Consider the following 121,896-nt stretch of genomic DNA (forward strand, 5'->3'; position numbering starts at 1 on the left):
TACACACTACAGATGGTCCGCAACATTTTCTGTTTAGGTCCTCAACAGCTAAAGTGTTGAAGCTGGTAGTCATTAAAATTAAGGAACAAGGCCATTGCGAACTGCAGTTCTACCAGAATCCTGCTCCAGCCACAGAATCTGAGATTAGAGCTGATGTCAGGATGGACTTGCTTGTCTGTATGCATTGGGAGGAGGACTTGTGTCCTCTGCTGCCAGTAGGTTTAGGGCTAGGGTTAGGGGTCTGAGTGTCTTCCAGGCTGGGACTCTGCCAGAATCCCGCCTCACCAGGAAACCTAGCATGCCAGGTGGGAGCAGGACAGAGCCTTGTCTTAGCACTGGGAGCTAGGAGTCCTCTTCTGTGCTGCAGATATGGCTAGGGTAAAGGTTGGATCTGGCTTTTGGGAAGTGAGGGTCTTCCAAGTTGGGACTCAGCCAGAATCTTGCTCCATCCAGAGATGTTTCGTCTTGATTTTAAAAACAGGTCACCTTCCTGATCCATTGTGTAACGCATCCCATAAATGGTTGTACTGGAGTAACCAAGAAGTCAGTATTGCATAGATGTGGGGTGGGAGTAAGGGGTAGAAGATGAAGGTACACTTTAACTGGTTTTGCTAGTGAACTCCATACAACAGGCCAAAAATAAATATGACAGCAAGAGACAATACCTTCTAAGAGATCAGCTTTGGAGAGAAGTAGCTGAGGTAATAGAGACTGAAGATGGACCAATGAGAAATAGTTTGTGATCTGGAAGAAGGGGATCCAAATACTTGCTAATTTCTTCTACTTTGTTCAATATAATAATGAGTTGTCATATCTTACTTTTTTTTTCTTTAGGAAGGAAGGGACTGTCAAGACAGGAAAGACCGAGAGTCCTTTTTTTTTAACTCTTCATCAAAAACCACCTAGAGTAGGTTGACAGTATTTCAGTATCACACTTGAAAATAGGAGTTTGCATACATTCTTTATGAATTAGTGCACAGGCTCCTAAGAAATACTTGGTTTTCTCTTCCTAAGAGACTAACCCCTCAGAAAGCTGAATATTTGGGGCTAAAAAGAACAACAATAAGCAGAAAACTTGAGAAAAAAAAGGGGGGAAAAAGTACATAAAAAATGAGGAGGGAAGAACAGTATGGAGAAATAAGAGCTGAGAGAGAAAATAATATACAACAGTCTAGAGAAATGGAACAGATGTAAAAGAAAACAAAGCAGTATAAAAGTTTTCTTAGTTCAGTAGGTACAAGATGACATGATGCACAACATTCAAAACATTAAATTACAGTATCTTAATGGGGCAGAAATTTACCTTACAGTCAACCTTGGTTGACTCTTCTGCCTCTCCTGTCTTTCAATATGATTATGCTGAGAAATATAATCCTTCCTGTTTTCCTATATTTTTTGGTGTGCATTTACATCTATGCTGTTAATGAAGTAGACTTAGGACCAGTGCAGAAATGGTTGTAATTGGAACTTAATTCAAGTGTTTGTAAGGTGCAGGACTACCACAGAAAGTATGCTGTAGAAACAACATGTTTCCCAGACTGATGGCTATTATTATTATTTGTATTAGGGGGAAAAAAAGACACGCTTTGTCATCTAAGTGAAGAACAATAGGATACAGCACGACAGATGAATATAAAGTCAGAAATAAATATTTGTGTGTTCCTATTTCTCTTTGATAAAAGAAATAGATTAAGAAGATCAATAAATCAGAGGGGAAAGCTGAAAATTACGTAACGTTACTTTCATCCTTTGAGGCTTCTACCCAGTAAAGATTAGAAAGGAATTACTTGTTAGGTCTGCTTGTTTTATAATTGTTCTTAAAATTTCTAGTAGTGGAAGGATGGACTACTGCTGTGCTAAACATGGCATTTCTTACATCCACAGTGGGCAGTTGTGCTCATTTATTTGTTGGTTTATTTGTTTGCCTCTGATTATAGGTATAGTCTACAAGTCTGCATATAATGCCAGATTTACTTACCTGGGTTCCCAGATGTTGGAAGCAATAGGTAATTTCAGAACCTTCCTCACTTCCTGGGGTAGATTACCAGGACTTCATAACTCCTGAGTTAGGAATGTCTACTCACATAACTAGTATTTTAAAATAGCTTTTTACTTCTTCAACCCAGAGTTCTGCTAGTCATAGAATTAAAGCAGTATAGTGATGTCAATAGTAATTTTTGTGGCCTTCTGAGTACACATTATATCAGTAAGACCATCTCTATCATTTTGGGGATGAAGATGTTTTCCTAATTCAAGGGCTAGGTGCTTCCCAAGTCTATGGAAGCTGCTCAGTATCCATCTCTTCCTGCTTCAAACTATAGATACTCATTTTGTTGTTTCAGCCACACAGTTGCCTGTTAGTGGAGTGTGATTATGGGTAATAGGTCCCAGTTTTTACTTTTTCAGCCTTCCTACACTGAGTAGAGGGGTCCATTTGCCTCTTCACCATGTGTTCTGGAAGTCTTCATTCTGTGATCCAAACCCTAAAAAGCCCTTGTAGGCATGCAGTTTTTCTTTTGGAGTATGTGCATTTCTGTCTGAACTCCAGGCTTCCTTCACACTAGTCACGGGCACTCTGACTTTTCCAGGGCTTAATATTTGTACTTTGAATAGATGTTTCAATCCAGATGATGTGTTGTGCCAGTAGCAATTCAAATAATCCTTGGTATCCTGTATGTCCTCTGCAAGAGTGGCCTTCTTAGGCCAGCAGACCCAGCATAGAACATCTTCAGAAAGGATTTCTTCATAATATAGAAAAAAGATTATGATGTCAACTGTTCTGTTAACTTGTGTTTCTCAGGCAAAGCCACTATATAGCTCAATCCCTTTGGTACTAGGCCACAATCTGAAGTTAAGTCCCAAAAGAAGTTCTTCTCTCTGGGTTACATCATTAACACTTCAGAGAACGCCATGGCAGCTCTCAGACAGACTTAATTCTAAATCAAACCATCATCTGGAGTGAGCAGCTTGTGTTTCGCCTGTCAAAAAGGTGCTGCTAAGTAACTAATGTGGTCCATCTCTTTTTAGGCCAGAGAGGTTGCCATGGTAACCTATTCGAATGTAGATAGATAGGCTTTTGAGTCATCATCAGAGCCCGGCTTTGATAGTACAAGGTTTGGATTGACAGCCAGTACTGCATATTGTGTAGGTTGGCACGCCTCTGGACCAGAAGGTCCTGGAATTGCTGCTGTTGCTGCCGGATGAGGCTTGCTATGAAAAAAAAATGTGTGGCTCCCTAAGTTTTCTCTGATATTCTCTTGAATGGCAATCATGTATTCCTTGGTGTTCTCACTCTATAAAGAAGCAGGTTGAAGATCACACTCCTAAGTATGACAAGCTTGTCACTCCAGTTTAAAAGTCCTTCCCCAAAACAATGGATTTGGTGGGGGGAAGAAGCCTCTGGGAAAGAGGCTGTGTTACTTATTTTAGGGGAAACTTATACTTTAAAGTTGTATCATAGAAGTCCTCCTGAAACCACTTTCCATGATAAATACATTTATAGGAGTGCAGAACAGTTTTCTGTTAAAATCAGGCATACTGAAGAATTACGATTCTTTAAAACTTTTGCAAATCAAGTGCTACAATGTCAACTATTTCCCATCTGGGAACTTCTCTACATCCTCAATTTCCAACTTCTAGAGGGATCTGGTTTCCCTGTGTTTGAAAAGATGAAAAAGAGATTATGTTAATTTAATCATAAAGTTTCACTCACATCCAAAAGGACTAGTACAACACAATTCATGTCTCTCAAAATTTGTGTTTGGTTCTGCTAATTGTAACATAGCTGAGTCTACCTACACCTGTTCAGTGTAAAGCTTTTGCTTCTCTGTAGGAATTCCTGGAAGAGTCAAAAACTGTCCTCAATCCTGTTAAAATTAGGTCCTTCATTGGCAGCTTCTTTTGAAGCTTATCCAGTGATACTAAATACAATTTCCTTATTCTGTAGTTGTGCAGCAGAACGTATGTCTTTGCTGGCTAAAATGAAAACTTTGTTCTTCATGTCAGGAGAAAGCTGCTTGTGCTCCATCTGGAGGGATATTGTCTATGAAGTTCCAACACATGATATTTGCAGTATCCTGACTTCACAAATCTGTTCAAGAAAGTATGTTCTGCTAGGTGCCTACATGACCATAAAACCTCCTGCTAGCTAAGAAAAAGAAATTGTGACGACTTTTAAATTACATTTTTCTAAACTTGCCACTTATGGCTTTTCACCATATTAAGAAATTGTTCCTCAAGCAGTAGAAGCAAAAATGTTTGGTTATCTATCCCTTTTTCCTTCCAGATCCTCTATCCCCTCCCAGTCCAATATATTATTTCAGGTTTTCAGTTTCCCTTTGTACCTCAAACACTGAACTACCCCAACGCTCCAGCATGTGACCCTGCACTATCTGTTGAGCAAAGAGCACTGTGAACTGTGACTTATTTTGGGTTACACTTACTGGCAGCTTTGCCAGTTAGCCGACCAAACTGAAGCATTAACGGTTCAGCTTACAGTTCAGCTTTTCCCAAAGTGGGAAATGGTTAACTAATTAACCAGGATCAATCCTTGACCCAGCCACCAATTTTCACAGAACTTCTTTGAACCTCTTTTATTTAAGATCTCTGCCCAAGACAGGTCTGTCAAATCATGAGGTGACCAATCATTACTAGGAGTTAAAAAACTATTACGAGAGATGGACTGAGGGTCTGATCAAGAGGCAGTCCATGCAGCCTTATGAAACCAGAAAAAAAGAGTTTGTCTCCTTCCAATATGCATGTAAAACAAATCAGCTCTGTGTATATTACCTTCCTATAATGTATATTTCAGACTCCGTTCCCTGGCTATCCACACTGTTGTGGCCCTCAAGCATATTCTGTGGCATAACTAATGTAGGCTAATTGCTATGTGGGCCAGCACTCCTTTTTTGTAGGGCACGCTTTTTAGGGGCCTGCAGTTTCACCTCCGTGAGCTATTCCAGGGAACTGGCAAGGCAGGCAAGGTTGGTGCTGACCTTATGCTGAGAGTGTCCCTGCCCACCTCATCACGATCACTACTGCATGCCAGTGGTATGGTCAGCCAGGCCTGTGGTGTCAAGTCCCACAGGGCTAGTCCTGCCAGAACAGAGCTACTAAAATAGTGTGTTGGCTGCCGGGCAGGGTTTTTCTGCTACTGCGAGGATATCCCTTAAGTATTCCTGTTGTAGGTTCCCCAGGCTGTCTGTAACAGTCTGGGGTGGGCAGAATGCCACAAGCACCTGTGGGGGAAGCACGTGTGTGGACACAAATCTGAAACCAGCATGGGAAGAATAATGTCATACAAACAATTTGGTGCTAGCATATCGGCCAGCCCGCTCTTCCTGTGGTTAAGTCAGGTCCCAGTTCCCTTTAGAGGTGTAATAGGCAGGGATGAGTCCACAAGGTCACTGGATGGTTTGCAGTGAGTTAGGCTGGCTTGACTGTGTTGGACCTTACAGTTCTCCATCCCCATTCTTTTTAAAGAGGCTACAGGGCTATCTATCTCCTGGTGTCAGTGATTTCCACCCCAAAGTCCCTTGTGCTGAGACTCTAATAGTAAACTACCTGCCTGCTGAAGTGCCAGGATGAGTTTAAAAAAAAAAAAAGGTTTGAGAAGTGATGGCTTTCAGGTCTCAGGAAGTTGGAAAACCTTGCAAGGGGTCCAGCCCCTCAAAAAAAGAATCTGGGGTAATGCATCCTTTTTCTTCCTTGGCTGCAGTCAGGAAGTCTGATGGTTCATTTATTCAGCACAGATACGTTTGTGAAAAGACTTTAGCAAAAATGGCTTGAACCATCTTCAAATCAGTTCAGGAAATCCTGAGCGGGGCCAGATGCTTGCACTTTGGCAACACTTGCTGGGCAAGAATTGGCCCATAAGCATTACAGAATATGTTGTTGGACTGTTCTTCATTAGTGGTTTTCCCTCTGCAGGAGTGTGTACTGTCACATGTTGTTTTATTAAGGTCAGTTCCAGACTTTGTACATTGAGTAAATCCATGACAAGACAAGATGTACAGCAAGTACATTAGTGTCCTACAGCTGTCTGAAACTCCTGCAGTCACACTGATTTCTTTAGGACATGTTTACACACCGCCAAAAGTCATAACTACAGATTGCCTAAACTTGTGGTCAAGTGTTATCAGTGTCAGTATGTTTGGAGTGCATTTCTGAATAAACTCTTACATCTGTGAGATGTAAGTACAGTTTAAATATAAATGTCTAAATCTGCACTTTGGCTCTTAAAGGGTGGTGGTTTGGCTTTCAAGATGCTAAGCATGTTGAACTACGTTTGACTTTATCCACTACTACTGGCCATCGCATTACTTCTGTTATGTGTATGTAAATAGTATAGACCTCCTTCAGCTCACCTTTATCTGCACCAGTACTAATTGTGGAAGGTGGATACAGTTATATGATGTATGCAAAAAAGTGTTTTATATTGGGGATGATGGAATATTGGCAAGCATTGGTAGCATGATTGAAGATGAAGTGTGTTGTTTTGCATAAGTGCTGTGAAACCTGATTGTGAGTGGAGGAGAAAAAGGACTTCTGCTGTTTCATTTGTTGCTGGGTTTTGTGCATTTGCATTGGTGGTATTTCATAAATAGTATTTTAAACTGTTTCACAAGAAATTTGTCATTCACAAGAAATCTGTTGTTCTTTAAATTGTAGAATGGACGGGGTAAAGGTGGCAAGTCAGTAGAGATGTGAAAGATTCCATTCAGCAACAGCTGCGCATGAAACTCACTATGCCAGTGGTTGCACAAAACCACTTCTCTGTTCTCTGTTAAGTGCATTGCCCATAAATTCTTTCCCTTCTGGAGAATAAAATTAACATAACTCCAGATAGCTAATATTTTTATGTGTAGAGCCCATCAAGTTTATGAATGCACAGACTATCATGCTTATGAGTGCACACATCATCGAGTTTATAAGCAGAGCACATAACAGTTATGCTCACAGCACATAAAGTTTATCTCTTGGTATATAAAACTCAGTTATGAAAAACAAAAGCTGAAAAATTACTTCAAACCATTTTTTTTCACCCTTCCAACCTGTACGTCATAGCAGGTCTTTTCACAATAAGCCTCAACTGAATTTTGTCTGTATTGACAGAGGAGTTTTTTAAAGATAATGCCTCAGTTATGTGAAATTGCACTACTGTAGCCAGATTCAGGCAGAACATAATTTTGAAGACTTCCAGTTAAAAATTGTAAGAAAGCTAAATGAAAATTCAAAGTGCCTAAAAACTAAACTGTGAACACTTATATCAAAATCCCACTAACTTCAGAGAAAATCCCAAACATGTCAATTTTTAAGCTGTTTTTTTTAACACAACCCTACCTTTGCTGTAGCCAAGATGCGTCTGTAGTAGTATAAGTATATAAAATAATTAATGTAACATACCTACTCTGACTTTTTAAGTTTATTGTAGGTGTATCAGTATTGAATGTAAGTATCATATTTGACACCTAGAAGTCTGAATTACTACATTTTGTGAAGAACTAGACTATATTCATTTAATAAAATACTAATTACACAGTGCCAATTATATACATGGGACACTAATAAAAGGACAGTGCTCAAATTTACACAAGTACTTCATATCTGGAGTCAACAGAGTGTACAGTTTTCTTTCCTACATGAAACAGAGCACAGAACACTGTTACTTAGCTCTTCTGTTTTACAATTACTAACTCTCCCTTCCTGGTGCTTAACTACTCTAAATACTACTCTTAATTGCTAGGTAATGCCAGTGGCCACTGAAAAGAGCACATACCTCCCCAATACATTGAAAAGCCAGCTACCCTCATCAAATGCTCAACTAGATGAAATAAGATGTCATATTTGAGTTGTGCTATGGGAAGTTACTCACTTTTTATTAGATTAGGCAGAGTCCTAATACTACAAAACATCATAGGATGTATCGAAGATCAAAAGCAAGGGCTGATAGTACTAACCCAAGAAAGCACAGCAAGAGCAGTATTTATTGAGAGAAGCCTGAGACCCAAGGCTCGTCTTACAGACCCTTCTTTTGCTGAGGCTGAAAATCCTGTCTGTACCATCTGATTCTATCATCTCCTACACCCCAGAGATCTTTTTTCCCCCATTTGTCCCTATCCCCTCGCCCGCAGTAACCCTGCTCCTTGTCCTCTCACATTTGGCGAGATACCTGTCTCCTCTGGACCTCAGCAGCAGCAATGCTGAAAAGACAGAAGAGACATTCTTCCCACTGGAGATGCAGTGCCCAGAACTCAGATACCACCGCATGCTGGAGCAAGCAATTTCAATTAGCCCACTGCTGTATTAATTGGAGAAGCAGGAACTTTGGGGAATTTAGCAAAGTTCCTACTGTGCATGGGCAACGGTGGTTCTTTAGACATTCATAATTTTGCTTGGGGACGATAATAAGAAGGATTGTTTTCTTAAGCCCTGGGGCAAGAACCAAGTCCCAGTTTCAGATAGATCCCAAAGCCAGTGTTCAATAAGCCTGGCACTGAGTATAATCAGTTTACATACTTGGTATGTAGTTACTGAGACCAGACTCTCTTGTATGTGTGATGCAGAGCTATATTCCACACATGTGGAATACATAGGGTGTCGTGGACATGCTGTATGTGCGTGCATGGTGGTCAGAGCCTTGAGCACTCATAATAGGAGATTTGGGGTAAACCTGAAAGGAACAGAAGAACTCTAACACCATGGCAGCAACTATATTGATTATTAAAACCTGGTTCCAGAGGACTGAGTTTTCAGTTAAAAGTCTGTGTAAAAGAATGTATTTCCTTCTAACTTCCTTCTGAGAAACAGCTGAAACCTTTCTGGCCTTGTTTTTTGGGGTGGTTTGGGTTTTTGTGTGTGTGTCTGTCCAGAACATTCAGGCTGAGGCAAACATCCAACTAATCCTTGTTTGTCTGTTTGTTTGTTTTCCATTGTTTATAGATTTGCCAAGCTTTAACTACTTGGAAGAAGTTTTCTGTCCTGGGTGTTGCTTCAGGCTGATTTCCCCCACCCCCACCCCACCCCCCTTTTTTTTTTTTAAAGGGGAAGGAATAAGGAGAATTTGGGCTTGTTTTGGAAAGGGTAATATTTCAGTTTGGGAAATTTATAAGCAACTGCAAACCAAATGCAATTTCAAAAACCTGAAAACAGCGGCAAAAATATTTCTAGCTTAGATTTTCACAAGAAAGAACTTTTCATTGTCTTTTTCATGTTGCTTTTCAGGGCAGTGAAATCAGTGTATAATAAATTATGGTAAATATCCCAACGCTGTGTCATTAATTTTTACCCAAACCCCAGATGGCCCTAAGCATCATCTACTTCTTAGCCAAAGAGGCAACAATATACAATTTTGTTACAGGCAACAGACAAGTGTCGCTGTATGTGTTCCATAGAAGAAAAAAAATTGCTTAAAAGTTAACTTCTGAATTAGGGAAGTTTTCCAAGCATTTGTTGTTCTTTTTCCCAACAGAGTATCATAAACTACAAAAACAATTCCAGTTGTATCACAAAATTCTGTCAGTGACTTTGCTGCAGTTAGTTCTGAGAGAAAAGGTGTTAAGTCACTGCTTTTTCAGAGCTGACAGAATCACCTTATAGTTTTGATATGACTGCCAAAGTACATCATCTCCTATATGTTTCATTTTATGGTTATAGGAAGAATAAACATTTATTTAAATAAAATTAAGCTATTCATAATTTAATCATAATCCTAGTCAAGTGTCAAGGTTTGTTGTCTGACACAGATTTTACATACCTGTGGTACGCAGATCACACTTAAGTTCTAGAATTTATGTACTACTGATGGAGCCATCAAACCTTCCTAGCTGCCTAATCTTCTAAATACTGTCACCTTTCCAGTCCCCTACTTGTGTAGGAGAGACATGGGGGCCTGCACCTACCACCCCCAAAATGGCACAGCCTTTGCAACAGAAATGTCAATGGCAGAAGGCTAGGTTATGAATAGTTAGAACCAAATAATCCTTTAAGGCCATTACTAAGGTTGTAAGGTAACTTTGTGATAAGAGTAATCAGTGCTACAGCAGCTTGATATTCATATAGCACTATAAACAATTTTAGCTATATATCACCTAGAATGAGTAGTGTTTCTTACTGCATCAATAGAGGTATTTCAGTTTTAAATATTTGCAGCATCAAAATAATGATTTGATTTTCTTCAGACTTAGATTGTTTTCCTTTCCTTAATGGCCCCACAAGCCAAATTTCATCTTTTGCATTATGATTATGTGACATTTCAACTGGTGACTAATGGAAAATGTATTTTCATTCATGCTATATAAGTAAAAAATAACTGATTTTGTTTAAGCTTCCCAATAACACTTGAGTTGAAACAAAGCACACAAAGCTCCAGTGCAAAAGGATTTTTTAAATGATGAAAAAGGGAGATTAGAAAGGATACTCAACTACAACCTTAGCTAATACAGTTCAATGCAGTAAGCATTATAATGTGGTGAATGTGCAAACAGCTGAGATAAGACGAGCATCCTTGATACAGTCTGTTTTCAGATTACCTTTATGCAAATGAATAAAAAGGTTTTTAATTCAGCCTGCACTGAAGTATTATGCCATGTTCTACCGTACATCTAAAAGGAGAGAAGTTCTAAGTATACAAACACAAAGGGAGGAAATTACATTTTCTTCTTCTCATCTGACAGTCATGCTCCCTCTTTCATTACTACCTCCCACATTTGCACTCTTGTCTTTTCTGTTTCTCACAATGGCAGTGGCCACCTGAAAAAACCAAAATGTTTTGGACAATTCATGGAGATTTTCCTTTTCTTTTTGGAGAAGTATTTTGAGGTGGCCTCTTCTCCTACAAGGAGGTAGCCTTTCTTCCACCATGTGCTCTTTCTATCTTTTCTTGCTTTCTAAGCTAATTCTCTCCCTCTGCTCAGTGATATGCCTTTGTAGGTAGCAGCTGTCCCAGTCATCACCAGCAGAACCCTCAGACACCAGCATGCCTTCCCTGCAGAGGGCTGGTGTTAGGCATTTACACACAGGTGACCTACTTCACTGCCTAACTGGTTTTGACACTATTTTCCAGCTATATGGATTAAGATTTTTTTCTTCCTGAAGTCATTGGTCTTTCTCCGAACCTTTCATGACTCTGAATCATGTCATAGTGGTAAACCTCATGGCCTCTTAATCTTATCTTTTCTACAGTATTTGCATGAAGAACTGCTATATTGGGAACTTAAAACTCATCTAGTTTGGTATCTGGTTTCCAGAAGCAGCCAACAGAGGATGCACAAGAAAGAGCTTACAAACAAGGTAAGCCTGTTGTGCCCAAGCACTCCCAATGTCCAGCAATTTGTGGTTTGGAGGCTTCTGCAGTGTGGACGGTGGGTGATGTTTTCTTATTTAACAGCCCTTATATTTAATGGACTCTTCTTCTGTTAATTTGTTTGGTTGGGTTTATCTCCCAAACATTTAGCATCTTGCAGCATCTTACAGTATCTTGCAGCAAAGATTTCCACAGCTTAAAATCATGTAGGGAACGCATCTTTTTGTTTTGAACATGCTTCCTACCAGCTTCATTAATATTCTTAGTATTCACATTGGAAAAAGACAGTAACAGTGTCTACATCTTCATCTTTTCTCTGCCACTGGTGATTTTGTAGAGCTCTGTCCTATCTCCCCTCAGTCATCTGTTTTTCAGAGTTAGGAGCCCATAGGCATCCCTCGTACAGAACCATTCTGTTTCTTTGGTTATCCTTGTCAAACTTTTCCTGAATAATTTCCAGTTCTATTATGCGCTTTTTGAGATGTGAAGAACTGTACATATTACTCAATATGCAGGGAACTCTGATACTGGGGCGGATGTGTTACAATGTTCTGGTTTGTTCTCTGTTCCACTCTTAATAATTCCAAATATTTAATTTGTTTTTCTGAGTAAAAGGGAACATTGTGCTGATATTTTCATAGAAATACTCATCAGAACCCAAAGATCTCATTTGTGAATGGAAAACCAGCTTACAGCCCATCCTTGTATATATAATTTTTTTCCCATGTACACTACTGCACACCATTACATCAAATTTTATCTGCCGTTTTATTGTACAGTCACTCAGTCTTGTAAGGTCTTTCTTCAGTTCTTCAGTCAGCCCTTTAACTGCATCACAATTTGTCCTCTAACTTTCCTTTACCTGAATAGCTTAATATCATTAGCAATCTGTGATATCTTACTGCTCACCCTCTTTTTCCAGATCATTTATGAATACTTTAAGCGGCACAAATCACAGCACAGGTCCCTGCAGACTCCTCTTGTGATCTCCCTCTTCTATGAAAGCTGACCTTTTATTTCTGTTTTATTTCTTTTTCCTGTCATTTAGCCATTCTTTGATCCATTCCTCTTGCTTCTTGTTGCATAAAGGCACTTTTTTTTTTTTTTTAAATGAAGCTTTGTCTAGGAACCTCTTTGCCCCTGGAAATTCTGGAAACCCTTAAACCTGAGATCTCCCTTGTCCACATATATGGTAACATCACCAAAAAATTATAGATCTGCAATACTTGATGTAATGCAACTGAAGGTGTGTTGTCTTCCTTGATATGTCGTATTTGTATGTGTGTCCAGTGAGTCTGCTTTGTAGGACAGATATTTCTTATTTGCTCAACATAGACAACACAAGAGGCTCACTCGCGTATAGTTGCCTGGGTCTTCATGTTTGCTATCCCCACCCAGTTAGCAGGGGAAAGGTTACACACTGCAGTTAGTACTTCAGCTTTTTGACACCCGAGTTCTCTTAGAACTCCTGGATGGAGACCACTTGGTCCCCACAATGTCTTGCTTATTTTATCTGTTTGTTCTCTAACCTTTTCTGCTCTGCACTTACATTGAGATAGATCTGTTAAATTCCCCATAATGCAAAGTTCTGGCATGGATTTCTCTAAGCTGTTGCACTGTGAACATAGATGCAAGAACTTGAACGTAGTCTTTTCTCCTATGGCCGTGCTTTCTGAGTGTTCCTTTTATACATTGATGGTCTACAGACCCTACCCACTCTGTGGCAAGCCTCCTGTTCCTGATACTTACGGAAAAGGACTTGGGTTTTGTTTGGGTTTTTTTTTCCATGCCTTTGCAAGTCATTCCTCAAGCTCAGTTGTGATCTGCCTTATCATATTAACGTAACAGAATTTATGAACCCATCTGTTTTCTGCATTTCCAAAACAGTTTCCAAAGGATACCTTCTTGCTTCTAATAACCTCCCTTACCTTGTTTAGGCATGCTGGCTTCCTCTTTTTCTATGTCTGTCTTTATAATGCTCTGAGAAGCTGGAGTAGCCCGTTATTAGCAAGAGGATGAAAACTAGGTTTCTCTTGCATATTAGAGAATAGGCCTAAAGGCCAGAATTTACCTTACAGAAGAGTTATTTTGCATCTTCCTGTCAACAGAAATTTTCTTCTCCACAATGAAAGGATTCTTTCTCCTCTGACATTCTTAGTCAATGCCAAGTCCTGCTCAACCAGCAGCTGAGGATCTGTCTCTGCAATGTTGAAAAAGATCTAAGACTGAAAACTAGCATGGTTTTTAAGAAGAATCTCATACATGTATGTGCTTTATTGCCTTTGAAAATGATGAGATAACTTTACTGTGTACATGTGTGTATGTGTCTATATGAAAGTTAAAAATAATTTCCATACTGTCCCTTACCTCATTTTAAAATACTGCCATCCAAACATACAGAAAAGTATGTCATTAAAAATGCATAGTGTCACTCAACATTATTTGATGGTGTCTCATTGCCATCATATTTATAATATGCCAAAGGAAAAAGCTATTTTAGGGGCCAAGTAACATAATTTTACTTTTATGTGACAAGAAGAAAACTAAAAAAGATCTGTATAGTATCTCAGCTAGCTCCACAGTCCAACAATCAGAATAGTAAGGTTGTAAATATCCAGTCATTAACATACCTTAAATTGCATGCCCATTTACATACTCCTTACAACTAGCAGAAAAAAACATCAGTGGATAAAAAATAATCCATAAATTGTAATTTTAGACTTGGACTTTTAAAAGCTACTTATATCACATTAGAATGTAAACAGCTGAGGGTATTGATATCAATTACTGATATAATTTTTTTTTCCAGTCCCAAATCAGTATTTTAAAAAATTAAATTTAAGAAGTTCTGTTACATTCAAGTCTCCTTTGAGGCCACTAGAAAACTTAGCTATGCAAAGCTTGTTGATTATAAAAGCTGATGTAAAATGTGAGGTTTATATTGCATTATTGGCAAGCACATATGCTTGTTTCCTGGGAAAACATGCCAATTTCTACTCCTCTAAGTGGCTGCTCTGACCTAAGTACTGGGCTTAATGACCAAAGGAACAAAAAAATTATCAAGCGAGACCAAACTAGTGAGTTAATTGACCCAAGATTTTGCTATCTACATAAGACTTGCCATAATAAACATCATGAAGAGTTACGGAATATCCAGCTCCCAGATACATTTCGGGCAACACTTTTTTGTTTAATATGACTGCAAATGTTTTCACTATCTATATAAATATCAAATTATTTTTCAAGTGCTATCAGCACTCAAAGAATTAGTCAATTTTACACATTAATTATGTGTGATTATGTTAATGTTATTTTAACATTCTTTTAAAAAAACACTTTTTTTTTTAATACTTCAATTTATTGCTGCTGGCAGAATACGCAAGTTTCAGTAGGAGTGTGCAACTTACTTTCTACTGGTTTTATTATACATACTTGTATCATGCCATAGGCTATCTGGCAACTTACCATATAGTTCCTTTATATCAATCAGTTCTCACACAGAAGTCTGCAAATCTTACTATTTCATTAAGAATTTATTTTTCCAAAATATTTTTAAAGATACCAACTAGTACATCATCATACAGAGTCTCACAACACCCAGTATCAACCTTCTGCACTAGGAAAAATTACCATTTATTTCTATAGGTTTTTTTCTGATTCTAAGGTACTTCTTATTCAGGATAAGGCCTCCCCTGTCACTGTGTTCTTTTCCTGCCAGACTCTTTAAATAATTTTTTTGAATGTCTAAATCACTTGTTTTGTTTTATCCACTGTTGGTTGTCACCCCCTACGTGTTTCATAACATTATTTTCCATATTTGCTAATGCTTTTGAGAGGGAAGTAAAGCTCAGTGTAATTTTCAGTCAGTTCAAGTTCAGCTTTTTAAACTATCTAATGACACTTACTCTGAGGTAATTCCATTAAAAATTGTGCATTTTTGCTGGAAAATGAGTTAGTTCATTCTTAAATACCTTTGAAATTCCTTGACCAATATTGTCTAGTTTATGGGATTATCTGTATTTAGTTTCTTGCCTTCCTATCACTGTTTCCTGCTTTTTCAACACCTCAGCTTCCAGCACTGCTTTGTCACTGGCACAAATAAAATTAGGTATCTCTACATTACCTCTGATGCATCAGTTTGCAGTGTTTTTACCCTCTTTGGAGGGGTCCTTATCATGCTGCCACTGAAGTTAACACAAAAAGCTCCATAGGTTTCGATAGCACAGAATCTAGTCCTTGTTCTTTTTACTTTCTAGTAGCTGAAGATGGTCTCTAATTAACAAGGACAAAGAATGTACATCTGCATTCTTCTACTCTATTTATATCTCTTGTTTCCAAGTCTTTGAGCATTTACTTTTATTGTACCTCTCTTAATTTTAACATGACATACTATCTGGCTTTCTTTAAGACCTTCTGTATGGACTTTTCCTCAGCTTAACTTCATCTTGACTAGCTTTTTCCACCTTGACATTTGAAGAAATAGGTGTACTTTGTTGTCTTCTGTAGCCTTTTCTCATTTATATACATGTGTAGTTCTTTTAAGTCTGATATACTTTAAAGGATAAGTTTTAACAAAGAAGAAATTTCAGTGCAATGGGAAATGTGTTAGAAAACATTGATAAGATTTAATGTGTATATAACCCCTATATGTGGTACAGTTTTATTTTCATTTCTGAGGCATTCAGAAACACTACCACTTACATGTTACAGTGCTGGGGTTTGGTACGATTTCTCCACCAAAGATAATTAATTTCAATCTCCTTCCTGTTGTTTAGTGTATCAGTTACGGTTATTTCTTCAGCTAACCCCTTTGTGTTACTTCAGACTAAAGAATAACTTTTCCACTCACAAGCTCTAAAAGACAATTTTCAGTTTATCAAACATATGCTTACATAAACCATGTAGTGCTCTAAAAATTATACAATACATGAATATTTGAAATTACTGTTTTATTAGACTTAATAATCTCTGATCTCTTTCAGTAATATGTACTCCATATTCTTCTGATGGCAATTAGTGAACTTTCAAGTACATTTCTATTGTTGTGACTTTGTATTACCTGCACAATTTCTCCCATTGAATTCCTTAAGTATACCGCTGTTCTCTAAGCAAAGATTTCAAAACTATTAAAAAAAGCAGAAAAAAAAGTATGTTTCAGCTTCCCTATGGATGTTTACCCAATTTGCATAGACTAAATTTTGCTTATTCCAAGTTATGAATGCTATCGTTCTGTACCAGTTAATGCAAACATTTCAGCTCTGGGTTGAGGCAAATACAGAAGTCTGATTATTCTCAACAATTTAAACATATTTGTTAAAATAATGTCCCAAAGGAGATTAGTTACATGCATAAAACAAGTGTATGTATTGTTCTACTGAAGTTAATATAACTTTTCCATTTGGCTTCAGTTTAGGTTCATCTGTTACCAGAGGAGTTCTAGCTGAGTTCTGGTTCAGGCTCAGCAAAACAACAGCTGAAGTTCCAAGTCAAGTTTGGGTTTGGTTAACTCCACAAGTAGAATTACATCCAAGATGAATTCAAGCAAAATATGTCTATTCTTTGTGATAGTCTAGTCTAGTTCTTTGTGATAAATTCAGGAATAAACAATATATTTATTTAATCTTATTCTTGCAGCTGAATGCAGCACTGCATGAACCAACAACAGTAACAATTATATACATTAAGTAATAAAGAGCTGTCATATCAAAGTAGCTACTATGTTTCTAAATGAATTCAGATCTCCTAAATAAAACTGTTAAAAAAACAAACAAACAAACAAGGCTAGAAAAAAAAGGGGGAATAAAAGAACAACTTTAAGAGAGAGAAATATTCAGTATGATTTTGTCATTAAAACATATACAGAGAGAGCACCTGAGGACTGCAGGGTAACCTAATGTTGCAATTACCTAACCAGTGATTCTTTAACTCTGGAATCTAACTAGTACTTCCAGATTCCTGAAAGCTGAAGAATGCAATGAAAATACCTCCCAAATTCTGCTACATAGCACAGTAGCACTCCACACACACATCATCTGTTGGGAATATCTTAACCCCCATCACAGACCACTGCTCCTTAAATTGCCTCAGAGCGATGGAAGTTGTCACCACGTGCTTGGGCCTGTCCTCAGAGGGAGTAAGCCCCGCGTTTTGCCCCAGGTGCCGCAGGTAGTGGCTGTCAGCCCAGGTGTGGTGACAGGTGAGCTGCCTTCCCACCTCCAGTCTGTGGGCACCAATATTCCCCTAAGAAGGCCCTTACCCCCTTTTCCCTTTTCATTGCTTCTGCACTTCCAGCCAGGAGTGTGGCTGGGGCAAACAAAACACAGTCACTATTTTCTGAAGGACCTCCCGTTGGCCAAACAAAGCCTAAAATTTTCATTCTCACCATTTGTCCAAATTTGGAGTGGATTTTTGAAGTGGACAGAAGTAGCACGCTCCTGACAATGAGAGGACTCACTGCCAAAATGCAAGCCTTTGCTCTGAAGCTTGAACTGTTTAACTGATTTTGCTGAAGTCTTCCAAAAGAATTCAGTATGAGGTAGATGCTCAGTAAAGAAAATCTGTAACTTGGATCAATCAAAAGAAATCAGTTCCTGTGAATGGTTCTAGTTAGGCCTGTAACTAGTAATATGACAGAAACAAGTAATACACGAGATGATCACTTGGTAACTTATGATCTTCCCCTCAAAGAGTTGGATTTGACTCTGACAAACCTTTTTTTTATATATATCTTGGGATAAAAGTGGTTAAAAAAGGGAACGGATGATCACAAGGAAGAAACTAAAAATCGGTGTCAGGTTTTGGCAAGCTGAATTGAATTGTTGGTGTATGTCTAGGGCATCTCTAATCGTTATAACTAGTATCAGCTCGGTCCAGACATTTAGAAACACTGATGGCCACATCTGCAAATCTGTTTATTTTAGCCAACAGCCTCACTAGTCCACCAGAACATACCTTGCATCAGAGGTGATGGTCATGAAGGAGACATCCAATGCTGGCAAAAAGAACTGCACTAAGAGCGTTGAACTGTCAATACAGAGTCCATATTTGGACACCGCACTCACTCATTGGGAGCCACGGTGCTCCAGAGTGGTTTGTTTGTGATGATCTGTGTTGCTAGGCAGATGGGCAGCTACAGCTTGTACCAACAGGAGCTTTTTCTGGACATGAGACTTCAGTTCCTAGAAATGAGTAACTGAAGTACCTTTTAAAAAGTTTCCTAAGAATGATAAACACTTGATTTGTGAAAGTGATGGCAGAAAAATCTACATACTCAGAAGGCAACTATACTGTCTAGGCTAATATTTTTTCTTTCAAGTTCTCCTTTGTTGGAGTAAAAAATAAAAAAAAAATCCCTCTTTACCTGCCTCACAGGAACTAATGACAGTAACTAGCTATACGAGACATGGTACTAATATTCAGTAATCAAAGTTAAATGCTCCTTTCTCTTTACACTGACCACTTTCATTCTCTCTTCTCTGAAACAAACTCTCTGCAGAATGTGGAATGACTTAGATCTCTCACTTTTCCCAAAACAAAAGACGCTTCTAATTACAAGAGCGTACACTGTTTTTTTGCCAAGCTTTCCGTAACCACTCAAGCAGGACGGGGGCACAGTGATGAGGTGGTCTTCAGTACTGAAGCGTGTGTAGGGGTAAGGAGGAACAGGACAGAACCATGTTCTCGGCTTCATACAGCCGACAGGACTGAATGCAAACTTGGAGCACTGCAGACTGCTTCATGTAAGCTGTGAGCGCTTCCCTCCTGTCACTTCTAGAGCCCCTTCGTGCTCAGGAACGGTCTCTGCATGCTGTTGCTAGGGCATGGTACTCCCACGACTGATAGGGGCTGTATTTTTTTTTTTTTTTAACTAAGTGAAGCTGAATAAAATGTATCTTTAGATTGCTACTTCTAAATACCAATCCTTAAAAAAATGCAGTTATTTATACTAGGCAATAAAATTAAAATACAGACAACTTTAGAGTCCTTGAAAGGTTTGTTCATTCTCTGATTTCTTTTAGATGCATTTGCATTACCTGCTTTCACGGAGAACAGTAATAAAATGCTAGAAGACTAGTCTTCAAGCTCCGGTCAAGAGAACCATCTCTAGCAATCAGGCTTCAAAGATCCATAATGCCACCAATGAACAGTTCCCTGAGTGTCTGTGTTGGGCCATCCGAAGACTTCATGGAAGACAGCATTCCACAGACAAATTTGTCTTCACCCTTCAGCTGGGCACTTTATGCACATTTGTTACAGCAGAGCCAGCTTACAGCAGATGCACAGTCCACTTCCAGATTTTTTTTCTTAAGGCTTTCAGTTTTTTTGATTGCTAGTACTCAAAACCCAGAAATCTATCACAATCCCCTGCTCCCCCAGCAAGCTATAGTTTTAAGAGTGAATTAAACTCCCACCTTTTAAAATGAGGCAAGAATGGTGTTGCTAGACTCTGAAGCTGGCTTGTGCTTTTAACATCTCAATGAAATGGCTGCCCTCATATTTTAACGCAGAAAGAATAATGACTTTAGAAAAGCATTAAAATTCATAACTAGAGTCATGCTTTATAGATTTCCTCTGGGACTTGAGATACTGCTGACTGACAATTTCTGGTCCCACTGAAATCACAGGAATTATATATCCATGGTCCACCTCTGTAAGAGACTGAAGCGTTTCTCTCAGCGCTAAAACATGACCACACACATTAGCTGTTCACCTGCAACGTTTTCCAGACCAGGTATTGCTTCGCTTCAGGTTTTTAAGGCAGATTTTGGCACTGTGTACTTTACAAAGCATTGCCTTCTTAAATTTATGAAACAAGTTGCAGACAACTGTGAGAACAGAGGCTGGAATGTATTTTGAAATTCAATATGCTGAATCATCTGTGTAATTATAACAGAGACAAATTCAGTCCTCACATATATAGGTTCTTACGACCGTCACGCGTACGCAAGACTAATCCCCTTCAGTCTAGCCAGAGGCATAAATTTAAAGACTGCGAAGCCTTTCCTTATCACCCATTGTTACTGCGCGAGTTAGAAGGCGGCCCACGGGCGCTACCACAGCACGGGAGGGGCGGGGCCGCGGGCGGGGCGGCCCGCAGTCCGACACGGACACGGACATCGGCCACCGTTACGGCTGCGCCTGACTGGGCAGTCTCTCCCACACCGGCGCCTGCCCACCCGCCCGACTCGCCGAGCCGAGCCGGGCCGGGCCAGGCCGGGCCCGGCCCGCCCGCGGCGGACAGCTCACCCGCCCCGCCAACGGACAGCACGCGCCGCTCCCGGGGCAACGGCTGCGCACGCGCCACGCCCCTTCCCCCGAGCTCGACCGTTACGGCTGAGCCGCCCTGCGCATGCTCCGCCGCCCGGCGGGCACCGCCCACGGGTCCCAGCGGGCCAGGCGGCGGCGCCCCCCCGCGCCCCTCCGCCCCCCCCTCGCCCCCGCCCACAGCAGGCCCCGCCGGCCCTCCAAGCACGCCGGGAGCTGGAGTCCCCGGGGCGTGTCGCCTCACCCGCTTCTCGGCTCCACCCGCCTCCGCCCCCGCGGCGGCGGAAAGGCGCCGACATGCCCGGCGGGAAGCCCCCCCCGCCCCGTTGCCGTGACTACCAGGAAGCGGGCGGAGCCGACCGGGAAGCGGAGTCACCAGCTGAGAAATGACGCCGCTGGAGACCCGGATGTTCACGGGACGGGACCAGACCAGACCGGGCCGGGCCGGGCCCCGCCCCTGCCCTGCCGGCGGAAGCGGGTGGCTGAGGAAGGCCTCCCTCTTCCGCGGGGGCCGGGTCACGTGGGGGCGCGCTGCCACGTGACAGCGCGCGGCGGTGGCGGCGATGGGCACCGCGCTGGACATCAAGATCAAGCGGGCCAACAAGGTCTACCGCTGCGGGGTGAGTGCGGCCCCCGGCCCCGCCCGCCAACGGCCCCAACCGCCGCCGTTGCTGCGGGCCCCCGGATCGGCTTTGAGGCCGTCCGCCGCGGGGCCGGTCTGCCCGCCCGGTGCCGCGCGTCCTGGCCTCTGGCTTTCCGCTGGGACTTGCCGGCGGTCCCGGGAGCGTCCCGGCCTGCTGTGAGGCGACGGGGCGCTTCCTCGGAAGGCGGAGTAATTCGCCCTCTGCCGTCTCCCCCGCTGGAGTGACGGCGCTCCGCTTCGCGCCGCTCTTTGCCGTGGTGGTGGGGCTGCGGCAGGGCTTGCGGGCTGCCGCTGCCGTCGCTCGGGGGCAGCTTCGGCTCTGCCCCTGCTCAGGGCTTTCCCTCTCCACCACCTCTCCCTCCGCCCTGCCGAGGACGCCACGGGTTCCCGCTGGCCTCCTCTGCCAAAGCGGTGCTCGGCTCCGGCACGCCCCTGGAATTCAGGCCTGCTTCTTGTCCTTCCCTTTCCCCCAGCAAGCGTGTGGCCGCACGGCGGGAGTACCGCTAACCTGCCTCTGGGGAGGGCGGCAGGGCTTCGCGGGGGAGGGAGGAAGGAAGGAGCGAGGCCCCCTGAGACACGACAGTTTGGAGTTCACCTGTGGGGTAGTGTCGCTTCAGCTGTGTACGCTTCTGTGTTACAGCAGGACTGATGCTGTGATACCGTATGCGGGTGCGGCCACTTGCTGTTAGAGAGTCTTGTCCCGTTTCTACGCTCTGCGAGAAACCTGAAAGTGTCTTTAGATGTCGTTTGTACCCGAGAGGAGATTTCCTTGGGCAGGAGCAGATCTAAAGTTTTCTTTCACTGGGCAGGAGTCTGATTTCTTAACTTTTTTCACTGACGTCATTGTTGATAGTGATAGAGTGATTGGGCATCCTTCAACTTTTGCAGCTACTTGAAAAAATGCTGTGCCTTTTTTCATTGTTGAAGACTTCAAGCGCAGTTAGGAAGAAAAAGTAAAAATCACCTGGCTCATGTTTTTGAGATTTATTTTCATCACTGTTTGTCTAGAAATATTGTATTGTTTAAGCAGAAATTTTCAGTTGGTATTTTTTTCTTTTGCTATCCAGCTACACACTTGTATTATAAAAATCTAAAAATCCTTTTCACACGCAGCTTTCCCATAGTAGTTTGGCTGTTACAGTGTATAAAGCATGTTTCAATTTATTGAATGTTTTTAATGCTGGAAAACTGCCTTAAACGGGTTTGAATGGAAGGGTGTACAGCATCTGTTCTGCAATTGTCAAATCATCTAGAGAATAACTTTCACAAAGCTAAATTATCAATTTGTGAACAACACATCCCTTTAGGAATGGCGTTGTAGTGGTAAAGACTACTTTCTGTATCTTGCTTTCACATTGTTTTGTTAATGCACGTCGTTAGAAGGATCCGAGTTATTTATTTCAGCATCATAATGTTGTGCCCATTTTCTGTTTCTTCACTTGGCTTGCTTTATATCACTCTAAATGGGATTTTAATTTTTTTTAATACATGAAAAGGATATTTCTTCTGTCTTTAAGCTGAAATTAAATAAGGTATTTATGGTTAGTAAATCTGTCAGTATTGTTTGTTTGCTTCCACTTTAACTCCATGTGCAAAGGTTTATAATTTTAGTTCATTAACTAGGCCTGAAATTTGGAGGTCTGAGTGATGTGAAAACACAGTGATGAAAGAGCTGTATACTAGAAGTACAACATGAATTTTTAATAGGAATTTCATAGGCACGGAAAAGAATTACAAATCTCTCTTTAATTAGGCATGGAATATATGCAGGTTTGTGTGGGTTTTTTTTAGAAGTTTACTGATTGTTGTATACTTAAGTGACGGTAGCTATGCTAATAATACCTTTGATCTATGGCAACTTTCATCCCAAAATACGCTTGCATCAATGCTACTTGAAAATGAAGGGATTCCTTTAGTAAAGACACTAGTTCAGCCCAGTATATATGTCTAGCTATCCATTTGAAGGCAATAGGGATACTGTGGCTAGATTTGATCTTTTGTTTTCTGAACTATTTAAAGCTGCCTTTGGATATGGAAGAAGGTGATGTCTAAGTTATGCACTGGCATAATAGTCTTGTTGTTATGCCTATTACATTATAATAGCACAAAAAATTACTAAAACATTACTGAGCTTTCGAAGTGATAATTTGCCCAAGACCATGATTAATCCAGCATAACTCCACAATGCCACTCACCTCCCTAGCCATTTAATTTCCGCTGCCTTTCTTGTGCTGACAGGATTGGCTATGCGGTAAGCCAGATCAGGGAAATGGATAGTATTTGGTTGACGTGACACTCAAGAAAAGTAACTAAGAATAATTTTAAAATCTATGTGTTGAATCATGGTTGTCCTTTTTTGTTTTTCTTATGAATGTCTTCTCAAGTAGAGTAGAACAGACAATATTTAACAATCAGCATCAGAATGGTCTTGTGCTGGATGGCCTATAGAAGAGAGATTAGACTAATTGGGTGAACGAAATAAAGGGGGTGGCTGAAGAAGAGTCTAAAGGATCTCAGCCTGTGATTTTAGGTGACAATAGACCAAAGAACTGGTAATGGCAATGGCTGCTGATTCTTCCATTCAAGCTCTGTTTTTGTACCTCTTGAGAGTGCAAAGTCTGGGGGCAATATTCAGGGATTTTTAGCAATCGGCATCCCTCGATCTGTTGCATGTATGTCAACCAGCATCTTTACAACTGTTGAGTGTATTTGCTATGCATCACATTCCCCTCAAGAGGGAAGGGATGAGGGGAAACAAATACAGGAGATGCCAATATTTAACAAGTAACTGTTCTGAGAATCTCTTAATGGTAAATTCCATACTAAATAAAGCCCTGAAGGTGCAGGAGTTTTTAATATAAACTTCTAGGGAAGAACTCTGAAAGCTAACAAACTTACCTTTCATTTTATTGAAGAACTGAATTTGAGTCGTTAGGGGAAAATATTGTTGAAAGTACATATGAGAAGGCTGGTGAGTGGAGAAGATAAGGGTGTGTCTAAAGTAAATAGCTGACCAGGAAAATTAAGGCTGAAAAACTTCTTTTGCTTTTTGTAAGGTCAGAGTGATACGTATGTTTCATTATAGGCTTTCCCCATCAGGCCAAGATCTTTAAAATTTCTCTTTGGTGCTGAAATACCATATAACAGAACCTTCAAATACTGTTCCTTGTTGTCTTGGCTTGGGTCAGACTACTTCTTATCCTGGTATGGTGACCTTGGTTGTACTAAATCCAGCTCAATTCAAGCATTTTTCATTGTTGCAAAGCAATCTCCTACGCCAAGTGGAAGTTACTTCACTTCCTAAAACTGTCTTTAGTTCTAGGTAGTTGAGTAGGCAGCTGTTTTGTTCTTTTTAGTTGTTCTTTGCTTCTGCATTGACTGTTCTTTTTTAATTGGGAGAAATTAGACACAAAATTTGTAAAATAGTCATGCATCATGCAAGCCTGATATTGTGTTCCTGCTTTTAAAAAGGAAGTTGGTTAAAATAACATGCTGTGATAAACAGTAAGCAATTTCTGTATTCATTAGTTATAATCATCAGAAACCGGAGGAACTAAGCAAACAAAGACCTTTATTTTGTCCAGACTTCAATTTGAGAAAAGCTGGTTTAAACAGATTAAGTTGTGAATAAAAAAGCAAGTTGGCCACTTCTTGGACCAAGAGAGTAGTAGCACTGTTAAAAAAAATAAAATTGATAGGGGATTTAAGAACAAAAAGACAATAAAACGGATCCTAATAGCATGTCCTATAATAGCAAAATAAGGCTTATTGCAGCAAAATCGTGTTTAAGTTCCTAGGAACAGAAGATCTGTGTTTGGGAGACTTTTTTTTTTTTTTTTTTAATTGGATGAAGAATTCTTGAGCCATTGAGGCTCATTTAATAAACTCTGGAATGCTAGAAGAATGAAGGGACAGGCACAACTAATGATGTGTTTTATTTAGAAAACCTAAACAGGATGACTGGAGTAACTGTGATAGTTAGTCTGAGATTGATAATTAAAAGAATTCTAGGCTGAAAGGCCTGAAAAATGCATTGTACAAAGAAAGGTGCCATAGTTAACAGCGGCCAAGACTTTTAATGACAAGGGAGTCCAAAATATACGTAAGTCAGAATTTGCCCATAAGGAGGCCTTTTTCTAAAAAAGCAAACTAATTAGTAAATCTGAGCATGAGGTTTTAAAGCATCTAATGACTGGTTAGTTGGGTTTAGCAGACTTTTTCTGTTGAACGTGGTCAGTTTCTTTCTAAATAATCAGAATACTTAGTTAAGATTTGGAGGTGGCTTGCATAGAGGAATAGATGTGGAAGAAAATGATCAGGAATATTTAGTAAATCTGACTTACGTGAGCTTAATGTGAATTTTTAAATTGCCAAATGTTTGCCCTTTGTCCTGAAAGTGAATGTCTGTAATGTGGAAAGTGGAATCTAAAAGGAACCTAAGGCGTCTTGTTGGTAACCAACTGACCATGGACTTCCGTTCTACCAAAATAAGGAAAAGCTTAATCCATAGATGTAGAGTAGCTATCAAATGGAACTAGAGAAATGTTAGGCATTTCTGTATGGCTTTAGGTATGATGTCCTTTGCTGTTGTTAACACCTCAAAGTGTGATGATAGATTTCAGGTGGTCTTGAAAACCTGCTTTGAGGTTTGTTTGTTATTTTTTCAAAGCTACCTTGCATTTGGGAAAAAAAAAAAAGGCTAATTTTTCTTATCTGGGATGCTGTCAAGTGATTAGATACAATCTGAAATTACGTAATATCTAGGTAAAATTATTTTTCTAGCTCCTGAATGTAGCAAACAGACCTGACAGTGTAAACAGTCAGGTTGGAATTAGTATATATTTTAACACTAAAAGTAATTTTTTCCAACAATTTATGGGACGGTATATTGGGTACTTTGATCCTTGCAGTCTTTACATAAAGTTTATAGATACTGAATAGCTGTCTAATTCAGTCAGAAGTCTAGATGTGACTTAGGACTCTCAAGAAGAGGTTCTGTGATGTGTGTTATGTACCATTTCATGTTATTGATTGAAGATCGTTCCAAATTCTCCTCAGCCAGACTTGCGTAACTCTGCTCCACAACTAGAGAAACGAGGGATTGTGCTGCTGGATCAGATGAAGTAGGAGTTCATCTTAGTTGTGACCTTGAAAGTGACTGAAACTTTGAAAGTGTCAGTCTTCCTGGCAGTTTCATGTGCGTATCTGAATGGTAAGGAACTGACAACAGAAAGCTAAAAGGCTTGTTTGGGATCATTAACCTGGGACAGTCTTCTCACAAGAATACTTTGTTTGCAGTTTAACATATGTACCTTGCTTCTCTGTCTGTTTCACATAATACACTGGCCTTCCTGTGCATGGATACTCTGTTTAGATTAATAATTCTCTGTAGAACTGTATTAGCTTAGTTCCATCTTGCCAAGAGGAGCTCTTAGTAAGGGAGAAGGTAAGAAGTGAGTAAGAGCAACTAATTGTAAGTTACTACGTAGTACTGTGTACTACTACTGTAGTTCGTGGAGATTAATTCCAGTGGTGACTTTCTCTACACCTTTAGTTTTGTGGTGTTAAAGGTAAATGAACCCCTTTTGATATGGACTGAAAACAATACTAGTTCAGTATGAAGTGATGCCACGTAACTTTAACAAATGGTACATGTTTGCAAATGTTTTGCAAAAGTAAAGTTTTTTCATAAATTGTGTGCTAACTGTAAGGATTTGAAGATCTTGGTATGCTTATGTTCTTTGATTTGTACTTTTTAGAAGGACAAGTATACTGACACCTTTCTATTTAGAGGGGGCCCTGGTTTTACACAAAAAAGGACAAAGTAGCTCTTCTCCAGAAGAGACATAGCTGACTTCCCGCCACACATCAAACAGAAATATAAGCTGATTGCATATAAACAGTTTAAGAAAATATTACAGCATCTTTTTCGTGATACTTCCCTTCCCCCACACTAGTGACCTTTAAAAGGTTTTGTTAGAAAGTGGTTTTGAGGTGTTTTTTCATTTCTTAAGAGACATTGAATGTTATAAGAAAAATTAATATTTAACTTCAAGTAATTCTTCTCCTTTCTGCCCCAAATACATACACCCTTATCGTGTGAAAGTATGTAGGCAATAGCTCTGGAATAGGTTGTTGCTGTGTGGTGGGAGACTGTTCTCATTTATTAAAGCGGTTTGTATGTTCAGGATTGTCCTTGCTTCTTATAGTTCAGCTGTACTCATTTTTCAAAGCAATAACCTAATTGCTTGTACTAATTAAAGCCTGTTAGCAAAGCAGTACAGTATTTAGGTCAGCTTTTCTTCACTGTCCTTTTGTGCTTGTGCCTCCTGTTCCTGGCATTTCCCAATTGCTGCAGGTCCTCTTTTCAGACTTGCAGTGTGTCAGCCTTCGTTGTGATGCTTGATGTTCTACTGCTGTCCTGTTCTGCTTTAAACTGCCTGACCTATTTTCTATATTGTCATCCTGTACCACTAGTAAAGACAAAAGGCTGGCAAAATTCAAATAGCGTCTGTCAGAGATGTACATAACTAGACTGGTTTTAACTGGCTGAGTGTAGAGTGGGCAGTCTGAATTATCCTTTGGTTGGAGTGACCTGTAGTTTGGTGTCTAGTTTGCAAGCCTGGTGAACGTGCAGAGAGCATTACCATCAAGCAGAAGAGAAGGTTAGCCCCAAGAAACTTTCTTCAGGTTCTCAAATCACTTGCTGCTATTTCCAGATGTGTATGAATGTTTGACGTGGAGCTCTGGATTGGAGTGGATTCTCTGTTGTAGGAGAGGGGAAGGATAAACTATGGGGTATGTAAAATGAACTGTGTATTGCTCTCCTGCAGCTAATCTTTTTTTCAGTATTAGAACTTCTAAGTTGATACTTCCAAGATGCAGTGTTCTTGTGCAAATACAGTTTTGTAGACAAAACATTCTTAATGGGGTAAGTGATGCATCTCTTGAGTCATACAACTTGTGCCTTCGATTCATATACACTATTTCCCAGGTAGCATGGAATTTGCTTGTGTAGCAGAACAACTATTTATTTATTTAAAATATATTCGACTCCACTCTTGAGGTGAGTCTTATCCTTAGCTTGGCCATCGCTTTTACAGTTGTGCCTTCTCTTCCATCTCCCATGGCTGACCGTCTCACTCTTCATAGAAAAATTCCTCCTGGGATTTCATTCTAACATGCGAAATGGAACTTGTCTATTACCAAGTGACCTGTTAGTTGTTTATGAGGATATTTTTCATCTTCCTGGAGGGGAAGATCTTGAAACTTTGGAAGGAGATTGAAGCTCAGATTAGTACTTCTGCAAGGAGGAGGAGAATATTTTTAAAGAAAACAAACTAGAATTACAGAGGTCTCTTCCTCACATTGCTTTCATTATCAGTATTTGTCTTTTCTGACAAGGTTAGACTGTTCTTTGGGAACAGTTTTCTTGAGTTTGAAAATCAGCATGCTCTCTGAGTAACAGCTGTAGAAGAAACTTATTTAAACAAATGTTTTCATGTTGTCTTTTTTCCTATTAGGAAGTTCTTTCTGGAGTCGTGGTCATAACAAGTAAGGACACAGTCCAGCACCAGGGTATTTCGTTAACAATGGAAGGATCAGTAAATCTGCAGCTTAGCGCCAAAAGTGTGGGTGTGTTCGAAGCTTTCTATAACTCTGTCAAGGTAAGACCTGCGCACATGAATATTTTTAGCACAAAACCTCTGTCTCTTTTCTCAAATCTTTCCTTAATGGCTCCCAGGTAGTTATAGCACTTCATGGTATGTAAACGATAGAAAGCAGAGAAATGCTCAGCATTATCTAGTGATTTATGATGACATTTTGGGGGAGGAACTTGCACTGATTGGAGAGTTTTCTTTAGGGCTGAAATACAGTAACATAAATGGTATGATTATTGGACAATGCATTGAAGGACCATGATTTAAAGAAAAATAATAAATTGGTTTTTTTTTTTTTGTAAGTGACTGGGTTTAATTGGACTTTTGTGCCAGATCAGTTACTATCACAAGAGTTTCAGCGAAGACCATTGAGGTTGTGTGTTGCTAGGCATGATATACAGGACCTGCACAGATTTTCTGTGGAGTATGAGGCTGTACACAGACTGTTTGACTGCGGAGCTCCTGGATGGCCTGTGTACTGCTCTCCAGGTTTGGAAGTGTGCGGTTTGGAATCTAGCAGGGCAAGTTATCTCAGGCTCCATACAAACGTGGCTGTACTAATTGAGGCAAGGCTGGCTCTATCTAGAGGCAGTATAGCTACATTTGCAAAACAGTTTGCTTAAGTTAGGATAGCCTCGGTGCAGGGCCTTTTAAGGTCTTCAATTATATCATAGTTAATTTGTTTACAGTATGAATAATCTGCCCATGAATGATTGAAAAACAGAAAAAAACCAGTAGAAGCAATAGATTTTCTTATTCCTGTCTAGTAGAGGGAAAATAATAGTAAAACTCCAGAGAGAAAAGAAGTGTAATCTTCAAGCAGGCTTCCCCAGTCGAATCATAGTTAACCATTGTTCCAGTGAGAGACTAGCCCTAAATATAGATCTTTAGGGTGGGAAAGGGCCGGGAAGAAGGTAGGAGGGAATGGCTAACTGCTCAACTAGCACACATACTTGTTGATTCCTGCTGCTACTTTTAAGGGTTATAATTTAGAAAATGGAACTCCACTTTCCACAGCACTTGAGACTCTGCCGTTTAGCTTTCTAAATATGTTTGGTCATTAGTATGATACAACTATAAAATAGATCACAAATTGTTGTCTTGAGGAAAGCATTCTTAGTATTTCTCTTCATTGTAAGACTGGAGAGCTGTGTGTCATGAAGAAACAGCTAAGTTTCTGGAAATTCAGGAAGTCTGTTAGAGTTTAGTGGATGGTGTTGGTTCTTGAAATGATGGGGCTGTCACTCTGCTTCAACCTAAACCTCTTAATATTTATCTTTGCAGCCTATTCAAATTATTAACAGCACTATTGAAATGGTGAAACCAGGGAAACTTCCCAGCGGCAAGACAGAAATTCCATTTGAATTTCCATTGCATATGAAGGGGAACAAAGTTCTGTATGAGACATATCATGGTGTCTTTGTTAACATTCAGGTAAGGCAGTCATATCTGTAAAGAAAATCAGAAATTTTGTTATCTGCAGAATGTATTCTAAAGCATCTCTTATTCCATGGAAGCAGAGGATAAAGTTTTATGATAAAGTTTTCTTTTCATAGTGCAACATGTTTTCTTTTCTCAACTTGAAGAATGAGCAGAAAGTTAGAGATCCTTTGAAGTAAGTAGCTTTTAAGCTTCCCTATATTAATATAGCATTCTTCTGGTTTGTATTGTATTTTCTAGATATAACTTAAGTTTAAAAATCATGGTACATGTTAACCTTTTCAGTACTAGTTTGTAGGTAGTTTCTAGTTGCCTTTTTCAGTTCCAGTTTCTAGGAGTCAACACTTTCCACAGGTGATAACACTTCTTAAATGTGGCGAAGGAACCATCCTGAGATCTCGGAATCCCATCAATATAATGTTGCTTTTAAAAAATTGTTGTGATGTCTGTTCCCTTTTCTTTTCCAGCAAGTTTAATTTTTTCATTGGAAATAGTTGATGGTAATGAAACTGATCAGATGCAACATGGGATGTACAAGAGATAATTAAAAGCATACTGGAAAGAGGGGCTTTGGGTTGAAAAAGGTTAAAAAGTGTTTGCCACGCTTATTAAATCTTGCACAGTTGCCTTACAGGGTGATGTTTTCATCTAGTTGCACTTACCAATTTGTAGATAATCTATATAGTAGTACACACCCAGATACAAGTGTGTGTACTGTTAACCTAGTACCAGTGAGACTTCGTTAGCATAGTAGACAACTAATTACTGCTAATAATACTTAAATATTTGAAAATTAAGTGTACTGACTTACCAGATCCATTTTAAGACACAGGGATAAGTCCTACATGAACAAAGCTATGTAGTGTTCAGAGCCTGTTTTCCTGCATTGATTTATGAGAAGTGTCCTCTTAACTAGAGGAAGTCTTTCCATCACTGTTTCAGGCCTTCCATATGGAGTAAATCTTTAAAGAATGATGGCATAAACAGAACAGTAACAAGATGTCTTGCCTGAAATACCTTGTCAGTACTACTGTAACATATATCTGATCCTTCCTTATGTTGTAGACAACTACATCCATTCCCTTCATGAAAAAAGACTGCACCACAGTGTCCTTTCGTTCAAAAGAAATGTGGCTGAGTAATTTCATAATGAAGACTCAAGCCAAAGTGTTGAGAGCTTGTAGCATCTTCAAAAATATGAATTGTTTGCTTTCCTGTGGAGATGAGTGGTAACGTTCCCTGCCCAAATCTGTATGTACTACGTGCTTGTAACAATATTGTGGAAACACAATTTTGAAATTTGACCTTTTGTGGTTAAAAATTGTCTTACCATAGGTGGGTTCATTTGTTTGGGGTTTTGGTTTTTTTTGAAAGAAAGTCTTTCTTCAGCCATCTCTTGAATATATTGTGTTAGACAATGCTTTTTCTTACTGAGGAGTGTTTTTTGGTTTGGGTCGTTTTTTTTCTTAAAGGAAGTTGAAGGAGCCACTAAATGTGAAAATTTTCAGACCAGTGCTGATAAAGAATCACTGGATTATAAAACCTCACCCCCACCCCCTACCTGTGGCTCACTGATGAGAGTATTGGATCTGATGACAAAGTATAAAACTTAGCTATTTAGTTGAACTGAAAGTCTTATTTTACAGTCTGGGATTTAAAAAAACCCTAACAAACAAACCAAAAACCCACAAAAAAACTCCCACCTACTAGCCTATCAGAAGTAACTAAAAGAAAAATTCCCTTCTTTTTTGTCTACATTCAGATGTTATTTTAAGTACTTCCCATATCTTTTTTCAGTCTTGGCTTTCTTCCTAATGTAACATCTGTTGTTTGTGGTAGGTATGTCAAAAATGGTGCAAAACTGGTTGAGTTGCTTTCCGTAATCCAGATAACTTGCCTATGATCAATATCAGTCGTTTTAAGGTATACTTTAATGGTGAATATTTGTTTTGTTTTGTCATTCCCTCTCATCTACATAGCTTCTCTTTACAAGCTGGGGATAAAATGTGATTAAAAGGTTAATCATTAGATTTCAGCCAACGTTTGAGAGTCCTGCTCTCCTGAAGAGGAAAATGTAGTGCTGAGGTGCTGTTTAAGAAACACTTCTTAGACCTCTGTCCAAGTCTTGTGCAGTTTAAAAGCAAGCCTCTCTTTCTTGATCTAGGTATTAGTATGTTAGCTGAGGGTTCAGTATCAAGATTCAAGTCTCTGTTCTCATGCAGAGACTTTCTAATTAGACACTGATGGGGAGGCTGTGGGCCAAATAGCAGGGCCTGTGTGGTCCTGCTGCCTCATTGCACTGTGTTCCCTGGTCTGAGCAAAGTGTGGTGCAGTAATAGAAGGTTTGCTCAACAGTGATCAACTTCAGTGGAAACTGTAGTCTGTGATGGGGAAAGGGATATGCTCCCCAGTCTCGTTCTTGCATGCATGTTCAGGTTATGTGCAGAGAGAGACCATGAACTAGAAGTTACGAAGCTGAGTCCCTAGTCTGTGCACCTGTTTTTGCCAATTTCTCATTGGTAAAGAAGGAATTAAAACCAAAACAAACAAAACAAAAAAACCCACCCCAACAAATTCCCTGTCTTGTGAGGACATTGAAAGGCTATGTTATAGATGCTGAAGTGTATGATTACTCTGATAACCAAGGTCACATTATTTTTCAGTCACTGGTTTATTGCTCCCTTTTTAGGGGAGAAAGGGGAGGAAATCAGCAGCAAATTTTTGAACAGTGAACAGCAAAATCAACCTTTTTGCCTGACTTTACAGCATGCTGCTGCTTTTAAGTTCAGCTATATGGTTAAAGACAGTTCACCATTAAATATGCATATAACTGTTACCACTATTAAATTCAGTCTTAAAACAAATTTAAAATTAGAGGGGCTGTGAATATATCCTGTTGATAATCACTTATCCAAAGTATGGTGAAAAGCAATACCATAATCACTCTTAACTGAATGAAATTTGGATGCTGAAGCCGTACAAGAATACTATTCTCCGTCAGTGAATTAGTCCCTCAATCTCATAGGTTGTTACATAACACAGAAGATATGGAAAGCATTTGCAAATGACTTTGGGGCTGTAAACGCAAAGAAAAATCAGGTTTCATCTGGGAGCATCCAAATTCATTGTATACCTCTTATCTCCTTCCCCTCTCCCCATCACTGGTATGTATGTTGCCTACTAATCCATTTTAAATGATGCCTTAAATATTAATAACAGTAACATTCTGCACATAGGCAATAAAAAGATGAAAAGTTGAGAGAGAGAAAGGAAATCTTAACTAAGGCTCTCTTCTTTTTCTCTGCCATCCTATTCTTGCCAGTATACCCTACGGTGTGATATGCGACGTTCTCTGCTGGCAAAAGACCTAACTAAGACTTGTGAATTCATTGTCCACTCACTGGTAAGTGTGGTTTGTATTAACTATACAAAGTGAGACTTCCTTCTTTTTTTTTTCCACTTTAAGTGAAGTTTGGCAGTAAGGCTAGAAGACCAAGTAAAACTATGTAATTTGTAATAGCAACACACAGGATATGTATGAGTAAAGGAAGCTAGCCTCAAAACAAAAAAATTCAGAAGAGCTAGGGTGTCAGTTGCTTCTGATTAGAATAACATATCTCTTTGTACCATTTTCTTTAAATGAGAGGAGGATTTTGATTATAAGATGTTTTTATACTGCACTGAATTTACTCTCTTATTCATCCTTTCAGTTCCAAAACAGTCATGTGGTTAGATAAATATGGCGTTCTTCTGAACACTTGTTTCAGATTATCTGAGCATTTCTTAGCCAAAGGTTCCAGGGCAGCCACAATGCCTGTCCCAGAAATGGGAGTTCATTGGTGAAGAGAAAACACCTGATTTCTGTTCTTCAGATGACTAATTATGATTTAGAGCCCTGACTCTAAGTATCAAAACTGGGCCTGCATCAAGTTGGAAATAAGAAGCTTGTCAGCTCAATCACCTTTGCTGTTAAGTAAGTCCATGGTTGGCAGTATGCTAAGATAACTAGGTTAACAAATATCCATATCCTGCGGTTAGCAACATGGAGACAGCCTTTTTCCTGTGGAGACATCATTGTGGGATGAGATTTGACTGTCTTACAAGAAATGCTTTGCTGCTTGTTATTTGAAGTTCTTATATCAGATTGTTTTTTAGTTTATATTGACTTGTACTGATGTCCAGAGCATCTGATGTCAGTACAGACTGTGCTGGCCTAATTAAGTATCTCTTTTTCCACCCATAACTTGCTAGAACATACTGTTTGTATCATTCCTTTGAACTCTAACAGGACAGTAAAATATTAGACTCTTTTGTCTTACTTATGAATAATGGTGGAAATATGTTATTTTAGTTCTATAGTACCGTTTTTAAAGATTTAGCTAGGTGGTATAAAGAACTCCTGTTGGTAAAAATGTCATTATTTTCTAAAATATATTATGCTACGTTTTATTGGTCCATTATTACATTATAAGTAAGCCACACTTGTCAAAATAGTGAACAAATTACATATTACGCAGTTTCCTGGTTTTATTTCTTGTTCCCACTACAGCACTCCTTAGATCACAAGTCAGTAAATCATGAATCTCTCAGTCAGGGTGAATTATGAGGGTTTACTGAACATATAATTCTCACTGTCAGTGCTCAACATACCGTTTCCCTTAACCTTATTCTTTGCCAGAATTTGTCACTTATGGGAAAATGCAGTCAATCTTTTGCTAACGTCTTCCATCTTGCAGCTGGGCAGCAGAAGTTATTTTGAATTCTTAAGTAGTGAGGGTAGATCCTAACTAAGAGTTCAAGTTAAGCCCATTGGTGGTGGTGTGCTCTGCCAACTCCCAGTTACATAGAATTGGGTGTCTCATAATTGATGCTGTGCTGGCCACTTACTCTAAATGTGTAGGGAAAAGACAGTGCACCTCACTGAGATAAGGATGGAGAGAGGTCGGTGAATGGTAAGTGAAGCTTGCCTTCCTGATGCAGAGTACAGGCTGCCATCTCAGCAGATGTCAGGGCCCATTCAGCCACTTACTTGTGGTGCTTACTTGGTTTTGTTTGCCACCTTTTTTTTTTTCTTTTTTTTTTTTTTTTTTCAGTGTAGGTAGAACTTATACCAAAAACTGACAAATGGAGATCTTGTGGTTTACTGCAATGGCAAACACAAAGTAACCAAACATTGACACGGTTCTGTTTCTACAATTCAGATTTGTGATGTATTGTGACTTGTATTTAGACAGTGTTGTAGTGTTATTTAATGACAAAGGCAGGAAATCTCAGGGTTTTTATTACATAGATGCATACTTTCAGTATGAAGACAATCCTGAAAACTAACATGTGCAACAGTTGCTTGACTTTGTTGTCTTTTTTAATATTCTCTGTGTGTGTTTTGTAAATCATAGTTTACAGTTTAACTCTTTCATTACTTGTAGTCACAGAAAGGGAAACTGATGCCAAGCCCAGTAGACTTCACAATTACTCCTGAAACTTTGCAAAATGTTAAAGAGGTAAGGGTTTTCTTTTTACTTTATTTTAAATGTAATGTTTGTGTGATTGAATGAGAACAAGAGGAATGATTAAATGGTGCCCTGCAGATAAGCAACTTTTTTTTTTTTCCCCCCTTTTCTCCTTTTTTACTTTTGTAAGCAATAAAGTGATTCTGCCTGATCTCTTGTGATAGTGGTGACTAATGTAAGGTGGAACTTTGTTCAGTAATGGTTAAACATTTTTATTATTTTTCTGAGTGAAAGATGGCAGTGAGGTAAGGGAAAACATTCTGTACCATATGTAGCCAAGATCCTTTAAAAATGTGTATTTTGATCCTTGGTTATGCCTTTTTTTACAGTCCCATGTGGCTTTGGGAAGCCTGTATGAACAGTAGTAGCTGTCTTGGCCATTTAGCTTTCTAAACACTGGTTTCTGTTTGTCCACTGAAACCTGTGTTCTGTTTTTCCAGATTTTCCTGTTGTGTTCTTTTTGTTAATAAGACTACTTTCCTGCTTTATGTCTCCCTTCTGCATCCCCAATTTGTCTTCCATTGTTCTTGGTCCCAGACTTCTGAATTTAGACCTGCTCTTCCACTTGTTTCTCAAAACAGACCTCCTTAATCAGCTGTTTGGTTGGTTTATGCTATTGTTGACCTTATTCCACATATTCACAGAATCATTGTGGTTGGAAGGGACTTCTGGAGATTGGTTAGTCCAGTCCATGTGCTCAGAGCAGGGTCATCTAGAGCAGGTTGCTCAGGGCTATGTGTAGTCAAGTTTTCAATATTTCAAAGGATGGAGACTTGCTACCACTCAGCAATGTTACAGTGTTTGACCACTCTCACAGGCTTAATAAATAAATAAATAAACTAAAAGTAATTTCCTTTATTTTGATTTGTTCCCATAGCCTCTTGTCCTTTCACTAGATACCACTCTTCTTTACTCCTTCCCATCAGGTATTTATACATATTGATAAGATCCCCCCGAGCCTTCTGTTCTCAGGGTGAACAATCCCAGGTCTCAGCCTCTTCTTTTAAGTCATGTGCTCTTAACCATCTTCAGCAAAGGCTGGACTTGCTCGAAGTCTGTGTTTCTTGTACTGGGAAGTCCTGAATTGGACACACTATCCCCAGTTTTGTCTCACCAGTGCTGAAGAGATGGGAAGGATCGCCTCCCTCAACCTGTTGGCAACATTTTCTAATGCAGCTCAGGATGCTGTAGGTCCATTTGTCCAGCCTGTTGAGGTCCCTGTGAAAGGGCAGCACAACTATCTGGTTCACCCAACCACTCCTTCCAATTTTGTATTATCTGCAGACTTGCTGGGGATGCACTCTGTCCCACCATCCAAGCCATCGTTGAAGATGTGAAATAATACTGGCTCCAGTTTTGACTCCAGTCACCGGTGTACACCACTAGTGACTGGCCTTCAGCTGGACTTTGTGCTACTGATCACAGACCTTTGAGTCCAGCAGTTCAGGCTGTTCTCGGTCCACCTCAGCGTCTAATCTGTACATCTAGTCTGTGCTCCATCAGTTTGTCAGTAAGGTTGTTAGGGGAAACCGTATCAAAAACAGTGCTGAAGCCAACATAAACAGTATCCACTGCTCTCCGCTTGTCCGCCAAGCTAGTCATTTCATCATAGGCAGCTATCAGGTTGGTTAAGCATGATTGTTTTCATAAATCCATGCTGACTTCTTCCAATTACTTTCTTGTCCTTTATGTGTTTGGAAATGGCTTCCAGGGTTATTTGCTCCATCGCTTTCCCAGGGATTGAAGCAAGACTGACGAGCCTGTAGTTACTCAGATCTTCCTAACTGAAGATAAGAGTGATGTTTACTATCTTCTGTTCCTCAGGAACCTTCTTTGTTCATGACAGCCTTTCAAAGATAATCAAGATTGGCCTCATGGTGACATGGGTCAGCTTCCTCAGCACTTGTGGATGTGTCCCATTAGGTCCCACAGACTTGAGTATACATCCAGTACTTGACTGTACATCCAGTCTGTTTAAATGTTCTCTAACCTGCTCCTCCTCTAGCAAGGATAACTCTTCCTTGCTCCAGACTTTCCCTGTGGTTGCAGGGGCCTGGGATTCCTCAAGGCAAATCTTATCAGTAAAGTCTGAGGCAGAGAAGACATTAAGTACCTCTGTCTTTTTCATGTCTTTTGTCACTAGGTCCCCTGCGATATTCAGTAGCAGGCTGACATTTACCCTCATTTTCCTTTTGCAGCTGGTAGACTCTTAGATTGCCCCTTTTTGTTGCCTTTCATGTCTCTTGATTTAACTCCAGGTGGGCTTTGGCTTTCCCAAAACCATCCCTGCACACTCAGATAGTGTTATGTTCCTCCTGGGTCACCTGACCCTACTTTCATCTTTTGTATACTTCCTTTTTATGATTTTATCAGTAGCATCTTGTTCATCCATGCAGGTCTCTTCCTACCTTTGCTTGACTTCTTGCATGTTGGAACAGACCATTCCTGAGTGTGGAGGAGGTGATCCTAGAAAACTAACCAGCTGTCATGGCTGAATTCTAAATCCAGCTGAGTTAGAGGATGAGCAGGTTGTGTCCAGCAGCCTCTCGTGTCTCTGGAGACTGCTGCATGCTGAAAGCATATGTTTTTCCAAATATACGTATCCTGGTTTCAGCTGGGATAGAGTTAATTTTCTTCCTAGTAAGTGGTACAGTGTGTTTTGGATTTAGTGTGAGAATAATGTTGGTAACACACTGATGTTTTAATTGTTGCTAAGTAGCACTTATCCCAAGTTAAGGATTTTTCAGTTTCCCATGCTCTGCCAGCAAGCAGGTGCACAAGAAGCTGGGAGGGAGCATGGGCAGGACAGCTGACCCGAACTAGCCAAAGGGATATTCCATACCATAGGACGTCATGCCCAGTATATGAACTGGGAGGAGTTGGCCGGGAGAGGCGGATCACTGCTCAGGCATTAGTCAGTGGGTGGTGAGCAATTGCATTGTGCATCAGTTGTCTTTTCTGGGGTCTAATTTGTCTCTTTTTGTTATATTCCCTTTCATTACAATTATTATTGTTATTATTTTATTTTAGTTATTAAATTGTTCTTATCTCAACCCATGAGTCTTACTTTTCCCCCCCCTGATTCTCTCCCCCATCCCACTGGGAGGGGGGAGGAGTAAGCGAGCGGCTGCATGGTGCTTAGTTGCTGGCTGGGGTTAAACCATGACAATGAGGATATAGTAACTATTCTTGGTGGCAAAATTACTTTTGAGACTACTGCTAAATACTAAGCTCTCAGCAGTCTGCTCTTCTTATGAACAATGTTTCCGTATAAATTATTTTCTGTTTCTTCTTTCTCTTCTGTATCTTGATACTCTACTCATTGGCTCAGCAAAGACTCAGTGGTGTACATCTTGAGAAAGTCCTGTCCATTAAAAGCTATTTCTTAAGTTTAGTAGCAGACCCTGCGCCTTTCTCTATTTCAAGTACATATCCACAAAAGTAGGTTCTAAAACTTCTGACATCTCTGATCCAGCAGATCTTGGTATTTAATTGTGGAGCTCTCTGAAGGATGGTATTGAACGTATATGGTAGCACAAGCGGTGGCTTCCCCCCCCCCCCGTCTCAGAAGAATGTATGGATCTGAAGTGACTACCTGGTGGACAGGTAGAAAAAGTCACTGCTTTGATATATTTAAAATATTAAAATTTTAATTCTCTGCTGGTGTGGAGATTGTGACTGAACTATAATTTCTAGTAGACTACTAGAAAACCAATTAGAAGGTTTGCAGTAGCCAAGCAAAGCACAAAGAGGTTAGATGAAAAACCACAATAGATTTGCTTGTATGTTCTTGATTCTCATTTTGGGGGGAGGATTATGAAATAGAGTGTAAATTATAGGTCCTATGAGAGAAGACCTAGCTACGATTAAAATATGAAGAGTACTGACAAGAGTAGTAAGGTTCTAGGGGAAATATACCTTTAAAAAAGGAAGTCTTGTAGACTAGGATTGAGGAAAATGGCCTCAAGTTCTTGTTCCACAAGTTCCTTTTATCTCTGTCTCTCAGGTTCCTGACCACTATACTTTGGGGATAGCTATATGATGTCTCTGTGAAGCACGGAAGTTCGTGTTTATTAATAGTGGTGATGAGAAGAACCTGCAAGGGATCATACAATAAAAAAACATTTTACTAATGCATTATTAGGAGTCAGTATTTCACAGGGTGGTTTTGTTAGGGATGTAACTTCTGTTATTTAAGTTAGAAAATGCCTAAGTGAGGTCACGTTTACTAAATATATGAAAATTCCTCTCTCTTTATTTCCCCCAAAGATTTGTTTGGAGTGGAACAGCTAAATTCTGCAGAGGTGTTGGGTATCTGTGTGAAACAGTTTAAACAATAGCTGAGGAGAACTTTTCTGCCATTGCTACTGGCAGCCAGGACTAAGAAGCAAAACAAACAGATGGGGAACAAAAGTTTGTGATGAGAATTGGTTTGGAAGAAGGGAAAAATCAGTTACATGGGCAAGGAAATCCGAAGCCACAAGCAAGTATGAACAGATGGTTGGAAGGTAGGGGCTAACATCAAAGATGTCAATAACAAAAAATGAAGGAGGGAGAGAAGAATAAGGCTTGCAGAAGGCGGCAAAGGTTAGAGCAGGTTGCTTAAAGAGTTTGAAGAAAGTTGGATGGTGAAGATACGAGCTGAAGATGTGGGTAGAAAACTTGACTGTTTCAGTATGCCTCCTGCCAGAACTTGAAATGTAACTGGAGCTTCTGGCATATGAGTTTTTCTGCTGGCAGAGAGTATCTGTGATGCCTGCTGGCCTGAAAAAGGGGAGGGCAGGGGGAGCAAAACCCCTGCTTTGGTCTTTTATGGAAACTGATTTATAGACTGTCATCCTTAATCAGCTATTCTTACTGCTCCTTCCTTAAAAAGTAGGAAACATGCCTGCTGTTAAGAAAATTTTAAAAGTGTGATCCTGTATTCAAATTAAGCTCTTTATAAATTTTTCTTAATCAGTGTCTTGGTACATAAGCAATATGCTACATCTTGCATTAAATGAAGATTTTTAAACACCTGTCTTCCCTCCCAATAGTGGCCATGAGAGAGAAACTTAAGAAGGTGGGAAAATCACTGCAATGATACACTATATTGTAATCCGTAACAAAATGGGACCAGAATGCAGTTCTGTAGAGCACTGCCAGCTGGTTTAACTTGACCATCCTGTTAGTTCCTGCCAGCCTGCCTCCTTCACCACATGGTTCCCAACTTCTGGGTTAATTGTATTAGCCAAGTTTTGCCAGTTCATCCCAGGAAAAATGCTCCCATGGATGGAACGAGTAGGTGGGATGTATGTGTCCTGGTTTCAGCTGGGATAGAGTTAACTGTCTTCCTAGTAGCTGGTACAGTGCTATGTTTTGAGTTCAGTATGCGAAGAATGTTGATAACACTGATGTTTTCAGTTGTTGCTCAGTAGTGTTTAGACTAATGTCAAGGATTTTTCAGCTTCTCATGCCCAGCCAGTGAGAAAGCTGGAGGGGCACAAGAAGTTGGCACAGGACACAGCCAGGGCACCTGACCCAAACTGGCCATTCCATACCATGGGACGTCACATCTAGTTTAGGAACTGGGGAGTGGGGGCGGGGATTCACCGCTCAGGGGACTGGCTGGGTGTTGGTTGGTGGGTGGTGAGCAATTGCACTGCGCATCATTTGTACATTCCAATCCTTTCATTATTGCTGTTGTCATTTTATTAGTGTTATCATTATCATTATTAGTTTCTTCTTTTCTGTTCTATTAAACCGTTCTTATCTCAACCCACGGGTTTTGCTTCTTTTCCCCATTTTCTCCCCCATCCCACTGGCTGGAGGGGGAGTGAGTGAGCGGCTGCGTGGTGTTTAGTTGCTGGCTGAGGTTAAACCACGACAGTATGTCAGGGGGCAGGGTAGCATCTGCATAAGGATGCATATTTAAAAGAGTTGTATTATTTATTTGAGGCACTTCTGAACTTCTGAGTTCTTAACCTGGCAACTTTTGGGGATTTCCTGTATACTTTGATAACTGTCTTTCTGTAAGGTATTTTTTTCTTAGTCTGCTCTTATAGCTGTGTCTTTTTTTTTTTTTTTTTTTTCTCCCCAACCTTTTCAGAGAGCTTCACTTCCAAAATTTCTCATCAGAGGTCATCTCAGTTCTACAAACTGTATCATTACACAGCCACTAACAGGGGAGCTGGTAGTGGAGAATGCAGAGGCTGCAGTCAAAAGTATTGAGCTGCAGTTAGTACGTGTGGAAACCTGTGGTAAGTTCTCTGTAAACGGAATGTGTGTAGACTGCAGTAATTACCACTTGCACACTTTCAGCTTAAATGTGAAAGATTGTTAAAAGCCATACAGTTAAAAAGACTTGCAAAAAATTGGTTTGCACTTCAGGTGGAACAGTCCAAACATTAATTTAAATAATCTCTATGATCCTTAACTCAGAGTGCTAAGGTGAAAACTTACAGGTCAAAGGGTAAAATGTTTTGCCCACACATACGTGTGTGTCCCCCAACCCCCGTGTATCTTTGTTTTAAATTTTGGCCACTGCCTTCTCTTCTCCTTCCCTTCCCCTCCTCTCCCTCTGAATTTCCGCTTTCACCAGGGTGCGCAGAAGGTTATGCCAGAGATGCCACAGAGATACAGAATATTCAGATTGCTGATGGGGATGTCTGCCGGGGCCTACCAATTCCTATATATATGGTGTTTCCCAGGTTGTTCACCTGCCCTACCCTGGAAACGACGAACTTCAAAGTTGGTGAGTGTGTAGGACTTTATACTCTGTTGGTGTCTTTCATCTGAGATAAGTTTCTAGTTTTACTTTAGCTTCTGGCAGGTAACGGGCTGAATCGCTGTCAGCACTGCAAGAAGAACCAAGGGCATCATCCATCCATCTCCTTGTAGAGTTTCCCGAACAGGATTGCAGTCTGCTGTATTTCATACATATTGGGAAAATACAGCCCAAATACTTGTAACTAAAAACAGTTGTGCAACTATTAAGCTACTTCTGATTAATAGAATTACATGGTAAAGGGACAGGAGAAGCAGTGTAATGGCAGGTAACGGTTTTTCTGCCCCCAAAATTGTGTGATTAAACATTTGAGTAATAGTCCAAGAATACAATGCCAAGATGATCCCTTTCTTCTTTTCATCACCAGTGAGAACCCCTCTTTCCATTCCCTCTCCTTTTTGTTTCCCATTCTCCTGCTGTACGGACTCAGAAGTAGTGAGTTTAGGCTGTATGTGACTTTGTTTTTCTTGATCTACACCAGCTGCTTCTTCCTGCTTATTGCTGCCAAAATCCAATATTTTCTTTAACAAACACCTTGTTCAAATAATTACTGCAAAAATTCTTTTTGCTGGCCTGTTTTTCTTTCCTTTATCCTGCTGGAATCTGTTGGTGGTTTTTTGTTTTTTTTTTTTTTTAATTTTATTGTATCAGATTGAAGCTACAACTCCCTGCCTTTAGGATCCTTCCCAACTGAAGTCCCTCCTACTTTTCTGCTGTGTATCTTGGACAAATGCACACAGCTAGTTTTTTCAGCTTTGCCCACCTGTTTATCTGTTCCCCCAAAAGCATTTTTGTACCTGATGTGTACAGTGGTTTTCCCCAAAATAATATTCCTCTCTACTTTTTGCCATTTCTAGCTATTGAATAGTAATTCACAGTGACAAATGGCTACTGTTAGTGTAGTATCTACTTTTACTTATAAGAACAGTCTTAATATAGTTAGGAAGATTCTAAAAAAGGACAATTATTTTTGGTTTATTTTGATCTCTGTTTCTCTTCATTTATTAACTCTACCTGACTTCATGTTCTGTCTCCATTTAGGATCAATTATAGATCTGATACTGATTTTGGTTTTAAACAACGCAGTATAATATCTAAAGAGTAGATTTTACTTTAAATTTTTTTTTAGAGCTTGCAGGTATATCGTATGTTGGTGTTTAATTTCATAAGGCCGTATATAATGCAGGATTCTAAGGCTATGTTACATGCTGACAGCAGGAGAGGAGTCTGTTCCCCAACTCTCCCACTTACATATCTGTAAACAACATGTATTGGTGTGAGGCATCTTTCCCCAAACATTTTAATCTTAGATGTCTGAACTGTGCCTGTTGTCCAGAAGACTATGTGTCATAGTTTTTCAGTGATACAGAAATGAATTCAGAGGAATCCCAAAGATCAGAATGAGCCAAGGTTCTCTAGGAAGGGTCCATGGTCTGGGATGCCTGTGGTGAGGTTCTGCCTGGAATACCATTTTCATCCCTACCACAGGAAGGTCCTGTGAAGTGCTGTGTCTGAGAGCAGGGAGTGCCTGCCTCTCACCCTACTGCTACTGCTCAGATTCATATGGAATTCTTTTCTCCCCCACACCTTCCAGAGTTTGAAGTCAACATTGTTGTCCTTCTGCATGATGATCATCTCATCACAGAGAACTTCCCACTGAAGCTCTGCAGGATGTAAATAGCCAGAGGAGAAGTACTTTAGGATTTACTGAAAAAGGACAAAATTCTTCAGAAGTAAAGTGAAATTTTATCCATGTCTTATTTTAACTGAAAACACATCACTTCCTTCTCCCTGCTGGTAGTTTTTGTGCTTTCAGTTCTCTAAATCTTGTAAGACTTTGCCTGCCTTGCAATAGCCTACATGCCAGCCAACCAGCTTTGTCAGGTAATTGTTCTGACTTCAACAACCATGTTTTCCCCAATTTTTTCCAAACAAATCCTGAAGGAATTCTCCTTGTTTTGTAATACTTGCTCCAAATTCCTTTAAAGACCTCTTAAGTCTGGTTATACATGGTGTATATATACTGGGGGGAGGTATGGGACTTGTCATATAATACTGAGTAGTGTCTTTGCAGGTATAATAAATGGTGCTACAACAATGCAAGGTGGTGGTGTGGGATGAATATTGCAAGATGAATGTGAAATAACATCAAGTGTATTTTGGTCAAATGGGGAATATGAGTTGGTATTGGAAGAGCACTTAGAACTAAGTTGTTTTGCGCGTGGTTTTTCCTTGGGCTCTTCCCTGGATTAGAAAAACCATGCCCTTACTTTATCTTTGTGAATTGTGTAAAATGGCATTGAAAAAGAAGATCAGTCAAAAGTTCTTAGTTTGAGAATAAACTTATTGTTTGCATTATACCATCTTCCCTTTTATAAGAATTCCAAAGCTCAATTTTGATGTGAGGGGAAAAAAAAAAGTCTGTCACGTGACAAACAGCACCACTGAACTGCTCCAGCCCAGCCTCTGCTGATGGAAAAACTGCATTAAAAAGTTGTACGCTGTGGCACCTTGTGCCTTCAGGACAGGACTTGTCATTATATAAATAACCATTCAAAGGGAGACAGTCACTCCTTTTAAGTAGGTGGGTTAATATTGTCACTTGTTCAACTTAAAAGTATCGGTGTAAATGCAGGAAAGGAGTAAGTTAAGGTAAATACATTAAAGTGTTTTTAACTATACATCTTAAAGAACTATATAGGAAAACTACTTCAGCAAGAAATAACCTTCCCAACGCAAACAGGTGGTAGATTTTGATGTTTTTAACAGAACAACCACAATTTCATTCTAATTGTGAGTTTTCCATATACACTATTATGTGGGGTGGAGACAGGCTAAGTATATAAAGTATTACATAAAGTGTAAGTGTAAAGATGACAACCTCAACAGGCAGAACTAAGAAAACTGCCAAAACCAATTTCCTTTAGCTTTATCCAGCAACATTGCCAAGCAGGAAAATGTAATTCTAGGTTTGGCCCTGGTTCATCTGTACTTTAGGAATAAACATCTGAAATTCTTATTTCAATGTCTTACAACAGTCTGGGGCAGGTGGGGAAGCTATTTACTAGAACTTAACATGTCTCTAAGATCAGGAAATTGCACAGGATGATTTTTTGGAAAACAAAAGCCACTCTTTCTAGTCTACGTGCTGTTGTAAGAGTGCCACCTGCTGCTCAGTGTGTCACTGTCACCTCCCACCGTCAGAAGTTACATGGAAGAATGGACTGGTGTTATCAGGCCCCAGCATCCAGAGTAGATCAGCTCCAACCTGCTCAATGGTACATACAGTACAGGGTCCAGGGCAGCTGTCTGCTCCCAGGCTTCCTTTCTAAAGGTGTGAATGAACTGTCTCTGGAAATCACTAAAATCCTTCTGGCTTACAGGAGTCAGGGAAGAGAAAAGGAACACAGATCAAAAACCTTTCTTGCTAATTTGGGAACCTGGGGTCCTGCCTGTACTGTGGGATTGGCTGATAACGAGCAAGTGCACGTAAGTACCAGTTCAGTGCCAAAAGCATGCACCATTTGCATAGCCAGCTTACCCTTATTACCTTGAGGTGGGCTATGTTCTGTTTGGAGAACTTTGTCCAGTACAGCAGGTGGGGGACTACTTTGCCACTGCTTAGCAGGTCAAGGATACCTCTGCTCCAGAGAAGTGGCCTGAGCACCAAGGACTTAGGCTGCTTTTGTGAAAAGCTAAGATGATGATATATATTTATCCCCCACCCCAAGAAAATAATGGAAGCTGAAAAGGGTGCAAGTGCTGTAATGCTGAGCAGCACAGTACCTAAGTTTTCAGGCAGCACATAGTACTCACCACTAACTCAGATGGAGCAAAAAATACTACACAAAACCCCCACATCAGCTACAGTAGTAATTTTATTTTTGATCCAAGTGCCAATTAACATACTGATTAATCACAGAATAGTTTAAAAGTTCATCTGAAGGATAGATACTCATTTGGGGGAACAAATGATCCCTAGAATTAGCTAACAATCTCGTATAATCAATTTAATACTGCTTGTATCCAAACAAGAGTCACACTCTATTTTCAGAGCGGTTAAGCTGTACACTCTCTGGTCTTGGTCTTCTGGCTGAGACAAATTTTACGGAGATGAAGGTGCTCTGACAAGCTCAGACTGTTAAAGCAGTAGGAGAACCACTCTGTACCTCTCGCTGTTGATGAACATTCATGCACAGGATACAGACACAGCGTTGCTTCATTAAAAATAAAAATGCTGTAAGTCCGATTTAAACAAACCAGCTTTTCAACGATGAGGGTAATTCAAACCATATTTCAAGATTAAAGAATTGAGCCACAGTATTCCAAATTGGTGATACACAAACAGAAAGAATCACATGAGTACTTAAAAATTCTTGCTTCAGAATATTACTAAAAGTCATTATTTAAATGATTTGAATTATTAGCTGTAGATTTATGCAGAGAAAGGAGCTGCAATTGTATGAACTGCATTCATAGTGATGGCAACAAGCCTGATTTGAATCCTGCAGTTAAATTGTAATTGTTTATGCCAGAGGAAGGTAATGTCTTGGCTGTCCCAAATTCTGCTAGTCTGTCATTCAGGTCAGCTACTTGTTTGATACTAGAATTTATTTTCAGTGTGGTGTAAGCTCTGAAGCAAAGTCCCCTCTTTACAGGAATTATGTACCATCCTTTGGGGAAAAGTAGATACAGGAGTTTCAATATCCCTTAGCCAAAAAACCTACCAGTTTTGTGTGCTGCTGGCCTCTGAACTACATCGGCTTTACACATTTAGGCAGCAAGCAGGAAAAGTGCTGGATCTTGGAGTACGCTAACTTGATTCTGCAGGTGCCGTGGCAGTACCAGCATCTTACAGCTTAATGCTAAGTGTTAAACACTCAATCAGTCAGAGTTCCACTACCGTTTTCAGTAAAACCAGGGTTCTGTCTCTTTCTAGGCATCATGTTTCTGTTCCTTATCATGGTGGTTATTCTCCAGCCACTTTGCATCACATTACGTGTTTGAATAAAACAAAGTTTAGGCATATTTGTTCCGTACAGGAAGCTCAGGAAAATCTTCAGGTAACAGAGCATGAACGCGGCAGATGGGGCAGGTACTGGAATGTTGCTTAAGCCATGTTCTAATGCACTGCAAGAATAGGAAGATGGTGAGAAAACAAAGTCTGGTATAAAGAGTTCAGCTTAAGTATGTTAATAATTGTCACTAATATGTAAGCACTTTTCCACCACGTTCTATGTTACTGAAACTTGCAGTCAGAAAACTGTTCTCCAATTCTGACACTGTGCTGATCAATTTACATTTGCACCTATTCTGCAGTAACAAATCAGCAGTAAATAAGGTAATGAGAAAAAAGTCACAGACAGAAATATCAAGTTATTCTAACATAATCCTGACTTTCTTACTACATGAAGTTATACATGCAACTACTATCAGGTGGCAAATGCAGGGTTTATAGTGACAGCCCGTTCTCTAAGTATGCTGCAAACAAATCTGTGACTTGACTACCAAGTTTATTCCCTGAAGAATAAGCTTAAATTCACTCCAATTAATTATCATTTTACTTAAAAATCTATAACCGGAAAGCTTCTGACACAGTGAGACCGTATATATAGCAAGTCTTGGTATACAAAGTATGTAAAAGAAAATTGTGCACTGTTCTTTACACACTGAAGGGTAAGGGAGGGAGGGTCGCTTTTAGAAAGTGGAACAACAGCATAACTGAACAGAGTTCGTAAACTTTTGCATCAAAGTGATAAGAACAAAAATCCTTACTTCTCTGTGAAAATGATGCCCACATTCTAGTTCACATGAGTCTCCGCTTAGCTCATCATGACATATTGTGCAAGGATCATCACTGGAAGCCTATACATAAAACGTTAAGTTATTTGAAAGCTAGCAACAATTAATCAGCAAATTCTAAGAAGGTAATGACATTACTAATTTTAACCAAGTATATTTAAGCTTTTGTACACAAATGAACAAGTCAATTCTTTTTTTCAGCAATACTTTGATTATTTCATGTCTTATAAGAAGTACATGGCAATCACTTCACATTCGTTGAAAGTGGAAAACTTACTGTATAGTCCAGTTTTTTCCATTTAGATTTAGGTGTTGCTCCAGCATTTCCCCAGGGCTGGAGATTTGGCTGAGATGGATTTTTACTCGAGGCGTTGCTATGCGCAGGTCTTGCCTTGGGTGGGCTGGGTACATTTTCTTCTGCAGGTACTTCCCAACCCCGAGTTCCAGTCTGTGCTGGTGCAGCAAAGGATGCTGACTTCACAGGTCTCCCTGCTGAAGTTGGTGCCTAGACAGATATTGGAAAAAAATGTGGAGCAAGTTCCTATTTTGGAGCTTGACAGCAAAGGGAAGTTTAACATTCTTTTCTGGACTGTGCTGCAATGTTTCCTCTGTCAGAGAGGCGCAGTAGAAAAGACAGCAACTATGTGCACCAGAGTACCTTATTTTGTTGGTCCAGAATGAGTTCTGTCACTCTGCTGAGAATTTCATCGAAGCTCAAACCTGACAGTGTATTCCCATTTCTTCTTTGTATGTCTTTTATGAAGACAGTAAAGTCTGAACTGAAGGGACAAAACAGATGTAATTACTGATTGGCAATACTGTGGCTGTCATCAGCATAGTCACCATATTGGAAAACACTGTAGCTTCCATCTTTGATTCACAGCAGTAAAGCCTTTACAGGATACTAACTTCTCAAATGAACTGTAGCAAGTACCTTCTTCCAATACCTCTCAATAACTAGAATCTACCTTAATTGTGAAAAAACCCAAACAATAAAGTAATAATACTTCTGGTAGCTGTTCTAATTGGGGAAAAAAACTAAACACATAAGCCAATACCATAGGTCTGTTCCCTTAAGGAATGTCTCACTGAATGGGAGGGGAACAACTAGTATTACTGTTCTCGTGAAATGGAGGCCATCTACTAAGAAATCAATTCTTTTTGTACTTTATCGCTGGATGTTCAGAACTTCTGTTACTCAACATAACATTACACTCATTAAAACAAATACCTGCTATAGTTTGGGAATATACTCTGTAGATGTGCAATAATATTTTCAAACACTTTTGGAAGCATTTTGTTGTTTGGAAGTCCAGAAAGCCTGAGTTGTATAGCTGAGTCATCTTGGTGGTTCTGGTGTGGCTGGACATTCTGAGATTTACTTCCAGAAATCCCTGATGGGCAAGTTGCTGAAACTTTATCAGAATATGATCCTTCCAGAGGTTTGGAGTGTGCTTTCACTGATCCACCACTTGCAGAACAAGCCTTAGAATTTGCACGTGCTGGCTTAACTCCGGCCTGTGTATTAAACGAAGCATGTGTTAGACCTTGATCTTCAGAACTTGAAAATGCAGGAAGTAAATTAAGATGTGCAGATGCAGAGGAATACATGACAATGGCTGGATCACTGACTGGAAGTCTGCCTTGTTTTGTCTAGGAAATAAACAGATTTCATAGGAAAAATAGTGATTAAAATAAATTGAGCAGAACTCTCGAGCATTTGCAGCCTGAACTATGACACGTTTGGTCATGCTAAGGAACTGGAAGGTCACATCAATTTATCTTAACTTGCCTTTACCTAGGTAAAAATACTGCACAAAGGTCCTCTTTAATAGGTACTACGTATAGACAACCTGTCTGAAACAGGATTAAATAGGACAGCACATACGCAAACTATTCCTTTAACTTACTCTTGCTTTGCTAAAGAATGCATGGCTGTTGGACAGCTGTAAGTTGTACAGAAGTATAGCTCGAAGTTGGTGGTAGAAACAGAACTGCTTTAAATAAGTGCCATCAATTTGAAAATACAAGATTCACTGCTTTTAACAGATTATATAATCTATATATAATCCAGTGTAATTTTTTTTTTTTTTTAAACAGAACCATGTCAGCTGTAGTCATCATCTTGAAAAATTTGGGAGTTGACATGATCCAGGAGGACTTCTTTTTGTACTAACGACTCTTCCATAAATGGGAAGAACTCCTTAAAATAAGTTTAGTTGTTTGACCCTGTGACTGCTATTCGTTTCAGAACTTGACTGCTCTACGAAGGTGGCTTTCTAACACACAGAACTAAAATTCTACATTTCTTCATAGTCGAACCTCCTGGTTCTTGTTCTGTGTTCTTTAGTTTACCACCTTTTTGAAGCAATATTTTACTTTCTCTGTAAAGGTGTTTAATTTATTTAACGGAATTACTTAAACAGGGAGAAGAAGGGTTTTCATCAAGTCTTATTCATTTGGACACGGCATTTGCCTATTAAAGTCCTCTCAAAGCTGAAAATTACAGTTCTCTCATCTAAAAGGTTACTCCTGTATTACTGCAGTAAAAAGAGATACCAAATGCAGAACAAGAGGCTCAAAAGTCGCTCTTTCCCAACCTGTAAATTAATGGTAACCTAAGGATGGTAACTAAGTTATCTACATATTCTTAAGAGTTCTGTGCCAACAAGTACAAAGGAGATGCCTAGAAATAAGTGGGGAAGAAAAAGTATGCAGGAGAGCATAACTATCACTTGTATAAGTCCAGGAAAACTGTAGTAACAATCATAAATATACAGTATTAGAACAGAGCCTTGAATCTAAATTATACCAAAAACAAACAAAAGAAAAAACCATTACTTTCTGCAGAATATGTATAAAAAAGTTGTGTGGCATCCTCAGTGAATTCAGGGATTTCATATGTGCATGCACTATGAATGCATTTTACTTATTGAGTCAGTAATCTCCCCTATTTTGAGAGATGACTGAACCCTTTTTTCCTTACTCCAAACTGTCCCAGGTCCAGTGGTTTCTGAACGCTATTTGTCTTCAGGACTGGGCATCAGCTCTGTGTCCTGGTTTCAGTTTTACTGTTGGTGAATGGCAGCACGTAGGTTGTTTGCACCACTGCTGCAGCTAGTTTGGCTGTAAGTATTTTATCACTGTCATGTGTCTCCCCACCACCATGCTGATGAACAGTTCAAGGAGTAGTGACTTATAGTGACTTTGTCCTTGCACCAGGAACAAAATCGCAGGGTCCAGAAGTAACCGATGTGATTTGAGCAAAGCCTTTTCTGGAACTGTTGGCCCACAAGAAAATGTTTTTAAATAGTATTTATCTGGGATGTTGTCATTACAGATGCATTTCCATAAATTGCTATACTCCATCTAGTTCATAACAGATATGACTGGAAGCTGATTTTGGTAGTCATAATCAGTTACACATATTGGTTTAATGGGGCCTTGCCCCTATGGATTTTGCGGCTACAGGAAAGTCACAATACACAAAAATATTAGTCCCAATTCAGACAGAACACAAAGCATTTTAAAATTTAAACGGCTTAAGCCTCTCAAAGGACTTGAGAATGTGCTTCTCACTGGACTTCATCACGCTAATCTGCAGTCACCTTTTCCTTTTGAACATTACCTGGATGCATGAAAGCCAGATTACTTCATATTCAAGGCTATATATTCAAGTCCTTTATGTCAAAGACCTATAACGTATAGCCATGCTGATGCAAACTTAAAGAAGTTCTTAACAAACTGCTATCAAATGTAAGCTACATACTAAGACGCTGGGAGGAGAAGGAAGATCCACAGTTTCCATTTTAGTGAGGCAGTTCCGTACACCATTTTTCACTGTCTGAATTTTTTCTTCATACTCAGCCTGCAGAAGGAAAACAAATTGTCATCCACATCAGCATTAACTAAAGCTCGCTCTTTATTTAAAACAGCATTAACACAGCTACTTTTTTGCAAAGCACCGAAGATACCAGGCCTTTCAAATGGAGATGTAAGGCTACTATTTGCTACAGTAACATAAATCTGTTTTTAAGTACTTGTACTGATGCTTGAAAGGGTTTGGGAAACCCTTTCTAGTTCTTAAAACTCAGCCTAGACATTTTACATCCTAACTTTTCAGAGAGTTTTCTGTTGTTTTTAAAGAAGTTGCATGGACTTCTAAAGTTCAAAAAATACAAAAGAACCAAGTCACGAGACTTGTTAATGTGGGATCCAATTTTGAAGCAAGTGTATAAAGGACAGATTTTTGCCTTTATAAAATTGAAGATAGTCATTGCAACTTAACTATACTTAAATAATCTGGACTTAAAACTGTATCTTTCTTTTGTAATTAAAAAAATGCAGTTCAGTATTTGGAGGACAAGCTACTGGTGTTTTAAAAAGGAATGCAAAATTATTTAAGGTATTTATTCTGTTTTAATTTCCAAAGTTCAACTTAAAGTTTGTTAAGAGAAATTAAGGCTTACCTTTACTTTTTCCAGTTGTTTCTTTACATTTGAAATAAATATTTCCCAGGAATCAATCTGTGACTTCAACTTAGGTGCTGCTGAAGCTGAGCTGCTGAAGTATTCAAGATTTTCAGTTAAACTCTAAACACTCCCATTATTTTTGTTTAACACCAATGGTTTTTGTACAACAGTTCCTTCCCCTACCAACTAAATCACAGTTAAAGACTTAAAGCAATTTTAAGTTAAAATCAGTTAAATTACTGGTACTTAAATCCTATCCAATCTTAGAAGTGGACTCCTCAAATGTAAATTAGTTCTTTGCGGCAACATAAGGACAGGGAAAGGGAACATGGCCTAAGTTTTAAAAAAGGTAACACAAAGGGCTAGATTAGTTCCTTGTAAGGAAGAAAACAAATGTTGTTGCATGCCCAGCAGTTTTGTTTGCACTCTTTTCTATTCACATTGCAGCCCTTTACCGGTGATAACTGGAATGTTCCCAATAGCCTGATCTTCCCCAGCTAAGAAAGAATAAGACAAGAAGCTTGCTCCTGCTTAAGTATCACACGTCTTGGTAATTTAAGACTATGAAGAAATTCGCCTTCAGGAAAGCTGCATTTAACTATTATGTTTCTACACACCCTTCAGACTAGCATCCCTTTGTGTGCTCGTCTAGTTAAATAATCGTGATTAAACATTCAGTAGTTACTTGTATTTAGCAACTAGTAGTACTAAAATTTCTAGCGTAAACTCTCCGTACCTGCTCAAGGACTTCAACATCTTGAGATTTGCTTCTGCGTTGGCAGCTATGCCATTTAGCTTGCATACTTCAGTTTCCTTCCAGTTTTTGAGTACTGCTATCTGTAACAAAACATAACCGTGTAGAAAAAGAAAAAAAAAATTCAGTAAAAGCACTGTCGTAGCACAATGAATAAAACCTCAAAATAGATTTTAATAAGCATCTGAAACAACAGATTCATGATACAGAGTGTACAACACACACAGTTCCTACAGTGAGGAATTTCAAGTGGAATTAACAGCCCTGGCAGGCCTTCAGGAGGATAAAAAGGCTACACTCACTTCAACTGACAGTAGAATGCTTCCATAAATGTTCATATATATATATATATATATATATATAAAAAAATAAAACACACATAGACTTACTTTAAGTGATTAAGGCAGCCTTTTAAATACTGCATGGTTCAGGACTAATGGGGACCAACAATCTAATCTTTTTATAAAAATCCTACTGCAGATGAGACAGCCTTCAAGCCCTTCTTAAGAAGGGAGAATTGTTTATGGTTAATTCTTATTAATGAAATCTATTCATAACAAGGATAAGTATGAAACTCCATTACTAGCTGAATTTTGTTTGGGGCAATACGATATGCTCCAAATTCTGTGCGCTTTTAATATTGGTCAATAATAATAATGTGCCTTGATGATGTGCAAAGTTTTGTAGGATAACATCATTAACAGCACTTGTCGATACTTGATTTTTTTGATATATGCTTATGAAGTTTTAGATGCTTAAATAAGCAGCAAATTGTTAGATAAGACTTCACAAGTCATCTTCCCCACCTACTATCAGCACAAATGATCCAAGCTCTAGCAAAAGTGTTTTAAGATTTTTTTGTTTGTACCTCTGCTTTAACAGCTCTTTTCACACACTCTTGGCAGTCATCTTGACTCTTTTTTATAAGCTCTTCCAATTTTACTTTCTCATTAGCAAGTTTATTACTGTGAAATAAAAAGAAGTTAAATATTTGAGTAACATTTACAACAGAGTAGTATTTAAAATTTATGGCATCTTGGAGGTTTTGTACAGCTATTCTCTCTTCTTCAGAACCCACACATCTCCATTACATTGTACAGCTTGTGCCTTCAGGTGTAGTATCATGCTCATGTAGCCATACTGCTGGCTCCACAGACACAACCTTGGGATTTCTTAACCACATTTCACTGTGCAACCTAAAAAGCTTATAGGAGTTTGACTAATGCAGTCACGCAAGTATTATTGCCCTGAGCCTGAGCACATCTGTAAAGAATGTATCTATAAATGAAACCTTGACTTTATACTATGTGCAAATGAGTAACTTTTAGAGAACTTTTAGATAACCTTATGTACATTCAGGACTATAAGCGTGTGAAGATCCAAAGCTACATACAAGAGTTCAGTATGTCTGTACCACACCCAACTTCTAACGTGTTCTAAAACACGGTATCATACAATCAAGGGAAATATGTAAGAGTATATTGAAAAGCCAGATTTTTATTACTCTAAATATCTAAAAGAAAATAGTTACTTATGATAAGTAAAAGTAAACTAACTTAGAATAAGAGATACAGGTTCAAGTGCTTATTTTTTTTCCAAGCCTTTACCCAGAGTGAAGCAGGCAACTCCAATAATGACAAGTCAGCAGAAAAACGTAAATATTGCTGAAAAGTACAAGAGTTTTACCTGGTGTCAAGGTATGTATTTAAATATATGTTATACTGCTTTTCCTTCTCATCAATGGTCTTCGAATACCTAGAGTAATCAAACATTTATTAAGCTTGTTCTGAAAAATGTTCATTAGCAAATATGTAACATGTTCCTCTATAACCATAGTGATAACAATGCAGCAGTGACAATCTGTATGTTTTATATGCTGTTCATTACCATGAGTGCATTTAAATGTATTCCTAATTAAGCAATAACTAATATAAAAGCAGGCAGATGATTTTTCAGGACAGATTTGGCCCAAATTACTTAAGACTAAAGATAATACAACACAGCATTCAAGGACAGAAGTCTTCTCAGGTCTGTAAACTGAGAGAGAACATTAAAAATACTGTAGGAATTGCCAAATCTGATTAGAAAAATTATTGCTAAGTCAGTCAGTTTCATCAATTATCTAGAAAATATTTTAAATGTTTACCTGTAGCTTGCAAAAAAATCAAAATACAAAAGCAGACATGCACATATTTGAGCCTATTACTGTGATAAAACATCTAGCTGTTTACACAGCCAATGATTAGGTTACTTAAAAATTTCTAAAGTCTTTAGAATGTTTCAGGAAAAGCTACTGATAATACTTCATCAAGTCACACACTATTTATTTTTCAGTATATCAGCGATGTGATCTCATGGATGCTTGTTGACTATGGTAGAAGTTGACTGAAGTTGCTTCTTGCTCCTCCATAGCCAGGAGAGCTTATTGCCAGGGGAACAGTTGGGTTTGTTGCACACAGGGTCATGATGGGATTCACACTATTGGAATCATAGTATTGATTTAAGTTCCATGGAAAGCCCTGCAGACTTCTGTTTTAGGGTGATGGATGGGTAAAAAAAAAAAACCCCACAACAGATACATGCAGTTATGTGGTTCTTGTAGTTTTATTTGAATCTGAGAAATCAGTGACAGGACTAGAAAAGAAGGAAATGTGCATCCTTGGATGACCCTCAGATAGGCTATGTGGCAGAACAGACAAAAAGCCTGTAAGAAAAACAGAGGCAGACCAGAGTTCAGTTGGGTTGATTGTACAATAGAAGAAGGAAGAATGAAAATGGAAATGAAAATTTAAAGCTAACCATAATGCAGTAGAGGAGTACACTGAGAAAGCAATGGTAAGTCATGAAGGGGAAAAGTAAAAAAGCAGTGCAGATCTAAAGGATTCTGGAAAACGTGGGAAGATCTTCAATAGCGAAGGAGTAGTATTTGTTAATTAGGTTATAATAACATTGTATGTAGATCCTATTAAGAGCAGCTCTAATCCAAGAATTGCATTTAACTCATTTCAGGGTAACATAATTGGGGCAACAAGTCTGAGTTTTCACTTTGCATACATCATGGAATCAGTAGATACTGAAACTTACCATAGTCTATCAGAAATAACTGGACTTACTGGTGCTTTAAAAAAAAATATGTCAAGCAAAGGGAAAGTAATGTAAAACTGTATTTAAAATTAGTACCTATCATTGGTATCTGTATGCTTTTTAGCTGTGTTCCTTAGTGCTTTTAAGTTCTCTTGATTTTCTTTTTTCTCCTGTTGCCATTTTTTCACTTGTATTTCTAAGTCTTGATGAAACCAATCCAGTTCATTCTTTGATACCTAAAAGCAGAAAATAAGAAAACATTATTTCTGAAAATACTATTTTATTCAAATGCAAGTTAGAGCAGATTGCTGACACTTATGATCAAAAGCTAAGCCAGTGAAAATTACAGTAACAGAGCTTTACTAGTGCTTAATTTACTGTTAGTTCAGGTGTTTAGCATGGGCAACATACTCACAAATACTTTCCCACAACTATCTGCACACCTTATTTACATGGCTTCAGAATACTTGCAACCCTGTTTTGCAGTCAGCTAAAAGAAACCCAGTTCCACAGTGTCACATACAAATACATACCGAAATCCAACTCAAAAGCCGTACTGGTACTGTTGTGTCAGTGCTAATAACTGGGAAGTTACAATTCATAACAGCGCAAGACAGCAGTGAATCATATGGCTGCTGTAACTACTTAAAAAAACGAGGCAGCATCAATGCATCATTGGGAAATACAAAAAAAAATTTTTTTTAAAGTCCCTATAATGCCCATGGACAAGTTTATCCACCTGCATACAGCCATGCTTTCAGCTCAAAACTTTTTGAGCTCACATTTTTACCAAATATTCATACAGAAAAACCAGATGTGAGATTCCATCATCCGTTATATGAAAGTTTGCCAGGCTACTCGCAGCCAATGGTAAAGCTAGAACTCAGGAGTTTCCAGGCTGCAGTATGTTAGTTTACTCCAACACACCACTAAAAGGATAAAAATACATTGAACTGTGATGAATGACAGGCCCCATCTTACTACAGATTAAAGAGAGGGTGTGGGGAGAAATTCCTTTTCATGTAGGCAAATGGGTAGCCTGTAGCATCTACGGCTTTAACTATAAAATTAATCCAGTCAAAGTGACAATAGGCTGATAGCGCTGTTTGGGAACTACTCCTCTTGCTCAGACATTTTCAACGAAATAAAGCCTGTTCGCAAACCCAACAAATCAAGATGACAGAGTCTACAGTGTAGTGCTTTTTTGTTCTCAGGTTGAACCAAAACCAATACCTGTCCACTAGAGGGAAGCAACCAATATCCTATGTGTTAAAGTGTGTTCAAAGGAAGATGACTCGCAAAGACTGTGAGGTTTGCTGAGTTAGTCTTCACAGCAATTAGAACTACCAGACAAGTTTCAAAAATACTGTTGATCAATTACAACCAATCTTGTGAGCCACTGCAGTTTGTCCCGCTGTTGCACGGATAAAAACACTACCTCTGTCTCTTCAACATTTTTCTTTAGCAGTTCTTTCAAAGCACTAATTTCCTCCAAGCTTCGGCTTTGCAACTGTTCATATTTTTCCTGTGCTTCTTTAAGTTGTTCTTTTAATACCTGATGCTCTTTTTCCATACGTAGAATATCTCCCTGAAAATAAATCAGTTATAAAAAACAATGTAGTATCTGTTACCACAGGGCAGCAAACATTCATGACATCTAAAAGGAAGAGTCTGTTGTCAGTTGAGATTCAAAATCTTGAATGTGGTTGGGGGGGGGGGGGGGGTTGTTTGTTTGTTTGGTGGGTGGGGGGGGGTGGGGACAGGTTTAAGAGAAAGTTGTGTAAGAGTTTCAATTCAGCTCAGGAAATGAACATTCATGTCTGACCATGAATGGAATATGACTAATTTGAAGGTCACATTTTCTGACTTTTATCTCCTGGTACAGACATAAGACTGCCATTAACATCAGTCTGAGCTGTCTATATGCCCAAATGGAGTATTTAAATCAAACCTCAGGATTTTTGGAGAGGAAATACTAAATTTCCCTAAAACATACTCCAACATCTGAATAGCTACAGAACAAAGCTCTGAAACCTCCCTGTTGTGAGCTTATGTGAAGCTTCCAAGACCATCACAGAATACAGCCCAACATGAAGCAGGGGGGAGACGACCCCCCCCCCCCAAAGGCAAACCACAAACCACACACACACAATACCAAACAAATCAAAATAAAAAATATCTGTTAAAACATGTCATTTTCAGAGAACCTTCATCTTTTCACTACTACATTTTTGGGCATTCCTTTAACCTTCTTCATGAGAAATATAAACAAATATGCAGGTAACTTACTTGTTGCATTTCAAATGGATGAAAAGGCAAGGTATTAGTTTCCCTATCAGCTACTTCATGATTTACCTAGAATATAAAGAATCATTAGTTGATTAAAAAGCTTTCCAGTTTATACATGCAACTAGTAGGTCAGCTGTTTTGGAGCTTTTGTACCTAACCTACAATTTTACAAATCCAACTATCTACAATGTAAAAATAAATTATGCAAGTGTTTCTGAAATGGACTTCAATCTATAACGAAAGCACTTTTTTGTCATCTTTCCCTAGTTTAATTGACCATGAAGCATTTATATTGAGAACAGTTCTCTGAGTCTCTAAACACAGCTGTGCTCTAAATGTCTGAAAATTTAAGACTTGCATAAACAGTGTCTGACAGGTCACTGAGGAGCTGTGTTTTGTGGCTCCTCCTAAACTCAATATCTACTATACAATTCCCTCTACTTAGAACGGACTAGACTCAAGGACCTTCAGGGTCCCTGCTTGTTTTCCTCTAATACCACCCATCAAAGACTTACTGAAAGAACTCAAGTTTAAAATCTAATCATGTGACATATTAAAGATCCAGTTTATGATGTTACTGTTCTAACAGGTTATTAAAAATCTGTAGTGGGTTGATAATGTTAAATGCCTTGCTCTACCACACTTCTGCAAACAGAAACATATCTGTTGCTTAGTGACATTTTGATCTCTGCTAACCACAATTCACTAAATTGAAAACTCTTGCTTCTTCTGTTATGTCTTTGTTGCATGTGTTCAAGAACCAAACAGAAATCCTATTTTAAAAGCCCAATCAGCCAAGTGATGAAATTCATCTGCCAAGACTGATGGGAAACTAACTTTCAGCAACTGCTCAGGCAAGATTTAAAGTGAAGAAAAGTTTTGTACACAAAACAAGTTTAAAAAAAAGTTAACTTTTTCCTAATTTAGAAAGCAATAATAAAAAGACAACTATTTATCTTACAGCTATAAACAGCTATTACTCCCTTAATGACAAGAAACAAAGAAAGATGAGGAACTCCTCTTCAGCAGTCCCTCTAGCATGTTGGATAATCTCTCATAAATGGATGTGTGAAACTGCCATACCCGTAACTCTGAAAGCCTGGCATCTTAGTCCAAAATGTCTTCTGTAACAAATGTGGATATGACCATTGTCTCCCCCATTACTTGAAGTGTGTTTTCATGAGTGGTGTATGCTGATCTAACTCTGGGGTACCATTAAAGAATGAATGCTCCAGCCCCTCTTCTGTCTGTTCAGCTGCATGCCCTGCCCCTTTGCAGGTGTTCAGCAATGCTTTCTCTGCCTGTAGGACAAATCTTTCAGGTTTTTTTACTTCAGGAGGGAAAAGGAAATGTGAGGGAGTTTGGCTCCTGAACTCACCCTACAGCTGGGCCACCACTGTAAGACCATGCGGGAAGCACTAGCCAGCAATTGTTAGAATGTACAAACTATCTAAATCCTCAAATATTGTGAAAGTTAAAACAAATCACTGAACTAATTACAAAAAGAAAACTGATGACACAGAAGGACTTTCCTTAACCTCTAACACGAAGTTTAAACTCATGTGCACCAGTTCCTTCCTTTGATCCTGAGTCAAAAGATCTGTGAAAATTTCAAACAAAATTCAGTGACCATCTCTTCAAAGAATTACAAATGAAAAACAAGAGTAGTTGTAGAAAGTGTCAGCAACTTAAACTGCAAGTTCTAAGGAAGTTCCCAGTCTGATAAACACCTCAGTATCTTCTAACTCATGGCCTTTTTTGGGGGGAGGTAGGTACTAGACAATGCTAAATACTACTTTTAAGAGCCCTTGCATTTGGGTGGCTGGAAGTATCACTTGAATATTTGCTCTTGAAACTCTATACAACATTTGACCCTTTGGGAAGTCATAAAGAAATCATTCAAAAAGGAGTTGCACTTTCCAGTGCTCAACACTGTCATTTATCACTTAAAAGCTCTCAAAATACCTGTTCCATTTCAATTTCTTACCTGAACAGCTATCATCCTTGTATGAGGATTGCTTTTCTTTAGAGGTATACCTCTGCTTTCTTCTTCCGTCTTAACCTGTATACCACATTCAGCTTCATTTTTACTATTTGCAACAGCAAAATTTTCTTCATGAAATGTGTTATCCAAGTTCTCCAGTTGGCACTGAGGGTCTTCATACGTTTGTATTTCAGTTGGTGTAAAACTGCTATAGACATATTTTTGGTCTGAAATAGCTGATTCGTCATTATCCTGATGAGCTACATGATCAGCATAAATATAACTAGGTTGCTCGGCAACATTTGACATGAGAGGCATTTGAGAAAGCACTGGCATTATTCTTTCATCTTGATAACCCCAGGAAGTCTGAGGCAAAAATATACCAGGATTTTTAGAATCAAAGCATTTTAGTAAAATGTCTGAAAATGACGACTCCTTTTCTATGATATCAGTATTCTGATTATGCAAAGAATGCACCAATTTACATGAGGTAGGACAAGACCAGGGCAAATATTGTGGAGTCTCATAACTTGCTACTGTTAAGTCAGTAGATGTTGATATATGGGGTTGCTTAGGATAAGACAGCGGTTTGAATTCCCTAGCAGCTGGATTTAACTGTAGCTTGTTCTGGGAAGAATATTCTTGCACATCATGGACTATATAATTTTCTTCTTCATTATCTCCAGTCTCATTTCTGTTTGTATCTTCTTTAATAAGAACTGCATGCTTTCTTAAGGCAATAAGATTATCCACCATAACGAAATGAAGGGATTTCAGAAGAAAAGATTTCAGACCACCTTCATCTTCTACAATCTTTTGAGCTTCTTCAGGGAAATGTTCATATTCCCCAACTAGTAATTTGTTATTAATTTCCATAGGGCCATGTTCTTCCAAGATTTGAGAGAAATATCTTAAAGAAGAAAAAAAAAAAAAAAGAGTTGCCATTATTAATCAAAGTTTTTTCATGTAATTCTAAAATCATATTTTATGTGTTTTATTTTCACAATGTCGTGACTTAGCCCCAGCCAGCTACTAAGCACTACGCAGCTGCTCACTCACTTACCCCCCACCCAGTGGCATGGGGGAGAGAACCGGAAGGAAAAAGGTAAAACTCATGAGCTGAGATAAGAACAGTTTAATAGAACAGAAAGGAAGAAACTAATAATGACAGTAAGAACAATAATAAAATGACAATAATAATCAAAGGATTGGAATATACAAAACAAGTGATGCACAATGCAATTGCTCACCACTTGCCGACCAATGCCCAGTTAGTTCCCAAGCAGCAATCTGCCACCCCCCAGCGAATTCCCCCCAGTTTATATACTGGGCATGATGTCATGCGGTATGGGATATCCTTTTGGCCAGTTTGGGTCAGCTGTCCTGGCTGTGTCCCCTCCCAACTTCTTGTGCCCCTCCAGCCTTCTTGCTGGCTGGACACGAGAAGCTGAAAAATCCTTAACATAGTCTAAAAACTGCTCAGCAACAACTGAAAACATCAGCGTTATCAACATTCTTCTCATACTGAATCCAAGACATAACACTATACCAGCTACTAGAAAGAAAATTAACTCTATCCCAGCCGAAACCAGGACACACAATAATGCTTAAAAGCAAAGAACCTCTAGAACTACTGAAGAACAATCATTTGGAAGATAGTGTTCTAGCCAAGCACAAAAATTTTCTGTAATGCTCTTGCTTGTCCACATCTTACTAAAAACATGCAGCTATTTCAAAGCATTAGTACACACCTTTATGTACATACCTACAGATACCAGACCATCAGGACTCAAATTCTGGGCTTAATACGTTACAAAAATTATGAAGTAACATCAAACCCTTTAAACTGCTAAGCACAGAAATGTATACATACTCATATAAGCTCTCACAGGTTTGATCTGGGTTATTATCCAAAAGTCTTTGATAACTGTTACTATTTGAAACATCACAGAGAGCTTCAAATTCCTCTAGTTGCCCCCGAAGATATTCTGGGATTACAAATGGTTCATAAGAATTTGTAAAATCTCTGTAGCATTAAAAAAAAAAAAAAAAAAAAAAGAGAGAGAGAAGAAATAAATAGTGCATATGAACAATAATTCTTGTCACTGAAAATAACTGTATTTTTCACATATACTGGAAACAGCCTACTGTATAGTAACTACATAGTGCTACAAATACACCCCACTAGCAAACTTTTTTTGTAACAAGCAGAATAAACACCATCCCCAAAATACTTAACTGCTAAACTTGTTAACTGACCTGCCACTAGCTAATAATAATACTAAAGCCTAGCTCTTGCTAGCAGCTTTCACATCTGTAAGAGCAAGACCGGGCTCAGAATACAAGAGTTTGACTCCTGATTAACACCTAAATTCTAAGCAATGTACTACAGATTATCTCAATTCAACATCACAGCCTGCTTGATATGGCGTGGCTGGCAAAGTTCGGTTGTGACTGTTGTTGGAGTACGTACAAATTTATCAACTAATTTCTTGCTACATTAAAATGGAACATGAAGCAAGTTAAGATCTTACTTGAAAGAATAGCTTTTGGCCTGTAAGATGTATTGGGCTGCAGCCTGGCAACCATTTGGTTACTTCCTACATTAAGATCTTTACAATTCTAATGCCCCTTACACCTGTCCCAGAAGCAGAGAAGTAATGGCTCTACACAAGCTTGTACCAAACCCAGTTAGATGTTAACCCAGACTTGATGTTTCTAAGACACTGTCTTCTCCAGTACCTACAAAGCACTTTGGAGTTTGGGCAATAAAAGCAAAGATACATGATGGTACTTACAAAGTATTTTCTTCTATAAATATCTTATCTTCTTCTCGTGGTGCTGTACTAACTCCACTGGATAATACTAAAATAGACTAATTAAAAACAGATTATTTTTTTTATCTCACAAAAGTATATGCAAAATGATCCACTGTAAAGACTATGAGTAACTTATTTACACTGAACCTTGTTCTGTAACTCCATCATGTTCAGAGGCTATATTCTGAACTGCAAAACCTTTAAGTACGATTATCGGTACTAGGCCATAGCAAGAAAGTTCTTAATTTAAAATTGTTAATTTCTTCTTCAGAACTTATTTTGGAAAAAGAAACTGGGATATTCAGCCCAACCTCCCTCTTTTTTTACCAATTTCATAAAAATCCTACATGTGCCTGATTTCTCTTTGAGTTTGGATTAAAAAGCAAACACCACTACAGCCTCACTTTGTTAAGACTTTTGTATAACTTCTTTCCACTGGGCTGCACATCAACTGACTTTCTAGGAATCTCTTCCTTTACATTTGAGAGCCTTCAAGCTTTAATAATTTTATTACAAGTAAGTCTGAGTTATCCCTAGTTCCACATGGTTTTAACACGACACCTGTTATTCTTATGTTCACCATTACAAACGTTTCAGTTGTCTTTTAATTTTTATTATCTAATAACTTTAGAAATACACAGACTTGTAGAAATGCATCTAAGTCAGAAAAAAAAACCCCTGGCTGATGAGAATAGGAAAAAAATCTTAAGTTTACTCCTGAAATTCCAGTAAAATTATAAAAAGGTGGGGGCATGGAAGAAACAAAGATGATTTTATCTGAAGCTTTCAATAAAGCAAAAACCTAGAAAAGCAGGACAAAAGAAAGTATAAATTTCAGATGGAATATTATTCCTAGCAAAATCTATAAAATGCTGAGCAACTAATAACATTTTTCTGAGCGATAAATGGAACACTTGCATCTTCAGTCACTGATATCAGAAAAGACAGTTAAAGACATGTTTTCAGATCTATTTTATGAGGTATAAGGACACATTTTTCTTTCTCAAAATGACTGGTAAAGCGTCCTTCTCCAAATTCACTATTTGTCAGCGCAAAACAAAACGGAGCATGAAGTATTAATTACATAGTGCAGTCAGCATACTGTATTCACATCTTCCCATATGGCGAATTAAGATCAAAACAGTCCTTCAGAATTAAGACAGTGGATAGACTGTGGTATCCAGTCAGAGCCAGTTATTCGTAAATAACTTCTTCTTCCCCCAGTTTAGAAATACCTTTTATACTGATAAGTTCATATTTTAACAAAACAAAACCGTACTGAGTCTTAACAGCATTATTCTACCTCAGGAAAAACTACTTCAAGAATGAATCTCCACAAGGTATTTAGCCTCTGTACATCTGAATGCCAGCAATTCTAAAAAAACCTATTTGTAGCAAGCAGCTAAAAAGTTACTGACCCTCGAGTCTTTTGAGTTCTTCTTCCTGTTTTTGTTTTTAACTTTGATACCATTAGTCTGAAACAGAAAAAATAAAATCACTGTTTTTTAATTAGAATAAAATTATGACGCATTTCCAAAACCAATATGTAAATTTTAAAAAGTTTCACATTAAAATTCTCATTCTGTTTGACCAGAAAGATTTACAAGGTGAAGTATGCAATCTTATCCCTCTCTACTCCATCCTCAGGTGGAAAACACAAAAAGAAACAGAGCTTTGAAAGACTTTATCCATTTTGTTCCTTTTCATTATTTTTCTTTTTAAACGTATAGAACATTGATTTTTAAAAACAGAATATTCTATCATTTTAGTATTTCAGATGCTTACTCATTACTTATAGCTGAAATTGCATATTTAAAGAGTTGTGACATCCCACACAACACAGTTTTGTGGGGGAACAAGCAGCAAACAGAACTGTCAAATGTTCTGGTCACTTCGGTTTTTTAAGATATGCAAAGACGAAAGAACTAAAATGCATCTTCACCTTTTAATAGTACCATGATTATAGATTAACATAACTCTGTTAACAGTAAATTACTAACAGCCTATTTTAGGATTTAAGTAACATTGAAATAGATGTAGTTTTATTGTAATGGCTTTCATTTCATTCTTGGATTTCCAATTCATGAAATGAAAAAGCAAAGAATTTCACGTTTTTTTAAGGTGCGTGTTAATTAACTAACGCTGAAGTTTTATTCTGTATCAAAAGTAAATCTTGGATTTGTACAGATAAATTTATCTGCAGGCTAGAATAATTTTAAATGCGAGTGCCTCAAACACATAATTAACCAAAATACATAATATACTTCTGCCAATTAGAATGGATTTTAATTAAGATATTAATCAAAAAGTGATACAGAATGATGTGCACTTTTAAGACTTATGGGTTGAATCTGAAAAGCATCTATAAATTGTAATGAACAAATGCAAAATATGTCTAACTCACTTCAAATTTACTTTGCTTATTAGCAGAACAAACACCAAATACCTAGCCTTACAATTTAACGAGATCTGAAGGTTACATGAACCTGGGTTACACTACCTTCTCATTTCGACTGTAAAATATACAGTACAATTAGTGTCCAAAATTATGCAGATTCAAGTTAAGCACACTCAAGGAAGAATCATGCTTCAAGTTTAGTTGTGGTAAATACGCAGATACGACAGTTAGTAAGAGCCTCTCTGTTTGTACATCAGGCACTTCTCTTTGTTTGTTTTTATATTCCCCAATGATACTTTCAGAGAGACTTTTTTTAAAGTTAACACCAAACTGGTGTTATCAAGTAATATGTAAATGCTATTCCCATGCACCTTATTTGCCTTATTTTCCCTATCCAAAGGAGGTGATGCAGCGTATCAGTGTACCCTCATCTGCTTTCACTACAACTTCCTCATCTGCATCCTCAAAATGCTCATAATCGAAAAGGTATCTTGTTGGTTTGTGCTTTAACTAAAGAGAATATCCAACGAGTATTTTACTGACAGAAGTTTAGGAAAAATGGTATGCAGTCTTCAAATGCTTTAAGAGAAGGGGCGGGGGGGGAATAAAACAAGAGAGTAAATCTCTAATCAGGTTTGAAGGATGGTGATGTAAAATAAACTAAGAGATGCACATCTCTCTTCACTTTTGCACATTTTTAAAACACCAAGCAGATACTTGTTTCTGAGCTTATCTATGTAGTTATATCTACGAAATAGATACTAAGTTCACTTACCGATATATTTTCATTTCCCTGCTTCTTTAATATAATGGTAGGGTCATCTATTGAAAGGATAACAAAGTCATATTCGTAAACGGAAATAGTAATATTTTATGGAACTTTTAATTGTGAGCTATGAAATTATAGTAATAATTATTATAATCCTTTATCCAATACCATCAAAGCATCTTAAAAACTGTAGCTACAGAATCTTTATGCTTAAAGATGAATACTTATTTTGGTTGGACATCATATATGCATAAAGGTAAACTCACTTGCTGGTTGTGGCACATGAAACAAAACAGTAGAATGTAACCTAAAATAGGGTGGCTTGGCTTTTGAGGCCATATTGCCTTTTAAGCACGGAATACCGAATATCCCATATAATGAGGCGGTTAGTAGCTTGCTGAGGTTTCAGCCTTTTACAGAGCCCATCACATGTAGTATAAAAACAGACAAAATACAACGCTTGTAAGAATAGTGACCTTTCCATACTTACCCATTTTATCAAAGAATTCATCTAATGCTTGATGAAGAAATGGAAAATTTTCTCTGTTGTCTTCTAACAGCCATATAAAACAACGAGTTTTCTCTAGGGGTGGTTTTAAGAAATAATCACGAATTTCTTTGTCTTCAGAACTAGTTATCACATAGTCAAATTTACTACCATACTTCTCATTCCAGAGTGTGGTTAAAATAGAAAGGTCAAGCTCTTTTAAAAATTGTCCATATTGAAGGAGAAAGTTTTTTGTAGCTGTCAGACCTAAAAGAGATGAAAAACCCCAACATTTCATTCCAGCTTCAGAGTTTTAGTGCTTAGTGTGATATTCCGCTTCAAAAAGGAAGTTTGTTCTAGAAATTAAATATACTGTAGCTGAAACTGATTATGTAAAACCTTTCGTATCTTGAAAATGCAAACAAAAATGATAAATGGAGTTTATATAAATTTTACTCTTAGTCAACACCTAATTATTGTTTGTACAAGAAATCTATATAAATTCTTTAAAGGACATGGACGCAAAAAGAATAGAATTAAGAACCCAAACCTTGTCCAAAGTTTTGGCATCTTACGTCCATTTTGCCTGCAAAAACAAACTTCTACCGTCATCCAGTTATAAATTCAATAGAAGACTACACGACAAGGCAACACTACCAAAGAGCATCAAGTTAAATTACTTCCAAGTTATACAGTCAGCTAAACTTTTATGACAAACATCCCACCATGATTTACTTTCCAGAAACAAATAATTTATACAAATATTATCATTTAAGCCTATTCTGGAATTTAAAGACACTAAAAAAATAGATCTGTTCAATTTTTTCTTTCCTACACAGACAAAGCCCTGCCCACATTATAATGCTTTACTTGCAGAGACAAGTGCTACCAATGGTCATGCTTTCTTCTCTAGAAATCCTGGCTAAGGATCAAGCAAATGAAAAAGAGGAAAGGTTTACTTTAAATAGTAAAGTTAAAAAAGCAAGACTGGAAAATAGGGACATTATCTTTTAATCTGTAAACTGAACAACTGTGACAGGATAAGATCTTCTGCTATTACATAAACATATAGCCTACCCAAGTTGTTAAGATGTTTCAGCCATTTGTGTAATTTGGGATCCACTTCTTCCAGCTCACTCAGCACATGGATAAAACCCCTTGTTTTAACTCTGTTTTTTTCCTGAATTAAGTAGCTGATGAGCTGTTCCATCACTTCATGTGACATGCTACTAGTTTTGGAATATGACGTGTAATCCTCCTCACTGATTACAAACCATGAAAGTAATTCCTTTAATAGTTTGGAAGCATCACGAACAGCTGTTTTTATTTGTTCAGCATTTCGACTGATATGCTGCAGGACTCGATCACCAGCATATAAATCCTGAAGGTAACCTATAATGGAATTTAAAAAAAACCCAAACAAAACAAGATTTCATGTCTGTTTACCACAATTAAAAACATCAACTTTAAAGTGCAGATTATTTGGACTAAGCGGTGGTGTTAATTATGTGCTTTATCACAACACTGAAAATTACAGAATATATAACTTCCATATAAACTAGCCTTAGCATTATGAATTTGACACAACATTGTTTTAAATTTGGTTTACACAAACAAACAATCCTTAGCACCTTAACTACATTTCAGAAAGAAAAAAAAAAATTACCTGCCAGTAATAGTAGCTTCAAGCAATTGTCTATACAGATTTATCTGTGTGGGCTGCATGCCAGTCCTCATGCAGAGACAGAATTACCCCAAGCATCAGTTCTCAGAGCAAAGGCACACTTCCGAATATACACCTAGTAACAAACCTTTGCCCTGACCCTGCCACAGGTTCTTTGCAGAACAAGAGTGAAAAAGATTACTGGCTTGTATCAGCCTTCACCTTTCATTAGTCTTCAAGACCACACATTTGTAGAATGCCACTTTCAGAGCTTAACTGATAGCAACCATAGCCAAAAGATGTAGATCTGAAAAGAATTTTTTAAAAACAAAGCCCTACATATTACACCTAGAATAATTCAGCATTGTAACAAACAGTTCCAAGCATACTAACAGATTCAATGAACTCTACAGGTATAAGCCATGCCCAAGTTTATCCTGCAGAAGTCTGCATTAAAAACCTCTGTATGTTACAAATGTGCCTAAAAACAAGCGCTCGTCTCACTTGCACTCCTCTCCAATTTACAAGCAGATTTGTTCTTATTTAAAAGTAGCTATGGCTGCTAATAAAAAAAAAAAACAACAACAAAAAAAAACCCACCAAAACCAAAACCCCCTTTTGTGATCTAGCTCTCCCCTGAAAATGGCCTCTCAACCTTTCAGACAGCTTGGGAGATTGAATTAGATGTTCTTTTGAAAGATTTCCTCACAAAACTTCCCCAAGTGAAAAAACAGGGTAGTAGCTAGCTTGCCTCCAAAACCATGCAAGACTTCAATTTTATTACATAATTAACTCAGGACACATTAAAAACGTTGGCCAACACCAATGCACAGATTTTCGCAGAACTGTGTTAAAGTTGCTTCGTGTTGGCATATTCCTGCATCAGTGTTCCAACTTTTATCCGCAGTACTGCAGGGTGACTGTTTTTGTCACACCAAAGGCATTTTTAGTTCTTAGAGGTTTTAAGGGCACTTGGGACAGTCAAGTCGCATACATGTGAGTGACCTGCAGTGGATCCAAGGACCAGAACTAAAGATAAGCCATAGGAAAGGAGATAGCCTAGACTTAAAAAAACCAACACAAAGTCAACTGATTTTAGAAAACCACATGGAAGCAAAAATAGTAATCTATGGTGCTAATGGAAGGGACCGTTCTCAAATAAAACGGGTAAGAAAAAAACCCAAGCTAAAACCTTAGTACCTGAGACTGTTTTATAGAGAAAGTGCCAGGATATGCCATTGAACAGGCAACAGGGTTCTGGAGAACTCTGAGTATGGCATGTATGGAATGAAAAAGTGCCCGCAAAGTATTTAAAATTAAATTCTACAAGGAAATTAACATGAGCACTATTTTAAAGTTAATAATACTGACAAAAATAAAAAAAAAAATTCAAAAAAATCACCCATTTTTGCTTGCACTGTAGCTTGCCCTAATACAAAATGCAGTGCAAGTTCACATCTCTGAAATAGAGAACACTGCAGATCAATGTAACTGGAACACAAAAGCTGAAGCGTTAACCGACTACATTCTTATAGGTTGAAGTATTTATTTTCCCCAATCCTCTGAAATACACATTTCAGGTCACTGCAGTTTCTGCAGTTAGGATATCTTTCTTTATCTGAGATGGAGTTACTTTTCTTCTGTAGCAGTGTCCTAATCTGTTAGGCACAAAGCTTTTTCTTTTAAACAGATAAACTTGGAATTTCAGCCTTTGCCCTCTTCAGGCTGCTTCTTCGTGAACCAATGAAGCAAGAATAAAGGTTTTCTACAAGGAACTCAACCATACACTAACATCTTACAGTTATCTAGAAATTAAAAATAGAACTGAAATAAAAATAATCTTAAGTAAAACTGCAAGTCTTTAAGGGGGGGGATCATGTTCAATATTAGTATTCTGCTATAATTTCACTTAGGACATTCAGAATGCTATTGATGCTGCCTCATGATAACTTAAAACAATAACCTATACTTCCACATACCACTGTGATCACTGTATTGTGATGGTTCATCTCCCATCTGGTTTTCTTCTATTTTCTTCTTAGCAGAATTCTGTGTCTCTTCTCGTGCACGCTTTCTTCGTAGTTTTTTTTCTTGTTTCATTTTTAACTTCCTAAGACTGAAAAAAAGCAATTAAGTGGTGAGCCTAACATTAGTTAAGTTGCCAAAGGAGTTAGGCACATCTAAGTTGTTTTCCATGTCTTACAATAGCTGTAAGCTCCATTCTACTATAACATATTATGCTGAAAAGTACAAATATAATAAAGCTAGTTTTCATTTGGAAGTTAAGAGGCCACAAAATTTCACAAAAGTTTCATAAAAATCAAGTAAGTGTAAGGATATCTCAAGATGCAATAACTTTTACTCCCATTAATGATGTCTGAATTAGGATTAACTGAAATACTATCAGTTTGTTTCTTAATTTATAACTCAGCATTTTGAATAATGTATTAACATTTGGATTTCCTTAACTTTTAAAATTCAATTTTGTTTATCCTCTCAGCGTGATTCCTCATTATTTATAACCTTATTTGCCCCAAAAGTGTAAAAGTTACGTCAAAAGGTACATGCATCAACAACTGAAATAGCATCATTATATACAGTCTTTATTTCTTTCTAAACACTTTCTAAACATTCACACAAAGTTGGTTAGATAGTAAATGCTGTGGAACGGTGGTCTTGAACTTATGCCACACAGCAATACCTCTCCCATCCAGCTAAAAATCTTGCTGAGTTTCTTCCCTCTAGCAAGGGGAAGGCATAGAACAAAGCTTGCAATCTCAGACTGAAAACAGAGGTTACTTCCCTGCCCACAGATTTCACAATGAAATAAGGTTTCAGGTATAAAGACTTAAAGATGACTGCAGCAATTTATATTCAAATACTAGTGGTTCAAATTGCTGGGAAGTCAATGGTGCAATGGACAACTTACCCCTCAACACAGAGGTGTGGAAAATCAGATTTGCATCAATTCATATGCTGTATATTTGAAAACAGTTTCCTGTGACCAAACTGAAAATGTTGTTTTTTAAGAACTGTATGACCACTAGAGAGCTACCAATAATTTATTCAGCAATACTAGTTAATACCCTCCTGTGCCCATGTTATAAATCTGTAGCTCTGTATCTTGTTTTACAAAATTTAAATGCTTTTATAATTGAATCATATTTTACCAGAGTTTTTAGTTTATCAGAGGCAAAGGGCAAGAATGGCTTTCCAAAGTATTTGTGATATTTTAGCAATTCTTAAAAAGGCATGAGAACCAATCCTAAAGAAACCTGTTTTGTTCTCAAATTGATTCAACTTATACAGTAGAGAGCTTACCTTGAACATTTCTGTTTAATACTGGCTCTTGGTGGTTCCTTGGCTTTTGTGATTTTTTGTTCAAACTACCAAAATAAGTGATATCATATTAATTAAATTTGGGTTACAATGGAACATTGCTGTACTAAAAACCCAGGGACATTTACTGCTTTCCAAAGCATCAAAAGTTAATACTACAAAAGAGATAATGCAGTCTACATAAGCCTCATGAAGGTCTACCTAAAATTATCTTCTACTGCTACAACTTGGTATATAGAAATATATCTTTATCCGCAGAAAAGACAGGTTGAGAGATAACACAAAGTCAGGAAAAACTAGAGGCTGTTTTGCTTTACCAGTGGGCAGGAAGCAAACTTTACAGTAATTTTTTTTTTTGCTTCTCCCAGACCAATACTGGTCTGAGCAGACGTATCCATCTTCCTGTGTTTCTATAGAAGGTAAGACCACTCTTCCAATACAATTAATTCATTTAGCAAGATTAGCTCCGAGTTAAACTAACAGTTCCTTTCACATCACACAAGCTAAATATAAAATGAAGCTCCAGTTCCCATCCATGACAATTCTAACGAATACCATAAGGTAACACCTACTCCACTAGAAGAACAGGTAAGAAGAGAACAGGCAATTAATATTCCTAAATAATGTTCAGATTCTGTAGTTAAGATAGCGTATTACTTAAGAGTTTGCAGTTACATTCTCATCTTCACTTTATCTCCATTATGAGAGTAAATATTTTAAAGATTATTTTAATATTTTATATGAACATTTACTTACTTCACATTTTACCAGACCAGAAGAACTAAAAATAACTATTTTTGAAATAAGGCCTGTACAATCAGGAGTGAAACACAGTTCTTGAAGAAAATCCTGCAGGAGAAAATGATAAACACAAGACATTTAAATTCATACAAAATCTATGTTCTTATACAGATTACAGTATCTTAATTTGAGGTGACCAAGGTAATTAAAGCTAGCACAGTCCTAAACTCTTACTGGGTGAGGAAAGCAAGCAACAGCTGACTTAGCAAGGACTGAGAATCAAAAGGATCCTAGATCTGTGGCATATACCTGTTATTCCCAAAGCTATAGCAAAGCCCCTCTTCCTCCAACTTCACATTCAAAAGTCAAATTTAAGAATATCCTTTTATAAGTTCATACTCTGTCTGGATTTCCCTTCATTTTACACTGGCTGCCGATAAAGGAATTTTATAAAATTCCTTTAGACATACTCAAAGTCAAACTGTTGCTTCGACAGCAAGTTGAAGGAATAAAACTTCCATATTGAAGGACATAAATGATGCAAGATAAACAGGCTAAGCATACTAAGCCTTCACACAGACAGGCCTTTCTTCTGTGGACAACAGCAAGCTTTATCCACACTTGCATGTCAGACAATTTAGCAAGAGAGTCCTCTTTCCTGTTTCTCCTCCTGCCACTGTCATGCAGGTAGAACATCAGGCTCTACCACTGCACTTACCACAAACCAAAGGAATGCTATAATCCTGACTAAAAAAAGAAAAAATAAAATGCTTGTAGTCTGACACAGCTCTTACCTTATCATTTTTATCACTGTAGTTTGTTGTTTTCAGCTTTTTCCAACAGCTGATATGAAACTCCACTCTACATTGCTGACAGCAAGTAATACGTATAAAACCCTAATATTGAGAAAAAGTATGAATTTAACATCTTAAAAAAAAAAAAACCAAACAGAAAACAGTGCACAACTTAACAGTAGACAGGATAAGATGGTGTGTTCCAGATAGCTCTTTAATATGAAAGAGGGCAGAAAACATGTAAACATGAAGTTTTATTTCCCGAACCCTTTTAAACTAAGAATTTACCTTAAAGTCTGGGTCTGTAAAAAATATTTGGATTTTGGAGTGGCCATGGCATTGCTGATACCGACAAATTGCATCTGGTTCTGGAGGGAACTTGCATTCCTCAATACAATTCTTTAAAATCAACTGAGAAACACAAAATCATATAAGACAAATTGCACAGAAACCAGGAAAAGATTCAGTAGACGCTTACAAACTTCTAGGGAACTCTGCAATGAAACAGACATCTCTTTTTGAACAGCAGTTGACTAATACTAAAAGAATAACTCTTTTCTAGTGAAAGCTATGGAAGATTGTCCTTTTATGGCAAAATATTCAAAAGCTCATTTGAACTGCTATCAGCTCAGTACTCATAGCTTCCCTGCATGCAGGTTTATCTTGGACCAGTGTTTTACATGCTGACCAATTCCAAATGCATGAGAATACAGTAAGTTTTCCGTTGCCAAAATGATGAGCCAGATTACTCCGATAACATGATGAAAAGAGTGTCTGCTCATTTCCACCACTTCCCAGCATTACAGGAGTGCCTCACCTGGGATCTGGGTTACACGATCAAGTACATTCCCAAGGACAGCTCAGAGCTGGCCCTGCACTGGAGCTAGTGAGTTCTCCCAGAATAGCATCTGAGGTAAAGACATTACAGTGGCTTTATGCAAAGGCAGTTCAAGTCCCACAGGATTGGCATTGAGCCCAGATTAATAAAACATTATTAGAAACAAACAGACCACCAGTTACAGCCTTTCAGATATTTGCATTATGCTCTCCAGAAGTCCCAGACCACTGATGTATTACAGTGGCCAGACTACTGTGGTGTCAGCTGGGAGTCAATGAGATATCCTTAGGTCAGTTTTTGTTTAGAAAACAACAGCACTGCTGTTTCGACCAGAAATGAAACAGGTCAATATAGTATAGCCAAGTTCATACACTGAATAACCTAGCAAGTTCTACTGTGTCAAACTGCCTCTGCGCAGAGGAGCTCAAGCGTCTTGCCTCTCACGGCATGGTTTATCCAGAAATGCTTCACAAATAGCAGTGACTCAATTACAGTTTAAAAACAATAATAATAGTAATAATTAAAAAAAAAAAAAAAGCTGTTCAATGTGAGAAAGCAATTTGTAGTGTCAGAACCACAAGTTAGATTTTTCAAGTCAAACAGGGAATTTTACCATACAACTCCCACTGCATCGACCAAGAACTACATGGTCAAACTCTCCTTTTTGGTTTTAAATATAGCACCACTGCTGCAATTTTCAATTTCACATTTTTGCCAATTCAAATTTTTAACGAGTTCTTCTAGCATTACGTTGTGTATAGTATTCACATCTACTTAAAGTTTGGTAACATGCAACTAAGAAGTTAACACATTATAAAACACTTGGAGCAGATTAGAACCATATTATTACGTAGAAATACCCAAGCATAGAGCCTGACACAGAGCCCCTGCCCTTGTGTTGTAAATGGGATGCTTCCCACATGTTTAAAATTGTCATCGCAAGAAGAGTTCTTGGGGCTGACAACACTCTAGACAATGAGCAGCAGCACTTGCACTGGCTGCTCCAGGCTGAAACCTCTGTTTTGCCCCCCATCTCTTTTTGGCCTTGACAATGGGCAGGCAGGGAGAAGGATGACAAGGTTTTTATATTTTTGGAAAGGCCATTTGACAGAACAGGTTCTTATGCCTTTTTTTTTTTTAAAAACATACCTGTAAATTCTCTGTTCGTGTCTCTTCAATGACCTGAGATGTTGTGGGCCAAGTTAATACTCCAGGTACAATCTTGTGATTAACCATTGTTTGTGATTTTATGAACTGATCAAGTGCATCTGAAAATCTGAAGTTTGAAACAGGTACATGTTCAGATCATATATGATTAACTTCTACATGGCCTGCAATACTTTCACAATTAATTTTATGATCCAAGGAAAAAAAAAAGGTCACTGTAAGATTATGTGGAATGAAAGAGCACCTGGTTCATTAAATTATCTGTTTACGGACTCTTCAGTATAAAAGACTTAATGTGTAAGCCAGTAAGCCAGCCTGGGTAAGGGGCCCAGAGTCCAGGCACGGATATGAGGCAGAGTGTGAGCGTGCACTGATACTCAAGGGACCCATGAATGTGGTGGGTATGCTTCTCAATAGAGAGAGCGAGAGCATGCGTATGTTCACAAGTGACCTTCAACCCTGATCAGCCAGGGAGGAGGCACAGGACTCTGCTACCTATACTTATGTTTTACATGAGTTCAGGTAGTACTATACATGGGAGCTGCTCTGCCTAGGGTAGTCTGGGTGGCCAGGTGTGTTGGCGTGTGTCTGTGTACGCACCTCTTTGGGACACACATGCAGCCTCACTACCGTTCAAAATTGCCAAGGGAAACAAAAGCCACATCCGTGAGACAGGGACACAGACACCTCCCGGGTCTCAGACTGCACCTGGCTATGCTGTGGCAGTGGAAGGAGGAATCCCCTCTCAGCATCCAACACTCTCTGACCAGGTGCTTTCAGTTATTCCACATGAAGAGGGTTTAAGGTTTAATATCGAACTTATTTGATTTATTTGGCATAGTATAGGGTTTACGTGGCAAGGTTGGGCTGGGGGGTGGGCACCAGTGCTGCAGGGGTGGCCTCTGTGAGGAGAGACCAGAGCTGCCCCAGTTCCAGTTGGCTCCAACAAACCATGGCACAGCTGAGCCCCTCAGGCAAGATGGTGGCACCTCAGAGAAAGCCTGGGTAAGAAAGGACAAAACATACTGCACACCTGTGAGGAGTAAGTAAAAAAAGTGTGAGAAACAGCCCTCCAAGCACCAAGGTAAGAAGGAGGAGGGGAGGAGATACTCCAGGCACAGAGCAGAGATTCCCCTGCAGCCCCTGGAGAGGACCCCACCGGAGCAGGTATCCAACCCTGCAGCCGTGGGGGACCCCTGCCAGAGCAGGTGGATGTGCTCCGAAGGAACTGCCGTTTCTGAAGAGGTCCCATGCTGCAGCAGGGGAGGAGCGTGTGGAAGAAGGAGCAGCAGAGAGGAACTGTTACGGACTGATCACAACCCCCATTCCTCACCCTCTGAGCAGCTCAGGGGAGGAGGACGTCGAGGAGTCAGGAATGAGGGAGTGAAGTCAAGCCTGGGATAAAGGGGCAGTAGGGGGAAGGTGATTTTTGTTTTTTTTACTTTGTTTCCCACTGCCCAACTCTATTTTAACAGACAATAAATTAAACTATTTTTCCTCAAGTTGAGTCTATTTTGCCTATGACTATAATTAGTAAGTGATCTCCCTGTCTTTATCTCAACCCCTGGGCTTTTTCATCTTATTTTCTCCTCCTCTCCCATTGACAAGGGGGAGTGCGAGTGCAGCTGGATGAGGGTCTGGCAGCAAGCCAAGGTCAACTCACCACGGGCATTACAGGGGATTTTGATTAAGTAGAGCAATACAGTGATATACTGAAATCACAACACGAGCTAACATAGCAGTTGCAATACACAGTTGAATCAATACAAACAAATGATACAAATACAAATGATTCCCATTACCGGTCTGTATATGCTCACCGTCAGGATGCTGGGAGGAATACCGCCAGGAATACCTGAGTTGAAGCCAGCTCAAGCCCTTTGCAGTAAGTTTTTTAGTTGTCCAGTTTCTGCACTTCATGTTCGGCTGAGCCACGTATACACTCCCCCCCTCTCCCCATGCTGTCTGGCTAGCTCAGGAAGACATTGCTCTCTGTCTCAGGGACCCGATGACTCACTGCTGCAGCTGCCTTATCTAAAACCAAGGTTACCCTCCAGTCTCCCTGGTGTTGAGATAAGTTAAGCTTTCTTTATGATACATTTTTCCCTGAGATCATCGTTTTTTGCCCTTCTCCTATAAGCTCTCCGCCACTGCAGGGCTGTGCTGGTCGGTCATATCCCTGTGCCCCAGAGTTCACTTGATTCAGTGGCTTCCATTACATCCTTTGCAGAAACAAAGTTGTAATAAATCAGTCTGATACACAAATTTAGTGATTAAGAGTAATTAAAAAAAACCCCACACATCGTTTCTCAAATGAAAAATATTTTTTGTACCAAATATTGAAGCTTTCTATTATACCAACCTGTTTTGTCTGAGGTATACTTTTCCAATTCCATAGTATGCCAAACAACCAAATCTTTCTTCCTGGTACTGTTCAATTATTTTCTTAAACTGGTCTTCAGCCTTTGTCAACGCCTTCAAAATAAATTTAAGACAAAAATATGTGACACTTTGCCAGAAGCTTTGCACTTTTCCTCTCCTTTTTTTTGCTCCAGTAGAGTGGGTCAGTATGCCCTATTCTTTGATCAGTCTTATGAACAGTAAAGGGAATTAAGCAATCTTATGATCACAAAGGCTTCCCTTTTTAAAAAAGAAACCTATTCTGTAAACACAGTCTCCCTCTGAAATAGTGAAATTAAATGATTGAGCTCACCGAGCTACAAACACCCAGACATTTTTAAATTCATCGTAAGACATTGAATATTTTTAAACACTCCAGGAAAAAAAACCAAACCACCCCCCCAAAACCCCAAACAACCCACACTTCTGTTTTGGTGTTTTCCAGAACCTAAAGCATTCTCTTTCTCTTGTTTTAGAAACAGAACGTTTGTGTCAGAAAGAGTACTGCATAACCGCATTACAACAAAGTAGAAGAAAAATAATAGACTATACTTCATTAATACTTAAGAACCTCATTTGTTAGCTTAAAAAGAAATTTTATTTGGTAGCTTAATTTATCCAAAACCATTAAAGATCTAGTCACAGATATTAAACTGTACGATTCTAAAGTGTGACAAAAGCTTACCTTCCCCGCTCATTTTATATTTGTTAAGAAGAGAGAAAAATGGATGGCCAACTACCTGAACTAGAATTTTGAATAAAAGCAATATAGTGGCTTGATGTCATACCTCAGGTTGTCCTATTCCAAGAAGAGCAGTGGCATGTCCATAGATGATTACAACATAATTAATAATACGAAGATTCAGTTGCTGCAAATAGAGTCAAATTATAGTAGTAGCATGCACAAAAACACTTTGCTGGTAACTAGAACATTACTGTCTACTGTGAATTGAAGATCTTCACTACAACACAGCTAGGAAACTCTCTTCTCACCCTTCTTATCATAGCCTCTACCCAGATTTATGTTACAATTCGGATAAAAAGTGATGGTTAACTACACCTTTACTGCTGGTCATTTGGCACCCCTACATATTTCAACATGATACATCCTGAAACGTCTGCTTTTAGAAATGCTGTAACTGCAGACCTTATTATGTTGACTTCATGCAGTGCAGTGTGTCTTTGCTATATGTCATGTTCAGAACTGAGCAGCTTTTTTTCTTTTTTTAAAATTAAAAACCCCTTTCTCAACCTTTTTCTTCCTAATAAACTAGGTCACAATTCCAGATGGATTGGTGCCTTACTTGCTTGGACAGACTTGTTGGCACTGCAACAGCCATTACTAAAATGGGAGCTTGAAACACAGCAACGTATGTGCACGCACATTGTCATGCAAAACTTTAGTATTAAGTACAATAATTTAAAGAAATCTAGGACAAGAAACAGGTCAATGGCTGATAAGCTAGATACATATACACAAAATTTCACAGTATTTGCCGTCAAAGAGAGTCATCTGACCTGAAGAATATAAATTCTTTTTACCCTACATTATTATGAATAAAGGTTAAGCTGACAATGGACAGTAGTTTCTTATCAAATAAGATATTTGATAAGAGTATCTTGTATTATTCTTATGAGAATATTATTTTGGTAAGTAGTTTTTAGATTGCATCTAGAAATGCACGTGTATGCTGAACATTACAAACATACATCCTATGTTACTATAATTTTTTTTATCCTGTTCTCATTTGTAAGTTCCTTGGCATACACTTGGCATTGTAGTCAACATCACAGGCAACAATTCAATAATAATGACTGTTTTGGTGGAAGGAAAGAATGAAACACTACTGAAAGCATAAACTTCAATTACTGTAATAAACTAAGTTATTCCTCTCAGTTTACCTTTAATTCTGAAGGATTTAGAATGCTCAACAATTGTGAAAAAGCTTGTTCAGCACTGTGACACCGCTGGTCCATCAAGGCTGTATAACCATCACGAACAAGGGATTTAACCTCTTCTGGCAACATAGTTAAATCCATCTAAAATATTTAGGAAAACAGTAAGTCCAAAAGAAAACAGCTTTTTTTTTTTTTTTTTTTTTTAAAAGCAATCAAGCTATTTGTTAAAATACTTATCCAACAGACAACTGTTGAAATTCTGTACTTCCTACAGTTTTATCACAATTTCACTTTTAAAGCAGCAAATCAGGTACATTTTTATAAAACACTGTTTTAAATTCAACTTCTAAAAACTTGAGATTTTCATGGGCCTACTGCTGCTAATCTCTTAAAAATCTAGTTTTTGTTCTAAGTTTAGATCCTTTCCTCTCTAGAAAGTTTCAAGTTTAGATCAAGCATAATTTTAATCCTTCTTACATATAAAAAAAAACCACCCCAGACACTCCATTTTGTGTACAAACGTTTCTGAAAAACCTGAGAACTATTTCCTCCTACCTACACTTTCTCTTGACCCAGGTTAATAGTTAATGCTAGAAGGTTTCAGAATGCGTTATGGTATTAGCCTTTCACTACAAATACTTCTTGAAGTCTGCAGGGAATTTCCAGCAGTACGACTGTAAATCAAGACAAGCAGTTGCAGAATTAGGAACTTCGATTCCCTTGATCTGTTGAAACACTAAAATAAAATTAGCTTTGGGAAGCTGATCATTGTGCCAGGGTAGAATTAATTTGACTATTTAAGAAGCTCCTCTAACACTTACTCTTGCAATCACAAGCGAAAAACAAAGAGTAATAAGGAGGCCCACCTGTGTATTTTAGGCCACTTACTCATTTCAGTATGAATTAATCTTCACTATGAAGTAATCCTGCTTTACAAGCTTTTTGTTAACTGCCCCTTCCCCTGCCACCCACCCCCCGCCCCGTGTTGACATTTGAGCCTGGGATTCTGAAGACAGGGTCATGGGCAGGGAAAAACTGAAGGAACGGGAAGGTTTGGGAAGAATGGAACATAACTTTCGAGTTGCCCGATTTTTTTTAACATTATTCTAATGGTGTACTTAATTGCATTCCTGTGAACTGCATTAGGCTTTTGACATACTAAATTTAATGCATGTCCTGAATGTATTTTCCTAAGCATCTATGAATTCCGATCTTATTTTGTCTTCATCCTGTCAACTGACCAAAAAGGACAAACATAAGAAAATACCCATGATCTAATGGCAGTTATAAACAAAAGTGGCAGGGACAGTGGAAACTACAAATAGATAAAGAAAAGACCAAAATGCAGAAATAAGTTCATGAAAAAATGATTAAGGCTTATTTTAATTTCCTAGAATTACTGATACAAGGTAATGCTGTCAGAGCATATAGTTACAGAATAGAACAAATTATATTAATTTAATGTTAAGCTAATAAAGTTAAGCTACATGACATATGAAGCTGATTAAGCCAACTAAAAACGTTACTTTCTATAGTAGTAATGCCGTCAGAATAGAGATTTCTGGTATCTACTTCCCCAAATTAACAGAGTAGAAATGATTAATTATGTACGTCCCCATGACTTCATTCAAGAACTATGGGATACTCATCATTCATTGTTGATAAGACCTGAGGAGAATTCTCAATTTATGAATGTATAGTATTTTAAACAGCCATTCAACAAAATGTTCTATGATTTTTTCCAAATGAATGTATCAAACACAGGCAAACATATTTAGTCAGAACTTTGGGAAGGGTACTATAAATCCCTGAAGGATTCCCAGCGATTTTTGTGGGTTTTCTTATAAATTAAGATACAAGAGAGCTATACTACTAACTCATGGTTTTAGCAAAGTTATTCTATGACAACACTGAGTTTTGTTACACTAATTTCTAGTGTGAGGTCTTACAGGAGGGAAGGAAGAGAAGCAAAAGAAGACTACCAGCAACAAGACAGTATAAATCAGTGTAATCACATAATCTTTGTCTCCCAATACAAGTCAGGCTAAGCATGAAGTATTAATTTTTTGAATGAACCGAGATTTTGGACAGTGTTACTAAAAGGTGACAAATCATTTACGCTTAAGGTCGTATGCTAATGAATTCCCCGTTACCTGCTGCACAGTACAGAAGAGTTTATCTTGGGTAGCTTTAGACTCTATCTTCAAATCAAGGTGATCTCTACAAATAACAGGAGAATGGCATCATGAGTTTGTACATGTACTTTATATGTAATCTTATTTTCAAGAAACAGAAATTTCTGCGCTTTTATCAACTACATCACATTTGCCTACATGCTAGAGATTGTTATGGCACACTTTCACAATCGCGATAACAAGTACTATAACACTATCAAGGATTATGATACTATTCATATAGTTCATATACTTTTGGCTCAAAAATCACTAGGGCTTCAGCGAAGTAGCTGAAGAAAACTCTTCTCCATCATTTTATTTATTTTCTTTTATCTTTTCCACCTTATTCTCAGATGAGCTGATTTTATGAAGGGCTGTGATAGGTGACTAGAGAACTTCCCTATACCACAGGCAGCAGTATAAGAAGGTGCTTAGGCCTCTTTCCCCTTCTCTACTCTTCCTAAGTAAAAGATTGCTTGTCCTAGCACAACCACTGCTTAAAATCAAATCCATATAGTAGCTATGCATGGTGGGGGCAGGGAGAGCAGAGAAGAGAGGAACAGAGCTGTTCTTCCCAGCTCTTCCACTACTGCAGCAGAAACACCATGCACAAGTAGAGAATGAAGAAAGTATAATGAAGAGGCAAAGTCTTGCTTAATACTCTAAACTAAATCCTCAATGCCAAGATTGCTAGTCAATGCTTAATGTTGCTATATACATTTGCTAATATACATTCAGTTCTGTCCCACATTTGAAGGCATCAAACACTGATCATCTGAGATAAAGTCTTTACAGTGTCAGAGGATTCCCTAGATTTTTGGAATCCAAGCAACCTGCTAATTACAGAAATGGAGGTAAGATTGTAACTAACCACGCACCTCATTTGTTGAGAAATAGCATGGTTTTTTATAGGTCTAATAAACTTCCCCATGAGAGAAGCAATTTTGCAGATGGTTCAGTTACTTTAAAGAGGATTTGTTCCCACAGTGAATTCTAAAGTTTTTCCCCCCTCTTAAAGTGAAAGGAAAAAGAACTCAGTGGCAACCCAGTTAAATAACATAAATGACCTCTCCTGTGACAAAGTTTCAGTTGTCCTAGCTACAGTGGCATTCAAAGAGAGTTACGGAAAAACAAAAGGATTGTACTGTAATAAATATAGATTAAAAGATGGCAGGTTTTGTGGTAACACTTAGATTAGAACTGGAAATAATCAGGTTCAGCTCTGACATTTCCTAGAGGCTTGGACTCTTCTACATGAAAAATCTGCCTTTAGAATTTATCACTTAGTGGAAACGTTCCTATTTCAATGTAAACAGCTTATTTTGCTGTACCCCTCATCTGGTTTTAATCATCCTAAACACAACTAAAAAACACTAGCTGAAGAAGCATACAAGCAAGAAAGTACAGTCAGAGCTTAATTTGTCTAATTTCACAGCTCAGGTTAAAACACTGAAAGCTTCCATCTCTGCATGTCCATAAGCAATAAGGTGACTGAGGCAAATGATGACTTACAAATAAGTTAGTAGTAACAGTCCTTTACTCCTTAACTATCTATTAGATGAGGAAATATATTGGTCTATGGAATCACCTATAAATGCAGCAATTTCCCAAACCTGTGTGGAGCATGTTGGCCCCAGTATCACTGGAAATAAATATTTCTTTTGTTAAATTTTGTTTTAAATGTTGCAACAGATTGTTGTGGTTTAACCCCAGCCAGCAGCTAAGCACCAAGCAGCTGCTCACTCGCTCACTCCTCCTGTCTCCTGGTGGGATAGGGAGGAGAATCAGAAAAAAAAAGTAAAACTTGCGGGTTGAGGTATGAACAATTTAATAACAAAAGTAAAATAAAATGTAATACTAACAATAATAAAATATAATAATAATAGTAATGAAAAGGAATATAACAAAAAAAAACACAGCAAAAAAAAAAAAAACCCAAGAAAAGACAAGTGATGCACAATGCAATTGCTCACCACCCATTGACCGATGCCCGAGCAGCAATCTGCCCCTCCCAACCAACTCCCCCCAGTTTATATACTGGGCATGACATTCTATGGTATGGAATATCCCCTTTGGCTAGTTCAGGTCAGCTGTCCTGGCTATGCTCCCTCCCAGCTTCTCGTGCACCTGCTTGCTGGCAGAGCATGGGAAACTGAAAAATCCTTAACTTAGGATAAGCACTACTTAGCAACAACTAAAACGTCAGTGTTACCAACATTATTCTCACACTGAATCCAAAACACTGTACCAGCTACTAGGAAGAAAATTAACTCTATCCCAGCCGAATCCAGTACACAGATGGAAGCATAAATTTTGTCCATAAAATCTATAATGCTTTTTATCTCAACTAATTTAATTTTGGCCCCAAACCATCAAACATACTCATTTACATTCAGCATGTTCTACAGGGAGTATTCATGTACTTAAAATTAGACACTGATATGCTTCAAGCGAAAATTCAAGTCTACCAACAACTAAAGGGCTCTAAGTTCTAGTATTCAGTTCTGAGACTGACTTAAAATGCTTTCCTCACAGTCAAACCTCTTCTTTTTATTGAGCATATGAAGTGTCAGAGAAGTTTTAAAAATTATTTGGTACACAGTAGAACTAGTACAAAGAGGCCTTGAAAATAAGATAGAACTTGAGTTATATTGTGGTGTTGGAACAAGATTCCTACTATCTTTTGCTGTAAAGGAAAAACTTTTTTTGTTATGGCTATATTGTGTGACTTGCTTTTGGGCAACAGTTTTTAAACAGCAGTTATTAAAATTATGCCTTCATTTACTAAAGAGCTTTGAAAAATATTTAGTTTCTAAGTAATAAAACTCAGGCTTGTCATGAAAACTGGAATTTTGTGAACTTTAATCAGCTATCTTAACATGAACTGTATCCTGAAGAGTATGTAAACAATGTAAATAAAGCAATTAGCAAAGAGCAAGCAGCATTAACTCCTTTTTAAGTGCTACATAAAATAACTCAAAATAATAATAGGTTAAAAAATAAATAAAATTTCTTACCTCGTCTTTTCAGAGTCACCAGGTTTGGTTTTTGGTCTTCCTTTGTTCTGATGACTTTGACCTGTAATGAGAAAAAGTATTTCAAACAAAATTATCACCACCTAAAAGAAAAGGAAAAAAATGCACTCAGAACTCACATTTTGCTTTATAATTAATAGATCTTAAATATTTACAATATTGAAAACTAACACAACTTAAAAGTTTTTCAAAAAGCCACCTCTGAGTGTTACAGCATTACTTTGATATTATTTTTTATGAAATAGTATAGGAATTTATTAATCCAATAAAGGGGAAAAGATACTTCAGACAAACAGAAGAACCTTAAAATTCTGTTAAGATATGATCTGACTCTATAATATTGTAACAACTATTAAAGTGGACTCCAAGCTGAAGAAATCAATATGTTATACAAAACCACAGTTGTATTCACTATTAGTTGATAACTAGAATTTTTAAACGGAATAATAGATCACTATGGATGTTTGACTACAGAAATTTTACAGAAAGAGTCTGCTACTTCAAAAATACATTGCTAAAGGAGTTAAATTCAACCCACATTAATCTTAGAAATGTAAACATATGAGTCGGATCAAGATGAATGTCCCCGATTACAAAATAAAAATGTTTGATGATGTGGAAATACTGGATCACAAAGAGAAAAAAGAATCTATCATGTGATACTGATTAATTTCTAACTCTGAAACTTAATGTCTGAAACTTAATGTCAAAAACTTAACACAAAACTTTACTAATACGCTTTACAACTCCAGAGATCTAACACTGTCATTGATTAGTTACAGGGCTCTACAAGCAGAGTAAACAATTCGTTAGTAACAAGGAAGAAAACATGTTTTAATACTTTATTGTAATTGGTCAAGACCAGGAAGCCATGCCATTAACTGCAAAATACTCTCTCAACCGTTTTCTGCTGAATTAAAACGTAACATTAGGCATCCGAATGTGCACATGCATACTCATGATTAAGTCGAGAAGTTTTTAATTTTCAAGAATTTTAAGTTAGAACTTTACAAGGCATTAATGACTCAACAGCAACAGTGACAAAGTCCACTTATGGGAGAGCTGTCTTCTAGTAACCGGACAGTTAGACAAGCAAGGCAAAAAATATCACTTCTGGACTGGTAAGGAACCAACAAGCAGCTGACGAATTCAGTTGCAGAACTGCTGAGCATCACATGTTGCAGGTGTTCTTTATTACACATGGTAAGTTGAAGGGGTGCAGAGCAGCAGATATTTTTGCTAGCTAAACCTAATGGATTTTACAAGGCATATAGGAATGCTGCCTTCAGCCTCAGCTACCTGTTCCAAGAAGGCATAGTTCCAGCTATAATCTTTCAGAAGTAGTTTAGGAGGCAACTGTGGATTCCTAATATTGGACACAATCACACAGACAACATACAGTCCAGCACTGGGATTCAAGCTATTTGAGCACTGGAACCCAAACATAAGGTACAGCTACCTAAATCATTAAATATTGCTTGATTTATTATTACGCTTATGCTGAACTACCATAAAATCAAATTTGAAAAAATGAGTTATTAATTTTATATATAAAGTTTCAGTAACTATCTATGCTTAAAAATGTTTATTTCATGATACTCAGAGAAGTATTTTCTATAATTAGATACAAAATACTGAAAGACACTGATTGTGGAAAAATACAAATCTATGCATTTGAGTAATCTCACTCAAGCCAGTGGGATGTCTCATGTACTCATTTCTCAAGTTAAATCGTATGCCTATGCACTTGCCTTGTGCCAGAAGTAATTTTTCATTAAAAACTACTTAATAACATAAAATTTAAATTAATCAGAACAAAAATCAAGCATCATGAAGACTGAACATGTTCAGAAATATTTCATGAACCATTTCTTGAAATTGTCCCATAGGAGTCTGAAAAGGTGTCTGTTGAAACAGTTCATATGCATTAAAAACTCCAAAGCTACACTAATAATCATCACAAATTCCTCATAATAGAGACATTTAAATGATGGAAAACAACAATCCTTTTGAAAGCCAGGAAACACTTCAAGCATATCATCACTTAACCATTTAGAGACAGAGATATATTACCTTTTCTTCATTATATAGGTTCCTTTCCCTTAAGGAATCAATCTATCATTCAAAACAAAATCTTAATGAAGATAAAGGAATACAAGCCTTCCCCCTCATATCAAAAGCAAGAATTAATCAGCCCTACTTTTTCATTGAATGATCTAATTTTAAAAGCCATTCAACAAAAATTATTTCAGAAAAATTTTCTACAGAAACTACTATTCCCATACACCACCCAACTTAAAAAGATACTACTTTCAGATTTTTAAAAAATTCTTTTAAATAAAAGTAACAAGCAAATCCTGCTGAATCGTAGTTAAAATACTTAAGGAGCTACATTAATTCAACAGCAAACATGATTCACTTACCCCACAAACATTTTAAAATATTAGTAGAAGTAGTATTGCTTTTGCTAGACATTCCCATTAGGAGTGAACAAAGATACTTAACAGAAATGTACACATGCTCAAAAAAATAGTACATGCAGACAAGAACTGAAATTAAAAAGGACAGTAACTTTAAGATAAGATACAGTGTCATAAAGTTCCTTTACATTGAATCTCCTGCAAGTCTTAAGCCTTTAAGTGAACAAAGGCTAAGAAAGCTATTCTTCCCCACCCACAGTAAACTCGCTATCAGCTAGTCATTCAGAGCGTAACTCCTCCTTTCAAATCAAAGCCAAATCAAATATTTTCTTCTACATCAGTACTGACAGAGTATGAGGGGGAGAGAAGGAGGAGGAAGAACAGAAGAAAAATCACGGAATCAGCACGGGTTTTTTTTAAATTACTATGTTCAACACAACATTTCATAGTCCTATGATCTCTTTAGCCTAGAAGAATTTTCAGTTCTCTCCCAACATTCAAGCCTTTCATTATCCCTCTTCCCTCCTCAACCTCTAAAAGTCAGCTATCCTTCTGACACCCTGCCCTTTCACCAGTATCAGCAGCGTAGACAGACTGCAGACACCCTGCCCTTGACCAGTATCAGCAGCACAGACAGACTGCTGACACCCTGCCCCCTGACCAACATGGGCAGCAGGATGCTGCCCACATTATTGATGTAAAGTATGATTCTCTCAAATCCCCTACTGTTGGTGGAGCCAAGGGGCAGCACAACTCTTACCCGCATTCAAAAGACATTTGCACGATTTGGTCTTGCTGCCCAGTGAGCTGGACACCAAGTATCCCTGGCAGTCCACTGGAGCCAGGGCATCACTTACAGTGCTATGTTTGCTATTGGTGATTGGGCAGGTCACCCCATGGGCGTGTTGCTGCTGATCTTTTCCACTGCCCCAATAAAACTTTGTTTTATAAAGCATCATCAGATTCCATTACTATTTGGACCACATCTTCTTGCTCAGGAAAACATCTGGATTCACTTAGCTGTCACTTGCTTCAAACTCATTCAAAATTCCCTATGGCTTCCGTGCATCTCATTATTTTGCTCCTTCCCACCATCTACGCGTAGTTCCTCAAAACTGATTTGTCTTCCAGAGCTTGATTTCCCCTTCTAAAACCCTTCCCTGATTTATGCTTTCTGCATTAAGTTCCTTCAACACTTTATAGTTTCTTCTTTTTTTTACTATCCTACCACATAACATCCTTTCAACAAATTCATCTTGACTCTTCTTTCGCAACCTTTCCCACATTTTCCATCTCCCAATAAATCCTTTAATTCTTCAAGATGTTTGCATACATCCAAAGTCCACAAGAGCAAGATCACTCCTCCTACTGCTCATTTTAAAATAATATTTCGTAACGTATCTTCACTGGTTTCCTAAAATCAAACTTTGAAGTGCTCTGCACTTTGGCACCCATTCAGCTAAGTATTTTAGTACGTGAAGTCCAAAGAACAGTATGGCTGGACACCAAGGACTTCACATTGTTGCACGGTCAGGACTAGAAGGACCCACTGCCTTGGAGGTCACAACTTCAGAATACAGTGTGAGCATGCAGCTGCTCCAGATCCAGTAGGAGTATTCAAAACAAACATTATAAATAAGAAAAATTTCTAAATGTCAGGGAAATATCTTATGCTTTCTTGGTTACAGCAGGTTTAGCAGGTGATAAAAAACCCAAGCAAAATTCAGGAAAAGATTTCACTTTGAAGATCAGAACTGCTTGCACTTCACTTTCACCACAGTAAAGTAACTCTGTCACTGTGGGAGTTTTGGGGGGGTGGGAGTTCTCCCTATAAAACAATTGTTTTGTTGGGATTTTTTAATTAATTAAAAAAACAGACATGAACAATAAGTCACACCAACTTCTACCTCTGACAAATATTTTGTGGCCTCCTTCCTCTCTAACTGCAGGATCATTTTCTTAAGGACCTATATGGAGCTTTTAGTAATCACAAATTAATTATGAACACTGAAACTACCCACACACTTCTCTTAAATTTAGAACCTTTTAGATCCTATACCTGTCTCAGAAGGAGGGAAAGCATTTCTACCCTGTGACTCAGCATTCTACTTTTTAGTTCCAGTTTCAATTCTGAATTCATCCATGTAGATTCAAACTATAAAAGTGTGAAGGAAAAAAGACAGAAATATAGGAGAGGAGCAGTATCTAAGTAACTGCACCCTAACAAGAAAAGAAATAAAACATGATAGCCTACTGAACACTTACCAGTGTTGTGAAAATAACACTAGATACACATTTGCTCATTAATAATGGCAACAGCAAGGGAAAAACCGACTCAGACTTGATGTATAGCAAAAATGAACTCACTTGGTGGAAACTCCAGAGACCAACCTTCGCTTTCTGTTCTTTGGATGTCAGTCACCTAATGACAAATACGTTAGTTTGGTTTTACACAGATAACAAAAAACAAATAGATATTGCTCACTAAATTTAAACAAAGAAAAAACCTAGAACACTGACATTTAAACAAAGAAATCATGATAATACGGTATATTATGTCCCCAATCAAGAGGCAAAGAAAAATCATTTCATTAACCAAAGTGCATTTGCACACTTACACTTTTTTCCTCCAAATTCATATCAATTAATATTATTTACTAGTCTAACACATACTAGCCTTTTTCGCAGTAATGTTCATCCTTAAGGAAGAAAATTTACAGACCTACATTATGAAGATTTTCATAGCATAAAAGCAGATGAAAGTTTTCGTAAGACAGTCAAAAATCTTTAAGCACTTGTGCATTCTATAGATCACTTTGTTTTTCAACAAGTTCTAAGTTTCTTTTCCTTCCGTTTGCCCTTGTATGTTGGTTTCATTTTCCCCACTAATGAGTCATCTTTTTTCGCTGCGCCGCCCTCCTGTGAAACCTGAAAGGGTTTTTTTTCCACTTGTGTGTGCTAAATTTTGACCTTGCTAGTAGATTCACATTATGTATCATCTTGTTTTCTGTATTATATAGCTTATTTATAACACATTTTATAGGCTAAATTATAACAAACAGTTTATTAATTATCTTACAACAATGACAGTAAAGACAATCAGAAAGAGGTACAGATGTTTCTTTACATTAATAATTAGCGTGAAAGAGAAGAACTGTCTGTAAACAAACTGGAGGTTGGTTATTAAATTTTTAATTCCAAGCTGTTACAGCACGACTGTCACAGTCTGCACATGTCTAACAAAGCACACCACTGAAGAAAATTTATGCACAGGAATAGTTTACAGGCTCCCCATGATACTGGCAATGAGATAGGCACTCAGACAGCAACAGCTGGAAATTCCACTGACATCCAGTAGCAAAATCCACCTAAAACAAGGTAAGCACCAAAAAAATCCCCCAACTCTCCACTTTTTTGGGGGTGGGTGTTTTTTAAGGAATAAAAATATATGTGCTCAGTTTGGCTGGGATGAAGTTAATTCTCCTTATAGCAGCTCACATGGTGCTGTGTTTTGGATTTGTGACTAAAACAGCGTTGATAACACAGGGATGTTTTAGCTATTGCTAGGCAGTTGCTTGCACAATGTCAAGGCCTTTTTTGTTTCACACACGGCCCAACCAGCAAGTAGGCTGGGGGTGCATGAGAAGTTGGGAGGGGACGCAGCTGGGACAGCTGACCCCAACTGACCAAAGGGATATTTCATACCATATGATGTCATGCTCAGCATATACAGCTGGGGGAAGAAGAAGGAAGGGGGGGACATTTGGAGTTACGGCATCTGTCTTCCCAAGTAACCATTATGCATGATGCAGCTATGCTTTCCTGGAAATGGCTAAAGATCTCCTAGAAGTAGTGAATGAATTCCTTATTTTCCCTTGCTTGTGTGTGCAGCTTTTGCTTTGCCTGTTAAATTGTCTTTATCTCAACCCCTGAGTTTTCTCACTTTTACACTTAGGATTTTCTCCACCATCCTGCTGAGGGGAGTGAGCAAGCAGCTGTGTGGGGCTAAGCTGCCTGCCAGGGTTAAACCACAACAACATAGTACACCGTTGCACTTTCAACAGTAAAATAACCTTTTAAAAGCCAGATTTAGAGGCTTTTGTTGGTGGATTTCTTTGGTCATCCTTCACTAACATGCATCCTTAGTTTAATTATTTTTCAGGAACAAAAATCAACCATAAAAAGAGAATGAAGTTTACTCTATTAAGCTTCTGTGATGGATGCACTTGACTCCTTGACCAAACTAGTGGTAGTTTGGTTCAGGCTCCAAAGGAAGTAAAGGCTTAGGCTGTGACCAGGCCATGAACTTCTCTAGTTCCAACCTGTTCTTTGAAAACCCACACAGGGACAGGGTGACATGGTAAGCTTTGATGTATACGAGCTTGGAAACCGGAACACCGATCATGCGATTAACACATAAACAGCAGACGGTTCTTCCAAAACTAATTTGGTCAAGGAACAAAGGAATTTGTGGGTACAAGGAGTCTCATGCTTACCTTTTCCGTCGCACGTAATTTGACTACGAGCCAACCACTTTATTCCATAAATATGACAGCCTGAGCAAGCTTTTTTTGAGCTCTTCCTCCTAAGTAACTGGCAGCATGGCAATGATCTCGAGCTGGGACACCTCTCAAGGTTACTCCTGGTGGCTGAGAGACCCCCTACCAACTGCAGATCTTTGGTAAGTGATTGCTATCGCACATAACTTTGTATCACAGGGCATTAAGATCTTGTATTGGTAACTTTGAATCATTATTATATCCTCTGTGCAATAGAGTAATAGACTGAACCTTGCCATTGGACTTCTTTAAGCCTCACTTCTACAAATTCTTAATTCAATAAAACCACTTTTGCTGCTACCTTTGGCAGTGCTTCTTTAAGCAGTCTAAATCTCCCCTGCAACAGCTTCACTTTCTCGTTTAAGGCTTTCTCACCAAAAAGTTAATAAAAATAATCTAGTAAAATATTTGTGCTTGTAAACAGTCTTTTAAATTGAAAGAATGAATCTAAATAATTACAAAGGGCTACTAAAATAACACAAGTCCACCTTGCATTTTAGAACTATACTACACTTGTTTTAAACACACAAGCCACACTGATATTTGAGAACCACGAACCCCTAGTTTTAAATACAATCCAGTTAAACATACTATTCAACCAGCGTTTTTCCCATACAAAAGAAATCTGTTTAGAGAGCATGAAAACAACAGCTTATAACCATGCAAATACCTTAACGTCACAATATCAGTGCAAAACAATGCTCCAGTATAGCAAAAGCCCTGTATGTGATTTAACTATGGCTAAAGCATCTTCCACTGAACTCCATTACACCAGTACACGTTAACTAAATCCCCTCCTAAAGCCAAAGGGAAGCCCAGATCTGAATGCATATTGACAGGCAGGACTGGACAGTCAATTAAATCAGACATGACCTTAGTCTCACTTTCAAGAAGCCCAAAGAGACCCCTCTCCTCATCATAACATACAGCCTCCACCTTCTCATTCAAGCAACCACCTCCTTTTAAATCCAAAGTTCTGAACATAGATTTGACAGTTAAATATTACAAGAAAAGTGTACTTGGCTGACAAAGTACAGAATTATTAAAACACAGTAGCCACAAAATTTCAGCCACACCATTAAATAACACATTCCAGGACGATGTAAATCAACACACTGTTAGTCTTGTAATGCCAGCTGTAGCGTAACTTACCCTGGTATCATGTTTTTGATGACAATGATGATCTTTAGGATCAGACTGTGTTCCCTTTCTGTCTTTTTCTATTTCTTTTTGTTCTTCAGAGATTATTAAATGAGATTCTGAAGAACTGCAGTCTCTGATATGTAAAAAGAGAGAACTCGAGTTCTTCCAGTGTCAATGTCTTCCCCATATTTAAGACGCACACCATACGTGTATCATGAAAAAAACAAAGACGAATACAGGAAGTCTACCCCTCATAGAAGTGTAATGGCATAAGCATATTTAAAGGATTTGATCAAACAGCCATTTTTTATACCTTCAAATTGCACAGTCCAAGGCTATGCAAAAATATAACACCAAAAAAAGCACCATCTTCTATAAAAGGAACAGGAACTGAATTACTGCACTTTAAAAAAAAAAAAGGTAATTAAAAAAAAAAATCAATCTTGCCCAATGCCACATTTTATTTGTGCAATATAGAAGGGAAACAAATTTAAGTTCCTGCAGAATTTTCAGGTTTATAAAAAGCTGTTTAGTAGTTTACTTACTGTACTGTTTTTGAATGATAGACAGCACATCACTACAGGTAGACCAATAATAAAAAAAAAATCAAAAAGTTCTTTCAGAAAAATGTTTAATATAAAAGTTACAGCATATATTGTAACTTAGCTGAATCCGTGATATGGAATTGCTCTCACTCTCTCTGGGTGAGGCAAAAGCACAGAATAGATGTGGCAAAAGCAAGTTTCTACAAATTAGGATACATGTTCATTTTTACCATTGTCAAAATGCATTTGCTATCATTCAGTTCTTCAAATCAGCTTAATCTCCTAGCGAACTTTATATAGCAAAGTTAACACAAAAAACCAGGTGTGATTGCACTGACATTTTCAGGCACCAAATTTCCTCAACAGCAAAGTACTTCAAGTTGGGAGGAAAAAAACCATGAAAATGTAACTGTTTCCTGTTATTTCCAACATGGGTAAAACTTAATGCTGAAGCAAACTGCTTGGAAGTGGAACACATCTCAAGGTAGCTTATTTAGCTCCTGAAAGTCCTCTTTACTCCTAGGCTGCACTCTGGTTGCAGTTCTCTTAAGTTTATTCCTTCCATTTTTATTTACTGACAGGTAACACAATTTAAGCAATATCTATGCTATGTATCACTTAAATCTTATACTAAGCATTGCTAATTATTAAAAAAAAAAAAAACTTGACACTTGCTTACTTTTTCTCAAGAAGCGACTTCTTTGGTTTCTGTTTATGTTGTTTAATACCTATAGAAAATTATATAGGAAGGGGAGAAAAAAAAAAAAAAACACAACACCAAAAAGCAAAAAGGAATTAGCTAGTTTCAAAGGAAAGTTACCAATAAAGGAATTTTGCTATGTTCAAGGTAGATCTTGAAATCAGAAAAGGTTACCATTGATTTCTTCTAATGTCTTCTTTAACTTGTCATTTTGTTGAATAAGATCCTTAAGTCCATCAAGAATGTTCTTGCATAGTTCCTGAGCTCTCTCATTAGCTTCCAAAGCCAGTTCGTGTTCCCCCAGTAATGACAGCGCCTTACAGAAGTGGTAGTGACCCTACGTGGGCATGAGTTTGACTTTCAAGCGTTCATTCACACAAATAAGAAAACAATTTATATCCAAAACAGCTGCAGTAGACAATACAAAATAAAATTTTACATACTCAAAAGTTATGTGCTGCACCTGTTTCAAAGTTTTCAGCTACTCAGCACACTGAAACAGAAAGATAATTCACTGGGAGTAGCATCCAGGCTCTGTCTTTGGAAAAGAGCAAATTTGCTTTTTCCCCTAATCTCAACTACTACTTTGCAATTTTGTAACTATCCCTTATTTACTCTTCTTTAGGCCACAAATACTGAAAAATACATGTTGGTCATTAATCAGGATTTTTTTAATTGTAAGGACTATGTATATTCTTTTTAAAGCACTGTGATAACATAGCTACACACAACAACAAAATAAATGTTTTATTCTGCCTTTACACATGCAGAACACCATGTAACAACACTTACAACATGTTACATCTACCTGGGTCAAACCTGTAATTAAGACTCTGGGTTACGTTGGTTTACAGTACCAACAAAAAACAATATTGAAATGTACATTAAACTAACCTTTGGCCAATTAGGCTTCAAAATAGTGGCTCTTTTTCCATCAGCAAGGGCTCTCCTTAGAGAAAGGAGGGAAAAAGAAGAGGTTTTATTATTTATACTTCAGAAAAATCTACAGATCAGATATACAAGGCATCATAAAAATACAAAGTGAATAAAAGAACAGTTCATTCACCTGTGTGAAGACATGGTCTGATAACACTTCTTAGCTGAAACTTACGTGGGTTATAATGTCACAGTCTCAAATATTTCACCCATCAGATATTTATTCCCTCCCCCTACCCACCAGGTTTTCCAGCATTTCTGCATATGTACCTACCCCTTAACTGGGTTCTAACAAAACGTTCTTTAAAAAGCAAAGCCGTAATAAAAAAGCCTGACTACCAAACTTAAATATTTTGACAGAAATCATGTTGGAGAGTAGTTACGTAATCATAGCTAGAGATTTGAGGGTGCATGTATTAACTGCTGAGCACTGAAAGACAAAAACTCCCAACTACTGAAGCCTGAAGAACATACCCATCTCTGACTTTTTATATACAAGGTGTCATGGAATAACCAGAATTACAATTTTGGTCAGGTCAGAAGAGAACCAGACTATCCCTATGGCTACAACAGAGAACACAGAGCAGCAGCTATGGCCTCTGCTGAAACCAGTGCTGCCCAAAGCAGGCAGTTACACAGTTTATATACCTTTGGGATATACCACTCATTTTTCACTGAACTACAGCTGTGTGTCAGATAAGCAGGACGTAGTAAATTACAACAAATAGCAGTCGCATATGGATTATTTCAGATGAGAAAGCTTACAAATAACTCACTCCTTTGATAGCTGGGTCATGCTGACTCAGTGAGGTCTTTAGAAAATGTCTGCAGAGAGACCTAACTTGAGAGGCCTGCAAAGGCCTATGAGGCATTAACTGTTTTACCTCCACAAAGGGAAGGAATATGGAAAAAACAGCTTGTTTCACATGAAACTGTTCATAAATTGCCTAGTCACTACCACTGTGTTTTGTAACCATTACAGCAGGAAAACTTGTACAGAGGGATCTGAAGGAGGAGGATGAGCTCTGTGGTAACAAAAGCCAGATACTAAAGAAAAGCCTGAAAAAGACAGTAATTTCAAAACAAGGAGAATGTTTTACACAACAAAATTCTTCAGAGATTTCAGGAAGAATTAATTCAGTGAAATGAAAGCAAGTTAGAACAACAACAACAAAAAAACCCCAAAAATAAGAAAGCCCAGGTAGGAATGGCAGAATTTGGAGGTGTGGCGATACATTTTAAAAAATAAGTAATAAAAAAACCCAACAACAGAACTAGTGATTCAAATGGGAGAAATTGCACCATATTCATGTGGCAAAGGAAGCAGACACAAGGAAAAAAAATGCTTGAGTAAGAGACAGATAGTGGGGTACAGAACCTCAGAATACTAAGGGATTATAAAAGCAGTTGAAAAGATCAGAAAAAACTGAAGCAATTGTCTTCTCAAGTGTGTGCTGTTATTTGTTATAGTTGTTCTCACCCACCCAGTCCTTCCTCCAGTGCCACCTTTCGACAGCCTTGTGCAGTGCTAGGAAAGTTGCCCCCAACACTGTCAAAACATCACAACACGAAGCGCAGCTGCAGGGAAAGGTCCTGTCCCGTACCAAAGCCTGGGAGGGAACACGACCGTTGCCTCTCACAAGGCTCTGAAAATGGGAGGAATACACACGCCTTGAGTAAAGCTATGAACACTCCAGCAGATGATCTGGAGAACACTGTGTAACTGCGTAGTCCCATAATACAGTACTGCCACCACCAATAGCAGGCCATAAGCTCAGTACCGCCTTTGCAAAACCTCAGGACTGAGTCATCTCAGTCTCGCTCAGCCTGAACGGCAGTCTCACCTGCCTGCAGTTTTCTTTTACTTGGTTTAACTGTGACATCAATTTCTCTAATTTGACCAGGTGTCTATGGCTAATTTGTTCTACTTTGGTTTATCTTTGTGTGGTACAACCATAGATCGTGCTGGCATAACTGCTTGTTACTACTATTTATACAGAATGACTCCAAAATGATGATGTCCTGTAAAGAAATACAAGCCTGATATGACAGCAGAGGCCTTGAGAAGTGGAGATACAGGACGCAACAAAGGAGTACAGGCAGAAGATGTCAAGAGATGGGGCACACGTTTGGCACTGGAGACCCTGTTACATTTTAAAAAAGAAATCAAATCTGATTACAGCTAAAATCTTAGGAAGATAAAGTTATAGTGTGTGACGTGTGACTATAGTAGTTAAAGAACTTAAAGAATGTGTAGTACTGTACTTTTAGCTGATTATCGTTGGCTTATATTTTCCTTTAAGAAGCCAAGAAGATTTGCTTCTTGGAAACTCCCTACCTTTCCCATCTTGATAACTGAAAGACCAATCATTGAAAAGGTTAGATTTCAAAAGAGAACATAGTATACATTTTTATGCAAACTAATATAGATAGTGATGAGAATCATACTGCGCAGAATCAGCTAAAAGAGGTCAAGAAGCGGACAAGTGAGGAAGACTATGAAAGACCACCAGAGGGCTTCTGAAGACCACCAGAGACCTTTGCTGCGCCTGCGTGAAGAGACATATACATATGCTAATGATTTACTGGAAAGTTGATGATTATGTATAACATTTCCCAGAAACTTAATGAATATGTATAACAGGTGTGAATTTAACTGTATCATTAGACAAGACAGGTGCACACGATAGGTGGAGCAATCCCCCGTGTGCCCAGCGCTGCAATAAAGGAGTGCCTGCTTCTTAACTTCTCATTGCTGTTAAGGAGTTTTATTCCGGATTTCGGCAACAACCCCATGACTATAAACAATTCACTAATGGTCAGTGAAAGACATGCCACATCTGGACAAATATGACTTTAAGAGTAACAAAGAAAAAGTAATATCCATAAGAAGCACCATGTATAGTAAACTCAGATGTAACAGGGTGCTGCAGACCAACAATGACAGAGCAAAGGTGTAATACCATGTTAGCAAACGCAAAAGTGACCCCAAGTGGATCCCAGAGTGAGGAAGGACAAGTCATCAGCATGAACATCACATTCCTCATGGAAAAGGACTCTTACATGCTGACAGCTCTCTAACCCCACTGCTACAGCAACGGAACTGTCAACTTAGTACCCACACAGAGGAGCAGTGGAGGGGTGAGCATAATACCAGGAAAATGGGCAGAAATTAAAAATCATGTGGATACCAGATTTACCAGTTAATAACAAAACATTGTTATTATTTCTTTTTATTTCAACAATTAGATCTGGACTAACAACAATTTGACCTTTAAGAGTTCAACTATACTAACAACAAATTCTTGGGCTGGCTTTACATAAAAGGTATACATTCACCTTGCTCATAAACAAGATTTTTATCTTAACAACTGGCTTAAGGAAAATAACCCTCATACCCACACTGATCTCTTCTTCAAGAGGTTTAATAAAAATCACAATACTTACTGGTACTGAGATTTTTTTTCCTGTTGTATAACCCCCCCTGACCCCAAATTTTAAATGTTATTACCATCTGCCAGCAGATACAGCTAATATTATTCATTTTTCTTAATATCAGTTTTGTGAGGTAGTAACATCACAACTACTGTATACTTCAGTTTTAAAAATACTATTTTACTAAGTATATTGCCAATTTTTAACTGCAGAACACCACAACATTTCAGATTATAAACAAGGGGTTACTTACTTGTACTGCCTTGTGAGAATTAAACAAAGAGCTCTGTTTCCATACAGAAGATGGTTTGCAGGACTTAAAAAAAAAAAACCAAACAAAAACAATCATGAAGAGTTAGTAATGTACATTACTTTTGAAAATCTTAAGGAGAAAAAAAAAAGTAATTGTCTGCAAGCACTCTAGCACCAACAATTACATACAAGCTTCCTTGAACAGACCCATTGATTTACAAGTTAAGTCACTGAGGATATTAGTTTTAATTATGTAATAATTTGTAATATTTGGGCCCACTAATGCAACTTCCAATCAATTCAAATCACTCTCAGCCTACTTTAAAAAAAGAAAAAAGAAGAGAGAGAGATTTAAACTTCTTCCCCAGCTCAAAGCACATCTCAAACGGTCCACAGGCGTGGCTAGTATGTTCCCTACAATCTCAGCTTTGTTTCAAAAAAAAATAAAAAAAAATAAAAAAGCTAGCTTGACTGCCTGGCTGGGCAGACTGAGCAGCAGTTCTAAAGAGCTGAGGCATTGTCCCCAAAATACCTAACAGAAAACAAGAGAGGGAAACTGATAAATGTAATCCGGCAACCACTTGAAAGGAAGCCAAGGGAGAATGCAGCTAGTTAGGGGAAGGAGTGTGATGATGAAGCAGATGAAAGTCACACTAGGTGAATGAGAAAGAGAAGACAGTGCACAGAGCAGATGAAGGATACCCGAGCTGCTGGACATCACTGAACTATCCTTCACCTTCCAGCAGGGTCTTAAGGACAAAGAACAATTTCTAACAAATAGCTGTAACAGCAGCTCAGCTCTACAGCCCCTGGAAACCATGAGACTTCCTTTGGTCTTTCTAAGCCATGGGATTTCCTTTGCTCTTTCACTGAATTCTGCTCCTCCCTCCCCCTCATCAGGTACCCTGAGCAAAGCCTTCTTAGCCTGCTCCATCATCTCAGATACAGTCACTTGATGGAAGTCAGCCTACCCAACTTTTCAAGGAAGCTGAAATCAGCTTGAATTCGGGATTGAAATGTATCCTACTATGTGACACAAAATCTGAAGACATCAGCAAAACGGTAATCCTTTCAACTGCACAATTCTAAAGCTACAGACTTCAAAGTGAAAAAATAAAACAGTTTGCACAATCAAATTTTTATGAAAGGTGGGACTTCATGAATTTCACCATATTTCATAGGCACCAGGAATTATAAAAGCAGCATTTGCACGACTACAACGCAAGTAGCAATGACAACAAACCAGAGTTCTGTATCTCATTGACATTCCATGCAGACTATAGGAAAGGGGCAAATGCTCTACGTGCGTGTGACAAATTCTCATTTAATCTCTATCTCCCTGCCCCTTTATAGAGCCCAGGAAAGTCTCCAAAGCCTTTCAGCAAAGGACTTTTAGGAAGAAATTAAACAAGACTTACAAAAAGAAATTAAGCCTGTTGCATACAGAGTTGCTAAGAGAAGATACTTTTAAGTAAGTATTTGTTCTTGTTCACTTGTTCTGCATCATAGCTAAGGTAAGTATTTACAACAGGTGGTTATAGTGTTCTGCTGGAAGAGTATTTAGGAGGGATAACAGAAGTGGCTGTTCACACCAAATAACTTATTTCCTTTCAGGTTTACTATACTTACTGTTAGTCATTTTAGATCAACTTCAGACCCTAACAGGACTTCTGGGGCAGTAAAAGTGCAAACAACCATTAGTAACAAGAAATAAAACAGAATAAACATGTTACGTAGCTTTTTTTTAAATTGGATTATCATTTGGCTCATGCCAAATTATGCAAAATCAGGATAAATCTGAATAAACTGAATACGTATTATATAACACAATCTAGTTAACCAGTTTAGTTCTTACCAAAACTCTATGGCTTTAGTATATGACATTATAGCATGATCAAAGTTTCCTTGGGAAAATTCCTCATTTCCTTTTCGTTTCATAGATTCACTGTTCTGTGAAATCAAGAAAAAACAATTCAGTAACCATTGTAATTAAACTCATTTACAATGAGAGGTAAAGAAAACATTTGACAAGAGGCAGCTAAGTTTTTATGCTTGTAAAAACAGAATGTTACGTATGCAGTATTAGTTGTAATTTAATACTTTTAATTCATTGCAATTAATAAGCTTAAAAGTGTACAAATGAAAATGTTATGCAGATAAGAATACAATGAACAATAATTAAAAAGCAGGACTAACTCAGAAGCTCTCCTGGGTTCCATAATATAATCATCATCAAAAGTGAGCATGTGTCAAACAGCAAGGTAGGCTGAGTACAGCACAGCTCAAACAGTTCCCTACTCAGCGCCTTTCAGCGTAGCTCCTGAACTACAGAATTGTAGCAAGGAAGACACAGGAATTAACCAGACTTCTGTAGAAAAAAAGCCCCAACATCTACACTAAAGGAACACATGGCAAAGACTTTGAGAGCATCTTATTTCTGTGTTAAAAGGATCAAGTTGAACAATCTTCTATCAATATTAACTGCATTTCCTTGAGCTTTTGGGGGGGTGAGGAAGGGAACACTCTCCACTATACACAGGCAATGTAAACAACTGAAGTTCGGTTTATTAGGCCAGGATCTCTCAAGGTAACTATTTATGACCAGACAATTACTCACTCAAGCTTTTGAAACCTTTATCTTTAATAATTTGGTCATTTTTATAATCTTTGATCATTAAAAACTCCCCCAAAATTAACAACAAAAAAAGAAAAGCACAAACACATTCTGATATCATCTCTCACCTTCCTACAGTTTTCACAGGTCACAGCTTTAAATTCTTCAACTAAATTACAATCTTCCAAAGCAACTTTAGTAATGTAACGTTTGCCTGGAGACAAAATTCAGAAAAACACAGTGGGTGAAGAAGTTACCAAAGACAAGAAGTAGGCTTTATCTTCTGCTGCTAAGAATCATGCTCTGTTTTCTGACTGGAAGCAAAATTTGACATACCAACTAAATAACAGAAACAAATTAAGCAACAGAAATGTTCAAAAGAAAAGGAATTATTTATTATTGGATAAGCCCAAAATAACTGGCTGCAGACTGCAAAATGTTTAAGTACTTCCCTAATGTCAAGCAATCAAGTAAAACTCCATTGTATTTTAAGGAATTTGCACTTTAAAGATTTGTATTTAAAAGAATTTGTAATTCAGTGCTTAACTATAAAAAGATTCTTCTCCTTACATGCAAGTTCAATTTCTACTACCCTGTTGCTTACTGCAACAGCTGAGTTAGAATGCATATATGCAAAAAGATCAGAATATGAACCATTTAACACATGTCAAATACAGCAGGCCTGGGAGCTTTTCGTAATTTCAACAGAAGTTCTGCTGCTAGGGTTAATATCTTATGGTAACTCCCATGAGCTACATAAGCTAATTTTTTAAATATGACTAACAATTAATATTTTGACAAAATCCTCTGCCAAACGTTTAACAGAAAGACCCAAACAATATTTCAGGCAACTTTCAACTTAGGGTTAAGTTAAAGCCATACAGGGTGCGCATACAGCCCATAATGGACACCAAAGTGAAAAAAACGTTCTGAACTCCTGTTCAGAAACAGCATGTGCACCATGAATACTACCCACATACAGAGATTCAAAGAAGAATTGACTGGTTCAAATAAGAAAAAAAAAGAAAAAAAAAAAAAGAAAAAACCCCACACCACCACCACTATTTTTCCAGTCACTCTTCCAGTCACTCCCAGAGTAGTGAAATACACACAAACGTTAACTATTTGATAATTACAACACAAATTACTTTCCTCACTGTTGTTTCTTCAGAAGTGGTCATACTTACATTCAGCAAAGAAAATTTCAAGATAGATCCAACCAAAATCACCAAGTTTCTCCAGCCTCTGCAGAATACTGACATCACCTGTGTATCTAACCCAATCAAGTGCATCCCCAACATCAAAGACACCCTATTTCAATTGAAGAAAAGGAAAATAAAGAAAAAATGGTAACTAATTCTATATAAAGCAAAGTCTTAAAACAAAAACAACGAACACAAAACAAACCAACAGCTCACTGGCAATACAGTGGAAGCATTCCATGTAAATATAACAACCAATACTACTGTAGCACTTAGACTATGCATTTGTTCCTGATTTGTTAGCCTTTGAAATAGACAACAGCTGACAAATATAAGTATCTGGATAATTCAAGCACAGCATAATACAGCATATTCACAAAATGAAAACAGTCGTTCTTTCAACAGGAGACAGGGGAGCCATTCAAATTACAGAATTTCATTTAGAAACTTCTTTTTGATGACTGCACACAAAATTGCCTCAGTGTGAAGTGACAAGCCTGATTAAAAAAAAAAAAAGCAAAATTCTCCAGGCTGTTAGACATGCAGGCAGTGCTAAGACTTAATTCCGTAAATCATGACTTCCCTTCTATTCAAACTAAATTTAATTGTTTGAGCTACAGAGCTTTATTTGAAGGAGAGGAATTGAGTGAAGAGTGTCTGTTGCCTGAGCCTACAGATTTTGAAAAATTATCTAAAAACCCACATGACTAAGACACTTCACTAAAAATACAGGAACTGGGTAATCCAGGAGTAACATACAGTTGTACCTATTCTGCTTCTCCTATTGCTACTATCAGCTATGATATTTTCTTCTAATTTCAATGTTTCTATTTTAGCTTTTGCAGTTAACCTACAGCAGGCAGCAGAAACTAGGAAGTGGGGAAAAAAGTGACAAACACAGGGAAACCAAGAACATTCACAGTCCAAAGTTTACAAGCTGAAAAATGTAACAAGTATAGTTCTACCGTACACTGAATTTGGTAATGAAGATGGATCAGCAGGTGTCCAAACCACACTCTTACTCTGCCATTCACAGTCCTTCAGATTGAATCCATATCACTGTTTGAGAATCTCATAAAACATTTCCAACCTGTCTCCAAAGAGGAGAATTTCTGCATCATTGCAGAGATCAAGCTTAGCCCTGCTCGTAGCCCTGTAGCCCCGTCATACAGAGTCACCTTTGCTAGTAATAGGCCACAGGCTTTGTACAGAGCTTGCAAGGCCACAGGACTGTGACTTGTCAGGCTTGCTCTGAGCTTGTCCTGACCTGCTTAGAGCTCTGTTTTAACTGGGTTTTAACTGCAACAGCAATTTTTCTTCTGACCAGGTGGTTATGACTAATTTGGTTTGAAAAGGAACCTAGGCAGATCCTAGGATAAGGAAGAAGAAAACATCAACAGCAGTCCTCGCAGCAAAGAACTCCAGCTAGCAATGACTATACCGTCCACCCCACATATGCAAACACCAGACAGAAGCCTTTCACTTTAGGATCTCAAGGAGCAGTACAAGGATAAGCACACCACCTGCAAAAGGGTCAGATACTAGGAAGTGCGCGTATTACAATTCTAACTGTACTATTATTATCATTAGAGAGTATTTCTGTTTAGTAGTATTTGTTTCTTCATTTTCTTTCTTCTGCAATAATTCATTCTGGCAGACTTCAACTATACTAACAATAACTTCTTGTCTTTACATATAAAGCGTGTTTGCCTTTTGCCCATACCTAGACTTTCAGCATAACACACCAACAGCAGCACAGAAATAGAAAACAAAGCAAAACACACCATATAGATACTGTGTGCTTGTGGCAGGGAATCTAGAAATCTTCAACACTGAAGGCAGAGAGAGCATCGAGACATCTCAAAGGAATAAGCCTTCAACAAGAAATGGCATATCTGCAAGCAACCAACAAGGAAAGCCACCAGCAGGTACCAAAGTGGATACTGGAGGGCTGGCCTGGGCTCCAGCTGCACAACCTAAACTCACCCAACCACACTGCAGTAGCAACCTCCAAGAGAAACCATTTATTTTCAGCATGTGAACTACCTCCAAAGTTCTCACTCATTTTGTTCTTCTTACACAGACAATATTTATTTCACGGTTCCTGTCACACCCAGATTTCATTTTGTGGCTCAGACCAGCAACAACTGGCAACTCCAGTCCTATATACTACATACTCCAAAAACTACAGACTTAATTTATTTATGCAAGCATTTTAAGGTTTTAGATATTTGTACAAATATTTTATTTGTATTCACACATAAAGAAGTATTCCTATTAAAAACAATTCAAGAAACTTACATTTTCTATTCTGCTGCCAATTCTCAGTATGCCACCAATAAAAGGTGGAACGTTCTGGAAGAGGGATAGAAAACAAATAAAAATCAAGTTAAGATCGATAACTTTAATTTCTATCTGCTCAGATTCAACCCAGTAACATCTTCTGTTCTGCTTGAACACAGTATCATTTGGACAGTTGCTCTGGTCCATTTCAAAGTTTCAGGAAATACTCTTGTATTCAGTAGCAAATCCCCTACTATTTTTGTTGAAAAATAAATAAATGTCGATGTGGAAATAGAGAATGCATGGATGCTGTGACATCTGGTTAGGAAAGGCAGCCACTTTAACCGCTTCTGCGGTTATCTACATACCAAAGAACCAGTTGATACATCCAATGAAAACCATCCAAAACAACAGTACTTCCTCTCCTGAGATCTTCTGCTCCTCCAAATGAATTTTACTATTGGATATACAATCTTTTACATGGAGAAGGAGATACAGGCTGAGGAAGTAAGAAGAGGGAAGCAGAGGTAAACAGGGAGGTGGGAATATATACAGACCCTCTCGTATAAAGATCGAATGGGAGACTACCAGAGGAGGAAACAGCACAAAGAAACCATCACATGAGGCAAAATGGAAAAACTGCAGGGACATCCTAAAGTACAAGAAGGAGAAAATAGAGCACTCGGATAGCCTGAAGGAGGAAGCCGCAAAAAGAGCATAAGGAAGTATGAATCCACAAGATCAATATAGTACATGAATACCTAATCACAGAAAGTCATACAACGGTAAGGTGGACTGGAAAAGTGTAGCTTGGGGTTAAGTACAGAATTTCAACATACGAATTTTTTTTAAAATGTGTCATACCTAAATAAAAAAAAAAAATCTCTTCCCTTCAGCTGCTGAGAACATTTCTTTTATCATTCTCTCCTCTGAACTGTTATGTTTCTGTTTTAAGTCAGCAACAGTAGCAAATTTTAAATATCATTTGTTGAATGAGGGAAAAATAACTGAGGGGGAAAAAAAGTGTAACTTGTTCATCCATGAATGGTGCTGTTTTTCTTACTTATATGACACTCTTTCTTAGCAATTTACAAGGGCCCCAGTCAACTGTATTACTGAGTCTGCAAATATTTAGTAAGTTATCCCAACTATAATAAAGCCTATCACACACTTTCTTTCTAGAAACCTGCAACTCAACTATCAGACATTTTATTCACTCCAGCAAAAGGAAATATCTAATTTAAGATATAATCCCAAGCTACATAAGGTACAGATTTAATTAACCTTTTATACTTGAAAACTTACACAAAGTTAAAATACAGTACTTACAACAACTTTTTTAATTAAATCAACAAGGTCTTCCAAAACCTCTAAATCACAAAGCCTCTTCCAATTCCGGTCTAAAATCTGTGAACTGCTTAAAAACAGAAAAAGTTATTATTTAGAAAAATAACACTGTGTTACATGGTCTTAATTACTAATATTTACAGTAATTAGATCTAACCAGGAGTGTGGTTACAAACTCAAATCAAGCCCTTCAGAGGAGGGGAAGGAAAAAAGAGCCGCAAAGTCTTTGGTACTTTTGAAATAAAGGTCATCCATTTAAGTACTTAAATACACTCTTAGATTCCAAACTTCAGAAACCTATACTTAGTATTTTCTTCTGTATATTCAAGAATTACGCCTTCTGACCTTAACTAACTTAGCCCACTGGTGAAAACATTCCTGCAGACAGTTTAACCACTACTGAAAGTATACAGCGATCTTTCACAGGTAACAACAACAAAAAAAAATTAAAGGCTGATGAAATCACTTCAAGAATATGATTACTTACCTCCAATCAGCTACCAAAGAGTTACTTTCACTTTTGAAGAGAAGAGGCCAAAAGATGCGTATTTTAATAACGTTGCAATATTCTCTTAATGTGTCAACCGGCTGACTGCACCATACTTCACAGGGATCAACATCTTCAAGAAAAGTTAGGAATTAGACTACACAGTTCAGGCATTACACGTAATCAAAGTCCAAATAAACATTCAAAAACATCAGTTATTTCCATACTGTATTCCTAACTACTATCTAACCAAAACAAGAAAACCTGAACACTCTAAATACATCTGGCAACTTGAGGGTTTTTATAAATTGAACGGGGAGAGGGAACTTATATGGAGGTAAGAATAGGGACCTGCTAGCAGGCTTACATTCCCTGCTCAAGGAATTCTCCGTGTTCTACATATCTGTTGTATTGATATAATACATTTTAAAAGAATAAATGCAGCCTGCTTCTAAATGAGGAGCGTAACCAGGGCTGTCAGCTGTTTAATAGCTATAAGGGATGCTATTTTCAAGATAAAACATGAGCCTCTTCTAACTGTACCCATGTAATTATTTTCTACAATAAATCCAGAGTAGTTTGGCACATAGCAACATGGTACGAAAGGATCAGCAATATTCTTCTTTTTTCTCCAGAGGCCATTATGTGTGTGATGCATAGCTCTTTCAAAAATATAATGTATTTCCCTCAGAGACTTTCTTTAAAAGGTAAAGATCCTTATCAGACTACTGAGGTGTGTGCTGGTTTTGGCTGGGCTAGAGTTAATTTTCTTCAGAGCAGTTTGTATGGTGCTGTGTTTTACTTATTGCTGAGCAGTGCTTACACAGAGTCAAGGCCTTTTCTGCTTCTCACCGCACCCAGCCAGCGAGTAGGCTGGGGGTGCCCAAGAAGCTGGGAGAGCTGACCCCAACTGACCAAAGGGATATTCCATACCATATGACATCATGCTCAGCATATAAAACAAGGGGAAGAAGAAAGAAGCAGGGGACATTCAGAGTTATGGCATTTTGTCTTCCCAGGTAACTGTTACACATGATGGAGTCCTGCTTTCCTGGAGATGGCTGAACACCCACCTGCTGATTGGAAGTAGTGAATGGATTCCTTGTTTTGCTTTGCTTGCGTGCGTGGCTTTTGCTTTACCTATTAAACTGTCTGTACCTCAACCCACGAGTTTTCTCACTTTTACTCTTCTGATTCTCTCCCCCATTCCACCGGGGGGTGGAGCGAGCGAGCGGCTGTGTGGCACTTAGTTGCTGGCTGGGGTTAAACCACGACAAGGTGGCATCAAGTACTCTCAGAACAGAAGCAGAATTATCTGAGAGTCTGAATACATGCAAAAATTTATTTTACACAGCTGGCTGTGTTCATCCGAGTTTCCTACATATTACAAGTTACCATTTGTTGTATGTGTCTTTAGACCTATACAGCTAAAACACAGCTACAAGTAAAACACAGGTAATGAACACAAGCCTGAGATTTACTCCATCCTCATAACATTAACTGACTGCCTATATGTACCTATTATTGACTATTTACACTGTTCTCACAAATGTATAGCAGTCTTCCGCACACTACATTAGGACAAAAAGATGAGAATTCTTCCAGTGAAAAAGAACATACCAATGCTTCTGCTCGTAAATAATAATTTTCTACTTATTCAGACAAAATAAGGAAAAAAGTGAAATAGCAATCAAAAGATCCAAACACAGCACAAAAAGTGCATTTTTAAGTTATGTAATATTCATTTAGTTTACATACCTGTTTTAGGCTTATGCGGCGATTGCTGTACAAACACTCCATGACCCTAAAGACAAACATATTTTTTAACATTGCACGTCTTGCAAATGTGTTACACTAACCATAAGCAATGATTGCTGAACTGTTTCTAAATATTAAACCAATATAAACTGTTTACATCAAGGGAAGGAAGGGATGGAAGCAATTTTTATGTTCTGTCACCAATTCCTTTTCTCAAGAAAAGGTAGTTATTGAGCATATTTAGACCAGTATAAAAGATGGTTATGGTTATATCTTCATAAGCAAGCAGCATGATCAAGGAGGAAACAAATCTATAAAGCAAAGTATTTGGTACTGAGCAGTCTACTTTCACATTATATGCTTTTCAAGGAGTTTTAGTTTGCATTGGTTCAAATCTAGTCCCATAGATTGAGCATCCATTCATCGTTGATGCATGTTACCTATACTCTTAAAAGCATCTTCTAGTGTCATCCCCAATGAATCCTACTAGCACACTCTAAGACCTCTTCACAACATAAGCCAAAACATGAAAGACAGGGACAATTGGGATATTTGCTTCAAAAGCATTCTCGTGACCCAAACTAAAATACTAATGCAGACATGTTAATTAACAAAATTAATTAATAATTAACTAAAATTATTTAGTAAACTATTATCAACTATAATTACTTAGTAATTAACTAAAATACTCACGCATACACCATGGACCTAGACAGGAAAATTATTTCTATTTACCTACTCGTTCTGAACAGAGTTTTTTATAAAATGTTAATAATGCTCATTCAATGCTCACCAGCATCTCATTATCTTCTAAGACCAATCTGAGGTGGGTGAATACCCCATGCTTTTTCCCCCCATCCGATTCTCCCAAGAATAAAATACTACTGGTATTCTCCATTATCCCACATGTTTCTGCACTTCTGCCAATGGTTTTCTGAGAAAAACAAGGAAACTTAAAAGTCTCCAATATTTTGCACTACCAAACAAGAAACCCCTTTGGCTCCAATCTATAATTCACATCAAGCACAGCCAAAAAGCAAACAAAGGAAACAAAAACAAACATGGGAAAAAAGCATGTTTACTAGAGTTAACACAACGATTTGTGTTGCTGTCTTAAGAAAAAAGCATAGCCATTAAAAAAATGTCCATAGATTAATAGTTACAAATGGATGGGAAAACTTTTACTAGTTTAAACGCTATATTAAATCACACTAGACTAGTATTCTAAAAATTAATAATTCAAAAGCGGGTACTAGGCAGCAATATAATGTTCAAGAATACCTAAGGAAACATGTTAAGACGACAACACAGGTTTTCAAAAAATAATAATTAAGTTTTGACAGTTAGCACATGTATATTTAAATAAATACATATATATCAAAATAAGTGGAGTGGTTGATTTACTATTTCATGGCAGCATACTGTATCAACACTTTAATGGGTTTAAAACACAGTATTCCATATGAGCCCCTCAAGCTGAAGAATAAATAACTTTCTTCTGTTTTACAGATCCCTACAAAGTCTATTATTTCAGTAAACATTACATATGTGTCATTTAATAAATACTACGTATCATGTCTCTGTATTGATGCATTATCATTTCAAAAGAAATGCAAAACTATTTCTGACTATGACTGGAGAACAGTATAAAAACAAACTAATTACCAACTTTATGAAGTTTCTTTAACAGACCTTTATTCTTTCAGTGGCAGACTTTCTGGAAATACTAGCATGCTGTGCAATGATGACTAACTTGACTAAGGTGATGACAAGCAATCGTGATTTCACTCGAAGTAGCATTTCTGAACTATTACAACATTACATGTAAATCAAGGCTTACTCTCAAAAATAAGTAATTGTAACATCAACATATTTAACAGACCAGGACACTCAATAACAAAGAGGAACAAAATTAACTATTATTTCAAAATCAGTTAATCTTGAAAGATTACTGAACATCTCCTTCACTCCAGTTGAGCATTTTGCTACAATATTTTAAAACAAAACAAACCACACAGCCCCCCACATACATACCCCCTCTACACATCAAGCCCAAGGTGGTGTTCCCACCAAAGCAAACTTGAAAACCAAGATTTAGCACTTGCACAGAATCAAGGGCTTGCTTTCCATAGCACGGCACACACACCACCTTAAGAGATAAAATGTCTAGTATCTTAGGCTAACACAGCTGTTAAAGTACTTCATTTTGTCCACAGCATAAAAAAAAAAAAATCTTTATTGATGTCAACAATTTCCAATGAGACTCACTACTCTACTGGTAACGGTCCCTTATAAAGATACAGCTGTACAAATAAGAAATTCAATTTACCTGTACTTTTTATTTCTGCATAGGAAAAAGAACAGTAGGCCAGCTTGTTTGTATTTCGCAGCAGCAACACTTAGAATAACTAACTCACAACTGAACTCTCCAAGCAGCAGAAAGATTAACTACCACAGTGTTTTCTAAGATTCTTAAGCATAGCAAGAAGGGGAAAGTAAGAGTCAAGGCAAGCATTCTTGGAAGTACTAAAACAGAAGAGTGCTACAGTTTATTCAATAAAAGGAACAACTAAATAAGTAAAGGCCTTATTGGGCACAAAGAACTAGAAAAAAATTGTAAGAGGTGACAAGAACAAAGAATGGGTGAATGCTCTGCAGTTAATTTGCAGAGTTGAACTTAAGTGAACTAAGTTGCAATGGCTTTGCAATTAAAGGAACTGAATCTGTCACTCTGAGGTATATCATCCCAAGTATGGCCTGGATACACAGCCAACAGGTTGGCCAAGCTCTGCCAATAGGACCTATGCATCACTGTCTATTTTTACACAGTTGTATATGCATTCAGGAAAACCTGCCTGATAAGAGGATACACAGTTTCTATGCTCTACCCCAATTTAGTACTTCTGCAAGTGAGTAACACACAGTGGTATAAGGTACCTTTGCATCAGTTTGAATTAATCAACATTAGCAATTACTCTGTAGATCAAATTTGGGTATAAACCCCACTAGAACATCTTGCAAAGTTTTTCATCTAGTTTCAAACCTACTTACCAATTCACAGCAAGATTTATCACCAGCATAAAAAGCCAAGGCTGCAAACTCGGATTCAGCTATAGGTTCACCCATGGTACATGATCCTGAAAGAAAAGGATTATGAGAAATACACGAGGGGAAGGCAAGAGGCAAATAACACGTACTTTGCAGGACTTAAAATGATCACAACATTAAATTACACTTTGCAAGAGTTTCGCGGAAGACGTGTTCTTATTTTTACATAGCGCAGGTTAACGTTGAAAACAGTAATCTAAAGCATCAGTTAAAAGCTAGTTAAATCGATTAACTAACAGTCTTCGAAGGCCCCGACGCCTAACAGTACTCCAGCACGCTACCTCACACCTGAGAGGCAGGGGAGGGAAGGGCAGTTTCTACCAGCCGCGTCAGGGGCAGCCTCTCAGGAACTATTGACACATCCCGGGAGAGCGGAGTCAGGCACCCCTCCCGCTCCGCCGGGCAGCCCCGTCTGACAGAACCAGGGGCGCAGCCCCCGCCCAGGCCGCGCGTCCCCTCTCCTGCCCGACGGCTGGCCCGGCAGCGCCCGTCCCGGCCCGTCCCGTCCCGCCCCGACAGCTCCGCCAGAGGCGAGGCGGGGGCCGGCCGGGCTCCCCACCGCCGTTAGACCCCGGAAGCCCCGAGGCTCGCCACTGACGTGTCGCAGCCCGGCGTTTCCCGCCGGGACAGCCCTGCCCGTGCCCGGTCCTCCCCGCGGCAAAGAGCTCCAGCAAACCGGAGGTGCTCCGCCGCGGCTCCCGTGGACGACAGCACCGGTTCCCGCCCCAGACGGACCGGACCGGGCCGGGCCGGGCCGGGCCGGGGTGGGCGTCACCCTGCCGGGGGCTCCGGAGAGACGGGCGTCACCCTCCCGGAGCCAGCCCCACCAGCGGACGGGGGGTCACCAGCCCGGCGAGGGACGGGGAGAGGGGAGCGCCCGCCGCCGCCGCCCCAGCGCCCGCCAACTTCCCTCACTCACCAGCCGCCGCCTCAGCCCGCCGCGCTCCCCTCCGGCTCCACAGGGCACAGGGCCGAGGCGACTCCCGCATGCCCCCCCAGCGAGCCCCTCCCGCCGCGCGCGCCAGCTGCCCCGCCCAGCCGGGCCCTGGCTACTGGCTAGTTACAGCCTGACGTCAAGGGAACGAGCCAACGCACGGCCAGCAGCCGGCGGTCCCCGCCTGCCGCGAACCCGCCGGCTCTGCGCATGCGCCCGCTGCCGAGGGGCGGTCCGCAGCCGGTGGGGCGGCCGGGGGTTCTCTGACTGCGCATGTGTGAGAGGCGGCCCGGCGGGGCGGCGGATTCGCGGTACCGGGGGGTTAGGGAGCGCGGCTGGGCGCCTCCGCCTTCGTCCTCCTGCTGCTGCTGCGGAGGGGGTCCTGGGTGTGGTTTCCTCCCCTAGCCAGGCCGTGACCCCGAAAGGAAGGAGGCAGAGCGGCTTCGCTGGGCGGGGCGGGGGGTCGGTAGCACCGCGGCTCCTGTGGGTCCCTTGAGGGGGCGGGTGCCGCCTGGCAGGCGCATGCGGGTTTCCCTCCGCCCCCCCCCCCGGGGCTGAGGGGAGGGGGGTGCGCGCGTGGGCTGGGGAGCAAAACCGGCAGCGTGTGCGGTGTGGCTTCCCGCACCCACGAACAACGGGGGTGTTCCGAGAGGAACTTACCGGGAAACCTCTAACAGCTTCTTACCGTGTTCCGCTCCCCGCCCCCCCCCCGAAGTTAAAGGGAAGAGACCAGTATGGTTGAAAACTCTCCAGCCCCGTTGCCAGAAAGGGCAATATATGGATTTGCTCTGTTTTTAGGATCGTGGTTTGGCTTTAGTAAGTATACCGGGTACTGAATACTTAACCGAAAAGTGTTTTGCTTTGCTTACGGCACAAATGTAATTCCGGTAAGACCATCTGAAAAGGATCAAAATTGTGTTGCACTGCTTATTGTAAGGGTGCATGATGAAGGACTAAGTGAGCATTACGTGCCAGAGCTGTCAGTTGTTATAAAGATCTGTCATTGCCTTCTGTGATTTCCTCGTGTTTTGTCTGTCTTTAACCTTATTATGGGGTCTTTAATAGTATTATGGAGTCAAATTATTTAAAAAATAATCTGCATTCTCATTTTAGTAACTTTTTTACTTGAATTGCATACATTGTCACTATTCAGTAAACATTGTAGGTAGTAGTCCTGTGACCTTCCCCACCCAAATACTGAAAAACAAAATTATGTCAGTCTGGTCAACAGCAATGGAAAGTGATGAGGGTTATACCAGCATTTCTTTGCCAGTGTGACAGGTGCTTTAGCATTTCGCTGGGCATATCTTGCATGCCCACCCAGCACCAAAGCTTGAGAGGATGAGAACACTTTTCAACACAGAAATAGTGCTGCAAATACACTGTAGTCAAATAATAAACCAGGATCCTACTGGAAGTCTTTCTCGCCCTTAGGAGGTAAGTAGAAATGAAAGTAAGTTGGTGTCTGTTCCTCTCACAGGAAGCCACTGCTGTTCTGTAACTTGAGTCACCATTTGGCTACTAACCTGTTCCCCTCAAGTTTTGTTAAACCTTTGTCTGGATTTGTTGTTAGAGAGCAAAATTTCTCAGTACTGGTTTTGTTGACATGAAAATGATTAACTTGCCAAGAATCAGAAAGTATTTCCAGTAACTCTTTCTGAACAGTTGCATCCAAGCACTGCAATTCTACCAACTTTTCTTTCAACCAAATGACCCACTGTGCGATCATTTTCTGCTTAAATATTTTCTACATTCAGAGTCATTTGGCATCCTTTTACTGAGGGTTTTTTTGTTCTGCAGTTCAACAAGAAATTCTTATCCGTCTGCATAGGAAATCAGAACCTAAACGTTAAAGGAAATAGAAAAATAGTATCATATAACCAGCTATAAAACATTGCCCCCATATTGGGCAGGTTTTGCGTCCAAGAGGCATATTCTACAATGTTTTGGTAGAGCTATTCTGATTTAAATACTTTAAAAGCAAAATATTGTCTCAGCATGTATCAGTAGGGAAGTTTTGCTCTAAAACTTAGGAAGGAAGTCTAAAACAGTCGTACTATTATGACTTTTTAATTCTTCTGTGCAGTGTTGTATCTTATCTGGGCATATGTTCCCGAGACTTGGCTGTTCTCATTGGGACTAACATACTGGCCTCAAAAGTAAGTTCAACCAATTAAACTCTTTAGCCTGAGTATGTGTAAGTATAGGACACCCTTAATTATTTTCAAATAAAACTTATTTTTAAATAGTGGCCTTGTATCTAATCCAGCTTTTCCTTATGATAAAGGACTGTAATTTTTGTGAAGCATTTTTTTTATGTAGATAAGTAGCTATGATGAAAATTTTTCATTGTGTAATGAAAGAAATAGTATTTGAATGTTTTATGATAAATTTGACATTTTGTTTTCGGGAAGTTTGCCGATGAAAATATAGCAAACTTTAAACCATAATTAAAAAAATAAAAACCTTCTGTAAGGAATCTATTTGACAGTTCATACCAAACTACCTACAGTGACTCTGCAGTCAGTAATTTTGGGAGAGACCAGGGCCCATATTCAGAGGTGGTGTTTCTTTTCCTCTTGGCTAAGTTTGTGCTAGATACAACAACAACCACTATATTAAAACTGTTATATCATTAGGCATTTGTTATTATGTTATGTAAATTTTAAAATCTTTTTCCTCAGATACTGGGCAGTTGCTTTGCCAGCGTACCTACTAGTTGCTATAGGAATTGGTTATATATTACTTTTCGGTATTAACATGATGAGTACAGCTCCACTTAACTCCACACATACCATTACAGGTAATTTTATTGGTGTTTTTTTTAAGATTTTGATACTTAACTGATAATTTCTGTAAATATATCTATGTAGCCATATATAATATGAATCAAATTTTAAGCCTTTAAATATTTTTATCTAGAAAAGGAGTTCTTGGAAGTACTGAAGTACTAGAGTGAAAAGATAGCCACAAGCCTGACTCTTCCCTCTTTGCCCTCTTATGGCAGTGGTTTCCAACTAGTAGAGTGTACTTTTTTAGTAAAACAGACCACATTAGAGGAACAGAGATTAGGCATATAAAGATCCCCCAAGCGTGCACCTTGCATTACAAACCAGTGAAGAGTGTCATGGGGAGAAGGGTGTGAGTACCTGCCTGGCAGTAGCAGAAGTGGAAAGGCATGCAGGAGTCAAGGTGTTGCAAAGGAGGATGTTGCAGTATTGAGGCCTGATCAGGTATGTTGGTGATTCGCTATGTAAAAAAGCTGTTCTTCAGTTTTTCTCTCAACTTTTGCGTAGCCTTTACTCCTGCCAAGGAGACATGTTCTAGGCATTCACAATATTCTCCAGGCAGCTACATCTTCCTCCACATGAGGAATTCCACCACTATTTGCAGGGGGCCATTTTTGTTAGAAAAAGTGTAGCCTGTAAACTTTGGCAAGAAGGTTACCTATTGCTAAGACTGCTGAAGTTGCATCATTTTAACAAACTATGTACATAGTATTACATTACACTGAGCTGCTAAGGAAAAAAAATCAGTCAAGGCTGTAGTTCAAATGCATTACTCCAGTGCTTCTGTCAAGAACTGCCATTTAGTCATCCCTGTGTTCCTGGCCACTCATTCACACTCTCATGTCACTCTCTCATTTGGTGTCAACCAAAGAGTTTGTGTGGCTGTATGGCAGGTGGGATGGGGGACCTACTCTGTTTGAAAAACAACTATATTTGAAAATTTTCTTTTACAGAGGGAGCAGTTCCATAATTGTGTTCAAAGTGCACCTGTACAAATGTTTATGCTGTTACAGGAATGGGCGCTGTGTGGTGATGGGAACAAGCAGCCAAGATAAAGGGAGGGTGGACAGAATCTCTCAGCAGAAATCCTAGTACAAAGTGTTCAAACTACAGACTGAGCTATTCACTGTGGGTTTTTTAATCTGTTCTTTTTGTCTTTGGGTAGTTACGGTTTAATGGCATACAGCATCTTAAACCAAGCAAAGTCCCAGGCAGTGATTTCAGCAGGAGGGTAGGGTTGATTTCTTCAGGGGCTCTACTAATATATGTTGATGTAAAGCATTTCTGATGACCGTCTCATTATACCTCAGCAAGATGGGGTTTTCAGCATGGCTTATAGTTGCTAAATGTATACAGTGTTGCATGTTGTTCTTGAAAGAAAAAAATCTTTACTACATGAAATGTTCTCATTGTCTCTTGTAGATAACTATGCAAAAAAGCAGCAACAGAAGAAATTTCAAGAAGAAGCAATTCCAGCATTGAGGGATATTCCCATCAGTGAAGTAAACAGAATGTTTTTCCTTCCTGAAAAAGGAATCTGCAATAGCAGATAGTCGTTATTAAGATCTGTTTGAATAAAGGATTAGTAGAAGTATTACGTAAGGAAAATCAAAACCTCTCCAAGCTAAAAAAACCCTTCTTTCTGCTTGTAGAACAAAGCTGCTTTTTTTTCTGAATTTCTAACTAAATTTATGTTAACACATTTCATTGAGATGGCTTGATTTTATTTATTATGCATGCATCTTGATAACCTGCATTGGTATGAGAATTATGCCACATGAATTTATCTAACCATTCTTCTAAGTTTAAAATAGCATTCTATTACTTTTAGATTTCTGCTTGTAATTTCTCTCTGAGAGTGAAAGAAATAGTTTTGGACATAGATTAATTCTATTTCCCTTTGAATTCAGGGAGAGAAAATATGTTCCTCTAGTCAAATGCTTAAGGATTTTTTTTTTTTAACAAGTTATGTTAATTTGAAGTGTTTACTTTGTAGATACGCATGTTTTGTTTGTAAATATTAATAAAATGTAGCTAATTTTTACTTGTTAAAATTAGCCATTTTTCTGTGGTTCTATGATATTTGTCCTGGATAAAGGTGTATAGTGGTCCATTTTTATTTATGCAATTCTTTACTCAGCAAAATATGTTGATTCCCAGCCCCACCCCAAATTGGTGGGCTTATTGAAATATCAAGATTACCAGAAATGAGGAAGGTGGGTTGTGAAGATTTCCTGAAACAAGTCTTGAAATGACTTTTTTTTTTAACCATTCTTAAGAATACTGAAAACTAGGTTCAAGGAAATTTCTAGAAATACAGGAACCAACAGGTCCATCTTATTATAGTCTAGGTTATAGCACAAAGCACAATAACTTGTTATGGCAGTGGTTCAGAGGTTTCTTAAACAGTGAATTTTCTTTCATCTATGCATTACTGAGCAGAGACACAATTTTTATTTCCTTCCAAGAGTCACAAACCCAGGTATCTTCAGTAGTCAAGGTTATTTAGTATGGTTATAAAGACCAGTGAGTGAAGCCTCATTATTGTTTGTTAGGTCTATAGGCCAACTTCTGACCAGCAGAGAATTCAGTTCAAAACATCACTATTTAATTTCCAAAATTTCTTATTATCTTTTAAATTTGTGTGAAGAATTGTATGCCAGTTCTTTAGAAATCAGTCAAAACAACCGTCAGTTGTTGTGGGAAGTCTGAAGACCTGGTAACAATCGATCTGATATGAATATGAAATTTGTAATTTCATGGTCGTCTAGTCTTTAGTAGTTTGCTATTTTTTCCACCTGCATATGAAGAAAAAAAACATGCTAGGTATTATGGGTAGGAGAAAAATACCTTCTTAATGAAGGAAAAAATGCTTTTCAACATTTCACTCTAAAATAGTTGATTTTATGTATATTGTTGTTTGGGGGCATTTCATAAGAATGCATATTTGTACCTAAGCTTAATGACCGTAAATTAGTACAATGTTTATTTGTTTGATAGTTGTAGACTTCTTTGTGAAGTTTTGTTTTTTTAGTTTGCCCCCAGCTGCTACTATTTCCCCCTTCTGCCATGATTTTGCCCTTCTATTAATTTTAATTTACGTGCTCAAACACCCATACATAGGGTGAATTCAAGATTTTATGATCAACAGACATGAAGATCTATTTACTCTTTTGTCAATTCTCTAATCACTGAAGACATTGTAGACACTGAAGTATTGACTGTAATCTTTTTTTTCCTGTGTAATTTCTACCTGTGTTCTATGTTCCTTTTGCTTTCTGAGAAAGCAATTTCGTTTTTAATTCTAAGTTGACAACAAGTGAAGGCCACGTTTCTGGTATTATTTGATGTAAGGATTAATTTAGTCCCTTGTTAAGGATACCCAAATCCCTTCAGGATAAAGAAAAGCTACTGGAAAATGCCCTCAAGCCCTGAAAGCACACAAATTAAAGGACTGTAAACCTTGGACAAAGATTGTATCAGTGATGAATCTGCCATTTCATTTAACTGCAGACCTCACAATTATGGGAAAACTAACAGAGGCACCTAAGTGAGTAGGCAAACTGGGGCCATTTGTTTAAGTAAAACTTGCAGGCATGAAACTCAATCTTTGCTTTTCTGTCACTACTGTGTAGCGGTGCCTCAAAGACACTGTAGTGACCTTTTTTTCAACTTAGGAGTAATGTTTGACACTTCAGAAATCACCTCTGTGATCAAAATAAAACCAGGTAACACCACGTATACGGACTAATGAATATATTGTAGGGAACTGCAGGTGTTTGTTATCCGTCATTTCACAGTCTTGCCTATGACTGTGATTAAGGAAAAGATACACAACTCTGCCAGCAAAGAGAAGAGAGATTCTGGCTTTTGTAAATATACAGCACACTTATAGCTATAGTTATTTAGTGAGATATAGATTTTGCCTTAGATGATATTCAGAAAAAAAACCTGAAGGGATTGAACTGTGTTGCTAGTAGTTCCTTTCTTTACAAAACATACCTGTTCAATGACTGGATATCAGGTATCCATTCTTCTTGGAGACTGAGGAAAAACTAAACAAATAAAGGCAAAACCCTAAATTTGCCCCCATTTTCACCCTTCTGACTTATTGGTGGTGTATTGTTATAGCACAACCAGTAGTAACCAGTAGAGTTAGACCAACTGCATTGTCCCTGCTGAAATAAACCAAATCATGAAACTTCAGCCTTGCTCTTTAATGCACCTTCTAGGATTCTTCTGCAGTTTTTATCATACTGGAGACTGATAGTATTTTACGCATCTTGGTATAAACGTAATTTTGAAAGACAGGTTCCCCCCAAATGGCATTTGAATGAATGTGTATGTAAGCATGTCATAAAAAAATAACAAAGGTGCTGTCGTGGTTTAACCCCAGCCAGCAACTAAGCACCACGCAGCTGCTGACTTACTCCCCCTGCCCTCAGTGGGATGGGGGAGAAAATCAGGAAAAGAAGCAAAACTCATGGGTTGAGATAGGAATGGTTTAATAGAACAGAAAAGAAGAAACTAATAATGATAACACTAATAAAATGACAACAGCAATAATGAAAGGATTGGAGTGTACAAATGATGCGCAGTGCAATTGCTCACCACCCGCCGACCGACACCCAGCCAGTCCCCGAGCGGCGATTCCCCCACCCCCACTTCCCCGTTCCTATACTAGATGGGACGCCCCATGGTATGGAATACACCGTTGGCCAGTTTGGGTCAGGTGCCCTGGCTGTGTCCTGTGCCAACTTCTTGTGCCCCTCCAGCTTTCTCGCTGGCTGGGCATGAGAAGCTGAAAAATCCTTGACTTTAGTCTAAACACTACTGAGCAACAACTGAAAACATCAGTGTTATCAACATTCTTCGCATACTGAACTCAAAACATAGCACTGTACCAGCTACTAGGATGACAATCAACTCTATCCCAGCCGAAACCAGGACAGGTGCACTGTTTCAAATGAAAAGGTTGTATGCCAAAGGAAATAATAGAGTTGTGGTTGCCAAATTTGTGTAAAGGTGGTAGAGTATGTCTCTCTTCTTTCCATCTTAGCTGTAAAGGGAGGGGTAGTAATAACACAGACGATGTGTTTATGATGTTGAAGTTGAGAAATACTGAAAGAGAAACTTTGGGAATAGAGCCATTCAACTGATTTAAAAAGGGAAGCTATCTCGGATTTTGGTCTTTTGCATTGCACTGTATTGAATGCCATAAGCTTGGAGGCTTCAGCACAAATAGAGTGTATGCATGTGAAGTAGCAGAAGAGCTAAATTTGTGTATCCACATAATTTCATTTTTATTGTAAGCATTAATAGTATTTTGCCACTTTAATTGAGATCAACAGGGAGCTATAGTAAAAGAGGTAAACAGTCTGTTGTGAAGTTCAAAGGTATAAAGCATGTGGAGTAAAATATGCAAGCACTTATGAGTAAAAAGTTAGCACAATTTTGTCTGTGTTTGAGTTTACTGTTCCTACAGGTAGGATGACTGGAATAAGAAAAGGAAAGAAAAAGAAATGCAGGATCTCAACTGTTATTTCAGTTTGTAGGCGTGAAAGTGATGTCCTTGCAAGAAGCAATGCTGAGTGAAAAAACTTTTTTCAGCAGTAGTAAAATGGAACTTCTTTCTCCTTGAGATATGCAGGTATACTTTTGCTGTTACCTAAAGCATTCTGAAGTGTACAGGCCATCTTAAAAATACTTTAAGCATACTATGGAATGCTGTCAGCTTGATTTGATGATCTTTAAAATAACCATTGTTTGTGATTGGGGGCAGGGAGAACAGGCTAAAAGGTGAGTAACAAATTATATCAGTCTAGATTTTTTTATGGCAAAAGTTGAGATATCGGTAAGTAGAAACAAAGACCCTTTCATATAAATCAGA

General features: G+C 38.4%; 3 protein-coding genes across 11 annotated transcripts; 2 read left to right on the forward strand and 1 right to left on the reverse strand.

The window, feature by feature from the left end:
* Window positions 1-21,029: 21,029 nt before the first annotated feature.
* VPS26C (VPS26 endosomal protein sorting factor C) lies at window positions 21,030-44,689 on the forward strand. Of its 4 annotated transcripts, none has more exons than XM_052794781.1 (8): window positions 21,030-21,186; window positions 28,733-28,876; window positions 30,155-30,304; window positions 33,633-33,713; window positions 35,737-35,811; window positions 41,909-42,059; window positions 42,401-42,553; window positions 44,181-44,689. In XM_052794781.1, exons 1-8 carry the CDS (start codon window positions 21,130-21,132, stop codon window positions 44,261-44,263), a joined length of 894 nt encoding a protein of 297 aa, XP_052650741.1. In that variant the 5' UTR covers window positions 21,030-21,129; the 3' UTR covers window positions 44,264-44,689. The 4 variants fall into 4 exon arrangements, with proteins under 4 accessions (XP_052650741.1, XP_052650742.1, XP_052650743.1 ...); XM_052794782.1 differs by lacking the exon at window positions 21,030-21,186 and adding an exon at window positions 26,289-26,421; XM_052794783.1 differs by lacking the exon at window positions 21,030-21,186 and adding an exon at window positions 27,594-28,007.
* Window positions 44,690-46,446: 1,757 nt separating this feature from the next.
* On the reverse strand, window positions 46,447-113,294 carry TTC3 (tetratricopeptide repeat domain 3). Of its 6 annotated transcripts, none has more exons than XM_052794775.1 (46): window positions 113,203-113,294; window positions 112,227-112,312; window positions 109,176-109,221; window positions 107,418-107,550; window positions 106,913-106,997; window positions 105,602-105,655; window positions 103,286-103,409; window positions 102,227-102,312; window positions 101,340-101,434; window positions 99,486-99,548; window positions 95,756-95,810; window positions 95,036-95,198; window positions 94,841-94,889; window positions 93,626-93,749; window positions 90,282-90,336; window positions 85,477-85,537; window positions 82,439-82,505; window positions 80,289-80,426; window positions 79,175-79,255; window positions 78,349-78,461; window positions 75,969-76,095; window positions 74,270-74,392; window positions 73,982-74,083; window positions 73,203-73,295; window positions 72,429-72,493; window positions 71,087-71,223; window positions 68,522-68,836; window positions 67,448-67,711; window positions 66,964-67,010; window positions 65,209-65,265; window positions 63,770-63,846; window positions 62,845-62,997; window positions 60,975-61,881; window positions 58,988-59,053; window positions 58,137-58,286; window positions 56,795-56,934; window positions 55,301-55,369; window positions 54,483-54,579; window positions 53,597-53,697; window positions 52,858-52,951; window positions 52,158-52,256; window positions 49,620-50,041; window positions 49,047-49,167; window positions 48,666-48,893; window positions 48,362-48,451; window positions 46,447-47,716 (listed from the first exon to the last, which is right to left on the reverse strand). In XM_052794775.1, exons 1-46 carry the CDS (start codon window positions 113,270-113,272, stop codon window positions 47,606-47,608), a joined length of 6,003 nt encoding a protein of 2,000 aa, XP_052650735.1. In that variant the 5' UTR covers window positions 113,273-113,294; the 3' UTR covers window positions 46,447-47,605. The 6 variants fall into 6 exon arrangements, with proteins under 6 accessions (XP_052650735.1, XP_052650740.1, XP_052650736.1 ...); XM_052794780.1 differs by having other exon boundaries at window positions 49,620-49,906; window positions 52,858-52,948; window positions 106,913-107,000; XM_052794776.1 differs by having other exon boundaries at window positions 52,858-52,948; window positions 106,913-107,000.
* A 215-nt stretch (window positions 113,295-113,509) lies between these two features.
* PIGP (phosphatidylinositol glycan anchor biosynthesis class P) lies at window positions 113,510-120,212 on the forward strand. Its single transcript, XM_052794797.1, has 5 exons — window positions 113,510-113,528; window positions 113,933-114,033; window positions 115,304-115,376; window positions 115,902-116,020; window positions 117,429-120,212. The coding sequence occupies exons 2-5, from the start codon at window positions 113,952-113,954 to the stop codon at window positions 117,557-117,559; spliced, it is 405 nt and encodes a 134-aa protein (XP_052650757.1). The 5' UTR covers window positions 113,510-113,528; window positions 113,933-113,951; the 3' UTR covers window positions 117,560-120,212.
* Window positions 120,213-121,896: the final 1,684 nt, after the last annotated feature.

This window comes from Harpia harpyja, chromosome 8 (genome assembly GCF_026419915.1).
Source record: "Harpia harpyja isolate bHarHar1 chromosome 8, bHarHar1 primary haplotype, whole genome shotgun sequence".
Taxonomy (NCBI): Eukaryota; Metazoa; Chordata; class Aves; order Accipitriformes; family Accipitridae; genus Harpia; species Harpia harpyja.

Coding starts and splice junctions, on each gene's coding strand:
- VPS26C (XM_052794781.1), top strand. CDS start 21,130: ATGGGCACCGCGCTGGACATCAAGATCAAGCGGGCCAACAAGGTCTAC. Junction 28,877..30,154: donor CTTTCTATAACTCTGTCAAG/GTAAGACCTGCG, acceptor TTATCTTTGCAG/CCTATTCAAATTATTAACAG. Junction 35,812..41,908: donor CTTTGCAAAATGTTAAAGAG/GTAAGGGTTTTC, acceptor CAACCTTTTCAG/AGAGCTTCACTTCCAAAATT.
- PIGP (XM_052794797.1), top strand. CDS start 113,952: ATGGTTGAAAACTCTCCAGCCCCGTTGCCAGAAAGGGCAATATATGGA. Junction 115,377..115,901: donor CTAACATACTGGCCTCAAAA/GTAAGTTCAACC, acceptor CTTTTTCCTCAG/ATACTGGGCAGTTGCTTTGC. Junction 116,021..117,428: donor CTCCACACATACCATTACAG/GTAATTTTATTG, acceptor TGTCTCTTGTAG/ATAACTATGCAAAAAAGCAG.
- TTC3 (XM_052794774.1), bottom strand. CDS start 113,272: ATGCGGGAGTCGCCTCGGCCCTGTGCCCTGTGGAGCCGGAGGGGAGCG. Junction 74,393..75,968: donor CACGAACAGAGAATTTACAG/GTATGTTTTTAA, acceptor TGTGTTTCTCAG/TTGATTTTAAAGAATTGTAT. Junction 53,698..54,482: donor AAAGAGCTGTTAAAGCAGAG/GTACAAACAAAA, acceptor GTTTTGTTACAG/ATAGCAGTACTCAAAAACTG.